The following is a 144,179-nucleotide window of genomic DNA, read 5'->3' on the forward strand; positions in this document are numbered from 1 at the left end:
GGGGATAACGCTACGAAGCTTCGGGGATGCCTCAAAGCATCCTGTATTTCAATCTGGCTTTATTGCTTTGAGAGCGAAACCACTCGTTGCCAGCAGCCTGTTTCTATACTTCATTCAATACGTCTTAAGTGTGTAGTAAAATTGTGAAACACACCCACGCAAATGCTTCGAATTGTGATGCCATTCTAAATGAACTAAAACGTGGCCTTAACGTGCTGAGTACCATTTGCCCGAAGCAAGCGCTGAATATGCTCTCAATGCTATTGACAGCTGGCTAGAGAGAATTCACTTTTCCCTCAATATGAAGAAATGCGCACTGTCAGTATTTCCGGTATCTGTTCCTGTAAATATCTATCTGGTCTATAGAAATAGCATAATTCCTCAAGTTCAGACGGTGAAGTATCTCGGAGTGATATACGACACTACTTTATCCTGGCGGCCACACACTGAGCAAGTTTCTGCAAAAGGAGTTCGGGCCAGTGGTATCCTGCGCAGGCTTTCCAGTGCTCGGTCAGGCATGAGAAGGCGTACACCTCTGATGATTTATAAAATGTACGTCCGCCCAATTTTAGAGTTCGGCAGTGTTTTATTCTCAGGAGCTCCTGCACATAAACTTCGGCCTCTTGTGCTGTTGGGGCGTTTGGCGTGGCGCCTCTGTCTCGGGCTTCCAAAATATGTCGCCATTGCTGTTCTACACCTTGAGGCGCGAATCCCATCTTTATCAGCTAGGTTTGGCCTTTAACAGTTGAAACATTTTTAAAATTCTGGGACTCACCCCTTCAAGCCTCCAGTATAATATTTCTTAGTCAACCTGCAGTCTCTTTTAGTGCCGCCTGGTCTCGTTTGCATATTCAGCAGATATGTTTCGTGCAGTCCCTCCTTGATCCCTTAAACATTCATTTCACAGATGTCCGCCAAGAGTATAACAACTCATCTTCTGTCCAGATTGAATTCGATGACATTTTTCCATCAAATGCAAAGCTGCAGCCATTTCCTCTTCTTCAGGGTTCGTTGCAAGACCACCTAAGGTCATTTCCCTCACATATTCTTTTGCCTCGCAGGATCGCGAAAAGGCAGGTGTGGAAATTTTTCACCTTCATTGGGTTGGTCTTTTTCTCCCCGTCTTCCTGACTTCACGCCAATTTATCTGGCTGAATTATTAGCAGTAATCTCAGCCTTACGAAAATTAGAAACTACCATTTCCCAGATCGTGGTTACGACGGACTCTCTGTCCATTTGTTCTTCACTGTCCTCACCAACTGAGTCTCGGGCATTACGCCTCTATGTTCCTGATCCCGCTCCATCTAAATTCGGTAAGGTTGCTTTGGGTACCGAGGAACAATATGGGCTTTCACTTAAATGAGGTTGCAGATTTCTTAGCAAGGGCACCTCTCTGCGGCCCAGTTATTGCTGTCCTGCCAACGTGTCCATATACAGCTGCGGTGAGGTTTCGCAGCTATACAATATTTCAGGACTTTGCTGCCTCGGCTCTTACATCATCTCCTGAATATCAGCATCTTCTGCATCCTTGGAGTAGCAAAGACTGGCGCTCGCGCAGACAAGAGGTCTCTTTCACGCGTTTGCGTTGCCGGGTTCCCCTTCTAAATTTCTACCTTCACAGATCTGGCCTGGCGGTTTCCACATCGTGCCTTTTTTGTGCCGAGCCTGAGACATTAGATCACTTCCTCCTGTCTTGACGATGACGATGCCTAATTAAAGGCTCCGGTGGCTTCCTCGACGCTTTTCCATGGATGCAAAAGATCTTACGGAGCCAAACGCCGTCGCGCAGAGTCACTCACCGACGGGCAGATCACCTCGCATCACAAATCCTGCGTTATTACCTTCTGGAGTAATTGTACAGCCCGTACCGGCATCACCTAGCACCATACTTTACAGCAGCGTTTACAATCGGCGCTCACCATCGTCCCCTGCGGATGATACGGGTGGTGGTGCATGCCACACTTCGGCGTTATGCTTCGTCACGCTGGGGCTAGTTTTCATGCCTATATGCCTATTCGTTATGTCCTATTACTTCACTCCGGAAATGGCTGTTCAGCTGCCATCGCTGCCCACGCCCACCAGCAGCCTTTCGACTTCCGTTTCCACTACTGACACAACGCCACGTAAATCAACCAAGCAAACAACACCCGTCATTATAACAACTACCGACCCTGCAGTTTTAATTTATAACTTATAGTACTGACTTTCCAAAGGCGGCTACACAGAGAACAACGGATACGATTCCAGTGCTGGTAACGTCATTCCGTGGCCTGCCATGCAGCAACATATCCGGTTGCAGGCAGAGGATAGAAGGACTCCAAAACTTTTTGCTGTCACTCTAATCTCGACAACAGGCACGTGCAGTCAGCGCTGACAAGCAGTTCTGCCACCGTTCCGTGGTCTGTCCACTTTTGCTCACGCCTGTACTATCAGCAGCAAAAGAAAAGCAGACAGAATGCTTGTGCCAAGAACACAAGTACGCATAAATAATAGCAGTCTGAGAACAAATACCGCAGGGCTCATTAACACTTCAACGAAACGTCCTTGGTGCCATAGAAATGAAATGATGGTTCTCTAGTATTCAGTCTCGCACATCCAAGATATTCTCGTTTTGCGGTTCCTGTTTGAGTTGTCTTGTTCTCGTTTAATTTGTTGCTGCATTGCATACATCTAAACATGTCTATAGTCAATAGTCGCCCCACTGCCCCTTAATGGTGTCAAGCTGCCTTTAAAAAAAAGGGGCTCTTCAAATGCCACATGCTGGGAAGTGAGCAGAGCATTTCTTCGGACGTGGCCGGTCGGGAAGACAACTAAGCATTGCATCGTGGCTACTTTCACTAAAAATGCTCTGAAGGGACGTTCGAGCTCACATCGGTGTCGGCTACTACACCGGCTGGACAAACGCGCAGGTCGCTCCCGTCCTTCGATACTGCAGACGAAGACCAGCATCCAACTCTATACAGGCCGTTCGACGGTTTCCGCTACGCTATAGGACAAGGCGGTCAACACCTTCAAGCGTTTTGGCGTGACTGAGGACAGCGACCCGGAGCTTTCAACCGCATACGACATTGGCGAGATCTGGACGGTAAGTTCATTTCAACCATACATTTCATAAAATGCTCTTGAAATATTCAAGATAAGCTAAAATGTCTAGGGTTGACAAGAATTCGTGTAGAAATGCACCGCTGCAAGGGCTGCGTATTAGCCCTTGCAGCGGAACAATTTCAGGAAGCTTTAGGAATTTTTTATTTTAGCAGCAGCGCGCCCCACGCTCACACTCGTACTCATGTGTTCCCTTCAACATTTGTCCGGAATGTTTTGTGTATCGTGAATTACAGTTCAAACTGGCGGTTCCCGAAAGAGAGGTTAATGAGCGACGAACTGACAAAAAGCTTCTTAATCACACCTCCACAAAGGTGTGCTAAACTTTTTGAAAAAATTCAGGGGGGCGCTTTGTTGACCTAAAGTGCAGTGAGGCGAAAATCCTTAGCGCGGTGTTGCTGCTTGTGTCGCTGTCGTTCATTAGTACGCGCACGCTTGGTTGCTGGGGACACAGGAGAGCGTTTAGGCGGCATTCTTCCTGATCGGCGTGCAGGAGGCGTCTGGCAAGATTGCCTTGGCAGCGCTCCTCTCGAACGATGGTGGCGCCACTCAATGACGTCACACGCTTGCGCAGTTAGCTGAAGCGCAGGTGCATTGTCTGCTGGCGCCTTGCGCAGTATCGTATACTGAGTTCCCAGTTACGACATACTGCACCAAGCACTATTATTACAAACTAATCATTGGTGAGTTAATTAACCGGCTACTAAATAATTTGTTACTCATCACTGATTAACTCAATATTAATTACCTGATCGCTAATTAAATATATATTGTGACTAATTGTTATTTCACAAATTAATACTTAACTACGAGTAGTTAGTGCACTATACATATCGCTGCGACATACTACACCACTGATGACGTCATTAGTTTGATTGACAACCATAGTGTGACACTTTTGTGCGAATACCGCCGCCGACGAGTCAAGAGCCTATAAAGGATTTCGCCTTAATAAACACGAACGTCAGAACTTACTGTCGTCTACAACTAAAAGCAACGCGATGGCTTTCGGGGATGCGCGTGTTCTCGTGCACCAGGAATGGTAATTTAATGAGAGCAAGTTGATCCATATCAGTGCAAAAGGGAGAATGAAAATAAACCAGGCAAGAAACTAAAATAAGGTTGCAGTGTCTCCTTCGTACTTTTTTCCCATTTGCAAAATTTCAATCGCTTCCACTGACGTAATGGCGCCTATTATGCTGGCAAAACTGCAGCAGCTAGCAACCCGATTGCTCTTATAATTCGTTTATCGCTACCTGCTCCGCCTGTACCCTGAAAGAAATTATTGGTGTGAGTGCAACCCATCTGTTTTGGTGATTCTGTCTGCAGGCGCAAATTAGGCGTCGTGCTTTATTTCCACAGCTGCACAACATATGGAAATTCTTTTATCTGTAGTGAACTCGACGACATGTTGATAACGGTTGTCAAACTGACAACGTCCGCATCAAAGCTCACGATACCACTCCTTATTTTGCCCGTACGAACACTTTTAAGTACAGTTTCTTTCTGCGTATAATCGAATGCTGGAATTCTTTACCTGGTTGTACGCGCTCTCTTCCCTTAAAACTGTTTTTAGAGGCTATTGAATAGGATTGCCTTTTCTTGCATATGTTTTTTTTTCTCTCTACTCACATGTTCTGTGCTGTTCGCCATTGTTGGGCTCCTTGTTTCTCTACGTTGTTTTGTTTACACCCACCCCTGCAATAGCCCAATAGGGCTGCAGTATGTACAAATAAATAAATAAATAAATAAATAAATAAATAAATTAGTCATGTTCATCACACTGAGAAAAATAAAAACAGAAAAGGAGTGACAGTTCAGCGGCGTCTAATGCCGAGATTGCGATATGTGGCGGAGCCAGGCGGAAACGATTGAACACGCCTCCTGGGAATCACAACTACACAGACTCCATCGAGATTCTGTGGGCCCCGAAGACGCCTTTTTAGACTAACGTGACACGTGTTGCCTGCAGTGGTTTGCTAATCGCTTAAGCCTACTCAACGTGACAATATATGTACTATTGTGAGTAGAGCGAGCACTTGTATGCGCTGCTATTATGTTGCTTCCAGGAAATTGTTAATTTCCGGGTTTAATTGACTCGTTTAAAATTTTCAAGTCGGGTGAAGCAGGAATGACCTTTAAATGGAAATTCATTCGAAGCAGCAGCAACCAATCGATTTCCGCGGGACAGCAAATGTGATGGGAGGGTATATTTAGGAGCAATCACATTGTTAAAAAAAAACATAACTTTAACACAGCGTGCAGTGATTGGCATCACTTTAATGTGGAGTCAGTAACGACGGAAACACACGGTAATCTGACCGATAAATCAGGCAAAACACTTTCGGTGGCGCGCCACTTCCAACAAGGCTTCGTCAGCTTACAGGCTCCCTAAGCGCTTTTCTATTGTCGGATACATCTTAAGAACACAGCGGCTTTTCCACGTCAAAGGACCCCCCTTCCAGCCAATGGCGTCAGCCGACTCTCATAGCCCTGCTGGTATGACAAAGCAGGGAGCGGGAGATGAAACGGCATAATCCCTTCCCTCTATAGCAGGGGATAGACCACTATCTCTTTCTTGTATTGATGTGCCGCTCCCTGTATGTCGCGCAAGCAGGGAGCGGGAGATGAAAGGGGATAGACCACTATCTATTTCTTGTATTGATGCGCCGCTCATAAGTATCGCCCGACGTCATTTCCTGGAAGCGGGTCCTTTGATGGGGAAAGCAGCGGCGATCTTAAGTTACATCCGACTTTAGTGTTCGTTTTTGAAATTTGCCGCCGGCTAGAAAACGACTGAATGCTAAGAGTAAATGTCTGGCCAGAGGCGATAGCGTTCTCGATACTTAATCGCGGTAGTGAATATAAATATAGATAGCATACATGTGATATTTATTTCTTTCTTCCTAGCTTACAACTGCGCGCTTTAGGAATACGGCTCCATTGGCCCGCTTTACAGATTTACTAGTCCTTGCATCTTCCATTCTGTTGTCACCTCGTGATTTATGCTGAAAGCAACAGGTCGTAGCGTCCACAACGTCTCCGGAAGATTTTCGATTCGGTGAATCGACTGAGACATCGTACAGAAATTCTGAGTAAGCCGCATTCGCACAGCTTTGTCTACACTGACGACGTCAATTGCTAAACGAAGTGCGCTGCACTGTTTATGGATTGCACAGATGTCGCAGTGGCCGCGATGTCTGGGACATGTAGCACAGCGGGAACCCGGGCGTTTTTCCTACCCGTTTATCGCCACTTTCCCTCACTACTTATTGAAATTAATTTGTTTCCCACTTTATTGCTCACCTTTCTCTCTATGTATTGTTCTAGTTTATGATGTCGACTGTGCTGCTGACAAAATATGTCTACAATACAGAAGGTTGGATCATATATGCTTCGATTGTTCTCCGCAATACAAAGCCAAACCATTATTTCGGGAAACCATGGGAAAGCAAACTTTTGTCCTTGATCCCTGCCTTCGGGCGTGAGGCTCGGTTTAGAGCTACAATACTTTATTCCTTATCACATCTAAAGCCATACCAGTGCAGAAGTGTGCAGTCTTAAAGTGACGAACCTGTTCTTGATTAGCCTTTAGGCAGGAAATGGGGTTCACCAGAGATTATCATAAGAGTCTCACAATGAATGCCTCTAGTCCCTGCTTTGGCAAAGGGCGATAACAAAAAAAAAACGGGGCCATGTGGGCAGAGGATTTCTTTTTCCGGAAATACTCGAGACCTGCACTATGCACCGCGTTTGTGGAATGAGTCAATCCCACCAGTTAACCAATCACCCTGCCTTAACGTTCTTTCACTTCTAGAACATTCTCCGAGACAGGGTTGTTCGCAAGAAATGCACGGGTTGAAAGTCCGGCGGCATAAAAAGGTGACCAACGGAGTCGTTCGCGTCAGTCGTCAGAAGTCGCTCGCTGAACCAGTACCGGTATGGAGGCTTTTATGAAGACACTGCTCCAGCCGCGGGACTACAGCTCCAAAAAGGACTTCCTGCGCATCTGCTGGAGTGAGTAGTGCTTACATTTCAGCCCAGTTATGTGAACCGCTCTGCAGGTATATCCTTGTGCGGTGGGTGCCGGTATTCATGACTGCGGTGTGCCGTTTTTGAGTTATGCCTTAATGTGTTAAGTGTGGAGCAACGCTTTCATACGCCTTCACAACCACGAAAAAAGATCAAGAGGTGGAGCTGCGGAGGAAAACTCCCATTGTCGTTATGAACCTAAGCACAGCACATGTATAGTTTTTGCTTTACACAAACTGAAGCTCTTTCTATTGCACACTCAACTAACTGGACGAGGCGACAGTGCGTGCTGAATGAATAAATAAACAAAAGCCCACGTAAGTTGCTCGAAGCGCACTTTCTTCAAACTGTAGATAGCAGGCCTGTCGGCGCGAAAAAAATTCTGCTACTACGCATCGTTTTGTTTGCTTGTATGTGTTCTCAATCAATTCCCATTGACTTCCCCTTTGCAGTCGAAAGTGAAGACATGGAGGCATTCTATTGGAGGGAGAGTGCCGAGGTCCAAGAACCTCCCAGTTACAAAGACTGGCTGGCAATAGCCGGCGGCCACACGGTCCTCGGTGAACCACGCATCTCCACACCCGGCTCCGTCAGCGAAGACCTGGAGTCGTCTACATGCCCGCCGCCCTCGGTGCAGACGTCCGTGCTGGCCTACCGTAGTTCCGACGTCACAACATCCCTGCGCCCTGGTTCGACGTCCAGCAGATGCACTCTACCTCCATACAGCCCCGTACCTTGGAAGTCGGGATGCACGCCACCGCCAGACTGGAAGCCTCGAGAGTGCCGCGAGCCTGGCAGGCTGTGCAGAACGCACGACAGATACCAATGGGAGGCCCGCAAACATTGGCAGCCATCGCCGATGCTCTTGTACTACATCTGGGAGCAGCAGCAGCCCCCTCGACCCTTGACGCAGCTACGAGGAGTGGAGGAATGGCTACGACATCATGAGCACCGCGATGGTGACGGACCTCTCCCGCCTAGCTGAACACCATCTGGCCTTTGTGTACAGGTAAGTCGAACAAAACCAAAGCTATTTGTTTTTTAAAAAAAACACCATCTGGCCTATGTGTACAGGTAAGTCGAACAAAACCAAAACTATTTTCTTTTTAAAAACATGAGTCTGGACAAGAATATTTGACAGAGAATGGCGTTTAAAATAGGAGGTGTGCAAATTTTCACCGTCGGTTTAGTCAGCCGTGGGTTCCATTTAGTGTCAGCTGACTGGCAGGCCAAGGGAAACTGTTGTTTTTGTTGCCTCAAATACGATGGCACATACCAACGGTGGGCGATTGGCCAGGATTTGGTGGAGATCCAAGCAGGAAAAAAACTCATCCAATTTTATTTCAAGCGGCTCAAAAATATAGAGAAGTCTGAGAGAAAAACAAAATCACGAATTTTGAGAGATCTTGAGGAAATCGGAATGAAAATTGAGGAAACAAAAAGGAGTGGGTGGAATAACTAAATTTTAAAGAATTTATCGGAAAGAAAATAATTTTGAGAGTAAAGAAAAGGCATCGCGAAGTTAACACAAAAATCTCCCGGTTTCAATAATATACTTGTGAAGAAGCTGACACACTTGCCTAATGGCATGCCCTTTGACGGTTGCACCTATGGAGAGGAGGACGGGCAGAGTAAACGGAAGCACTTATTGAGCGAGAGGATTTTCAAAAAACTGAATTCTCTGCCGTGCAAACAGCCGGCAGTGGAGGATGAAATGATCTATCGTTTCAACGTCCCCGCAAGACGCGCATAGAATCGACGGCGTGAACCCGGAACGGCATAAATATAGATTAAGGCGAGGAATCCTACAGCGCAACAGCTTCATGGAAGCCTCACAGGGCAGCTGTTGTTGTTGTTAGCCTATCAAAAGATGGCACATACCCGCACCGGGGGATCGGTCAAGAATCGGGTGGCTATTCACCTGAAAGCAGTTAATAAAAAGGAAAAGCACGTGGGAGCGCAAAACCGGTGAATACTTCCTCATGAACAGAAAAGGAATGAGAATTTTAATTTCAAAATTATAAGAATAATATTAAAGAGAAGGATCAAATAATAATTATTAAGTAAAAATGTAATAGTTGATAGAAAAGAAAAATTTTGGAACACTTAGTAAGGCAGTCGATGAGATTACAGAGCCGAACGTTTTGCGGTAACATCTTTTTCTTTGCTTAATCGTTACGTCAGGGCACAAGATTTTCTCACTATTTTTGCTGCAGCGGCCTTGCGCAAAATTTCTTTCACTTATTTCGCTGCACAACTCTTTCTTTGCGCAGCAAATCTTCCCTTCTTTCTTCCTGGCCCAGCGTTCCAAACCGAGCATGTCCTCCTATTTACAGGCGGCACCAAGCAAAATTATCGGTTATCGAAGAGTGTATAGCTCAGGAATCCACGAAAATCCCTTTGCAACTTTACACCTCACTCAAATAAAATCTTGTTCCTTTTGCGCCCACAGAATCTACCCTGTCGCGTTTTGGAGAAGCTTCGACGTTCCCTCTTGAGCAATACCTGCACCTCTACCCGTCTGCAAAGTACCACCTGCTGGCTGCGGAATGTTGTCAGTTTTGAAACGGCGACTGAGACGCCAGCAGCAATTAATGTCACACTTTGTACAGAGTGCGAAATAAAGGTTCCTATCTTTTCACTCCTTTCTGTTTGAGAGCTTATTTCTACTCGCAACCCTTACGGACAGTGTCGCCGCCACACGGCCGCCTCCGGTACCGTCCGGCGCCACCCGTCCACTTTCTGTTTTGTCAGCTAGTTTATTCGCGGAGTACATTTAGCGTATTTTGCTCCTGGTTTCCTTTTTGCACATAGCCATTGTACCAGGTTAATATAATATACATGTGCACGTCTCACGCGCACACTACAGACTAAAAAATAATAACGATGGCATTATCTGTCTATCGCAGAGTACGAACTCGGCGGTTAAAAGCGACTAAAAATGCATACATTCTCCCGAGGTCCTACAGAAAATAAAGAATGAGTAGGAGGAGGTACTTTAATGGAACAGGAGAGGTCTGCCTGGCATGCTACTCCAGTAAAGAATGAGTAATCAAGTTAACTACATAGTTTGAATGAATCGATCGGTTTGTAATCGTAGAAATGCAAATCGTGGTATTAAATCAGGACGGCCAAGAAGTGCACCAACGGCACAACTAACGCTGCCATGCCATTTCTGTGTTTCTTCGTCGGTCTCTCTGGTCGCGCCGGTTTAAATTTTCAGGACACACGAATACAACGTGTCATCCCTGCCTTGAGTCGACATTTGGATGCGGCTCCTCGCAGTTGTTTGCCTCTGGTGGAGTGGCACATACCCACACTGGGGGATTGGCCAGGGAGGGACTTAGGCCAGGGTGAGCCCGGCGGAGGTGGCAAGCTGAGCTTCCTCGTCCTCAGCGAAGTGCGCATACGCCTTCCTCATTGAGCCATTTTACACGCCTAAGAGCATTATTTGGCTCCACTTCGCACTGCGAAATGCGACTCCCCCCTCCGAGAAGGGCAAGTCGACTTTCACGATGAATGGAAGCCGGGGTGGAGACGCGCCTCCTCCTCACTGGAGTGGCTATACAATACCCCCTAACTTGGACAACAAAGCATTCCGCGCTCAATGTGGGAGTTGCTGGCTTCCACAAAACGCATTAAAATAATTCTTGCTGGGGGATAATTATGAACCGTCGTCTTGTAACGTCCCAGACATATCGCACCTGTATTGAGACCCCCTTACTGAGTTCCTTTGAAGGACTACAGACATCAGTTTTTTGCTTGCGTTTTATTCTTTCATACGATGCGTTAGACATTCGTATCAATGGAACACTCGTGGTATTCGTGTACGACCGCCTCATACTTTATAATTCAATTTCTTCTTGGCGCTCTTTCGGTTCCGATTTCATCGACCGAACGACGACTGTGACGTCAAGTTTATGTTTTGTTCACGTGATCTACTGGAAAACCTGCAACATAATCGCTGACAGGTCATTTTTTTGTTATTCCAGGCCTTGGAAGAGGCTGGATTAAATGTCGTAGTGAACTAAAACTGCATATCAGCGATTATAGTGGTTTTTCTAGTGGACCACGTGACCAAAACATCCACTTGACGTCACAGCCATCGTTCCGTCGATGAAACCGAAACCTCAACAACATAGAGAAGAAATTTAATTATATGAAAGGGAACACCAGGGAATCGGTAGCGCAGAGATACAGGTCGAACGCCCGCTTGTGACTGTTCAAACACTCGTGGCACGTCCTGTCGTGCTTTCGCACGATCTGCTCTAGAATGAGGTGTGGCAGCTATGAACCGAAGAGTGCTTCTTGAGTGCATGCTGCGCTTTTGAAATTGGCAACACTGCTCTTAATGCTCCTGAATGGGAGTGCGATGTCGTGCTTGAAATAGTTATAGAGAAAGCGAGAAATACCTTTTACCAAGAATCTTCGTCGTGTATGATTGGGTGCTAGAGGGCACCGAAGGCTTTTTTCTACAGCCCAGCCCTTGTCTACTACCCGTGCCAGGACGGTGTGGTCCGAGCTGAGCAGTAGGAGAACGCAATGAACTGTTGCGCTTGAAGTACACTATTCTTAAGCATCCTGTTTTAACACACAAGAAGCCGCGATTTATAATCCACGGGCATGTGAGAGCTTATCTCGTAAGAATAACCATTTCAGTTACGTCTAGCATTAACAGTGCGAGATTGAATAGTGTAACCAGGCTGTCTTTTCAGGGCAAGCTATTTTTACATAATGGGTAGGACACATATACACACTACTCATTTTCTCCACCTGCAACACGGCCATTAAAAAGCATGGTGAGAAGAGAGCGCGTTGATACGGGACACAATTAAGAGTAGACACGACACCGGGTGCTTGTGTCAGTGCGCTATTTTTCGATTATATGTTTTTAGATTCTTGCGGTGGGTACTGGAAATCTGGCAGCAGGTCAATGCTATTATCGGTATGGATAAGACGGTTGACGCAGGCGAGGATTTATACAGAGATCTGTCAAGTCGCCCAAATAATCGGGACGCCAGAGACGGAGTCAAGTGTTAGGTAGGAATGGAACATCCTGGCTGTAACGAAAGATGAAGTAAAGAACTTTACAAGGCAATGCAAAGGTGTAGAGCAGCTGGTGATGAAAGCGTTACAATAAAACTGCTTCGAATTCTTGCCGCCTTGCAACGACCTGTTTTCTTGCAGTATTTTCGCAGGCAGCAGCTCATAGAAGAGGTCAGTTTCGCAGGCATAAATATATTTTCTGGTCTGTTCTCCTCCAAAATTTTGAGCAGCTGCGACTTGTGCCTGCAAGATCGCGCGAAGCGTCACTTTTTTCTCGCTACGGTTTTGAAAACGATGCCACGGTGTTGTTTGAAACTCCTCAGCCGCCCGCTCGCAGCAGGGAAACTCCTTGGATCTCTTCCAGAGCAAAGGCCCGCTGAAATTAAGGAACCCCTTTCGAGCGTACGTCTGCAAACCACGAGCTGACGGCGGCGTCAGCATAAAGAAAACTGGCTGCCCGAATCCGTTTCCGTGACGGGTCCGTCTCACAATGTGTCACTTCAGCTTGTATTAAGTCCTTGTATTTAAGGAATGTTGACAGCGTCGATGCACGGATTCTGTATACCCGAATGCCACGTCTTCCTTTCTACGGTCACTGAAAGCGCTGGCAATTTTCAACCTTTCGTGAAGGAAGAAGTGTCGAGGCTTCGATGTTCCTGCACTGCGTATACATTCACTGCGGCGATCCCGAGACTTTGTTACAAACGTGGCTCCAAAGGCTTCAAGGAACAGAGAAAATGACTAAAGCTACGCGTGCTTTACTCGGGTAGCCAGCATGCGAGAGCATGCACACGCGCAACGCATAGTGCCTACTCAATTCAGGGAGGAGAGAATTCCTGGCAAGCGTTCTCCGAGGTTCATTTCAACTCCCAATTAAATGGATCGCTGCAAAACGGCCCGCTGGAGAAGCCGGCTTTCGGCGTGTTTGCGCTCGTTGCTCAATCTCGCCGGTAATCCATCCGACCGTTTCAAAGTTGGAGGCCGCACTGCGCAGCTTATAAGCGGAGAATCGGCGCTCAGGTTGGCGCACCAGGCTTGCCGTGCTTCTCAAGTCGCACCGGTTCTGAACTGAGGACTCCTCTGATCAAGACAGAACAAAAGACGAGATCCTCAATTAAGTAACGGAAAAAATCTAAATCTTCTTCCGGCCAATCAAGGTTATTTCCTCCTGCTCCTGGAAGTGAATGAACGATCGCAGCTGCATTCTCTCTCCAGAGAAATTGTTATAAAAGTATGCCCAGTAGTGCCCGATTTCATATTGCCTTTCTTTCTTTGTTGTCAATTCCTTTTTCTGCCGCAAAAGGCCCCATAGGCATTGTTGCTTAGCGCGCGGTTGCGTACTCACGTTACAGAAGAAGAAGAAGACTTTCACGCGCTGCACGCTCTTCGGATTCGGGCTGCAAGCAGCAACGACGGTTCTGAAGCTCTGACCCAACTCCCAGTGGCAGTCATACTATTTCGCAGCACCCCTCTCGTTTGCCGAGCTGCTGTGGACATGCCTAAGAAGCGCAAAATCGAAAAATCGGCCACCGGTGACAAGAAAGCCACTCGTCGCCATTCCCGATCGTCCAAAATAGTTTCGCCCACCATGAGTCCTGACCCTACTGCCGTGAAGGGCGGTCCCTCCAGTCCACTGCCGACTACTGGCGATCTTGCATCTGACGGCACCAACGCCCGCGAGGAGCCTGCTGCTGCGTCGGGACAAGCACTCAAGCCGCACAATGTTGACCAGCGATCGCGACGCGCTCCGGCCGCCGCAACCGAGCTAAGCCTCCGCTCGCCGGATGAGCCGACGGCAATGGCGAGCCGTCCTGACCACCCTGAGCCAGAAGCACCAGCATCTGAAGAGGCACTGGACGCGCAAAAGGGAAGCGAGAATTCACCACCAGTCACACTGGGAGCAGAGGCGCAAAAGGCACCGGCACCAGTCCTGGCCAGCGAACTTCTAGTGGGTGAGCAAGACAAGCCAACTGCTCCCGACCCCGTGACAGCAGGACCTCCGGGGTGCCTGTCCGAAGCTGCAGCTGCAGGCGTTTCGGTCATGCCTCAGGGGCGAATAATAGCGCAAGGCCCCTGTACTTCCACGGTGCCGCCTCCGCTTGCCACCGCAGGCAGCTTGTCCGCGGAGCGACCACAGCCATTCAACCAGGGCAACACTGAGCGAAACGCAACGGTGCGTGCCTCATCCGGTGCCACATCCGGTGCAACGTCCGGTGTAACGTCCGGTGTAACGTCTGGTGCCACGTCCGGTGCTATGTCCCCTTCCGTACCTGCGGTGGTCGAGGCAAGAAGCAAGACGCAATGTGCTGCTCAGAACGCCTTGACTTCTGCCTCGAGGCCTACTATGACGGTAATGCGTGCCTGCTTCGAATAATTTGAGTAGATGGGTTTATTTAGCAGCGAATCATGAAAGCACTAAATAGTTCTAACGCTAAAACAGCTGGATTCTGCCGCACACGAGCTTCATCGTCTCGTGCGGTTCGACAGTGCAAACTGATAACTTAAATGTAGCACATATATTTATTGCGCTACCAATCATTTACTTAAATTGTTCATTTAAACCTCTTATATAAAACCAATTCTATCGGCAGACTAAGAATTAACACGTGGAAAAATATAGCGATGGAGTTTTTCAAGCGCGGTTCTTTTGAAAAACGACAGGAGACGCACTGTATCGGACGTCCTGATTTGTTAAAACATACCTCTTGACAGGTTTCGCTTTCACAGAAGTTTGACAATTTATCTGGTTACTCCTAATACCTTATGTACTCAATCGTGAGTGAAAAATTGGTGGACGCTTAAGCCTCGCCTTGTAAGAGTGGAATGCGACAGCGTATTGCAGCGCTGCCACGGAGTCGACGGAACGCCATCGCCCGTTCGGCGCAACGCCTTGCCCGTTGAAAATACCTTTAAACGCATTTTTCATTTTTTTGATTTGTTTCAATTAATCACTTGAACAATTATACACTACCATCAAGTATTGACTTTTTCATCCTGAGCATTTGGACACTTTTGAACCTCCTTTTCCAAATTTTTCATTTCTTTAATTAATCTATTAATTACGACCATTTTAATAACTCATCATTGCCTATCACACACCAATCAATCACAAGAACCGCAAATTACTATGATACGATCTTTTTTTTAACGCAGCCCCCATTATTTCTGACACGCGGTACCGACTACTACTAGGCCGATGGCTTTTCGACCGAACGGGCTGTGTACTCAATCACGGGTCTTTCGAAAAATGACAGGAGACGCAATATATCAGACGTTCCGATCTGTCGTTAAGACATGCCTAGTGGCAAAATCTCTTCATAGGTTTCTCTTTCACAGAAATTATGGAAACTGAAGGCGCTTGGACCACTCAAAAGCAAACATCTTTGCCCTAAGCTTAATTCGGGCATCATGAGAAATCTACGCTCCATAGCGCCAGCCACTCGTAGTTCTGTCGCGCGAACAGTTCTAGTACAGCCACTCATGTGCCGCAATGATTCTCGAAATGCTGTCAGTATAACTGAGCCACGGTGATAGGTCCCATCGCGCATCGTGCTCATTTGACTGCAGATCCCGAAAATTGCTCCCGAAGTTACTTTCCTTTTCTCTTCCACGCTAAAGTGTAAGCCGCCTGAGGTTTGGGAGCTCTCTAAATTAGAGCCCAAATGAAGCCAAATACTCGCAATTAGGTATTTATGCTCTGCGAGCAGGCGTAGAGTTGTGTTTATAGTGCGTTCGCAAGATGAACAGGCAGACACACCTCAACGATGTATGTGCGCCACCGGACATTTTGTGGTCGTAGTACAACTGTCGTAGCATTAGCAAACAACTCAGCTAAGACAGTGCCTGCCTTGCTGGTACTCATTTTATGCGCTTAGCCAGAGGTCATTTCAGTGCCAGTTACGATTTGTTCAAGCAGCTATATTTTCGGGTGAGGTGACACGGTTTCAAAAGGGTCCAATGCATTGTCCACTTAGGGACGGACACCTTGGCAACAAAACATGCCGCACTGACAGACGCCAATGCCTTCAGGCAACTGCTTTCTTTCGGCCTCCACAGCATTAAGGAGGCCTATGGTAGACAAATTGGCCTTATGCTACCAGTGTCAGGGGGACTTTTCACCCCACTTAGTCGGTAACTTCTACCCTCTTTCCGACTTGCAGCCGTATGACCTGGAGCTGAACTTTTATTTCGTCTAATGGATCCTCATCTTCCACATCCCACATTTTCTGCCTAAAAAAAATTCATTAATTCATTCATATAAGTACGATATATTCGGCCCTAGGGTCACCGAAATAGCAAAGTGTCTCAACGTGCACGAGGCGTAGAAATTTGATACGCGTCTAGAAAATGTGAATAGGTAACATTTAATCAAGATCAATAATGCTCTCACGACCTTCCCACCTCCAGGGAAGGACAACTGTGAAGCTACCCGGAATGAGAAACGACAAGGCACCGAAAAAGAAAGTTGCGATGGCCGTCGCTGCTGCCGTGGTTGTCGCTGCGATCATCACTCTTGCGCTTCTGGCGGCATCACATCGGGCTCCCGTGATCGATGAGGATTACTGTACCTCGGATGAGTGCGCATTTCACGTGAATATGCTCACTGCCCGACTCGACAACAGCATCGACCCCTGCGAGGATTTCTCAGCGTACGTTTGCTCGTCCTGGTCGCGATCGGCTGACTACATCGAGTTCGCCAAGTCACCCATAGACCACATGCTGTTCTCCCGCTTCAGCCGTTTTAAGAGCATGCTCGAAGAAGGGACGAGAAAGCTCCCGGCAGGAGAAAAAGCGCGCGCAATGTATGATGTCTGCATGAGCACCGACGTTGATGACAAAGGGAACATCGAAAACTTGCTACCTCTCATGCAGGCAGTCGGTCTCAGTTGGCCGGAGCAACGCGCACACAATAGGAGCGCTCTGGGCGTGTCGCTTGCGCTGTCGTACAAATGGCAGTTGCCGCTCTGGGTGTCGGTTGAAGTACCAATCTCGAGAAACAACACGAAATGGCGCTTGCATATCAAACCCGGCGATCACGTGCCTTTACTCTGGAACCAGTACGAGAGCGTAAGAGGTGGTGGCGTCTACTTGGAGTACTGGCGTGGATTCTACTCGGCTTTTCGCACCAATTTCACGCGGCCTCTGGATGAAAGCTCGATTGAATCGATTGCTGACACGGAGGGTGACATCGTAGGACGTCTCTGGAACTCGTACTCCTCCCGGAAAAGAAATCCGGCCGTGGTTCCAGTTGGCAAGATCGGGGACTTTACCCCTCCCCTCTCTTCCTCAACATGGTTGGAGCAGTTTAATCTGGAGCTGGAATTGAGACCACGCGTACTTGAGGACCACGAAGTCATCACACGTGACACCGGATTTCTAGCAACAATGGGAGCCCTTTTCGCGAACTACACCAACGAGGAGCTTCTCGGTCAACTGGCTTGGTCCTTCGTCCAGTTCTGCGCGCCGGCCGTCGACCGACAGCTCCACCTGGTGCGATTCGGCGACCCTTGGAAAGCCAAAGTTTACAAGCCCATCTTCTGCGCCTTCCGCGTGGAATTGTCTTTCAAAATGCTCATCTTTGCGCTGGATTTCGTCTCCCACCTGACTGAAGAGGACCAACTGATTGTAAACGAAGGCTTCAGCAGCCTGATCTCGGCAACTCTAGCGATGGTGAACAATTCCGCGTGGCTGGATGAAGAGAGTAGAGAGCTTGCTGCAAACAAACTCGCATCCATACAGACGCTGCTATGGCCTGCACCGCGCTGGCTAAGCAATGAAGCGCTGGATGCGCTGTACAGTGCACACCCAAGTAAGGAAGAAACGTTTGGCGACTTCTGGATCAAGGCTCATTTTGCCGCGGCGAAACAAAACAGGACATATGACTTCGAGGCTGCACATGGCCTGCCAAAGAATATTGGACCGCTTGACTTTGAGTATGATTATGTTCTCAACAATATAGAAGTGCCAATTGGTATAGTCAACAGGCCTCTGTACTACAGGCGCGGAACAAAGGCAATGTTTTACGGTGGCCTTGGATTCGAGATGGCTTTGGAAATTATCTGCGCACTCGACAAAATGGGAATCCGCTGGACTAAGGATGCGCAGAAGGTCACCTCTATACTCTCGGAAGCCACGATGCAAATTTTCGATGCCAAGGACCGCTGCCTGAAGGACGAAGGCATCGAGACCGTATTTCCTGAAATACCGGCGCTGGAAATTGCCTACTCTGCAATGGTACATGCTATTCAAAGCGACAAAAATTCTCTGCAGGTCCGAGCATTGTCCGAAGAAAAAGTGTTCTTTATGACCATATGCTACATGGCGTGCACATCGCCGACCGGCCACGATCTCCCTGGTGCTAACTGCAACAAGATTGTGCGCAACTCGCCAGTTTTTCAGAGAACCTTCAATTGCCCAAGTGATTCTAAAATGAACCCAGCGAAAAAGTGCTACTTTTTTGCCTGATGGCACGCATTCCAGGGGACCTATATCTTGGTGCAGCGTGCTTCAATTTCTTCGCCATATGAATATGTAACTGTGCTGGGTGTGGTCGTGCGTTTTCGACGTAGTGTGCGGTTGTTTCATTCTGATCGCGTTTCCCTCAAGACACCCTATAAATGCGCCTTCGTTTGATGATGTACTTATTCTTTTTTTTGTAGCTTTTAGCCCGTCTCAGTTTTCATTAACTTTGTTATAAGCGAGCCATGTGTTCCGCTCTGAGGAGCGCGTCCAAAGATTCGGGAAAATTTGGTGTTATTAGTGCTGCATGCTAATTTTGCCTTCCTCTGAGTTGCACATGCCAATGGCGCATGCTTAAGCATGGTGCAGTAGGAGCAGAAAACGGCTGTTTCCGCCGCAAGAACACTTTCAACTGAAAGAACTTTTGCGCAGCTCACTGCATTGCCTCTCCTGTGCTTGATTGCCGGTGTGCCATCTCTCTGACAGTTTTACCTTGTTGATTAGCTCAGATCAGTTCGTAAATAACAAGGCAGTGTGCCTTATGGTTAGTTTTTCTCGCGCAAACTAAGAATATATTCTGCGCTGGCTCTGGTTAAGTACGCGCAATTCCTAATGTTCAGTAGAGGACCTTGTGCATTCTCCGCAGATGTGCCATAGCCTAAAGTATGTGCACGCATGTGTACGTTTATATGCTTTTGTAAAGCATATAGTGGAATCTCTTAGATCCAGTGTCTGCATCTCGCGCGTTTCTGCACTAAATTTAGTAATATATTTTTTGTCGAACGCATTTACGTCAATACACCATACCAATTTTCCACGTATTTGAGAAGTTCTGTGAAAAAAGTGGCTGTGGCTCAACTCGGCTCAGCTTTAGCTTTGGTTCATCTTCATTGTTTCAAGATTTCAGGGAGAGATAATCACGTGATGCATCATGTGCCACAAGTGCCGCGGCGGACGTGAATGCCAAGCGCAAGACCGAATCACGTGACAATCACATGCCACAACTAGCGAAGAGGAGCGACCGAGCAGCAGCCAGAGCATCGGCGGACGGGACCAGTGTCTAGGTGGCTTTGACGTATTAGATCGAGGCACCTGCCAAGCGCGATTTTGCGAGCCTCCCGTTAGAGGTCAAATCTAAGAGCCAGATGACCTTCAGGCTCGGCATTGGAGGAGTAGAGCTTTTCGCTCTAAATACTTCTCGTACTAGCTTGCTCCTACACCACTTGAAACTATACGCGCACGTCAGATGGCGCAGCTGAACATTTTAAGAAGTGTTGCCCTGTTGTCGATGTTAATCTGTGAAAACTGCTCATGTGGGTGTGCAGAGGTGCTGGCCGCTTAAGGCAATCAGCTGCAAACAAATTAGGCACTACAGGGTGGAAAAAATACGTATGTTAGCGCTTCGCCACTCTGTACAACGTTAGTTGCAGACTTGGGCTGCTTCATCATCATGACAGGACGACGGAATAATTAGGCATCGATCGCAAACGAAGAATTAGGAAACTATAGCTTTCAAGCAAAAACAAAAAAAAACGGTCAAGGTAGCATGTCTCAACGGTGTTCTAAACGCTTAAGGCTCAACCCCAAGGCAGCGTTTCTTCGGCGTCGCGTCGATCAGCGTGTCGCTCGGAGCCCGCAGGAGAGTGCGATCAAACACACAAGGGCACACGGACTGGCGGGGGGTGGGGAGAGATCGTGGATAAAGACCCTCAATTATCCCCTGTCCGTAGCTAATCGTCCTATTCAGAGGTGCCGAAAACCTACTGCAGCGGCAAGGGGGACAGTAACAAGGGTACAGAAGGGACGCTGCTGCCTTCGCAGAAACGGGTCGCGGCTATTGGTCCTCACCAATCTCCACCTGCGAGGTATGTTTTTTGAAACATTTTTTGAAAAGGAAGTGTGTTCTTTATGCAAGTATATATGGTATACACTGACAGGTGTTGGTGTGCGCGTTCCACAGCCACGCGGTTTTAGAATGGCAAACGAGCTGGCCAAAATTTGTTGAGCCACAGTGTCGAGAATAACTGGTTTTTCAAAATTAAAAAAACTGATATGACTGTTTCTAATGGTCGACTATAAACCTCTGATTGTAATCAGGCTGTTATCTCTAACCATCATTCACTGCCCTGATGCGACTCATGAGCAGACACAGCTACGGCATCTGTGAATCCAAAATTGAAAAAGAAAGTGATTGTGCTTGCTGAGGTCAATGGTAACAGAGCCACATCCTGTGGTTTAAGTGTGCTGGAGACGTGTGCACCGGAAAAAGAAAAAGGAGAAGATCTTTGGCGTTAACTCATCCCAAAACAGGCATACTGGGCCTAGTATATGCATGAAAACTTAGCCTCGTCTCACATCATGAGCCATGGACGTCTGGGCAGTTTCCAGACGTTGAAGATGCCCTGGTCAAATTTCTGATCAAATGCCCACCAAACTGATTAAAGCTGGAGCTGTTGAGCTGGCTCATCAGAATGGCCTTTCTCAGAGCCAATTCTGCAGGAACTAGATAACAAAATTTATGAAATGAAAAGGCTTCTCACTTTATTGGTCAACTGGCACATGCAAGAAGCTGCCAGAACCTTTTGAAGAAAAACTTGTAGCATTCCAGAGCTACAATATATATCGGCGGCACAGGTATATGACTGCAAACTTATGCATATCAGACTCCGATTCAATCTGACATTCCCATCAACACCATGACAAATGCAAAGGGGGCCAAACAAGTGCAAAAGTTATTGAGAAACGAGAAGATGAGAAAGATGCTCATGTTGTGTAGCACAGTAGGTGGTCACAAGTTTCCTCCATTTCTATACTTCAGTAAAAGGCACTTCCGAAGGCGGTAAGCCTTCCATGAATTGCTATCATATGAGACAACAAGAAGGGTTAGATTGACACAGAGAGATCGACTGGGCAGACAGCATGTGACAAAAGAGGAATGCTTGTGCTCAACAAGTTTAGGAACCATCTCCATCAGCATGTTTAAGACAACCTACTATGAGCAGTACCGACTTGGTCATGATGCCCGGCAGCATGACATCCATGACACAGCCACTGAATGTCCACATCAATGAGCTCATGAAAGATCACGTTCACAAAGGTGCTCCACAGTGAGAGGATCATTAATGGCGTGCATATATATCACACCGAGCAACAGGCTTAAGCGTGTGTCACTGGATGAACTGTCAGCAAGCAGCTGGAGGTGTGGGGCACCATCCCGTCTGCAGGGGTTATGTGCGTGGTCAAGAAATCAAGAAACGCGGCAGTTCCGATGCAATGGACGGCACGGAGGACGGCATAACTACGATGTGTAAAAGGTGATAAAGAGCGGTTCAAGAGTGACTAGGGCTAACACAGAAATGGAGACGCGTCACTATCAACTTTGCAAGCATTTCCGCCTTTTTTTTGCAAGCATGAAAATTGTGGGTACATATTTGAATCGGTGCTGCATTAGAATTCGGTAATTACGGCACTATTGTTGTACTGGTGTTCTGCCACCGACACAGCAGAGCACAGCTGAGAAGCGTACTCACATCTGGTTAGGGACAAACAGCACCCAATGTAGCAGTCGCACCATCGGTGTGAACCCCGTCCCGGCAGCGAGGAGCACCAGGTTCCGACACCTCTGCAGGATTGCCAGTTCAAAGTCCCCTTCCGTGTCCTTCATTTCCAACTTGTCACCTGTGCCAGAAGGAGAACAGAACACATGGGGCTACCTACTGTGAACAGTATCGCCTACTTTGTGCTTCCACAATGTGTAAGATAAATCAATAAAGTGAACAATGAAACACATGCTAGTGAATTACGGACAAAAAAATCCCAACAGGCGCAATGCAAGAAACAGGAAGGGAGCAGCATAGATTAGAGAACAAACCGGAGTTAATGACATCATAGCTGAAATGAAAAGGAAGAAACGTATATAGGTGGGTCATGCAATAAGGTGGAGAACCAAAGGTCTGTTAGGGGAATGAAATGGACGCTAAGAGAAGGAAAGTATCACCAAGGGGGGCGGAAACGGGTGGCGAGAGGATTTCATTTGCTGGGATTTGCCGCAGGACAAGGCTAATTGGAGATCAATATCTGTATGGCCACTTTTCAGCAGTGGATGCAGTCTGGCCGGTGAAGATGATGGCATTCCAGACCGCAGCTCACAAGAATTTGATCTGAAAGCTATGAGTGTGTGATTTGTTATTTACTGAAATGCATTCGAACATATTGCAAGAACACCCAATATGATGTCCCAGCAAGAATAAGTTCTGGCACATCTTGTGCCAGAACTCCCCAACTTGTGGGAAATGTAATGGGGCACATCATTCTGGCAAGTCACTCTGCAGCTTTGTAGACCGCAAGCCCAATATCCAACCATAAGGCATCTTTAAAAAAATTTTTCACAGGGAAATGAATTTGCCGCATGTTAACAGTCAAGAAGCCTACCAAGAGGAATGTTTCACAATGCAGCAAGTACTCTCTGCATAACTTAGCAAGTTTTAATGATACCTATGAGAAATGGAAAATCTAAGGTACCTATTCCCTACATGGCACTTTAGACACATTGAATATGCCAGCACTTACACAAAGTAGTTTTTCTCATACTTATTTCTCTTATCTTCACTGATTGCTGGTTAGGCACAGATGTGTTGCATTGAGGACTAGGTGAGTATCAGCAAGCAAGTGCTTTTCCCATAGCTCACTGCATCTCTATTTTGTAGCGATAGCTACACTACGCCACCTCTTCGACCCTTCAGCGTGGCACCACTTGAGCTCCGTGGAGGCGCCGCTGGTCACGTGGGTTGATCACGTGGTGCGGCCGTTGGTCAGGTGACGTGGTTGGTCACGTGGGTTGGTCGTGGTGAGGAGCAGCTGCCGCTGTTGGCGCCACGGCATGCAACAGCTGCAACAAACAGCAGTGCGCATTAGCTGTGTCAAGTGCGACGAAGATAGGAAAGCCCAGCGAAACGAAGCGGTGAAAACTGACTGTGCAATTCGACCGAGCTAGTTCCACTCGGCCAGATGTAGCTATCGCGTCACTCCAGGTTTAACAAGAGCTAAACGACAGCCATTTTTTATACCTTTTTTTTTACCAGGACAACAATATCTGATGTCTACAGCCTGTTTTACTTCTTTAATGATGATGATGCGTTACTGTTAATTTGCCGCTACACATCTGAAAACCGTCGTGGCGCAGTAGTTATGGCGCTTGGCTGCAAACCCGAAAGACTCGGGTTCGATCCCACCGGCGGTGGTCTAATTTCGATGCAGGCGGAAATTCTAGAGGCCCGAGTACTGTGCGATGTCAGTGCATGTTAAAGAACCCCAGGTGGTTGAAATTTCCGGAGACCTTCACTACGGCATCCCTCATAGCCTGACTCACTTTGGGATGTTATATCCCCATAAACCATAAACCAAAAGTGAAAATCAAAATACACATCATATATTTAAGCTGTCATCAGGGCCTCTCCACTTCCTCCATCTCGAAATGTGTGTGAGCGCTCAAGTGGAGAGACCAGTGTGTGTACGTACCGATCTCAAGTGCCTTCAAAACTGGCGTCAGGGCACCTTCTGGATAGATCTTGATCATCAGGTGAACCATCTTCCCATCGCTCACATCTTCATCGGCCTTCAATGCAGGAATAACAGGGGTATAACTTCGAGATATTTTCATTCCTGAATCACGATGAAAGCAAAGGGGATGTGCAGCCATTATTAGCAAATACATGTTCACAATATGAAAGAAAAAAGGCAAAGCCATAGAATTGAGAAATGAGAGGAAAATTAAAATCTGAAACGGTCCCCTGCATGATATTAAAGGGGCTGCACTGCACTGAGTATGGGATGCTCGAATAAGTGATACAGGCATAAGTGAATGTCATGTGAATTGCTTGCAGTGTAAAGTTACAAGTTAAAATTAACCTCAGCAACCACACCAGCGAGGCACATGTTCAGACTAAACTCTTTGTAGTATGTCATATCTTATGGCATTTTGCTACATAAAAATCCTATTCATTACTCAAATTTACTGTGGAGTCTGAAAGTGCATGTGGTTGCTATCTGTGCTTTCAGCAGTTAAGCAATGTTTTATTGGAATTGCGACAACATGCCAGCAGCAGTTGGCGCCATGCCTGCATGGTGCATCAAATGTGTCAGATCACAATATTCTAAGCCTCTGTGCACATGACTGGTAGTCGGCTCAATATAATGGCCTTCCTGCAGAGTCAGCCCTCCCATATAACGTAGCATTATTAAACCTGCGACATCAGAACAACTCAAGTCAAGGCAAGAAGCTGGCATGAATTCAAGGGGACTCTGACCTTTGACATCGTGCTCAAGAGTCACATGATGTCCAATAGGCACCCACATGAATGAGCCAGGTGGCAGCGCAAAGGTGAACAGGGTGACGTCGTGGGTGATGCTATCTTTATTCACCAGGGTACAGCTTCGAGAAAAACTTTCTGGAGAAAGAAAAGAGAAAAATAATTGCCACATAGGCCAGACTAGAGAACTTTTATAAAGGTACCTGTTATGCACCTAGGTGCTAAGTTTGCAAGTTTGCACACAAAACACACAACTGAGACAAAAGTCACCCTCAAGGTCATCCTCCGACTGGCTACAGCTGGCACGACGCTCCTCCGACCTTGCCTGAGCTTCCTTCAATCGGCTGCAGCTTGCACGCTGTTCCTCCAAACTAACCTGAGCTCAAACGAGTTACTTCAAGGCATCGCAAAAGATTCTTGCTTGGGACTATGTGAAGTAGTGCTTTGGCACTAAAAAAAGAAAGGCCATCACCGTCTCGAAGACGTTGAAGTAACGAGCGTTAGTTTTATTTGCCATGCGTAAAACGAGTCTTTCCGCATCCAGCGGGGGCAGTGAAGAAATCCCTGAGGGGTTTTAAAAGTAACATAACTTTTCCATTTGGCAGAGCGATCGTCGCCTAGCGCCATCTATCAGAAAAATTACGATGAATGTCTAACTCTTGTCGAGTTACAACCCCTCAAGATACGTCCCAAACAGAATTTTCTTCGTCTGGGGGGTCAAGGTGGGCTTAGAATTCAACTTGCGGTGTGACATGGTAATGCTTCAATTAGTAATTGCATGTCTACAATGTTTACCTATTATTTAATTGTGGTTTTATTTCTTTAACATAACCCATAGGGTTTTATCTGCCTACCAAATTCGATACACAACTGTCTCCGGATGTGTGCCCCTTGTAGTCGGAGTATATTATAGCAGAATGCATGTATACATATATAGCTGTCCCGGACAGTTTTCCTACCTGTTAAAGGATATTTTTGGGGGGAGAAGGTGAGGGGGAAGGGATGGGATTGCACAACCAATTTAACAGCTGCCATATTGAATTCTAGAAACCGAAACTATGCTACTATTTCATCCCCTGACGTCCTACTCACATAGTTCGACCTATATCCGCCATATTGGACCGTGACGTCATCATTAGCATGCGGTAGGTGGTTGTTTCTACAATAGCATTGTAGATGGCGGTATAAGTCTCAATGCGAGATGTGCTGTTTTCTAGTTTCTGCCAGATCGAGCTGTGACCTCGAGGTGTACCCCTTGCTGGTTAACATCCCTGCCTTTCCCTCCTCCTCTTTATCTATCTATCTATCTATCGATCTGGTAGCAGACCCCACGAAATCTCGAAACGTGGTGAGTAGTTGCTGCCATAGATACTGCTCTGATCTCAGGGTGGTAGCAGACCCCACGAAATCTCGAAACATGATGAGTAAGAGCCAACGCTCTTAAAAGATAGTGCACTGAAGCTTTGTCACAATTGTGCTGTCTCAACTTTCTGCAGAAATTCGGGGAGCTGACCTATATTTGCGGGGTGCGAGACCTATGTGTGGGACCACTGACTGCTACATTTAATAGCAAATGAGTCATTGCACAGCTGTTGCTGTGAGGTGACTCCACATGGAAACCTTCTAAGTGGACGCAATATGTGGATGGATGGATGGATGGATGGATGGATGGATGGATGGATGGATGGATGGATGGATGGATGGATGGATGGATGGATGGATGGATGGATGGTAGGACCGTCCCCTTTGATACGGGGTGGTAGCAGTTGCCACCATGCTTGGCTTTTTTTTCTTTATTTTTGTTTACCTTTATTGTTAATTGTTATCAAGATTTGCCATTTTCTTTAAATACGTTTTCCTATACCTTAAACCTTGCGCCACCTCTCTGCTTCTGAGCCACCAACCTTCCAATTGCTTTTTCCTAACTTCCACCGCAGATTTATTTACATGGCCATTTTTATCTCTTAACACTAGGGCCTCAGGCATAGTGACTGTGCCTGTATCAACATCCGGATGGATGCCATCACATTCGAGTATGAGGTGTTCAATTGCATTTACAGATTTACCACACAGAGCACATGTGTCATCTTCGTTAAATTTATTTTTGTATCTGCGCGTTCTAAGACACCCTGACATAGCTTCAAAGAGTAGGGCACTGCCTTTTGAGTTATCATAGAACGCTTCCTCCCTGATTTGATTTTTCCAGTATCGATATAGTTCTACACTTACCGTCTTTTCCAATGAATTAATCTAATTTTTACCTTCCGCGTTCTGAACCTGTCGTTTCATGTTTTTTTTTCTCTGTCTTTGTGTCCGACATACTGGTTAGTTTCCTAGTTCTTTACCGCCATTGTGACTTAATGCTCTTTCTGTACAAGTACTTAAATACCTTAGCTGCCCACCTGTTATCGTCCAATTTCCTCAGGCATTCTTCATATAGTACCTTATTCTGAGCCTCCCATGATTCGAACGATGCCAAGCTCATATCCCCCTGTACTGCTGTACTGCCTCGTTGCTGGTTTTGCCGTGGGCACCTAATGCTAATCTTCCAAGAGCTCTCTCTGATTTACTTATAATTGCGACTGAACTTCTATCATTAAGCATAGAACCGCATCCTTGAAAGTAAGCCCCGGCACCATTATTCCTTTCCAAATACCTCTCACCATTTCATATTTGTTGTGCCCCATAATGCCCTAGGTGCACAGCGTGCCCAGCGCACAGCGCCACCCCGCGTCAGGCATTGGGAAAAGGGCAGCCAGCTCCATGTACATCGTGCTAGCTCCCTCTCATGCTCGTGCCGTTGTGCTTGATTAGTGCAATTTCATGCAGAGAAGACTCAAGAGCGGCTGTGGCGTATGCACAGACCAGCTCCGGCATATGTGCCGTGGTGCCATGCCACAGCAGAGGTGCTGAACCAAAACCACATGAAGCAAGTGTTCCAAAGATGCTAGACGCTCCAGATGAATACTTCCGAGATACCTAACACCAAACATTCAGATAGAATACTTCAAATTATCGAGTATTCGCACAGGCCTAGAAATTACTGCATCTACCAGCCTATAAAGAGGACACTACTTGGCAAGTGCCTTCATTACCTACACAATCTGCAAGTTGTAAGTGCTTACATGACAAAAAGTATACAGCTCAGACCATTTATAACGTATCCGCTTATAATGCGGGACCAGCTACATGCGGCTTTTTGTGACAACAGCTTCGCCTCCCATAGAGTTTAATGTATTAACGTACCGCTTAATACGCAGCAGCGCGAAACCGGAGACCGCGTATAATGTGGTTTCTGAAAAGCCTGGCAGCCCGCGTACCGGCGCGGGCCCGTAAGTATCGGCGGGAGCGACGAGCGTGCTTCCCAGAATGCGCAAGAAGGGGGCAACAGGCAGGGAGGGGGAGCGTTGTCAGTGTGGTTCAAGGCAAGGTGGTAGGCAGGAGAGGATGGGGAAAAAATAGAAGTCGCAAACCAGGCGCTTTTCCTCTCACTCTCCGATGTGCCTCTGTTAGGCGCACTGATTGGACAAAACTTGAAAGCATGTGATGGCACGGCCTGTTTCAGCCTGACTGGGGCATACTGGAGCAGCTGCGGCGGCGGTGAGCACACGGCATGATGCAGCAAGCACTGCTCGTACCATGCGCGCGTGTGGCAGTATTGGCAGCATCTTGTCATGCTTGAGCCCATGAGCGAGGTATGTGCCGTCGCATGTAGCGAAAAGTTGACAACGTAGGCAAGTCAGCTGACAAAGTGAGCAGGTCTACCAGCCTCGGCTGTCTTCAATTCCGATGACATCTGCTCCTCCAAAAGGCAGGAAACGGCAAGCTTTCGAAACCAAGCAGAGCATCGTGAGGGACATCGAGAGTGGTTTGAAAAAGGCTACAGTGGCCAAAAAATACGGTGCCGCCAAGGCTACTATGTCTGCCATTTGGAAGAACAGCGAGAAGTTGCAACAACAGCTGCAGGAAGACTCCACATTGCTTGCAAAGAAGCAGATTCATGCATCAAAGTGCGAAGATGTCGCCGCTCTGTTTCGCGAGGTCCGCACCCAGAGCCTTCCTGTGAGTGGCTCGATATTTTAAGCCAAGGCCAGGTGCCTTGAAAACATTTTGGGGCATGCCGGTTTCAACCCCTTGAACGGTTGGATTCAGCGTTTCAAGGATCGGCATGAGATAAGCTCGTCGTCGTCGTCGCCAACCCCGACGGCGTTGTGTATGAAGTAGCCACCAGAGATGAAGACATTGTGGCAGTGATGTGCGGTCGCGATGAGCCTCTATCCGAGGATGAGCCCGACGAAGTAAGCGAAAGTGCAGCAGAGGTTTCATGCAAAGACGCGCTCGACTGTTGCAACAAACTGCACCCTTAATGCGCTCAGAAAAACCTTAGCGAGCAAGCTCTCAAGTGCTTCACTGTTTCTGGAGATGAAGCCATTAGCAACACAGTTCAATCGCAGCGCCAGACTAAATTAACATCGTTCTTTCATTCCCTACGATGCTTCTACAAAAAGATGATCAAATAAACTGCTTTGTTGCCAGTGATTTCAGTGTTTTGTGTCTGATACATTGTCAAGCACACTTTGAAAAGTAGGCTGGCCATTCTGAAAACGCGAATGCATGAAGAAGCTATGTTCTTGTTACAGTGCAGTACCGCTCATAATGAGAATTTTCCGACTCCCGCGGTATGCGTTATAAGTGGTCTATGCTGTACTATGCTAACTGAAGCCATTAGTCGCAATGCAAAGTCACAGATTTTTTGCATCGGTGCAACACCAGCCAAAGAGCAGCACTTTGTTTTACGTGCAGCTATGCTGCTGACAAGCACCTACACACAGAGCAGAATGACAAAGACCATTGGTCATTCATCAATGGCACAGACATGAAACCACTGAAATTCCTGGAAACACTTCAGAAGCTGAAGAGTTTGATGCCCTTCTTTAGAATGCGATTAAAATAGGCCACAGATCAGGCAATGCTTCTGTTTTTAATTAGGAACATATGCAACAGAATCAAGATCATATTAAAATCTGGCCTCACTGATGAAAACACCGGTTACTTACAAATAATTAGAAACCTAAGAATAGGAAAAATGCGGGATACGCTCATGATAGCACATATGGAAGGACTTATCAATGTCAGTTTCTCTGGTCACTATGCAAAAGAGGCAACAATTTAAAGTAAGGTGCGATTTGAAAATCAACTTTGCAGGGAAAGTGACTAGCTGAACACAGAGGGGACGACGTTTAGATTGAAAATGCGGTAAATGCCTTCACCAGACCGGATATATATGTACAGTAGCCGACGGATAATTCGGACTCCAATAACTTGGACTTGTAGGATATTTTGGACCTCGATGAGGCGCCGTCAGTCACCCCATAGAAGCACATACATATTCGCGATGGATATTAAAGGAGGGACTGAGAGAAGGAAGGAAGGAATATTATAATAAAGGAGGGACTGAGAGAAGGAAGGAAGAAAGAGGTGCCGTAATGGAGGGCTCCGGAATAATTTCGACCACCTGGGGATCTTTAACATAGCAGAGCACACGGGCGCCTACGCGTTTCGCCTCCATCGAAACGGCCCGCCGCGGTGGCTCAGTGGTTAGGGCGCTCGACTACTGATCCGGAGTTCCCGGGTTCGAACCCGACCGCGGCGGCTGCGTTTTTATGGAGGAAAAACGCTAAGGCGCCCGTGTGCTGTGCGATGTCAGTGCACGTTAAAGATCCCCAGGTGGTCGAAATTATTCCGGAGCCCTCCACTACGGCACCTCTCTCTTCCTTTCTTCTTTCACTCCCTCCTTTATCCCTTCCCTTACGGCGCGGTTCAGGTGTCCAACGATATATGAGACAGATACTGCGCCATTTCCTTTCCCCAAAAACCAATTATTATTATTATTAATAAACGCGGCCAACGCGGTCGGGATCCGACCCATGTACTCCGGATCAGTAGCCGAGCGCCCTAATCACTGAGCCACCGCCGCGAGTCTCATACGTTTGCCATTCGTCGTTTCATCACTTGGGTTCCTCTGACCGCGTCGACCGAGTGACGCTCAGTCTTCACGAAGTTACATCTGTTCGCCGTTCTGTGATTGCATCCGGAAGTTCCGCCGCTTTGAACGAAACGTGCCTTATCTTTGCGTGTGTTTGACAAGCGGTGTGGTGCACACTCGGGTTGCGGCCAACATGGCCCCGGCGGGTCCATCAAAGAAGCGTGGGAAGTATTTCAACAAAATGCGGTGACCTTGCTGTCCAGCGTGTACAGTGAAAGCACAACTTAGGTGCAAATACAGGCGCAAATTGTCGCCAGCAAGATAAATTTTTCGCTAGGTAAAATCAGTGACATTCTTAAGCCCATTTCATCTCAATAAAGTGGTTTTTTTGTACTTCAGGGATTTTTCGGACTGTTCGATTATTCGGACCATTTTCCGGGCCCTCTTCAGTCCGAAAAATTGGTCGGTGACTGTATATGCAGGAACAACTGTCAGTTTGACCAAACAGCAAAATACACAGTAATTTGTGGAAGCAGACTTAATACTACATTCAGATATCTTTGAGAAAACTTTTACCATTGTTTGCAGGGCCACAATGTGCAAATTACATGCCATATGCAAGGCCACTAGCAATTCACGACTGCTTTTCTGGGCTGGAAAACTACTTGCACGTACAAACCATTTAAATATGTTTTGTGGGGACCTGCCCCGCTGTCTCCTGTGGTTTGCTTCCCCATGATGCGACCCTAGTTAGTTACCTTAACAAACAAGGAAAGGTGCCGGCGTCGCAGCTACACTAAAGCCCCTTGATATTGAAAGTAGTGACACTCTCCTCTAGTCCCACGTTTTCCTCCTCGATTATTCTCGCCCGCTGGCTGTGCGCGCAGCGCACGGCATGCTTTGCAGGCCATCGCGCGCTCGTTGGCCCGATGTGTTCGCTGGCACACATGAGCGCGCCGAAGTTTGTGCTTTGTTTTTTCACGCTCTATTATTAAGCACAAATACTAAAAAGTGATGTTACATGAGTGACTCTACCATGAGCCATGTTTATCCCCATCTCGTTCGAGCAACGAAAGCACTAAACGTCACCGCTTGCGGCATGAACAGTCAAAGCGCACTCAGCCCTCCTCAATAAGGCAGAGTTTTTACTAGTCTAGGATTTATGTTATTTTTATATATTCAATATTTTTCAGCACACTGACGCTCCACTAAATGCAGATTTGACCTAGCACTACATTTTCGTGGAAATACTGTTTATGACGCTATTCTTTTGCAATCGAGCGAGGTAAAGTTTGGTAATTTAGGTAAATATGTCGTTTCACGAGTGAGTGAGTGAGTGGCTGCAAAAATGCTGCGAAATTTTCTTTAATGCGCGTTATGCATTTTTTAGCAGGTTTCATACCGAAAATTTTAAGCTTGGCTCTCCAGAGTGGTGCACACGCCACGGCCTTATTGCCTGGCCACTACAAATTTCACGGCTGCTTGAAAGAGAATATTATTTTCTAGTTTCTGTTAACTTAACTAACCACTGCAGAAGTGAGCCTGGCCAAGGGTTTTGGGTAAAAATTTTTGGTGATTGCTGGTGCCAACAGAAGGCTTGATTATGTGACAGAAAGATATAATATTCTCTTGATGACTCATCTACGCTAATCCCTCGAATGCATTAAAATTATTCAGGTGCTCGTGCTGAATCAATATTCAACACTGTAAAGCGCAATCAAAAATGATGTTTTCATTCCGTGACTGAGTAAGTTTCACGGAAACAGTTCATACTATTTTATAAACTTCAGAGTTAAAAAATCTGATGCTATTTTAAAACACCATTCAATGCAGTATATCATAACAATTGCACCTACGATAACTCAAAGCTAACTCTAAAAGACACGTTTTTTATGACTCGCTCCTCAGGTGGCATTAGACCTCGGAATCGCGGTAGAGTTGTGTGCAGTCGCGACAGTCGAATGAACGCCTTAATAACTCTAAAGATTAACATCCCCTATCATCCCTAGACAGACGATGGTATAATGCCGGTAAAGCTACCATGCTAGAGCTCCTTGGCACATGGGAGAGAGACTCCTGTACATGCTACGAAAATCAACACATTTTCTATTTTGCACCAGATCAGAAGCAAGATATTTACTAGCAAAAAAAATTAACGTTGATGATGCAAACAATTTTCGCGAAACTTACACTGAGATTCGAAAATTAAAGTGGCATAATCCGCACGCTAACAGATGTGAATAGAACACACAGACAAAACGCCATCAAATGAAAGATTAGTGTGCGAAAGGAAGCACAATGATCAGCGAACTTAACAAGATTATCAGCTTCCTCATGATCTCGCAAGAAGTTTTAAGTATGCACAATAGCTTAGGTACCACGAAATGCACATTACTTCGCCAAAGACGGTGTGCTTTGTCAGAATAAAGTCCTTAAGGGCGATTTGTGGATCCACATCTTTATTCGGCTGATGTTATTTTTTCCTCGAGCAATCGCGAACAGCACGACGCCATTTTTACTCCGGCTTGTGCAATGAAAAGCATTGTAACCGGGCATAACGCGGCACAAAAAGCAAAGTTCGAATTGTCAGCGCATAACTCAATGGAGCTGGACCAGCAGCAGAGGCAGACAACTTGCGTATGGTGCCGACGAAAAACAGGAACACAAGAAAACGATCCTTTCCCGTGGATTTCCAGGGGCAAAGGCGAGAGATCAATCATCATTCAGAAAAGCGGCGAGCAGAGAGTTGGGCGAGGAGGATGTGCAAGAGTCCACGGCGCGGCGGCCAAGTTCAGAGAACTGCGCTACTTTCAATATCAAGGGGCTTTAAGCTACACGAGTGCCACGGATGGCGTGATTGTTTGCTGTGTGCGCACGCAGGGGAGGTGACTCTCTCTTAGGCTGGGACAGTCGTTGGGTACGGACATGTCGCCGCGGCGCTCCGCTCTCCACCAGTGGAGCAAGGCCTCGTTGGGAGGAACGTTCTCCTGCATCTCGTTCCGTCTGGCCGCGGAGTATCCGCTGCCCTAGCGTGGGCGAACATTCGCTCGTAACCTTGCTGATGAGTTGACGACCTCGATTCCTGAGCATATTTTGTTGCTAGCTGGCATTATTGTTGCTGTAGCAATAAATGAATGTTTGTGTCAGTCAATGTGTCGTTCCTTTGTTCCCTCAGAGCAAGGCCCGCGTGGTCGGCGTGCGCTCGGTAGCGTACGCGATCACGGGGTGGGGTCCGGGCGGCTTTGAACTCCGTCAGCCGCGATTATGCGGGGAAAACATATTTATCCCTCTATAAAAACCCCACAGCTTTTATGGTACTGGCAAAGCTGACACTATCCAATCTGCATGAGTTAAGCAGGTTGAGTTCAGCAGTTCTATTATTTGTTTTTTTGTATTGCTCCCCAGAAACAATACAATCTGCCAAGCTATCAGCTCCACAGAGGATCCAGCTTAACAGGGCCCATCTTAAAAAGAGCGCAGTAGATATGAATGCATGATCAAACAGCCCTTTTTTAATGACAAGAAAAGAACAGTCTGCATACTATTGCAATCTGTGAGAGAATAAAGTAATCCCTCGTAATAACGAAGTCAGCTGGTCGGCGAAAAATTTTCTTATGAGTGGTAATACGATATAAGCAACCACCCGAAAAAATCTAAAGCAGTCGAGCTTTAATTGCACCGCAACTGCAAGGAAGTCAAAATACAATGTATTCAGTGAAGAAAAACTTTATTCTGGTTCAAAAAAGGCAGTGAGCTTTGGCTGTTTCAAGTACTCACTTGGCGCGCGCAACCCCTGGTCTAATCTGACCAAGCATCGCACGAGGGCACGGTCGCCGCCCATGCATTCAACCTTCGGGGTATTCAGAGTTGCGAATGCAGTGCTGCTTCTATGGGGGTATTTCGGGGTATTCCAAAGGCAGTGGCAGCTTTTATGGAGGGGGGTCACGGCAGACTACAAGAGTATCGCGCTGGAAAGTGCCGCAAATGCTGTGGCTTGACGCTGATGTTGTGCTTGTTGTGCTTAAAAAACGATTAGCCGCTCACTGTGGGTACGCGGCGCGATTGTGAAAACTGAATGGTTTTGCAGTAGGAGCTTTGCATGATTACTGGGCCATTTTTTCCCGAGGTATGCAGCTGTGCAGTTTGCAAAACGAGAATCTTTCAGCGAGAGTTTTTCGGCGCACCATTGTTGACGACACTGTGCCAATTCTATGGTTCGAGTGTCGGTGTTCACGCAGCGTTTCGTCCGCGCCGTTGGCAAATGTCTAATAACAAAATTAAATGACCTTACTATGAATTTAGACTGTTTGTCTAGCCGGACGGTTCGAATCGAGCATGACCGGCTCGAGAAAATCGCCAGGGAAACACCATGGTTCCGTTCACCCACCATGCTGACAGCCTGACTTGCCGTTGGTGACGCTTGGATTTTTCGTGTTTTCGGAAAATTATTCGTCGATATGCACCGTCAAAAGCGCAAAGAAGCTAGGGGCGGTGTTTTATTGCGATGCAGGCCGATTATGGCTAGCGTTGAGCAAATTTCTAGACTGGCTCCTCCAAAGTCATCTTAACAATTTCTTAACGTAGCTCCTCGTGTCAAACATGGCAAAGGGCATGCGACCAGCAGCCGTTTGCGACAAGGCAGCAGCTCGACAACACCGTTGTTCACACTTGCAAGCGTGACCTGCATGTCGCAGAGTTGAATCACTGTCAGTACCACCGTGATGAACCTATGTCGCCCAATTTCCATTTGTATTTTCTTTGCAATTACATGTGTTTCCTTTTCAACCCGCTAGTTTCTTCTCCTGGCTTTGACGTCATTAGTACCCTGTGCCACTATAGCGATGAAATGTTATTTTTGTACCCTTGTACTTTACGTATTCCCTTTGTTTTATATTCCCTCCTTGTAACCACTCCTGCATGGGCCCGAGAAGGGCCTGCAGTATCTGTAAATAAATAATAAATAAATAAATATGTCTCAACAATGTTATAAACGCTTAAGGCCCAACCACAAGGCAGCATTTCTTCGGCGTCGCGTCAGCGTGTCGCTCGGAGCCCGCAGGAGAGTGCGATCAAACACACAAGGGCACACAGACTGGCGGGGGGTGGGGAGAGATCGTGGATAAAGACCCTCAATTATCCCCTGTCCGTAGCTAATCGTCCTATTCAGAGGTACCGAAAACCTACTGCGGCGGCAAGGGGGACAGTAGATGGGGTACAGAAGGGACGCTGCTGCCTTCGCAGAAACAGGTCGCGGCTATTGGTCCCCACCAATCTCCACCTGCGAGGTACGTCCGGCACCGACGCTGAGATCTGGCCTCTCCTCCCTGCGTTGCCTCACTCCATGCGCCAGAATTACGCCTCCGGCGACGCCAGTAGCCGAGACGCTAACGCAACACCAAAAGAAACGCTGCCTTTGTGGTTCGAAAGATATTCCACGGGCTTCTCGGGCCGAAAGAGCCCTTGGTGGGAAGGGGGGGGGGGGTAGAGCCTCCGCGACTTGCCGGTGTGATTTCGCCTTTCATTTCTGGCTTTGGGAGAGGGGGGGTTAATTTTTTTAACCGCCTAACACGGTGTAAGAATAACATACTGCTAGCGGCGTACACAGATATGGTTAGAAAACAGCATACATCGGTGCTGTCTGTGTACCATAACCGCATGCACGCTTAAGTACATTAAACGCAGGCACATTCCCATTTTCAGTTGAGCGTACGCACCCATACACGCAACGAAAAGCCCCCCTAGTGGCGCCATCTGCTCGTAAGGACAGGAACCAGTACTGTCAACAAATCGACGCTCCTCTTGAGCTTAGTAGCGGCGAAATCGTCACACTAAATAATAAAAGAAATAAAGCAAATTTATTACTATACGCATACCTAGAGGTGAGGTGAGACGAAGCGGAGGACCGATCGGTCCCATTTACAGCCAGTGAACGCGCTGAAAAAGGCACGACGAATTCATTCCGAGGCGTGATGTCCTGCTACAGTAAACTAGAAGAGGGATAGTGTGCTCACTGGCCAGGCTGGAGTGAAGCCGCCGCTGTCGCAAAACGGCAGCGGCGCTGCTATCATGTTCACTGTAGAAAGGCAGAGAAAGCGGTCCAAGCGTATGCGGGATAAAATGCCGTGTTAGTGCCAAAAGCCTGCGCGGAGTAAACTAGCTTGCATCATGTGTGTGGTTCAACATTAGCGGACGAAGGTCTAATAAAATCTTCATCCGTGCGAACACAAGGCAAGTCAAGCGCGTAGAGTGCAGAAGTCAAGCGCGTAGAGTGCAGAGCGGCCGCCACTTCGCGATCCCAAGAACTCATAAGCTCAAACTGCGGACTCGACGCTCAGCATCATCCTACCAGCGCAACTTAAAGCAAATGCTTTGAGCCATCGGTTCAGCTACGGCTACGGCGTGTCGTTTAATTTATTCCCAATTTTAAAGTAGACAAAGATCGCTTCAGATCAATGCTTATGGTGGCTGTGAAACTTACACATTCTTGCAGCTAATTTCGTGACTTGCTCATTCCTTTTGAATTGCCTGTACTTACCCATCGCTTTGAACTTGTATGCAGTAACTCTTCTGCCATAGCATCGCCCAAAGGTTTTCAGCAGATGTGAAGTGAAACAGTACATGAATCCCTTCATTTTCAAATGGTGCAAATTTATTTACATCGTTTGAGACAAGCTCACAGGGAAAGAAACTGTGGCAGTGGTTCAGCTACGGCTAAACTTCAAGTGCTTGGCCCGTTCACGTCTGCTAGGCCTTTCAGTGTTCACTCCTTTCACAAAAAAGTGAAGCCTGACTACAATGTAAAACTTTATCATTTGCTCAGGTAGATATTCTATGTGAAGATGGCAACCAATCTCTTTACACAGCCTTGCTCTGACCACGTCCAGCACATCAAAGATGCTCTCTGAATGGAGATGGCTTTGGCTGAAGCATTCTGTAAAAAGGTTCTCAAGCTTCAGCACAAATTCGAACAGCTGTGCCGAAGGCTGGATGAGTCCTCCCTTGTCGCAGTACTTTGTGTCTCTTGCAAGTTGAAAGCTGTCATCAGTGGCTGGCATAGTTGGGAGGCCAATGCAGCTTTCACATTTCGCCCTTAAGACACATTTTTGTGCTACATGGTCCGCAATGTGAAAGACTAGTCATGAGTCACTCTTGACTACATGCTGACATCATGACATGCTCCGGCCTTATCAACCGGCAATTTCACTGTAGTTCCTGCTGGCATGCGACGTTCAGATACCTCAGCGACGTCTTTATTTTCCATATCAAGCAAGGAGGCCAATATAGAATCTTCACAGTTTCCGTGAGATATGCATTTCACCAAACCATAAAATTAAAAATTGCGCAGGTGTCGGATGCTCACTGCTGCCAGATGATTGTCTTATGAAGCCGAAAAGGCTCTCTAATGGGTCTTGGCACAGCTTAGATGTCATCAAGTACTTATATTTCAGCTTTTCTGTGAGAGAGAGCCTGTGAGGTAGGTCAGCAATTCTAGAGTGCTTGAAATCGTTACACGAAGACCAGTAGTGGTAGAGCTGCTCATGATCCCACCGTTGCCCTTAGTACGATCTTCCCATTTATCAATGAATATCAAAAATGCTTTCAGCAGAGCAACTTGAGACGAGCTTGGCCACAGGGCTTCTGCTGGAAAGTGCGAGGTCATCGCTTAGATCAGCTGGTGGATTTTCCTGCAACAGAAAACAAGTATTACATCAGATGTCAGAATAAGAGTTACTAGAGTAGTACGACTCAGGCCTCTTAAAAGCACTGTTTCAACTTGAGGTGGCACCATTATGTAGGCCTTGTATCTATTTTCAACAAAAATGTTAAATGTTCTTCCTGCTCAATAGGAACTTAAAACAGCAGAATATACCTGTTATCGGAAAAAGCAATCACACTTACTTGAAAATAACTTGATTAGCAGATATGCTACCACATTATCCCCCAAATATGTCTTATAAAGATGAAGTTTTGAAGCACCTTCACACCGAACAGCTGGAAGGTGTAGGTGACCCTCATTTTCTCAAAGTTGTTAGGCTGCAGATGGAGTGTTGTAATTCCCGGCATCACCTTCAATGTCACATTATTATAATCGATTTTGAAGGCTTGCTTCACGTGATACAAGGAGACCTAGAAACCAAGATTAATGAAAATACACAAGTGCGTCAATCACGAGTACTCCTTCAAGGTCTCATGTGTTCCTATAACACCAGTACAAAAAGAGAATAGTGAAATTTAACTTACGTGACCATCAGGAGTGTTGAATAACCCTTCAGAAGAAAGTTCTACAGACACTTGATCAGAAGGGGGAAATCTGATACAAAGAATAGCCTTTTTGAATGGTCCACAGTATGCCACACTTTGCATTTATGGAGGGTGCACTGCCCTGTATTCCCATTATGCTCCACATTGTCCTATTCCAACTTGCCTCATCACAAGTTGCAAAATCGACAAAGAGCCCACTGTCCTCAGCCAGTATTGCGGCTTCGGTGATCACTTGAGCAAGTATTTTACCTTTCAAGATGTTTCTGGTTGCAAAACAGCCAATCAATTGGTTCCATTTGCCGACAAATGGCACGAAAAGAATAACCATGCCATGGTCAGAAGGCAAATGCTGCTGCTCAGCCGAAGTATATCTTCCAAAATCAACAAATCCTTCAATAATACCGGCTTTCTTGATAGATAAATGCACAGACAGCATTACTTCATCAATTATCAAGCCCCAATGCCCCTTCTATGGGTAAATGCCAGCCGTCTTGTAATTTAGCTGCCTCAAAACGATGCTATTTATACCGAATGATGATCAGTAGGGGACCATGTGGCGCATTAGAGTGGATTTGCTCAGAAAACAGAGGGTGTTGTTTTTCCTTAGGTGCTCGTACAGCCTTGGACTTCACATTTCATCATTATGCATTCGAACAGCCCCTTTTTACTGTATCAAGCACCTTTCGCCTTTATCTTTGAAGCTGCAAAACACTACCTGTCAGCTTTCTGCAGTCTAGGTGGAAGATTTGATATTTGTTGCTCTAGAGCATCCTCTTTTAGAGAAGCAGCCTTCCTCTGCATATGTGAAAGGCTTGATGTTGAGCGTTGCAAACGGTCTACTAGTCGGCGCTTCTTCTGTGCAAGTAATCTAAATTTGTGTTCAGCTGAGTGAATGCACTTTCGGGTTCTCCTATTCACTCTGGACTGTCGTGTGAGCAGAGCACGTCTGGAGTACCTACAAGAGGTGCACTGTCCACCTGAAAAAGTAAAAAATGCCACAACTGTACGTATGTTGGGTGCAGATCTGAATGCCCTGTAAAACAACCTAAACTAAACTCCACATGCTCTGCATCATACTAGAAAAATGTGAATTGAAATATATCCTCACCTACTACTGGATCGGAGGTAAGGCAGCTTCTGCTGAAGTAGACCTCATCACGGGTGACAGCGTGATCTTTAATGTTCCGAATCTAGTAACCTTCTACATAATCTTTACAATGCAACGCGCCACGACAGAGATGAAGAGCAACTAGTTCTGTCAGAATGTTTTCAGCTTCCGCTTGTGAATTCACAGTCCTTTCCTTGAGTAAAAAGCCCCTCCAATTACACCTTGCTATACAGCACTAAGGAAAACGGGACGAAAAATGACAGTTCTTTCCAAAACCACTTCATTCCTTGCGTTTAGGACAGATGTGCAGTAAAACGTTGCGTTGCTTTGGCCAGGAAGTGCATGCTTCATCCAGAACACTGAAGACACACTCAAGCTTTCTATGTTTTCTCGTTGCAGCGACATGAAAAAACAAGCAAGGGCGTCGAATGGCACAGCATCAGAAAGAATCTGTTCTGCCAGTTCCACCACCCAAATAACTCAGTGGTAGCAACATTCACACCGTCCGCACCTCCGGTATCTTGGCGACAGCTTTCACATGGTGCTTTGGATGTGGACCTTTCTTCGTCTCCACCTGACCGTTTTCTCTTCCTGGACTGTCTCTGCTGTGGCATTTTTTTTTACAGGTATTTCGGAGAGTTGGGCAAGAGGGTCGGAATGGCATCAGGTGTTAAAGCTAGCCTGCCACGAAGAATAAGAACCTCTTTCCCTTGCACAACGTGGACATAATCACGGATAACGAAGCGCGTCTCGAAGTGTAGCTCACACACAGCAGAACTGCCGTCAAGCTTTTTGTCCGAGCGACGGAGGTTTCTTTCCCAGCGCACCTTCAAAGCAGCCTCCTTCGGCACGCTGAAGAGGCTACCTTCGGGCCACCTTTCTTGTAAGCATAGCCGGTACTGCAACCTGGCGCGAAGCAATGGTTCTGCCGGCGACCCGGCATTTCTGTTCCCTTACGGAGCACTCTTGCAATCTAGCCAGGATGCTACAGCCTCGCCTTGCAGGTTCGTGGGACATGAAATAATGCTCTAAGCACGCCACTGAATCCTCCAAAGCAAGCACAACACCTACAAAACACAACCACAACCACAAAACAGCTTCTAAGCACGTCACCGCACATACTTCTGCTGTGGTGACTACAGTGTTCTAGGGTGCCTCCATGCCAGCGCCGCCGTCCAGGGTGGTGCCATCCTTTGACCGCACACACACCACCTCTTTCTCGCTGCGACGCCATTTTGAATCACAGCGGCCGGGCACAGTTGCTCGGTGCGAGCAGCTGTGCTTGAGTTGTTCGAGGCACAGTGGCTGCAGATGACTCGCTGGTGGCTGTACTTGTTTGATAGTGTTCAACCACATGACTGACGAGCTTGCCAAGTCCACGGAGCCGTGATGACTGGCTGTTGTGTGCCAATGTGCTCCGGGTCAATGCGTAAAGGCCTGCATTGTTTTCGCTTCCCCCAGGACTCAGAGCAGCAATGAAGCTCTGTTTTTAGGTAGCAGTTATTTTTCCGAAAGCTTAAGACATCCCCACCCAATTTTGCAGGCAAAATAGGAATTGCACGCATAGGCATCGTTAAAAATTGCAGTTTTTTTAAACTAAAACATTTCTAGTCGATTCTTTTTCCCAAAGCGTGACTTTTCAAAGTCGATTACATTTATTTCAGATTTAAAATTTTAAGAAAATAATTACTGGAGTTATTTAATGACCTCAAATCACTCTTTTTTGTGAAGATTTATTTGGATGGTTTCTTACTGAGTACAGATGAACTTGAATAAACCAAATACAATGAAAAAAATATATGCAAAAATGGGTTTCACAAACTGAGGAAATGCAGCAGAGCAACCGGTGCGCATGTTCATGGCGCAAGTGAAGTCTGCATATGAGCGCATGCAAGAGCACCAGTTGGATGTTTGTGCACCTGTCAGAAAATTGAAAGGAGTGAAAGACTTCCACTAATCATTTATCCTATCGCCAACGAGGGGCAATTAGTTTTTGTGGGCCCCGAGAAAGAAAACGCAGGGGGAGTGGCAATGTTGGTTAACGGTGGCATCGTTTTTATATACTGGCACCCACCTGTAAACAGATGTAATTGCACCCCTATGAGCAATAAACAGGCGAGCCACTCGCAGTTACACTCCGAAAGATTAAAAAGCAGACAGACATCAGTTTTTGCGAACACAAAAAATGGAAACAGCCCGCACGACGAAAGTGAAATTCAACCGCAATGCGCGAGCGCTGATCACGTGTGGCTGTTATCAAAGCGCAGGACTTGAAAAACCGGAAAGCACGTAGAAAAAGAAAGAAAACACTTTCTTGCACTCGCACAGAGTGGAAGCACTGGCAGGGCAACAGCTCTTTAAAATAAGAGCGCGTTTTAAAACCAAAAGACGGCACACCTAATTTTCAACCTCGACCACTCGGGGCACTAAAATTAAGTCGTACAATTACGTCTTCGACCCTCGGATGTTAAAAGGCTATTATAGGTAAAAAGATACGTATTGCGATACCTGATGAAAAAGAATGTTCAAGTCAAAGCACTCTGAAGCGCGCCGAGAGCATGAACGGCGCAGTTACGAACGCTAGTGCAGCTGATCCCGTCCCGTATGATTCAATATGGTGGCGCCATTGAGGTTGTCTCCACCCTGAACGTTGGCACTAGCATCAAGGCAACCTACAGTGTTTGGAACGGCGGCACCTAGTGGACAATCGGGCAACTAAAAAATGTCGACACCGGTGGCTTCATCTCGGCCTATGAAGACGCAGCGCCGTGAGCACATTACACAATATTCTAGTTCACTGCAGTTCTGCTTCGAAGGGCGCCACCATGTTTGTCGCCGTGAAATTTTTCCGGCGACGGAAATCGGTCCTGGACCGATCGGCCTCGCCGCGCCGCTTTCCGCCCTGGTCGGCGTCAAAAACGGCTGAATCCACTTCGCTCGCCAGATTTTTGGACAAGCGTGAATGCGCCCAAAGTCTCAGAGTGCCACTGTGCAGACTCGGCAGGCAGCCAGCCGTGAGTGGCACTCCACATGGCTTCTTTAGTGCGAGAGCATTATATGGCTAATGCATTCGAAAAGCCGCCATCGGAGCCCGCATAATGTGTCCACAGGAAGAGGTACCTCTCACGTGATGTAAATTAAATTAATTAATAAGAAAGTGCAGTAGCCTGCTTATAGGCTTGAATTGGCTCAGACTGTCACAAGCTGACAGAAGAGCTGAGAGAGGAATGAGAGAAGATGTGCAGTACAGGAAGCGACAGCGCTGGTTTCAGAAACAGATACCCGAAGCAAGCGAAGCAAAGGTAGATGAAATCCCAGTGATGGCATCATTGGTCGGCCTCAGTGTGGTGGCAATATTCCGACTGCATTCAAACCAAAATTTTGAGCAACCATTCGTGTGGAGCATTCGGGTGGCGTCACAGCATTTCTCTTTGCATATAGGTCACGTTTTAGTCAAGTTGGAGGCTAGCTTGGGACAGGAGATGTGGAGATGCGAGCGTTACTGCCCCCTTTCCTTCCCTCAAAAACAAATTTTGTATTGTGACACAACAGTTCATGGTGTCTTAGTATATATTGGTGAGTATATCATAACCGGAAGTTGTCGAAGTGGTGTAGTAGTCAAACGCAACAGCAGCAACAAACGCAATGGTTATGCATTTCTCCACTGAAGCAGACTTCAGTGCCCTCGTAATTTTTTTTACCCTGGTCTTTGTGAGCAGTGATGCTCTCTTTTATTTTCATCGAGAAAGAGGGAAAAAATTTCGTTGTAGGCAATGACGGTCCCCTGAACTCCCCTCATACAGGTCCTTGTGAGCAGCGATGTTCTCACTTTTATTATTGTTTATCATCAGCAAGCCTTTCACCGAAAAAGAGGAAAAAAAAGAATTCTTCGTAGGCAATGACTGTCTCTAGAACTCTCCTCAGACAGAAGAGTGGGAACAGCCTAGCACTCTCATTATTGGCGCGTTTTTGTGCCACAGTGCCACAGTGCCACATCAAATTTTTGCTTTTGTGTTTTCTTCTTTCAAATGATGTGTAAGATATTTATGTGCATGAAGCACAAAGATAAAGTTAATATTCGTGTTGCGACCCTAGATCAGCGTTGCGTCTTTTAACAGATACAGCTCTAAATGTGAAAGCAGCGCTTTGCTCTTTCTCAGGACTGCTCACTGAATATTTGCACAGGCAGCAAATATTTGTAAAAATATTCAATTCGTACTCGCGGTTCTCTCAATACATGATTAATCTTTTGATTTTAGGCACCTGTTGCTGCGTTCCGCGTTGTAGTCGGAGTAACATGGTACCTGTCAGGTGGCGTGTTATGCCACCTGCCATATCGAGAGTGGAGGAATGGACAACCGGAAGGTGGCTGCCACGGGAAGATACCGGAGGGTGGCAAGCAGCGTAACACACCACCTACCAGTTGTTAAGAGCTGTGCTCAAATTTCGCATTACCGGCTATCATAATCGTCGGTAAATTTTTTAGCTAAACTGTTCGTATTTGATTCAGTTTGAAAAAGTATTATTCACACACCTCTACATGTTATACACATCCCCTTTTTTCTGGTCTTCTGTCATTCGTGGCGGCCCAAGAGTGATATAGGCTGCGGCAGATGACATCAATGACACGCACGAAAAGAACTTCAAACAGTACAAATTTTGCACTCCCCCCTTCCATCCTGCTAGGAATTGCACGCTTCAAAATCTCGATGGGCCCACAAGTGTTATTCTATGGAAGGTGGAAAATTTGGCTAATCATGTGCCAACATTTGGCAGCTATAGGGCACCTGAGCAATGTAAACAAGTGTCAAGCTTTGTCACCACTGAAACAGAACATTGGCTGTGCAGTAAGACACGTGGAAACAAAACAAACCGACAGACTCCCAGATATATTTTTGAAAGTGGTTCAACAGTGCGCATCAGACATTGTGAAGACCATAATCAGCAGCCTGGCTCAGTAAGTAGAAAATAAATTTGTTAGGAGCTATTAAGTATTGCAGAATATATTTTTTCTTGCATTACAACCTTATGACATGGAGCAGTAACTGGACTAGGAATTCTGTCTGGGACAAGCAGTGGCATTGACATGTGATGCCAAGAGTAAGGAATGCAAAAGGACATAAAAGCATCTGCTCAAACTGGCAAAATTTTCAAAACAATTTACATTACTAAACTGAGTTCATCTGATATAGAGCTGATACTTTCACATGAGGCATGAATCAGTCAATATTGTTACCTTTAATAACAGACTCAGCTCAAATTACTGAATTTTCTAGAATCAGTTTCAAATGCTGCTGTGCAAGGCATGTGACATTGTGCAACAATTTGATTCATTTCATTATGAATGCATGGCACCAAAGCTTGCATGAATGCATGAAAGGTGCAAAATGCACAGGAATTGCACACCCAAACAGATTTGCAGGGAAGGAATGCATATTTTTTTTTGTTTATAAAATCCGACATTCAAGTGAATGCTATAAAAATACTGTTTAGCTAAACAGCAAATGCCCAACAACTTCGCCTTCACGCTAAGGTGTGATATGTACACCAATATGTACAATACTACACGTACAACTGAGTTACAAACAGATAACAACACAACTGCCTTTCGTGGTAATCATTTACAATGGAGTTTTTACAATGCCAATGCACTTCCCTAATGCCCACAAATATCCGTTTGGTCATTCTGCATAAACCTGGAAATCATATTCCTGCTGGAACAGACTCGATAAAACAAACGCATCTCACTGAAGTGCGCTGACCTTTAGTTGCATATTCCACCTAAAGCTCACTTTTTGTGTCCACACAGCAGATTGCACTAACCAAAAAGCAAGACTTTCCAATTCTGAGTACACTCTCTCCACTGAATATGAAAGCTATATTTACCATCACTTGCAAACACTGCGCGACACTGAAGCACTGTAACGTGAAGCCATCTTGTCAGATCATGAGACAGAACGACTCGTGATTACTGATAACAGCGGTCAGATAAAATACTTGATTTGACAAGAATGGCTCGAATTTTAATTTGTGAGCTGCCACTCCTGCACTAAACCCAGTGAAATAAGCACCACAAAAAAAAAATAAAGAAATGGAGACTAAGAAATTTCATTACCTGCACACCTGCTGCATTCATGGTCTCGCCACTTGCCCCATCAATTAACAGAATGTCATAAAATATTCAAAATTTCAACTAGGTATGATGCACAGAGGTAATAAATCCAGCTAGCAGATAAAGCATTTTTTTCTAGTACTCAAGCAGGCCATCATAAGGCTCAGAATCTCCCTTCATGGCTACATGTGTTATTGGACGACACCTGCCTTTTGAAGCTCTTGCAGCGACAGCTTTCATGGCGCAACGTCGCGACCCGTTTAAAGAGGTGAGAATTTCATGCCCAGCATTGGCACATGAACAAGCACATGCAAGCAGGTTGGCCCAGTTCCCTTCTTCCCCAATCGTTTTCGCTGGCGGTTCCCGTCGACAGTCAACCAAGGAAGGCATGCACGGCACTAGCAGGGCACTGCAGGTCTTCCAGGCACTTGAGCGCGGCCTTGGTGAACGGCAGCGGACCACATGCACACACTAGCAAGGACTTTTCTTCTTCACACTGCTGGAAGTCTTCGGGCAACAGGGGCTCGACCAGTTCGCTGCGCACTCGACCTCGAGCACCTTCCCAGGAGTCATCGGGCTCAGACAGGATGTGTTCCACGTGTAGCCTGCAAGCAGGAGCGTAGAGTGCTGACGTCAAACACTCCCTCACAGCTTAACACGGCTGAGGACTAGAGCCTACGAAATTAGAGTGTCCGCACCAAAAGGACGCTCCCTCGCAGTTTAACAATGTTGAGGAACAAAGTCTTATAATATTCATTTAAACAGCCTGAAGTTCGGTTTAAAGGAGGACACTGGAATAAGTCTGGATTAAGATTCCAGTGTGTCCACAAAATGCACATGCCGACACGTGGACACCTTCAATGAGCTGTCAATGCACATAACAAAAGCCATGCCTAAGGCGAACTAACGTCACATGTACTGTGCCCATTTGAGTGCAAGTAAATGGCTCAAAGACATGCTTATATTGTAAAAACAACCATAAGTGGCAGCTTAAGTTAGAAATACCAAGGCTTTTTCTGCATGCGACGGGAGAAGCACCTGCTGTGGACCCTTTAACGAGGCAGAATTAAGGAAAAAGGCAGACCTTATAAAGATGTCGACTCCAATGTGCAAAAAGAAACCCTTTGTATAAACGGTGAATTAGAACCTGCTCCTAATACTATTATAAAGAAAGGAACAGGATGGAACAGCATTATATGTCATGCCCAATTCATGGAATCGTTCCAATGCTGCTAGAAAAGCTCTTGCAAAGAGTGGCATTTTATGCGACTTGGCCATATCTAAGACAATCCCCACACACAGTGCTCCAGTTTCATGACTTTTGCACATTTGCCTTTCTTGCCGCACTATTTTCAGGCTCCTGGGCTTTGTTACGTTTCGCCTACAACGCGCGGTATAGCCGGCGCGGATGCAACGGACGCCGGGGCTTCGTTCAAAGTGGCGGTCATTTTGACCCGTTCATCGCTGCCGCAACGCCTCCCGCCAAGCGCGTCCAGGCAGGTTTCAATGCCACGTGTCGTCGTGTGTGCGTGTTTGTGTGTGCATGTTGGTGCCCACGCTTGTCAAAGCGCGGCAGCCGGGTAGAGGAGCTCCCCAACTGGGAGGCGAGGAGTTCTGACCGGCGCCGGCCCGGTAGACGCGTCACTTCACGTCTCAACATGTCCGTGCGTCGCCGTCTCGTGCGACTCATCCCGAGCCGTTCCTTCTTGCCCTCGACTCCAAGGGTATAAAAGCAGCTGCCCCGGACGCCAAAGAGAGACTTCGATTTCTTCCTTCGAGTAACGTGGTCGCCCTGACCGGCTGCTCTTTTGCGATGCCAGAATAAACAAGTTGTTCTGTTGGCAGTCGACTCATCCTTTGCCAGGACCTTCGGATGTCTCCAGCTGTGCCCCAGGCCGCCAGGCCAACGCTACCCTTGGGGCTTGCAACCCATTTGCAACAACTGGTTGCCAGCGGTGAGATCGCGACAACGGAGGCCAGCAGCGAAGATATGCGGTCAACTGTATGCTGAGCAGCACAACGACCATCCGGGAGCAGTGCAACGAGCCCTGTGTGATGACTGGTTGCCTGCAGCGGAATGACTGCGTTGAATTCTTGGCTGCGAGGTTTGGTGAGTGCGGGACTTAAGAGTTTTGCCAGGCTTTTGTTAGTGTCAGAAACAGAGCTGGTAATTGTGTTGTCGTTGCTGCCGGGTTAGTTTGCGGCAAGACAATAGCAGGCAGTAGAGAAAGCAACATTCGGAGCAGCCATGGATTTGAAGTCGTTGCGCAAACCGAAATTGCTGGAGCTTGCAAGAGAGTTGGGTCTGGATGTCTCAGACAAACTCAGGAAACCAGAACTGCTAAGGGCTATTCTTGAGTTGGAGGCTGAGGATGACGAGCTGTCGGAATGCCTTGAGACCATTGAGGAGAAAGAGCAAAAAGAGGAGCGCGAACGTAAAGAGCAAAAAGAGAAAGACGAGCGCGAACGTAAGGAGCAAAAAGAGAAAGACGAGCGCGAACGTAAAGAACAAAAAGATAAAGAGAAAGAAGAGCGCGACCGTCAACACGCTTTGGAAATGAAGGGTCTAGAGGTAGAGATGGAACGCGCTCGTAATGGAAGTTAGGCACACGGTGCAGGAGAACGAGTATCGTTCAAAATGACTGACCTGATGCGGCCGTTTAAGCTTGGAGAGGACATTGGTTTGTTCCTGGTTAACTTTGAGCGAACGTGCGAGAAGCAGGGGTTCTCTCGGGAAACGTGGCCACAGCGCTTGCTCACTTTGTTACCCGGCGAGGCGGCTGATGTAGTCGCTCGCTTGAAGAGAGAGGAGGCAGAGGATTTCGACCAAGTGAAATCGAGTCTGCTAAAAAAGTACAGGCTGTCAGCAGAGGCGTTCCGTCGGAAGTTTCGGGAAAATGAAAAAGGCAGAAGCGAGTCATATACAGAGTTTGCCTACAGGCTTATGTCAAACATGCAGGAGTGGCTCAAAGAAGAGAAAGCGTTTGGTGACCACGAGAAAATTCTGCAGTGTTTCGGGCTGGAACAGTTTTATAGTCGGTTACCTGAGAACGTGCGGTACTGGGTCTTGGATAGGCCAGACGTTAGTACAGTGGCTAAAGCCGCCGAGCTAACCGAGGAGTTTGTGACGCGTCGGGCTTGCGGAGCTAAGGACGGTCAAAAGGGTGAATTTGGCTCCAAGTCTGAGAGGCCGAAGTTCACACCCATGAGAGCAAGGGGGGACACGCGTAGTGCGGATGCGAGTGAAAGCAGTCCGACCGAACGTAAGGAGACGGCGGCAGCCGAAGCCGAACGCAGAAAGCGGTTCGAGAGGAGGCAAGCGCGCGTGTGTTATACGTGCCAGAAGCCGGGTCACTTTTCGGCGCAGTGTCCAGAAACAAAAAGAGAAGTCGTGTGTTTGTCATTATGTAGCACTGACGAGAACATGAAGCTTCTCGAGCCTTACATGCGAGACTTCCTCGTGAACGGGAAAGAGTGCCGAGTGCTTCGTGATTCTGCAGCTACAATGGATGTAGTTCACCCCTCTTACGTAGAACCCGATAGGTTCACGGGCGAGTGCGCATGGATCAAGCAAGCCGTGGAAGCTCACAGTGTGTGTCTGCCCGTAGCAAAAGTGCTTATTGAAGGACCTTTCGGAGCAATTGAGACGGAGGCCGCAGTGTCATCTATGCTGCCCCCCCAGTACCCGTACCTATTTTCGAACAGGTCCGATCAAATCCTGCGCGAGAAGGGGCTTTTGTTTGGTGAGGCTAGTGTTCAGGCCTTAACCAGATCGAGAGTTCGGGAGCTCGCTGCAAAGGCGGTAGTTGCGGGGCCGACGTTGTCGAACAATGAGAAAGGGTCGGAGGCGCAGCAAGCTGATATTCAGAGCACGTCCCAATTGAATAAAATTGAGCCTGTAGCGTTGAAGGCACCAGGTACTGGAGAGGAAATGCCCGACACGGGAAAGTTAGAAGAGCTATCTGCAGATTTGCTCATCGCGCCTACGTCAGATGGACCTAATAGGTTGCTAAAAGTCAGCCGGTCGGCTTTGATGGCCGAGCAAAAAAAGGATGGCAGCCTACAAAACATGCGCTGCAATGTCAAGGAAGGTATCGCCAAGAAAAATGCTCTTTTTGTGGAAAGAGGTGGGGTCCTGTACCGGAAGTATCTAGACCGTAGAGGAGTGGAGTTCGATCAGCTGATCGTGCCTCAGTGCTACCGTCAGGATCTGTTGCACTTGTCGCATGGCGGTTCGTGGTCCGGACACCTAGGAGTTAAGAAGACTAAGGACGGTCTCTTGCAAGAGTACTATTGGCCAGGGTGTTTTCGTGACGCAGAACACTTTGTGAGGTCATGTGACACCTGTCAGCGGATTGGCAAACCAGGGGACAAATCGAGGGCGCTATTGAAGTTGGTACCTATCATTACGGAGCCTTTTAGACGGCTCGTTATGGATACAGTGGGACCTCTGCCGGTAACAGCCACGGGGTACAGACACATTTTGACTGTGATCTGCCCAGCGACAAAGTTCCCTGAAGCAGTGCCGCTTAAAGAACTCAGCTCAGTTGAGATAGTCAATGCACTACTGTCCATATTTGCGCGAGTTGGTTTTCCTGCGGAAATCCAGTCAGATCAGGGCACAGTGTTTACTAGCGCTTTGACGACAGCCTTTCTCGAAAGGTGTGGGGTAAAGCTGTTACACAGCTCAGTGTACCACCCACAGTCGAATTCCGTTGAGAAGCTCCACTCCGTCATGAAGCGCGTGTTGAGAGCATTGTGTTTTGAACAACAAAGTGATTGGGAGCTGTGTCTGCCTGGGGTGATGTTTGTATTAAGGACCGCACCGCATGCGGCTACGGGGTTTTCGCCAGCTGAGCTGATGTATGGTCACTCGCTGCGGTCTCCGCTTCGCATGCTTCGAGACTCGTGGGAAGGCAGGGGCGACGACCCAGTCGTGGTCGAGTACGTGCTTAGGCTCCTCGAACGCTTAGGAAGGGCACAGGAGTTGTCAGGTGAAGCAATGGCAAAGACCCAGCAGAGGGCCAAGGTTTATTATGATCGGACAGCCAGGGCCCGTCGTTTTGAGGTGGGCGATGAGGTAATGATATTGCGCACATCGCTAAAAAACAAACTCGACGTGCAGTGGGAGGGCCCAGCACGGATTGTTCAAAAACTGTCGGACGTTAACTACGTGGTGAGTCTGCCAGGAAAACGGAAAGCACAGCAAGTTTACCACTGTAATCTGCTCAAACCCTATAGACAACGGGAAGCAGTGGTGTGTATGATGGTAAACGTTCCCGAAGAGCTTCCGGTCGAGCTTCCGGGAATAGGCTCAGTGACGAACAGGGAAGACACCGATCAGGTCATTAGTGACTTACTCAGTAAAGCACCGCTGTCGCCTGAGCAGAAAACCGAACTACACCAACTCTTACAAGAGTTTCAAGGTCAGTTCTCTGAGAAGCCTGGTAGGACTTCTGTCCTTACTCATGAAATAGAACTTACCTCCCCAGAGCAAGTACGATCCAAGGCGTACCGGGTGTCACCCCGCCAGCGCGATATTATAGAGGCTGAGGTAAAGAAAATGCTACAGCTCGGTGTTATTGAGGCGGGTGAGAGTGATTATACCTCCCCTTTGATTTTAGTTGAGGTACCGGGCAAGGAACCTCGTCCTTGCGTCGACTACCGCAGGCTTAATTCCATCACTAAAGATCAAATTTATCCGATCCCTAACATCGAGGAGCGCCTTGGGAAAGTTAGTAGCGCTCAGTTTATTTCCAACCTAGATCTTGTCAGGGGTTATTGGCAGGTTCCACTTACAGATGAGGCTAGTAGGTATGCGGCGTTCATTTCACCAATGGGAACATTCCGTCCTAAAGTTTTGAGTTTTCGTTTGAAGAACGCGCCATACTGCTTTTCAAGCCTCATGGATAAAGTGTTGCGGGGACAGGAAGAATTCGCTTTACCGTATTTAGACGACGTAGCGATATTCTCCGCATCCTGGTCTGAGCATATGGCACACTTGCGGGCAGTGCTAACCCGCCTGCGCGAAGCGGGCTTGACAGTCAAGGCTCCCAAGTGCCAATTAGCGCAGGCCGAGGTTGTCTACCTCGGTCACGTGATTGGACAGGGTCGTCGCCGCCCCTCTGAAATAAAGGTGGCCGCTGTGCGAGACTTCCCGCAACCGCGCACGAAGACCGATGTTCGGTCGTTCTTAGGTGTCGCCGGCTACTATCAGAGGTACATCCCCAGGTACTCCGATATCGCGGCTGCCCTGACGGATGCTCTAAGAAAAACAGAGCCCCAAACAGTCGCCTGGGGCGAGACAAAGGAAAGAGCTTTTAGCGCCCTAAAGAGCGCTCTAACAAGCCAGCCTGTGCTACGATCGCCAGACTACACAAAAGGGTTCGTTGTTCAGTGCGATGCTAGTGAGTGAGGCATGGGCGTTGTACTGTGCCAACGGGAAAATGGAGAAGTGGAACACCCCGTCCTGTATGCTAGTCGTAAGCTGACCTGCCGTGAGCAGGCGTACAGCGCCACCGAGAAAGAGTGTGCGTGTCTCGTGTGGGCCGTTCAGAAATTGTCATGCTACCTAGCCGGCTCGAGGTTTATCATTGAGACGGATCACTGCCCTCTCCAATGGCTGCAGACCATCTCTCCCAAAAATGGCCGCCTCCTGCGCTGGAGCCTCGCTTTGCAACAATATTCCTTTGAGGTGCGTTACAAAAAGGGGAGTCTCAACGGTAACGCCGATGGCTTAAGTCGAGGCCCCTAACGTAGGAATCCGCCTCAAAGTTGTTTGTTTCTGATGTTTTCTTCCTGAGGCAGGATTTTTAACATATTGCTTTTGTTAGTGTTTCAAAGTGATGATTTCGATTATGAGCATCATCGAGCGACATCCCTCCGGACAGCGGATGCAGTCCCCTGACCATCGGGATGTCCTCCTCCCGGCGGGGCGGTCTGTTACGTTTCGCCTACGACGCGCGGTGTAGACGGCGCGGATGCAACGGACGCCGGGGCTTCGTTCAAAGTGGCGGTCATTTTGACCCGTTCATCGCTGCCGCAACGCCTCCCGCCAAGCGCGTCCAGGCAGGTTTCAATGCCACGTATCGTCGTGTGTGCGTGTGTGTGTGTGTGCATGTTGGTGCCCACGCTTGTCAAAGCGCGGCAGCCCGGGAGAGGAGCTCCCCAACTGGGAGGCGAGGAGTTCTGACCGGCGCCGGCCCGGTAGACGCGTCACTTCACGTCTCAACATGTCCGTGCGTCGCCGTCTCGTGCGACTCATCCCGAGCCATTCCTTCTTGCCCTCGACTCCGAGGGTATAAAAGCAGCTGCCCCGGACGCCAAAGAGAGACTTCGATTTCTTCCTTCGAGTAACGTGGTCGCCCTGACCGGCTGCTCTTTTGCGATGCCAGAATAAACAAGTTGTTCTGTTGGCAGTCGACTCATCCTTTGCCAGGACCTTCGGATGTTTCCAGCTGTGCCCCAGGCCGCCAGGCCAACGCTACCCTTGGGGCTTGCAACCCATTTGCAAAAGCCTGCAGTGCAATTGTCTTCCTTTGCTGTTGTCTACTATCAACACAAATGTGCCGTGCACTCACAAAATTAGTATGGAAAATAGTATGTTTGCATTATGGTGGTGCCGAGCATGTGTGTGTGTAGATTGTATTTCTGCTCTGGGAAGCATACGATGAGTGCTTTGTGATCTGAGAAATGCATTGGCATGAAATTGAGAATCTTGTTGTGCAGTGTACCTGTGGGTTGCATCCTGAGAGCATTAGTTCTCAGCTTGACCTATCACAAATTCGCGGCTCTAGCCTCCCGCATATGTGTAGCATTCAGAGCAAGTTGCCCTGCCTCGGTTGCATCCGCAGCCCTTTCGCAATGCAAGTGATGTGCCATGCAGCTGCTGGCAGCTTTATCACAACCACGGATGTTGCTACTGCAGTCACTGCAGTTTTCACAGTGTCTTCATGTGAGGTGTTTCAAGATATCTGGCAGTGCCCTTTTTCGGTCCCCTGAACCCCACCTGATAAGGACAAAGTCAGTACGAAGAACGAGCTACGTGCAATGTGATAGCAGATGCTTGATGGCCACAACTACTGCTATGCAAAGTGTGGGTACCATGTCTTTAACAGTTCCCACTCTAAAAATCGCACATCATCATCACTGAACACAAAGTTGCACTACCGGTGATGTCAGCCAGAGGTGCCATGGAAGATGGGGGGGGAGGGGGTGTCAAAGAAGAAATTTGGGAGCGGATGCCTAAGTACTTGCACAGATAATTCATTCCATGGACTAATAATCACTAGGTCCATTGTATGTGAAAATCTTTAGTGTCAAAGAGTACACGGTGTATGTTTTACCACTAGTACATTTGTTTGCTATGAATATTTTTGAAACTTCCTTATTGTGCCTATTGTTAGTGCACCAATTTACAAAAAAAATATCTGGCACTTTACAGGATCACTTTAATATACTCAACAGTACTTTTAGCTTTATTTCACTGACATGCTGTTTGGCAAATAACTCTTTCTTCTTGGAAATGCTCTCTAATGCACTGGTACTATATATACTGGCTCTGCACTGCATCAAGTGAATAGCCACTTAGAAAAATTATAATGCATAAAAACTACAGGTTTGCAAATGTGTATCAAATTTTTTGCTGCAAAGCAAAAACTAATAATAAAAACTTGCTACGAATAGAACCATTCAAAGTATTTCGAATTTTAGTACGGGTAGTTCAAGCTAAAGGTAAATGCTTTTCCTTAAAACACAGCTATTCAAAAAGAGATATTGCAAAACAAATTTTATTTTCACGCAGTATCATCATAATTTACTATCCTTGTAAGGCCTACCAGACATTAAATAAGGGAGTGGGAGTCATGTCGTAAACTTTACCATGAAGACTATATATACCCTGTTTAGAATTCTCTGAATACAATAGCATTCAGAGAAAAAAGTAAATCACAGTTTTACTTACAGCTCACATAAGAAAGGAGGCACTGAATGCTGTCATGAAGCAATGTATGGTGACCGTGTAGATACTTCCTTACTGGAGGAGTGACATGAGTAGTCATTTGTCAGAAGGGACAAGGCGCAAGGAACTGCTGGCAAAATGCAACAAGACGGCTTCTTGCAAAACGGGCACAGCAGCAACCTTTAGGAGGGCAGGAGACCCTTGAGATGCTTTTAGACAAAGCACCAGTTGTGAAATAGGCCACCCCTAACATACCGTTCATGACAACATGTAGCCTTCTTAGCCCTCGTGTATTAGGTAGTTTCGTTGGACTGCAAGTCCCAAAACGGACCAAAACGCTGTCACAAACCAAAGGCGCAAAGACGAAGCCATGCCGTTACACAGGTTGTTTTATCCAACACTGTTACAATTTTAAAAAACAAGTTTTTTTAGTTGTAGAAGCACTCTCTTTCGGACAGCATTGCCAGCTGTAGTGTGCATCAGAGTACAGCTAAGATGTGTTAACTAGCAGGCTGGTTAACCAACATTAAGTAGTCCAAGTTTTTAGCTCTAAATGTTGGCTCCTCATTTATTGAGAGGTTTGTTGCCCACCATAAAGAACACCCATTTGAGTTCTTAGATTTTCAAAATACCATACTTGTCACCGATATAGCGCAAGGAATTTTGGGGCCACAGACAGGTGAAAGCAAATCCATGTGCCCAGAGAGAGAGTGCTAACCATGCATACTACTAGCACCAGTCGCACAGTGGTCTCTATCCACTTGCTGCGCACACCCGAGCGCTACAAAACTAGCAAGTGACACCCGCACTGTTGGTGTTTATACTTGTTGAATTCGTTCCACAAACACGCAAAAAATACATGTTCCTAGAAGAATGTTCTGTCTTACAAACTGACTTTGCCATAGCTTTCGCTAGTCATGCTCACTAATGTATGGCAGTTTGCACTCATCACAAACCAGGAGAAGACAAAGAAGTTATAAGAACAAGAAAAAACTTTCAAAATTTAAAAGGCACTACAGCAAGAGGCAGAAGATAGGCTTGAAAAGGAAAAAAGTGTTCAAAACAAGAATGATGGCCAGCAAACTTGGTAGCAGAATGGTTTGTGTGCTGGTACAAGTAAGTGGATTCTATAAAGTTTGTGAATGAGGCCAATGCCCGAACATAAAAAAAAATGAAAAATAGGGTCAAAGTTCGGCATTGCGATGCAAACCATGGCAGGAGACCCAACCCAAAATGATTCTCAGTGTTGGCGGTGCTTGAGTAAACTCCTGGTTCATTCGATTCACTAATGAATGCAAAGCCAACTCACCGACTGTGGTCCTCTTGCAGTTGGTCAAGTTCGTCCTTCCAAATGATGTCTCTCACTGTCTTGTTAAATGTCATCAGCTTAACATTCCTAAAGATAAAACAAGAAAAATGGTTATAATTTATGGATTATACTGCACAGTAATAGCTTCTGTGAAACACACCACAAAGTTTTAAAAGCAGAGTTTTTGATATAAAGATAGCTTCTGTGGCATACGGACCTCATAAAACAAGTGAGTCGTTGTAACGAGTACGCTAGTTAACTGTTGAGCTGTTGCAATTAGGAGACTGGCTACAATGAGAGGTTTGCAGCTGGTGATTAGTACTGTATATAGCCATATTTGGTTATAGAATCTTAAAAGGCAACTAGGCTTAGCGCTTTCGTTCAACAACTTTAGCCATCTATAGCACCACTTGAAAACCGTGTGGCTGTGGAACGCACACTGCAACGCCTACCAGTATATGTGTCACTCTGGCACATGTCATTAGACCTTCTCTACTGCAACTGTGCTGCGGTGCCTGCTGGATCTCGCTGCTCCTGCCAAGACAGGGCGAAGATGGTAATATGGCATGCCCGCTATGGAGTGACATACTGTATGTACTCACACAATGAAAACACCGCCTACTTTGGCTCTCAAAAAGTACTACAGACAAGTTTTGAGACACTTTGCGCCAAGTAATAATAAATGCTTCCCCTAAGTTTTCAAACATTTTTTGAAAAGGAAGTGTGTTCGTTATGCAAGTATATATGGTATACACTGACAGGTGTTGGTGTGCGCGTTCCACAGCCACGCGGTTTTAGAATGGCAAACGAGCTGGCCAAAATTTGTTGAGCCACAGTGTCGAGAATAACTGGTTTTTTAAAATTAAAAAAAACTGATATGACTGTTTCTAATGGCCAACTATAAACCTCTGATTGTAATCAGGCTGTTATCTCTAACCATCATTCACTGCCCTGATGCGGCTCATGAGCAGACACAGCTACGGCATCTGTGAATAGAAATTTGAAAAAGAAAGTGATTGTGCTTGCTGAGGTCAATGGTAACAGAGCCACATCCTGTGCTTTAAGTGTGCTGGAGACGTGTGCACCGGAAAAAGAAAAAGGAGAAGATCTTTGGCGTCAACTCATCAAAAAACAGACTTACTGGGCCTAGTATATGCACGAAAACTTAGCCTCGTCTCACATCATGAGCCATGGACGTGTGGGCAGTTTCCAGACGTTGAAGATGCCCTGGTCAAATTTCTGATCAAATGTCCACAAAACTGATTAAAGCTGGAGCTGTTGAGCTGGCTCATCAGAATGGCCTTTCTCAGAGCCAATTCAGCAGGAACTAGATAACAAAATTTATGAAATGAAAAGGCTTCTCACTTTATTGGTCAACTGGCACATGCAAGAAGCTTCCAGAACCTTTTGAAGAAAAACTTGTAGCATTCTAGAGCTACAATATATATCGGCGGCACAGGTATATGACTGCAAACTTATGCAGATCAGACTCCGATTCAATCTGACATTCCCATCAACACCATGACAAATGCAAAGGGGGCCAAACAAGTGCACACGTTATTGAGAAACGAGAAGATGAGAAAGATGCTGATGTTATGTAGCACAGTAGGTGGTCACAAGTTTCCTCCATTTCTATACTTCAGTAAAAGGCACTTCCGAAGGCGGTAAGCCTTTCATGAATTGCTATCATATGAGACAACAAGAAGGGTTAGATTGACAGACAGATCGATTGGGCACACAGCATGTGACAAAAGAAGCATGATGCTGGCCTAAGACTCTGCACAATGCTTGTGCTCAACAAGTTTAGGAACCATCTTCATCAGCATGTTTAAGACAACCTACTATGAGCAGTACCGACTTGGTCATGATGCCCGGCAGCATGACATCCATGACACAGCCACTGAATGTCCACATCAATGAGCTCATGAAAGATCACGTTCACAAAGGTGCTCCACAGTGAGAGGATCATTAATGGCCTGCATATATATCACACCGAGCTACAGGCTTAAGCGTGTGTCACTGGATGAACTGTCAGCATAGCAGCTGGAGGTGTGGGGCACCATCCCGTCTGCCAAGGTTATGTGCGTGGTCAAGAAATCAAGAAATGCGGCAGTTCCGATGCAATGGACGGCACGGAGGACGGCATTACTACGATGTGTAAAAGGTGATAAAGAGCGGTTCAAGAGTGACTAGGGCTAACACAGAAATGGAGACACGTCACTATCAACTTTGCAAGCATTTCCGCCTTTTTTTTTGCAACCATGAAAATTGTGGGTACATATTTGAATCGGTGCTGCATTAGAATTCGGTAATTACGGCACTATTGTTGTACTGGTGTTCTGCCACCGACACAGCAGAGCACAGCTGAGAAGCGTACTCACATCTGGTTAGAGACAAACAGCGCCCAATGTAGCAGTCGCACCATCGGTGTGAACCCCGTCCCGGCAGCGAGGAGCACCAGGTTCCGACACCTCTGCAGGGTTGCCAGTTCAAAGTCCCCTTCCGTGTCCTTCATGTCCAACTTGTCACCTGTGCCAGAAGGAGAACAGAAGACATGGGGCTACCTACTGTGAACCGTATCGCCTACATTGTGCTACCACAATGTGTAAGATAAATCAATAAAGCGAACAATGAAACACATGCTAGTGAATTACGGACAGAAAAATCCCAACAGGCGCAATGCAAGAAACAGGAAGGGAGCAGCATAGATTAGAGAACAAACCGAAGTTAATGACATCATAGCTGAAATGAAAAGGAAGAAACGTATATAGGTTGGTCATGCAATAAGATGGAGAACCAAAGGTCTGTTAGGGGAATGAAATGGGCGCTAAGGGAAGGAAAGTATCACCAAGGGGGGCGGAAACGGGTGGCGAGAGGATTTCATTTGCTGGGATTTGCCGCAGGACAAGGCTAATTGGAGATCAATATCTGTATGGCCTCTTTTCAGCAGTGGATGCAGTCTGGCCGGTGAAGATGATGGCATCATTCCAGAGCGCAGCTCACAAGAATTTGATCTGAAAGCTATGAGTGTCTGATGTGTTATTTACTGAAATGCATTCGAACATATTGCAAGAACACCGAATATGATGTCCCAGCAAGAATAAGTTCTGGCACATCTTGTGCCAGAACTCCCTAACTTGTGGGAAATGAAATGGGGCACATCATTCTAGCAAGTCACTATGCAGCTTCGTAGACCGCAAGCCCAATATCCAACCATAGGGCATCTTTAAAAAAATTCTTCACAGGGAAATGAATTTGCCACATGTTAACAGTCAAGAAGCCTACCAAGAGGAATGTTTCACAATGCAGCAAGTACTCTCTGCATCACTTAGCAAGTTTCAATGATACCTATGAGAAATGGAAAATCTAAGGTACCTATTCCTTACATGGCACTTTAGACACATTGAATATGCCAGCACTTACACAAAGTAGTTTTTCTCATACGTAGTTCTCTTATCTTCACTGATTGCTGGTTTGGCACAGATGTGTTGCATTGAGAACTAGGTGAGTATCAGCAAACAAGTGCTTTTCCCATAGCTCACTGCCTCTCTATTCTGTAGCGATAGCTACACTACGCCACCTCATCGACCCTTCAGCGTGGCACCACATGAGCTCCGTGGAGGCGCCGCTGGTCTCGTGGGTTGATCACGTGGTGCGGCCGTTGGTCAGGTGACGTGGTTGGTCACGTGGGTTGGTCGTAGTGAGGAGCAGCTGCTGCTGTTGGCGGCACGGCATGCAACAGCTGCAACAAACAGCTGTGCGCATTAGCTGTGTCAAGTGCGACGAAGATAGGAAAGCCCAGCGAAACGAAGCTGTGAAACACTGACTGTGCAATTCGACCGAGCTAGTTCCACCCGGCCAGATGTAGCTATCGCGTCACTCCAGGTTTAACAACAGCTAAACGACAGCCATTTTTTATACTTTTTTTTTACCAGGACCACAATATCTGATGTCTACAGCCTGTTCTACTTCTTTAATGATGATGCTGCGTTACTGTTAATTTGCCGCTACACATCTGAAAACCGTCGTGGCGCAGTAGTTATGGCGCTTGGCTGCAAACCGGAAAGACTCGGGTTCGATCCCACCGGCGGTGGTCTAATTTCGATGGAGGCGGAAATTCTAGAGGCCCGAGTACTGTGCGATGTCAGTGCATGTTAAAGAACCCCAGGTGGTTGAAATTTCAGCAGACCTTCACTACGGCATCCCTCATAGCCTGACTCACTTTGGGATGTTATATCCCCATAAACGATAAACCAAAAGTGAAAATCAAAATACACATCATATATTTAAGCTGTCATCAGGGCCTCTCCACTTCCTCCATCTCGAAATGTGTGTGAGCGCTCAAGTGGAGAGACCAGTGTGTGTACGTACCGATTTCAAGTGCCTTCAAAACTGGCGTCAGGGCACCTTCTGGATAGATCTTGATCATCAGGTGAACCATCTTCCCATCGCTCACATCTTCATCGGCCTTCAATGCAGGAATAACAGGGGTATAACTTCGAGATATTTTCATTCCTGAATCACGATGAAAGCAAAGGGGATGTGTGAGCCATTATTCGCAAAGACATGTTCACAATATGAAAGAAAAAAGGCAAAGCCATAGAATTGAGAAATGAAAGGAAAATTAAAATCTGAAACGGTCCCCTGCATGATGTTAAAGGGGCTGCACTGCAATGACTATGGGATGCTCGAATAAGTGATACAAGCATAAGTGAATGTCATGTGAATTGCTTGCAGTGTAAAGTTACAAGTTAAAATTAACCTCAGCAACCGCACCAGCGAGGCACATGTTCAGACTAAACTCTTTGTAGTTATTCATATCTTATGGCATTTTGCTACATAAAAATCCTATTCATTACTCAAATTTACTGTGGTGTCTGAAAGTGCATGTGGTTGCTATCTGTGCTTTCAGCAGTTAAGCAATGTTTTATTGGAATTGCGACAACATGCCAGCAGCTGTTGGCGCCATGCCTGCATGGTGCATCGAGTGTGTCAGATCGCAATATTCTAAGCCTCTGTGCACATGACCGGTAGTCAGCTCAATATAATGGCCTTCCTGCAGAGTCAGCCCTCCCGTATAATGTAGCATTATTAAACCTGCGACATCAGAACAACTCAAGTCAGGCAGGAAGCTGGCATGAATTCAAGGGGACTCTGACCTTTAACATCGTGCTCAAGGGTCACATGATGTCCAGTAGGCACCCACATGAATGAGCCAGGTGGCAACGCAAAGGTGAACAGGGTGACGTCGTGGGTGATGCTATCTTTATTCACCAAGGTACAGCTTCGAGAAAAACTTTCTGCAGAAAGAAAAGAGAAAAATAATTGCCACATAGGTCAGACTAGAGAATTTTCATAAAGATACCTGTTATGCACCTAGGTGCTTAGTTTGCAAGTTTGCACACAATACACACAACTGAGACAAAAGTCACCCTCAAGGTCATCCTCCCACTGGCTACAGCTGGCACGATGCTCCTCCGACCTTGCCTGAGCTTCCTTCAATCGGCTGCAGCTTGCACGTTGTTCCTCCAAACTAACCCGAGCTCACACGAGTTACTTCAAGGCATCACAAAAGGTTCTTGCTTGGGACTATGTGAAGTAGTGCTTTCGCACTAAAAAAAGAAAGGCCATCACCGTCTCGAAGACGTTGAAGTAACCAGCGTTAGTTTTATTGGCCATGCGTAAAACGAGCCTTTCCGCATCCAGCGGGGACAGTGAACAAATCCCTGAGGGGTTTGGAAAAGTAACATAACTTTTTCATTTGGCAGAGCGATCGTCGCCTAGCGCCATCTATCAGGAAAATTACGATGCATGTCTACCTGTTGTCGAGTTACAACCCCTCAAGATACGTCCCAAACGGAATTTGCTTCATTTGGGGGGTCAAGGTGGGCTTAGAATTCGGCTTGCGGTATGATATGGTAATGCTTCAATTAGTAGTTGCATGTCTACAATGTTTACCTATTATTTATTTGTGGTTTTATTTCTATATCTTAACCCATAGGGTTTTAACTGCCTACCAAATTCGAAACACAACTGTCTCCGGATGGGTGCCCCTTGTAGTCGGAGTATATTATAGCAGAATGCATGTTTTCATATATGGCGGTCCCGGACAGTTTTCCTACCCGTTATAGGATATTTTTGGGGGAGGAGGTTAGGAGTGAAAGAGATGGGATTGCACAACCAATTTAATAGCCGCCATCTTAAATTCGAGAAACCGAAACTATGCTACCATTTTGTCTAGAGATGGCAAAACGGCTCACTTCAGTGAGCGGCTCAGAACGGCTCCGCTCACTGGAGCCGGACCATTTGAACGGCTCACCCGCTCACTTGGGTCGCTCAGGAAAGAGCCGGGTCTATTGAGCAACTCCTTTACCGCCAGTCTCAAACTTCAATGCTGTACGTGGCTACCTTCATTGGTTATCGAAACTTAGGACGGGCCTCGAAATACGGCCGCTCTAACTTCTTTGTTTATAAAACGTACAATTAGCTAGAGGCTCCGAGCAGTGGCTTGTAATTCTGCAAATATACCTAGGCTTTAACACGTGGGTTGATAAGTAAGGTCTTGTAGTGTATGTTCTCTGTGTGAGAATTACCTTTTTTTAGTTACTGTCAGTTTGGCCGTCTGTGTGAGATCTGCTTCTGTAACTCAGTTTGCTTTCGTTGGGTCTTCTGCCTGGTACGATTTGCGCGCCATCTATTAGCAGTGCGAGAAAGCTGGTTTGTCGTTCAGTTAGCCGTGTCGAACCGTCCGTCAGAGCTGCTGGGTGCGATTTGCGCGCCATCTATTAGCAGTGCGAGAAAGCTGGTTGAGTGAACGGGTCGCCCGCTAGCTGAACGAGAGATCCGGATCTCCAATGGAGCCAATCGGCTCACTGAGCCGAAGACCCGGCTCTTCAAAAGATCCGGATCTTTCGAAGAGCCGGGTCTTTGGCTCAGTGAGCCGTTTGGCTCCTTTGGAGATCCGGATCTTTTGAAGAGCCGGGTCTTTGGCTCAGTGAGCCGTTTAGCTCTTTTGGAGAGCCGCTCTTCTGGTGAACCGATTCTCTCGTTCAGTGAGCCGTTTGGCTCTTTTGGAGAGTCGCTCTTTTGGTGAACTGCTTCTCTCGTGCAGTGAGCCGTGCGGCTCTTTTGGAGAGGCGCTTCTCTCGTTCAGTGGGCCGTGCGGCTCTTTTGGAGGGCCGCTTCTCTCTCGTTCAGTGAGCCGTTCGAAGGACCGTTCAATCAGAGCCGGGTCTTCTGGCAAAGTGCGTATTTCTGGGCGAGTTGGTTGAGATACATTCCGAGCAAAAGAGCGCTCGCAGAGCTTGTCCTCGCTTTGTGTTGTCCTGCGGTGTTGTGTCTTCCTTGTTGTCGTCCGTTGTCTGCGAGCGCTGTTTCGCTCAGAACGTGCCTTCTGGCAAATCATTGGCAAAGGATGGCGCCGTTCGTTGACAGCTGTTGTTCGAGCGGTGTCTCACGACTCCCACCGATCGTGCATCGTGAGCTGGTGCAACATTTCGAAGGTATTAGTAAAAATACCTATAACACGGTTATCCTACTAATGCACATATCGTTTTTTAAAGCCAAATAACTAAACTCTATAGCAGAGGTTACAGTGTAACCTGCTAGTTATTTGGCTTTCATGAAAACAAAACGATATATGCATCAGTAAAATAGATGTGTAGTAAATTCAGGCATGGTCTCTTCCTTTTCTTAAGAGAGGAACAGGGCCTCTCCAGGCAGTGTTTGAAGATGGGGACGATTGTCGAATGCAGATGATGAAGAGAGGAAATATATCTACATAAATGTAAAAATCCAGCTCTGACGGAACAGACAGTTCGCCGTACGGCACGGATCACTACGCGGGACTACGGTCTTATGGATCAGTGAGCCGGATCTCCAAAAGAACCGCCGCTCACTTTTACTGAGCCACGGCTCACCCGCTCTTTTAAAAGAGCGGCTCAGAAGATCCGGCTCACTCCTGAGCGACCCATCTCTAATTTTGTTTCCTGACGTCATACTCACATAGTTCCACCTATATCCCCCATATTGGACCGTGACGTCCTCGTTGGCATGCGGCAGGTGGTTGTTTCTACAATAGCATTGTAGATGGCGCTATAAGTCTCAATGCGAGATGTGCTGTTTTCTAGTTTCTGCCATAGATCGAGCTGTGATCTCAAGGTGGTAGCAGACCCCACGAAATCTCGAAACGGGATGAGTAAGAGCTAACGCTCTTAAAAGATAGTGCACTGAAGCTTTGTCACAATTGTGCTGTCAAGACTTTTGGGTGAGCTGACCTATGTGTTGGACCACAGACTGCTACTTTTAATAGCAAATGAGTCATTGCACAGCTGTTGCTTTGAGGTGACTCCACATGGAAACCGTCCAAGTGGACGCAATATGTGGATGGATGGTAGGAGCGTCCCCTTTGATACGAGGTGGTAGCAGTTTCCACCATGCTTGGCTTTTTTCTTCATTTTTGTTTAACTTTACTGTAAATTGTTATCAAGATTTTACATTTTCTTTAAATACGTTTTCCTATACCTTAAACCTTACAATCACCTCTCTGCTTCTGAGCCACAAACCTTCCAATTGCTTTTTGCTAACTTCCACCGCAGATTTATTTACATGGCCATTTTTATCTCTAAACACTAGGGCCTCAGGAATAGTGACTGTGCCTGTATCAACATCTGGATGGATGCCATCACATTCGAGTATGAGGTGTTCAATTGTATTTACAGATGTACCGTACAGAGCACATGTGCCATCTTCGTTTCATTTCTTTTTGTAGCTGCACGTTCTAAGACACCTTGACATAGCTTAAAAGAGTAGGGCACTGCCCTTTGAGTTATCATAGCACGCTTCCTCCCTGATCTGATTTTTCCAGTATCTATATAGTTCTACACTTTCCGTCTTTTCCATTGAATTAATCAAATTTTTACCTCCCTCGTTCTTAACCTGTCGTTTAATGTTTTTTTTCTTTCTCTGCCCTCGTGTCCGACATACTGGTTAGTTTCCTAGTTCTTTTCCGCCATTGTGAGTCAATGCTCTTTCTGTATAAGTACTTAAATACCTTAGCTGCCCTCTTGTTATCGTCCAATTTCCTCAGGCATTCTCCATATAGTATCTTACTCAGAGCTTCCCATGATTTGAACGATGCCAAGCCCATATTCCCCTGTACTGCCTCGTTGGTGGTTTTGCTGTGGGCACCTAATGCTACTCTTCCAACAGCTCTCTCTGATTTACTTCTAATCGCGACTGAACTTCTACCATTAAGCACAGAACCACATTCCATTCCTGAAAGTAAGCCACGGCGCCATTATTCCTTTCCAAATACCTCTCACCATTTCATATTTGTTGCACCCCCATAATGCCCTATGTTCACAGCATGCCCAGCGCACAGCGCCACCCCTCGTCGGGCATCAGGAAAAGGGCAGCCATCTCCATGTACATCGTGCTAGCTATCTCTCATGCTCGTGCCGTTGTGCTTGATTAGTGCAATTTCATGCAGAGAAGACTCAACAGCGGCTGTGGCGTATGCGCAGACCAGCTCTGGCATATGCGCCGTGGTGCCATGCCGCAGCAGGGGTGCTCAACCGAAACCACATGAAGCAAGTGTTCCAAAGATGCTAGTCGCTCCAGATGAATACTTCTGAGATACCTAACACCAAACATTCAGATAGAATATTTCAAATTATCGAGTATTCGCACAGGCCTAGAAATTACCGCATCTACCAACCTATAAAGAGGACATTACTTGGCAAGTGCCTTCATTACCTACACAATCTGCAAGTTGTAAGCGCTCATATGACAAAAAGTATACAACTCAGACCATTTATAACGTATCCGCTTATAATGCGGGACCGGATTACATGCGGCTTTTCGTGACAACCGCTTCGCTTCCCATAGAGTTCAATGTATTAATGCATCGCTTAATACGTGGCAGCGCGATACCGGAGACCGCGTATAGTGTGGTTTCTGAAAAGCCTGGCGGCTCGCGTACCGGCGCGGGCCCGCAAGTATCGGCGGGCGCGACGAGCCTGCTTCCCAGAATGCACCAGAAGGGGGCAACAGGCAGGGCGGGGGAGCGTTGTCAGTGTGGTTCAAGGCAAGGTGGAAGGCAGGAGAGGATGGGAAAAAAAATAGAAGTCGCAAAGCTACGATACAAAAGTTACCATAATACGCAAGCTCTGTGTGCAGTTTCACCGCAAACGAGCCAGCGGTTGAGGCGGGGAAATTTTTGAAAGTATCAGCGATAAAAACGCACAATACTGTATTGCACAGTAGCCGACGGGTAATTCGGACTTCGATGAGGTGCCGTCAGTCACCCCATAGAAGTACATACATATTCGCGACGGATATTTCGGACATCAAAAGTCCGAAAGTTCGATTTTTCGGACTAATTTCAGTCGCCTGCAGGCCACAATCGGAAATGTTATCGGCTTTTCGCCGGCGCAAAAGGCGCCATGTTGGATTTAGGTTGATTTAGGCTGCAGATGGATTGGCTTGACAAACTTTCGCTACCTCATTGTTGCCAGTAGAGGTGCCTGCGATCTCTGACACTTCAAGGTGCAGCCGGATTGTCATCGCCGTCAACTTGTTTTTGTCGCCGACGTTGTCGCGGGCAGTTATTGCTTGTCGCATACCTTGAAAATTGGTTGTTGGGGGAAGGAAATTGTGCAGGAGCTATCTCGCATCTCGGCCAGAAGGAATAAAGGAGAGACTGAGAAAAGGAGGGAAGAAAGCGGTGCCGTAAGGGAGGGCTCTGGAATAATTTCGACCACCTGGGTATCTTTAACATTGCACAGCACACGGGCGCCTTAGCGTTTTGCCTCCATCGAAACGCGGCCACCGGGGTTCGGGATCCAACCCGGGTACTCCGGATCAGTACCCGAGCGCCCTAACCACTGAGCCAACGCGGCGGGTCTCATACATTTGCCATTCGTCGTTTCGTCACTTGGGTTCCTCTGACTGCGTCGACCGAGTGGCGCCCAGTCTTCACGAAGTTACATCTGTTCGCCGTTTTGTGATTGCGTCCGGCGGTTCCGCCGCTTTGAACGAAAAGTGCCTTATCTCTTTGCCTGTGTTTGACGAGCGGTGTGGTGTACACTCGGGTTTTGGCCAACATGGCCCCGCCGGGTCCATCAAAGAAGCGTGGGGAGTATTCCAACTAAATGCGGTGACCTTGCTGTCTAGCGTGTACAGTGAAAGCACAACTTTGGCGCAAATAGAAGCGCAAATCATCGCCAGCAAGATAAATTTTTCGCGAGGTAAAATCAGTGACATTTTAAAGTCAATTTCATCTCAATAAAGTGGTTTTTTTTGTATTTCACGGATTTTTCGGACTGTTCGATTATTCGGATTATTTTCCGGGCCCTTTTCAGTCCGAAAAATCGGTCGGTGACTGTATATGCAGGAACAACTGTCAGTTTGACCAAACAGCAAAATACACAGTAACTTGTGGAAGCAGGCTTAATACTACATTCAGACATCTTTGAGAAAACTTTTATCATTGTTTGCAGGGCCAGAATGTGCAAATTACATGCCATATGCAAGGCCACTAGCAATTCACGACTGCTTTGCTGGGCTGGAAAAATACTTGCACGTACAAACCATTTAAATATGTTTTGTGGGGACCTGCCCCGCTGTCTCCTGTGGTTTGCTTCCCCACGATGCGACCCTAGTTAGTTACCTTAACAAACAAGGAAAGGTGCCGGCGTCGCAGCTACACTAAAGCCCCTTGATATTGAAAGTAGTGACACTCTCCTCCCGTCCCACGTTTTCCTCCTCGATTATTCTCGCCCGCTGGCTGTGCGCGCAGCGCACGGCATGCTTTGCAGGCCATCGCGCGCTCGTTGGCCCGATGTGTTCGCTGGCACACATGAGCGCGCCGAAGTTTGTGCTTTGTTTTTTCACGCTCTATTATTAAGCACAACTACTAAAAAGTGATGTGACATGAGTGACTCTACCATGAGCCATGTTTATCCCCTTCTTGTTCGAGCAACGAAAGCACTAAACGTCAGCGCTTGCGGCATGAACAGTCAAAGCGCACTCAGCCCTCCTCAATAAGGGAATGTTTTTGCTAGTCTAGGATTTATGTTATTTTTGTATATTCAATATTTTTCAGCACACTGACGCTCCACTAAATGCAGATTTGACCTAGCACTACATTTTCGTGAAAATATGGTTTATGACGCTATTCTTTTGCAATCGAGCGAGGTAAAGTTTGGTAATTTAGGTAAATACGTCGTTTCACGAGTGAGTGAGTGGCTGCGAAAATACTGCGAAACTTTCTTTAATGCGCGTTATGCATTTTTTAGCAGGTTTCATACCGAAAATTTTAAGCTTGGCTCTCCAGAGTTGTGCACACGCCACGGCCTTATTGCCTGGCCACTACAAATTTCACGGCTGCTTGAAAGAGAATTTTATTTTCTAGTTTCTGTTAACTTAATTAACCACTGCAGAAGTGAGCCTGGCCAAGGGTATTGGGTAAAATTTTTTGGTGATTGCTGGTGCCAACAGAAGACTTGATTACGTGACAGAAAGATATAATATTCTCTTGATGACTCATCTACGCTAATCCCTCGAATGCATTAAAATTATTCAGGTGCTCGTGCTGAATCAATATTCAGCACTGTAAAGCGCAATCAAAAATGATGTTTTCATTCCGTGACTGAGTAAGTTTCACGGAAACAGTTCATACTATTTTATAAACTTCAGAGTTAACGAATCTGATGCTATTTTAAAACACCATTCAATGCAGTATATCATAACAATTTCACCTACGATAATTCAAAGCTAACTCTAAAAGACACGTTTTCTATGACTCGCTCCTCAGGTGGCATTAGACCGCGGAATCGAGGTAGAGTTGTGTGCAGTCGCGACAGTCGAATGAACGCCTTAATAACTCTAAAGATTCACATCCCCTATCATCCCTAGACAGACGATGGTATAATGCCGGTAAACCTACCGTACTAGAGCTCTGTGGCACATGGCAGAGAGACTCCTGTACATGCTACGAAAATCAACACATTTTCTATTTTGCACCAGATCAGAAGCACACATATTTACTAGCAAAAAAAAATTAACGTTGATGATGCAAACAATTTTCGCGAAACTTACACTGGGATTCGAAAATTAAAGTGGCATAATCCGCACGCTAACAGATGTGAATAGAACACACAGACAAAACGCCATCAAATGAAAGATTAGTGTGCGAAAGGAAGCACAATGATCAGCGAATTTAACAAGATTATCAGCTTCCTCATGATCTCGCAAGAAGTTTTAAGTATGCACAATAGCTTCGGTACCACGAAATGCACATTACTTCGCCAAAGACGGTGTGCTTTGTCAGAATAAAGTCCTTAAGGGCGATTTGTGGATTCACATCTTTATTCGGCTGATGTTATTTTTTCCTCGAGCAATCGCGAACAGCACGACGCCATTTTCACTCCGGCTTGTGCAATGAAAAGCATTGTAACCGGGCATAACACGGCACTAAAAGCAAAGTTCGAATTGTCAGCGCATCACTCAATGGAGCTGGACCAGCAGCAGAGGCAGACAACTTGCGTATGGTGCCGACGAAAAACAGGAACACAAGAAAACGATCCTTTCCCGTGGATTTCCAGGGGCAAAGGCGAGAGATCAATCATCATTCAGAAAAGCGGCGAGCAGAGAGTTGGGCGAGGAGGATGTGCAAGAGTCCACGGCGCGGCGGCAAAGTTCAGAGAACTGCGCTACTTTCAATATCAAGGGGCTTTAAGCTACACGAGTGCCACGGATGGCGTGATTGTTTGCTGTGTGCGCACGCAGGGGAGGTGACTCTCTCTTGGGCTGGGACAGTCCTTGTGTACGGACATGTCGCCGCGGCGTTCCGCTCTCCACCAGTGGAGCAAGGCCTCGTGGGGAGGAACGTTCTCCCGCATCTCGTTCCGTCTGGCCGCGGAGCATCCGCTGCCCTAGAATGGGCGAACATTCGCTCGTAACCTTGCTGATGAGTTGACGACCTCGATTCCTCAGCGTATTTTGTTGCTAGCTGGAATTATTGTTGCTGTAGCAATAAATGAATGTTTGTGTCAGCCAATGTGTCGTTCCTTTGTTCCCTCAGAGCAAGGCCCGCGTGGTCGGCGTGCGCTCGGTAGCGTACGCGATCACGGGGTGGGGTCCGGGCGGCTTTGAACTCCGTCAGCCGCGATTATGCGGGGAAAACATATTTATCCCTCTATTAAAACCCCACAGCTTTTATGGTACTGGCAAAGCTGACATTATCCAATCTGCATGAGTTAAGCAGGTTGAGTTCAGCAGTTCTATTATTTGTTTTTTTGCATTCCTCCCCAGAAACAATACAATCTGCCAAGCTATCAGCTTGACAGAGGATCCAGCTTAACAGGGTCCATCTTAAAAAGAGCACAGTGGATATGGATGCATGATCAAACAGCCCATTTATAATGACAGGAAAAGAACAGTCTGCATACTATTGCAATCTGTGAGAGAATACAGTAATCCCTCGTAATAACAAAGTCAGCTGGTCGGCAAAAAAATTTCTTATGAGTGGTAATACGATATAAGCAACCACCCGAGAAAATCTAAAGCAGTCGAGCTTTAATTGCACCGCAACTGCAAGGAAGCCAAAATACAATGTATTCAGTGAAGAAAAACTTTATTCTGGTTCAAAAAAGGCAGTGAGCTTTGGCTGTTTCAAATTCTTACTTGGCGCGCGCAACCCCTGGTCTAATCTGACCAAGCATTGCACGAGGCCACGGTCGCCGCCCATGCATTCAACCTTCGGGGTATTCAGAGTTGCGAATGCAGTGCCGCTTTTATGGGGGTATTTCGGGGTATTCCAAAGGCAGTGGCAGCTTTTATGGAGGGGGGTCACGGCAGACTACAAGAGTATAGCGCTGGAAAGTGCCGCAAATGCTGTGGCTTGACTCTGATGTTGTGTTTGTTGTGCTTAAAAAACGATTAGCCGCTCATTGTGGGTACGCTGCGCGATTGTGAAAACTGAATGGTTTTTGCAGTAGGAGCTTTGCATGATTACTGGGCCATTTTTTCCCGAGGTATGCAGCTGTGCAGTTTGCAAAACGAGAATCTTTCAGCGAGAGTTTTTCGGCGCACCATTGTTGACAACACTGTGCCAATTCTATGGTTCGAGTGTCGGTGTTCACGCAGCGTTTCGTCCGCGCCGTTGGCAAATGTCTAACAACAAAATTAAATGACCTTACCATGCATTTAGACTGTTTGTCTAGCCGGACGGTTCGAATCGAGCATGACCGGCTCGAGAAAATCGCCAGGGAAACACCATGGTTCCGTTCACCCACCATGCTGACAGCCTGACTTGCCGTTTGTGACGCTTGGATTTTTCGTGTTTTCGGAAAATTATTCGTCGATTTGCACCGTCAAAAGCGCAACGAAGCTAGGGGCGGTGTTTTATTGCGATGCAGGCCGATTATGGCTAGCGGTGAGCAAATTTCTAGACCGGCTCCTCCAAAGTCATCTTAACAATTTGTTAACGTAGCTCCTCGTGTCAAACATGGCAAAGGGCATGCGACCGGCAGCCGTTTGCGACCAGGCAGCAGCTCGACACTTGCAAGCGTGACCTGCATGTCGCCTTCTTGTTTGAAGCGAATCCTCTCGAGAATGACGTTGTTCGCGCGCTATCGAGAGTTTTGTTTGCTTTGGCCGAAGTGAAACGGTTAGGCTTAACGACGACTACGGCAGCCAGGGAGCAGCAAAGTTCATTGGCCGGCGCGCCCTCGGTCGGCGTCATTATTGAAAGATCGGTTCACTTGCGACTCGCAAGTGTGAATGGGATCATATTCGGAGGGACACTTCTTTTGTGCTTTTTGGCAAGTTTCAGCACCAGAAGTGCTCTTTGGAGAAGTAAAATTTTGCTCACCAAGCGCACCCCACGAAATGCAACGACACAAGTCTGCCCGCAGTCTTTTGACCACTTTTCAGCATCCAAAAGACTGCGGTTTTCGGGCATCGCAAAGCATCAGGAAAACATTATTTTTGTGTGGATTCTATCACGGGGGACACCAGAGCGATGCAACTGCGACCGATATGGGCGCGCTGCACCATGGAATTTGACAACTTCCATTTGCTCTGCTGTAAACAGCTGGGGGCACTCGGCACTCGCTTGGTACCCGTTACTAGGCAAGTCATCAATCGTAGGTTTGGAACTTCCGTGGCCTGTTCTGCGCCTGCATGAGGCTAATTCATCGGCAGTTTTAATTTGACACTGCACGCGCAATAAGGCTCCCTCCGCTCAGCGGCAGCGATGCCTCCACTCGCCACTTCACTCTAAGCGGGTAAAGCTCTTCGTGCGCTTTGAGTAATGCGGCTTAAAATGCATGCGTTTGGATCAGGACCGAAGAAATTTCGAATAAAGCGGCATTTCGAGCAAAGCGATTTTGTTCCAACGAGGGATTACTGTAGTTCTATCTGTGAGAGAATAGTTCTATCTGCAGACATCAATGACAAAAATGCTATCCCATAAAAGCAAAACAAACGAACTAACAAATGAAACAGAAAATGAAAGTGTGCACCCACCGGCATTTTTCAAAGGCACTACTTGGTTGTGGTTTGCCAGAAAGGAGCCTAGCGAGGACCACGAGACACCATTTTTTTCTTTCACTAACTGCACTTCCAGGCATTTTAGCTTGCACTTCACCTGGACTGAAACACAGAACAAAAGACACTCGTGAGAAGGAGATGCAATAAGATAATCTACTGAATCACGTGAACACCCGGCGCAAAGACTGCATTTTATGGCAGAAATGTGGGCACAGAAACCACACAGTGGCTGAGAAGGCCGTTGAATTTGGCAAACATAAGTGCCAATAAAATTGCACACAATAGCTAAGTAATGCATAAGTGTGAATGAGCGCACCCATAACCTCCACTTACTGCTGAATCTCATCACACAGTGATTCCAATTATGCTTTCTTTTTAAATACTGCTGCTTAACATATATCTCATGCAGGAACTAAGAAGAATTGTGCGCATTGAGGCAATGCAAAGAAGACACCTATACTTAAAAGACCGACTATTGACTTTCCGAATATACGAAGAAGCCTAAAATGTTTTGAACTGAAGGAACACAAGAAGGCTTTTCTGATTACCATACTGTCACATAATGGTGACTGTAGTCCGGCAGTCAACAAGAAGGCTGCCAAAAGGAACTTCTTTGGGCTGACTTGCGCCCAAAAAGAACTGAAAGACTCGGTGGCGGCAATAGTGACTTGTGTGCTTGGCGGTTTTCGAACAGAATGCTGCCGCTTTCAGCCGTGTTCAATTTAAAGCAAGGAACGACTGAGAAAGGCGCCAAAGCAACTACAACAATTTGGAACAAAGTAGGAGCAGTTGCACATGGCTACGATCATTCGAGACAAGTCGAGTCACATCTTGCCAGTGGCTTTGAGTGTGAACAAACAAATAGCACAGACATATCGCACCTTCATTGAGACCCCTTTTCTGGGTTCCTTTAAAGGACTACAGACATCACTTTTTTGCTTGCGTGTTTTATTCTTTCAAACGATGCGTTAGACATTCGTATACATGGAACACTCGTGGTATTCGTGTACGACCGCGTCATAATTTATAATTCAATTTCTTCTTGGCGCTGTTTCGGTTTCGATTTCATCGACAGAACTACGACTGTGACGTCAAGTTGAGTTTTGTTCACGTGATTTACTGGAAAAACTGCAACATAATCGCCGACAGGTCATTTTTTTGTTATTCCATGCCTTGGAAGAGGCTGGATTAAATGTCGTAGTGAACTAAAGCTACACATCAGCGATTATAGTGGTTTTTCTAGTGGGCCACGGGACCAAAACACACACTTGACGTCACAGCCGTCATTCCGTCGATAAATGGTCTTGTGGCAAGCCCTGAGGAGCATAGAGGGGCTAAATTTCAGTATGTATGCGGATGACATCAACCTCTGGAGTAACCAGGGGAGCGATGCGAGCATCGAGGAACGCCTGCAGGCGGCGGCGGACACTGTCGTGGACTATGCTGCCAATAGGGGTCTCTCATGCTCTCCTCAAAAATCGGAATTACTCGTCTATAACCCAACATCGCTCCGATGCAAGCGCAGCTGGAAATCTAACATTAAAGTAGAGGGTAAACCAGTTGCCGAGGTAGCTAAAATCAGAATATTAGGACTATTCATTCAGAAGAATGGATATAATGATGGGGCAATCAAAAAGCTAGAGGGATTTTCCACCCAAGCCCTTGGCATTTTTAGAAGGGTCGCGCTGAAAGGACGAGGTCTGAAGGAAAGAAGCTTGCTTAAACTAACCCAAGCATACGTAATAAGCCGCGTGAGCTATGCCACGCCTTACTTAAACATCAGGTCGGAGAAGAGGAGGAAATTAGACTCACTCATTCCCGGTGCATAAAGAGGGCCCTGGGCTTACCAATTAGCACCCCCACCGAGAAGCTCCTCTCTATGGGAGTGCACAATACCTGGGACGAAATAGTGAAGGCTGTCGGAATTTCGCAGCTCGAAAGATTAAGCCGAACGACCCCGGGCAGAGCTATCCTCGAAATGGTAGGCCTGCAAGCAGATAGGGGACTACGAGGCAAATCGAGCATCCCGCAGGACTGCCGAGCAAATCTAATCATTTCCCCCTCCCTCGTGACATGCATCCCATATTCAACACGGAGAGGAGGGAGAAGAGAGCAGAAGCACCAATCAGACGCTTCGATTCAATGGACAGCAAGTCGGTTGCGTACGTGGACGCGGCAAGTGGCAAGTCGGGCGCGGCGGTCGCCTCGGTGGTCGACGGCCGAGGTGCCCCCGTATCGGCTGCCACCATTAGAAGCCGAAACACGGAAACGGCGGAAGAAGTTGCGATAGCGCTCGCTTGCGTTGGAACGGAAGCCAATTTCATAATCAGCGATAGCAAAACAGCCATCTGGAACTTTGGAAAGGGTAGGATCACGCCGGAAGCGGCGAGGATTCTGGCCGGTAGTCACCTCAACTGAAAAATCAGTCTAATTTGGACCCCCGCACACGCCACCGTTCCTGGCAACGAGGCGGCCCACGAGTTAGCCCGAGCTCTCTACTTCCGGGTGTCTGTGGAGCCGCCTGACTGCCGACATATGGACGAGCGTCTGCAAAATTACACGGAGATTGTTGAAAATTATAGGTTATGCAGAAGACTGGTGCCACCACCGGACAAAAATCTAAACAATAGGGAAACAGTCGCATAGCGGCGCCTTCAAGCTGGGAAGTTCCTCAACCTGCTCTGGGCTTATCATATTCAGACTGGAGATAGAAAAAACGATAAGTGCAAGCACTGTGGGGAGAGAGGGACCCTCGACCACATAATCTGGGAATGCGCTAGCTCCCCAGGGGCTAAAGCAAACATAAATTGTAGAGAAGCCTGGGAAGCCCTGCTGCGGAGCGAGGTCTCTGCTCAACAGCAACAAGCCATCCGCCTGGCGACAGAAGCCGCGAAGAGTCAAGACCTCTTTGCCTGCTTGTGATCGCGGAGGTCCCCGCCCCCGTCCTCTAGGCCTGCGTGCCGGGGTCGGGGAGTAGGGGGCCTCCTTATCTGGTGGAATATTAAAGTTGTTATCATCATCATCATGATCCGTCGATAAAACCGAAACCTAAACAGCATACAGAAAAAATCTAATTATATGAAAGGGAACACCTGGGAATCGGTAGCGCAGAGATACAGGTCGAGCGCCCGCTTGTGACTGTTCAAACACTAGTGGCACGTCCTGTCGTGCTTTCGCGCGATCTGCTCTAGAATGAGGTGTGGCAGCTATGAACCGAAGAGTGCTTGTTGAGTGCATGCTCCGCTTTTGAAATTGGCAGCACTGCTCTTAATGCTCCTGAATATATAGGAGGGACTCCCAGTGGTGCTTGCGACGGGGCGTGCTCCCACTGTTTAGAACAGCCACAGGCGTGCGATTGCTCGCATTGCCACGGACTGGCGTGTTTCGAATTTCTTTGTTGTTGTTTCTTTCTCACTCGCCACCAGCTTCTACTTTTTGCGGACGTATCGGGATAACACAGCATTCCACTGAGGCTGCACCGAACACCAGAAATAAAGTTGGCCGCTTAACGACTTAAACGGTTCTACCAGGTAGCTCATCTCGGCTACATTACGACGAAGAAACTGAGCTACACAGCGATACAGCTTCCCACAGAAGAAGGCGGTTGAAGCCCAGTGTGTGTTGCTGCGCCATTCGCACGCCAGTACGGTCGTATATATAGCTTAACTGACGCTCCGCCACTTGGTCGCGCGTCTTTTCACCAAACACTGCATGACGGTATACGCCCCAGCCGTGTTGCTATGCAGATACGCTGCTGCCAGCAGACCATTGTGAAGCTTACAAGCTCGCCAAGCACCATTTTTAGTTTTCTCAGCCATTTCTACATTTTTAGAACGGTCCTCTCATGCGATGTCGTGCTTGAAATAGTTATAGAGAAAGCGAGAAATAACTTTTACCAGGAATCTTCGTCGTGCATGGTTGTGTGCTAGAAAGCACCGAAGGCTTTTTTCTGCAGCCCAGCTCTTGTCTACTACCCGTGTCTGGACGGTGTGGTCCGAGCTGAGCAGCAGGTGAGCGCAACTGAACTGTTTGTTGCGCTTGAAATACACTATTCTTAAGCATCGTGTTTTAACACACAGGAAGTCGCGATTTTTAATCCACGGGCATGTGAGAGCTTATCTCGTAAGAATGACCATTTCAGTTAAGTCTAGCATTAACAGTGCGAGATTGAATAGTGGAACCACGCTGTTTTTTCAGGGCAAGCAATTTTTACATAATGGGTAGGACACATATACACACTACTCATTTTATCCACCTGCAACACGGCCATTAAAAAGCATGGTGAGAAGACAGCGCGTTGATACGGGACACAATTAAGAGAAGTAGACACGACACCGGGTGCTTGTGTCAGTGCGTTATTTTCCGATTATATGTTTTTAGTGTCTTGCGGAGAGTACTGACAATTTGCCAGCAGGTCAATGCCATTACCAGTATGGATAAGACAGTTAATGTAGGCGAGGATTTCTACAGAGATCTGTCAAGTATATAGCCCAAATAATCGGGACGCCAGAGACGGAGTCAAGTGTTAGGTAGGAATGGAACATCCTGGCTGTAACCAAAGATGAAGTAAAGAACTTTACAAGGCAATGCAAAGGTGTAGAGCAGCTGGTGATGACAGCGTTACAATAAAACTGCTTCGAATTCTTAACGTAAAAGCGCAAAAACACAAGGACACAGACTAAGGCAGGTAACACGAGCGAGTCTGTGTCCTTGTGTTTTTGCGCTTTTACGTTCAGAATGGAAAACCAACTCGCCCAAATGCAGCCATTATCGAATTCTTCCCGCCTTGCAACGACCTTTTTTCTTGCAGTATTTTCGCTGCCAGCAGCTCATAGAAGAGGTCAGTTTCGCAGGCATAAATATATTTTCTGGTCTGTTCTCCTCCAAAATTTTGAGCAGCTGTGACTTGTGCCTGCAAGATCGCGCGAAGCGTCACTTTTTTCTCGCTACGGTTTTGAAAACAATGCCACGGCGTTGTTTGAAACTCAGCCGCCCGCTCGCTTCCGGGAAACTCCTTGGATCTCTTCCAGAGCAAAGGCCCGCTGAAATTAAGGAACCCCTTTCGAGCGTACGTCTGCAAACCACGAGCTGACGGCGGCGTCAGCATAAAGAAAAGTGGCTGCCCGAATTCGTTTCCGTGACGGGTCCCTCTCACAATGTGTGACTTCAGCTTGTATTAAGTCCTTGTAATTGAGGAATGATGCCAGCGTCGATGCACGGATTCTGTATACCCGTATGCCACCTCTTCCTTTCTACGGTCACTGAAAGCGCTGGCAATTTTCAACCTTTCGTGAAGGAATAAGTGTCGAGGCTTCGATGTTCCTGCACTGCGTATACATTCACTGCGGCGATTCCGATGCTTTGTTACAAACGTTGCTCCAAAGGCTCCAAGGAACAAAGAGAAAATGACTAAAGCTACGCGTGCTTTACTAGGGTAGCCAGCATGCAAGAGCATGCACACGCGCAACGCATAGTGTCTGCTCAATTCAGGGAGGAGAGAATTCCTGGCAAGCGTTCTCCGAGGTTTACCTCAACTCTCAATTAAATGGATCGCTGCAAAACGGCCCGCTGGAGAAGCCGGCTTTCGGCGTGTTTGCGCTCGTTGCTCAATCTCGCCGGTAATCCATCCGACCGTTTCAAAGTTGGAAGCCGCACTGCGCAGCCCATAAGCGGAGAATCGGCGCTCAGGTGGTGCACCAGGCTTGCCGTGCGTCTCAAGTCGCAGCGGCCCTCAACTGAGGACTCCTCTGATCAAGACAGAACAAAAGACGAGAACCTCAATTAAGTAGCGGCCAAAATCTAAATCTTCTTCCGGCCAATCAAGGTTATTTCCTCCTGCTCCTGGAAGTGAATGAACGATCGCAGCTACCATTCTCTCTCCAGAGAAATTGTTATAAAAGTATGCCCAGTAGTGCCCAATTTCATATTGCCTTTCTTTCTTTGTTGTCAATTCCTTTTTCTGCCGCAAAAGGCCATATCGGCATTGTCGCTTAGCGCGCGGTTGCGTACTCACGTTACATAAGAAGAAGAAGACTTTCACGCGCTGCACGCCCTTCGGATTCGGGCTGCAAGCAGCAACGACGGTTCTGAAGCTCTGACCCAACTCCCAGTGAAAGTCATACTATTTCGCTGTACCCCTCTCGTTTGCCGAGCTGCTGTGGACATGCCTAAGAAGCGCAAAATCGAAAAATCGGCCACCGGCGACAAGAAAGCCACTCGTCGCCATTCCCGATCGTCCAAGGTAGTTTCGCCCACCATGAGTCCTGGCCCTACTGCCGTGAAGGGCGGTCCCTCCAGTCCACTGCCGACTACTGGCGATCTTGCACATGACGGCACCAACGCCCGCGAGGAGCCTGCTGCTGCGTCGGGACAAGCACTCAAGCCGCACAATGTTGACCAGCGATCGCAACGCGCCCCGGCCGCCGTAACCGAGCTAAGCCTCCGCTCGCCGGATGAGCCGACGGCAATGGCGAGCCGTCCTGACCACCCTGAGCCAGAAGCACCAGCATCTGAAGAGACACTGGACGCGCAAAAGGGAAGTGAGAATTCACCACCAGTCACACTGGGAGCCGAGGCGCAAAAGGCACCCGCACCAGTCCTGGCCAGCGAACTTCTAGTGGGTGAGCAAGACAAGCCAACTGTTGCCGATCCCGTGACAGCAGGACCTCCGGGGTGCCTGTCCGAAGCTGCAGCTGCAAGCGTTTCGGTCATGCCTCAGGTGCGAATAATAGCGCAAGGCCCCTGTACTTCCACGGTGCCGCCTCCGCTTGCCACCGCAGGCAGCTTGTCCGCGGAGCGACCACAGCCATTCAACCAGGGCAACACTGAGCGAAACGCTACGGTGCGTGCCTCATCCGGTGCCACATCCGGTGCCACGTCCGGTGCAACGTCCGGTGTAACGTCTGGTGCCACGTCCGGTGCTATGTCCCCTTCCGTACCTGCGGTGGTCGAGGCAAGAAGCAAGACGCAATGTGCTGCTCAGAACGCCTTGACTTCTGCCTCGAGGCCTACTATGACGGTAATGCGTGCCTGCTTCGAATCATTTGAGTAGATGGGTTTATTTAGCAGCGAATCATGAAAGCACTAAATAGTTCAAACGCTAAAACAGCTGGATTCTGCCGCAAACGGGCTTCATCGCCTCGTGCGGTTCGACAGTGCAAACTGATCACTTAAATGTAGCACATATATTTATAGCGCTACCAATCATTTACTTAAATCGTTCATTTCAACCTCTTATATAAAACCAATTCTATCGGCAGACTAAGAATTAACACGTGGAAAAATATAGCGGTGGAGTTTTTCAAGCGCGGTTATTTTGAAAAACGACAGGAGACGCACAGTATCCGACGCCCTGGTTTGTCGTTAAAACAGGTCTTGACAGGTTTCGCTTTCACAGAAATTTGACAATTTATCTGGTTACTCCTAATACCTTATGTACTCAATCGTGAGTGAAAAATTGGTGGACGCTTAAGCCTCGCCTTGTAAGAGTGGAATGCGACAGCGTATTGCAGCGCTGCCACGGAGTCGACGGAACGCCATCGCCCGTTCGGCGCAACGCCTTGCCCGTTGAAAATACCTTTAAACGCATTTTACATTTTTTATTTGTTTCAATTACTTGAACAATTACACATCAAGTATTGACTTTTTCGTTCTGAGCATCTGGACACTTTTGAAACCCCTTTTCCAAATTTTCCATTTCTTCAATTAATCTAATAATTACGATGATTCTAATAACTCGTCATTGCCTATCACACACCAATCAATCACAAGAACCGCAAATTTCTATGATACGATCTTTTTTTAACGCAGCCCCCATTATTTCTGACACGCGGTACCGACTACTACTAGGCCGATGGCTTTTCGACCGAACGGGCTGTGTACTCAATCACGGGTCTTTTGAAAAATGACAGGAGACGCAATATATCAGACGTTCTGATCTGTCGTTAAGACATGCCTAGTAGCAAAATCTCTTCATAGGTTTCTCTTTCACAGAAATTATGGAAACTGAAGGCGCGTGGACCGCTCAAAAGCAAACATCTTTGCCCTAAGCTTAATTCGGGCATCATGAGAAATCAACGCTCCATAGCGCCAGCCACTCGTAGTTCTGACGCGCGAACAGTTCTAGTACAGCCACTCATGTGCCACAATGATTCTCGAAATGCTGTCAGTATAACTGAGCCACGGTTTTAGGTCCCATCGCGCATCGTGCTCATTTGACTGCAGATCCCGAAAATTGCTCCCGAAGTTACTTTCCTTTTCACTTCCACGCTAAAGTGTAAGCCGCCTGAGGTTTGGGAGCTCTCTAAATTAGAGCACAAATGAAGCCAAATACTCGCAATTAGGTATTTATGCTCTGCGAGCAGGCGTAGAGTTGTGTTTATAGTGCGTTCGCAAGATGAACAGGCAGACACACCTCAACGAGGTATGTGCGCCACCGGACATTTTGTGGTCGTAGTACAACTGTCGTAGCATTAGCAAACAACTCAGCTAAGACAGTGCCTGCCTTGCTGGTAGTCATTTTATGCGCTTAGCCAGAGGTCATTTCAGTGCCAGTTACGATTTGTTCAAGCAGCTATATTCTCGGGTGAGGTGACACGGTTTCAAAAGGGTCCATTGCACTGTCCACTTAGGGACGGACACCTTGGCAACCAAACATGCCGCACTGACAGACGCCAATGCCTTCAGGCAACTGCTTTCTTTCGGCCTCCACAGCATTAAGGAGGCCTATGGTAGACAAATTGGCCTTATGCTACCAGTGTAAGGGGGACTTTTCACCCCACTTAGTCGGTAACTCATACCCTCTTTCCGACTTGCAGCCGTATGACCTGGAGCTGAACTGTTATTTCGTCTAATGGATCCTCATCTTCCACATTCCACATCCTCTGCTTCAAAAAAAAATTCATTTATTCATTCATATAAGCACGATATATTCGGCCCTAGGATCACCGAAATAGCAAAGTGTCTCAACGTGCACGAGGCGTAGAAATTTGATACGCGTCTAGAAAATGTGAATTGGTAACATTTAATCAAGATCAATAATGCTCTCACGACCTTCCCACCTCCAGGGAAGGACAACTGTGAAGCTATCCGGAATGAGGAACGACAAGGCACCGAAAAAGAAAGTTGCGATGGCCGTCGCTGCTGCCGTGGTTGTCGCTGCGATCATCACTCTTGCGCTTCTGGCGGCATCACATCGGGCTCCCGTGATCGATGAGGATTACTGTACCTCGGATGAGTGCGCATTTCACGTGAATATGCTCACTGCCCGACTCGACAACAGCATCGACCCCTGCGAGGATTTCTCAGCGTACGTTTGCTCGTCGTGGTCGCGATCGGCTGACTACACCGAGTTCGCCAAGTCACCCATAGACCACATGCTGTTCTCCCGCTTCAGCCGTTTTAAGAGCATGCTCGAAGAAGGGACGAGAAAGCTCCCGGCCGGAGAAAAAGCGCGCGCAATGTATGATGTCTGTATGAGCACCGACGTTGATGACAAAGGGAACATCGAAAACTTGCTACCTCTCATGCAGGCAGTCGGTCTCAGCTGGCCGGAGCAACGCGCACACAATAGGAGCGCTCTGGGCGTGTCGCTTGCGCTGTCGTACAAATGGCAGTTGCCGCTCTGGGTGTCGGTTGAAGTACCAATCTCGAGAAACAACACGAAATGGCGCTTGCATATCAAACCCGGCGATCACGTGCCTTTACTCTGGAACCAGTACGAGAGCGTAAGAGGTGGTGGCGTCTACTTGGAGTACTGGCGTGGATTCTACTCTGCTTTTCGCACCAATTTCACGCGGCCTCTGGATGAAAGCTCGATTGAAGCGATTGCTGACACGGAGGGTGACATCGTAGGACGTCTCTGGAACTCGTACTCCTCCCGGAAAAGAAATCCGGCCGTGGTTCCAGTTGGCAAGATCGGGGACTTTACCCCTCCCCTCTCTTCCTCAATATGGTTGGAGCAGTTTAATCTGGAGCTGGAATTGAGACCACTCGTACTTGAGGACCACGAAGTCATCACACGTGACACCGGGTTTCTAGCAACAATGGGAGCCCTTTTCGCCAACTACACCAACGAGGAGCTTCTCGGTCAACTGGCTTGGTCCTTCGTCCAGTTCTGCGCGCCGGCCGTCGACCGACAGCTCCACCTGGTGCGATACGGCGACCCTTGGAAAGCCAAAGTTTACAAGCCCATCTTCTGCGCCTTCCGCGTGGAATTGTCTTTCAAAATGCTCATCTTTGCGCTGGATTTCGTCTCCCACCTGACTGAAGAGGACCAACTGATTGTAAACGAAGGCTTCAGCAGCCTGATCTCGGCAACGCTAGCGATGGTGAACAATTCCGCATGGCTGGATGAAGAGAGTAGAAAGCTTGCTGCAAACAAACTCGCATCCATACAGACGCTGCTATGGCCTGCACCGCGCTGGCTAAGCAATGAAGCGCTGGATGCGCTGTACAGTGCACACCCAAGTAAGGAAGAAACGTTTGGCGACTTCTGGATCAAGGCTCATTTTGCCGCGGCGAAACAAAACAGGACATATGACTTCGAGGCTGCACATGGCCTGCCAAAGAATATTGGACCGCCTGACTTTGAGTACGATTATGTTCTCAACAATATAGAAGTGCCAATTGGTATAGTCAACAGGCCTCTGTACTACAGGCGTGGAACAAAGGCAATGTTTTACGGTGGCCTTGGATTCGAGATGGCTTTGGAAATTGTCTGCGCACTGGACAAAATGGGAATCCGCTGGACTAAAAATGCGCAGAAGGTCACCTCTATACTCTCGGAAGCCACGATGCAAATTTTCGATGCCAAGGACCGCTGCCTGAAGGACGAAGGCATCGAGACCGTATTTCCTGAAATACCGGTGCTGGAAATTGCCTACTCTGCAATGGTGCATGCTATTCAGAGCGACAAAAATTCTCTGCAGGTCCGAGGATTGTCCGAAGAAAAAGTGTTCTTTATGACCATATGCTACATGGCGTGCACATCGCCGACCGGCCACGATCTCCCTGGTGCTAACTGCAACAAGATTGTGCGCAACTCGCCAGTTTTCCAGAGAACCTTCAATTGCCCAAGTGATTCTAAAATGAACCCAGCGAAAAAATGCTACCTTTTTGCCTGATGGCACGCATTCCAGGGGAACTATATCTTGGTGCAGCGTGCTTCAATTTCTTCGCCATATGAATATGTAACTGTGTTGGGTGTGGTAGTGCGTTTTCGACGTAGTGTGCGGTTGTTTCATTCTGATCGCGTTTCCCTCAAGACACCCTATAAATGCGCCTTCGTTTGATGATGTACTTATTGTTTTTTTGTAGCTTTAATTTAGCACGTCTCAGTTTTCATGAACTTTGTTATAAGCGGGCCATGTGTTCCGTTCTGAGGAGCGCGTCCAAAGATTCGGGAAAATTTTGTGTTATTAGTGGTGCATGCTAATTTTGCCTTCCTCTGAGTTGAACATGCCAATGGCGCATGCTTAAGCATGGTGCAGTAGGAGCAGAAAACGGCTGTTTCCGCCGCAAGAACACTTTCAACTGAAAGAACTTTAGCGCAGCTCACTGCATTGCCTCTCCTGTGCTTGATTGCCGGTGTGCCATTTGATAGTTTTACTTTGTTGATTAGCTCAGATCAGTTCATGAATAACAAGGCAGTGTGCCTTATGGTTAGTTTTTCTCGCGCAAACTAAGAATATATTCTGCGCTGGCTCTGGTTAAGTACGCGCAATTCCCAATGTTCAGCAGAGAAGGCCCCTGTGCATTCTCCGCAGATGTACGATAGACTAAAGTATGTGCACGCATGTGTACGTTTATATGCTTTTGTAATGCATGTAGTGGAATCTTTTAGAGCCAGTGTCTGCATCTCGCGCGCTTCTGCACTAAATTTAGTAATATGTTTTTTGTCAAATGCAGTCACGTCAATACACCATACCAATTTTCAACGTATTTGAGAAGTTCTGTGAAAAAAGTGGCTGTGGCTCAACTCGGCTCAGCTTTAGCTTTGGTTCATCTTTATTGTTTCAAGAATTCAGGTAGAGATAATCATGTGATGCATCATGTGCCACAAGTGCCGCGGCGGATGTGAATGCCAAGCGCAAGAACGAATCACGTGACAATCGCATGCCACAACTGGCGAAGAGGAGCGGCCGAGCAGCAGCCAGAGCATCGGCGGACGGGACCAGTGTGTAGGTGGCTTTGACGTGACTGCCAGGCGCGGAGCTGTGGTGACGAAGGTGAAGATCGAGGCACCTGCCAAGCGCGATTTTGCGCGCCTCCCATTAGAGGTCAAATCTAAGAGCCAGATGACCTTCAGGCTCAGCATTGGAGGAGTAGAGCTTTTCGCTCTAAAAACTTCTCGTACTAGCTTGCTTCTACACCACTTGAAACTATACGCGCACGTCAGATGGCGCAGCTGAACATTTTAAGCAGCGTTGCCCTGTTCTCGATGTTAATCTGTGAAAACTGCTCATGTGGGTTGTGGGGACCTGCCCTGCAGCCCCCTGAGTTTGCTTTCCCGCGAGGCACCGTGCAGCGGCGGTCTCCCCTCGAGGCTGAGCGGATTCCCTTGTCAGTTACATTAACTGGCAAGAGAGGGCGCCAGCGTCGCTGCGCGGGAGACTGCTGAAGCCTGCCCGCGGGAGATGGGGTCTCTTGGGCCGGGATAATCGCCGCGATCGGACGCGTCGCTCGCGGCTCCGCTCTTCGCCGGCGGGGCGAAGAAGCGACGGGGAGACAGGCTCCCGTACTCGTCCCGTCCGGCCTGCGGAGTTTATATCCCTTGCCCTAGCGCGGGCGAACATTCGCTCGGAACCTTGCTGGTGAGTCGGACGACCTTGATTCATTAGCGTACCTTGTTGCTAGCTGGCGTTATTGTTTCTGTAGCAATAAATGCCTGTTTGTGTCAGCCAATGTGTCGTTCCTTTGTTCCCCCAGAGCAAGGCCCGCCGTGGTCGGCGTGCGCTCGGTAGCGTACGCGATCACGGGGTGGGGTCCGGGCGGCTTTGAACCGTGTCAGCCGCGATTGAGTGGGGAGAAAGTACTTATCTCCCCATGTCAACCCCACATCTGGCAGCCCAACGTGGGGCCTGCTCTTGGAACATTGGACGACTGTCGGTTCGGTTCGAGGAACGCTCTTTGTCCGTACTTGACAAGTGCTAGGCCTAGAGTGAATTTTGATCGCTAGGACCTGCGCCATGCTTTCTTGAGTGCGAGTATTGCGCTGCAGCATGTTTGAACTTTTCGACATGCTCAGCACATTTTTCCCTGGAGTTTCTTCGTGAGAATCACTTGGTCCGCATCGAGGGAACGTGAGGCCTAGCGCCCGCGGAGTCGCCGAGCCCGAAGCGAGTGAGTACGGAAGCCGCGTGGGTGGTCCGAGTTTCTGTATATATTTTCTCTACTGTCTCTTTTTCGACTCTGGGAGTCGCGGCTCCGGGAGCCGGGTGGCCTGGGGCCACGGGTGCCGCTACGAGCTCGCTGGTATTGCAGCTCGGCACCGGGCGCTCCGACACCGTCCGATACGGTGGGCGCCGACCGCTCAGAAGCTGCTTTGTGCAGTGAGCGGGGTAGGACCACCCCACAAAGCTGATGTCTCCTCGCGGCTGCGCGCACAAAACCCGTTTCGGGTCTTGGTTGTGGTCACGGTCGTTGTCGGAGTGGTCGTTAGGCCTGAGGCTTTTCGGAGCTGCCTGCACCACATTAAAAGAGACATGACCACCGGACCGTGACGTTGAGAGGGGGCGCACTTTGCTGCCCGTCCGTTTTTTTGCAACCTCGCACGAACTGAGCAGTCTCGTTCAACTCAAGAAAGGGCTTTGTTCACTCGAACTTTGCGTTTGCACAGCCGCCGACACGTTTTGCTAGCAAGTTAGGCATTGTGCCACGAGGCCCTTGCGGATGCCGTTTCCCCTCCCGTGACCTACGTTAAAGGCACGCCGAGAGCGTTCCGACAATTTTGCAGATCCGGTGGAGCCACCCAGGCTTGCTGACCGGTGCCCATCGTCTCGCTGCCACCTGCTGCGACGGAGCGGCCTGTATCCTGTTCGCCGCATCCATCCGGGGCAGCTGTGGCGAGACCAGTCAGCAGTCACCTCCGGCTGCTGCTGCCCAGGCGACTACTGCAGGATCCTGGCCTGCAGTTTTCCCACCGGCCTTAGATTCGCGGGCCTGCGGACACGGTAGTCCGCGGGCCATACGAGTCGTCCCAGCGGAGACCTTCACGCCGCCTTCGGAATACCGCGGAAGTCGGCGTGACCTCCGCTGCAAGACGTGCCTCAAAGACATGAAGACCAGGAGACTCCTCCATAGCATGCACTTTCAGGCGTGTGGGTCTATTTAAGGTTGGGGGGATGTGGGGACCTGCCCTGCAGCCCCCTGAGTTTGCTTTCCCGCGAGGCACCGTGCAGCGGCGGTCTCTCCTCGAGGCTGAGCGGATTCCCTTGTCAGTTACATTAACTGGCAAGAGAGGGCGCCAGCGTCGCTGCGCGGGAGACTGCTGAAGCCTGCCCGCGGGAGATGGGCTCTCTTGGGCCGGGATAATCGCCGCGATCGGACGCGTCGCTCGCGGCTCCGCTCTTCGCCGGCGGGGCGAAGAAGCGGCGGGGAGACAGGCTCCCGTACTCGTCCCGTCCGGCCTGCGGAGTTTATATCCCTTGCCCTAGCGCGGGCGAACATTCGCTCGGAACCTTGCTGGTGAGTCGGACGACCTTGATTCATTAGCGTACCTTGTTGCTAGCTGGCGTTATTGTTTCTGTAGCAATAAATGCCTGTTTGTGTCAGCCAATGTGTCGTTCCTTTGTTCCCCCAGAGCAAGGCCCGCCGTGGTCGGTGAGCGCTCGGTAGCGTACGCGATCACGGGGTGGGGTTCGGGCGGCTTTGAACCGTGTCAGCCGCGATTGAGTGGGGAGAACGTACTTATCTCCCCATGTCAACCCCACAGGGTGTGCTGAGGTGCTGGCCGCTTATTAAGGCAATCAGCTGCAAACAGATCAGGCACTACAGGGTGGAACAAATACGGAAGTTAGCGCTTCGTCACTCCGTACAACGTTAGTTGCAGACTGGGGCTGCTTCATCATGACGGGCCGACGGAATAATAAGGCATCGATCGCAAACGAAGAATTAGGAAACTATAGCTTTCAAGAAAAAACAAAAAAGTCTCGGTAGTATATGTCTCAACAATGTTATAAACCCTTAAGGCCCAACCACAAGGCAGCATTTCTTCGGCGTCGCGTCAGCGTGTCGCTCGGAGCACGCAGGAGAGTGCGATCAAACACACAAGGGCACACGGACTGGCGGGGGGTGGGGAGAGATCGTGGATAAAGACCCTCAATTATCCCCTGTCCGTAGCTAATCGTCCTATTCAGAGGTGCCGAAAACCTACTGCGGCGGCAAGAAGGACAGTAGATGGGGTACAGAAGGGACGCTGCTGCCTTCGCAGAAACGGGTAGCGGCTATTGGTCCCCACCAATCTCCACCTGCGAGGTATGTCCGGCACCGACGCTGAGATCTGCGTTGCCTCGCTCCAAGCGCCAGAATTTCTCCTCCGGCGACGCCAGTAGCCGAGACGCTAACGCAACACCAAAAGAAACGCTGCCTTTGTGGTTCGAAAGATATTCCACGGGCTCCTCGGGCCGAAAGAGCCCTTGGTTGGGGGGGGGGGGGGGGGGGGGGTAGTCATAAAGCGGGGAGGGAGCGCAACAAATCCATTTAAACCTGTGGTGCGGCCTCCGCGACTCGCCGGTGTGATTTCGCCTTTCATTTGTGGCTTTGGGAGAGGGGGGGGGTTAATTTTTTTAACCGCCTAACACGGTGTAAGAATAACATACTGCTCGCGGCGTACACAGATATGGTTAGAAAACAGCATACATCGGTGCTGTCTGTGTACCATAACCGTATGCACGCGTAAGTGCGTTAAACGCAGGCACATTCCCATTTTCAGTTGAACGTACGCACCCATACTCGCAACGAAAAGCCCCCCCCCCCCCCCCCTAGTGGCGCCATCTGCTCGTAAGCACAGGAACCAGTACTGTCAACAAATCGACGCTCCTCTTCAGCTTAGTAGCGGCGAAATCATGACTCTAAATAATAAAAAAAATAAAGCAAATTTATTACTATACGCACACCTAGTGGTGAGGTGAGACGAAGCGAAGGACCGATCGGTCCCATTTACGGCCAGTGAACGCGCTGAAAAAGGCACGACGAATTCATTCCGAGGCGTGATGTCCTGCTACTGTGAACTAGAAGAGGTATAGTGTGCTCACTGGCAAGGCTGGAGTGAAGCCGCCGCTGTCGCAAAACGGCGGCGGCGCTGCTATCATGTTCACTGTAGAAAGGCAGAGAAAGCGTATGCGGGATAAAATGCCGTGTTAGTGCCAAAAGCTTGCACGGAGTAAACTAGCTTGCATCATGTGTGTTGTTCAACATTAGCTGACGAAGGTTTAATAAAATCTTCATCCGCGCGAACACAAGGAAAGTCAAGCGCGTAGAATGCAGAGCGGCCGCCACTTCGCGATCCCAAGAACTCATAAGCTCAAACTGCGGACTGGACGCTCAGCATCATCCTACCAGCGAAACTTAAAGCAAACGCTTTGAGCCATCAGTTCAGCTACGGCTACGGCGTGTCGTTTAATTTATTCCTAATTTTAAAGTAGACAAAGATCGCTTCAGATCAATGCGTATGGTGGCTGTGAAACTTCACACATTCTTGTAGTTAATTTCGTGACTTGCTTATTCCTTTTGAATTGCCTGTACTTACCCATCGCTTTGAACTTGTATGCAGTAACTCTTCTGCCATAGCATCGCCCAAAGGTTTTCAGCAGATGTGAAGTGAAAGAGTACATGAATCCCTTCATCTTCAAATGGTGCAAATTTATTTACATCGTTTGAGACAAGCTCACAGGGAAAGAAACTGTGGCAGTGGTTCAGCTACGGCTAAACTTCAAGTGCTTGGCCCGTTCACGTCTGCTAGGCCTTTCAGTGTTCACTCCTTTCAGAAAAAAGTGAAGCCTGACTACAATGTAAAACTTTATAATTTGCTCAGGTAGATATTCTATGTGAAGATGGCAACCAATCTCTTTACACAGCCTTGCTCTGACCACGTCCAGCGCATCAAAGATGCTCTCTGAATGGAGATGGCTTTGGCTGAAGCATTCTGTAAAAAGGTTCTCAAGCTTCAGCACAAATTCGAACACCTGTGCCGAAGGCTGGATGAGTCCACCCTTGTCGCAGTACTTTGTGTCTCTTGCAAGTTGAAAGCTGTCATCAGTGGCTGGCATAGTTAGGAGGCCAATGCAGCTTTCACATTTCGCCCTTAAGACACATTTTTGTACTACATGGTCCGCAATGTGAAAGACTAGTCATGAGTCACTCTTGACTACATGCTGACATCATGACATGCTCTGGCCTTATCAACCGGCAATTTCACTGTAGTTCCTGCTGGCATGCGACGTTCAGATACATCAGCGACGTTCAGATACATCAGGGACGTCTTTATCTTCCACATCAAGCAAGGAGGCCAATATAGAATCTTCAAGTTTCCGTGAGATATGCATTTCACCAAGCCATAAAATTAAAAATTGCGCAGGTGTCGGATGCTCACTGCTGCCAGATGATTGTCTTATGAAGCCGAAAATGCTCTCTAATGGGTCTTGGCACAGCTTAGATGTCATCAAGTACTTATATTTCAGCTTTTCTGTGAGAGAGAGCCTGTGAGGTAGGTCAGCAATTCTAGAGTGCTTTAAATCGTTACACGAAGACCAGTAGTGGTAGAGCTGCTCATGATCCCACCGTTGCCCTTAGTACGATCTTCCCTTTTATCAATGAATATCAAAAATGCTTTCAGCAGAGCAACTTGAGACGAGCTTGGCCACAGGGCTTCTGCTGGAAAGTGCGAGGTCATTGCTTGGATCAGCTGGTGGATTTTCCTGCAACAGAAAACAAGTATTACATCAGATGTCAGAATAAGAGTTACTAGAGTAGTACGACTTAGGCCTCTTAAAAGCACTGTTTCAACTTGAGGTGGCACCATTATGTAGGCCTTGTATCTATTCTCAACAAAAAAGGTTAAATGTTCTTCCTGCCAAATAGGAACTTAAAACAGCAGAATATACCTGTTATCAGAAAAAGCAATCACACTTACTTGAAAAAGACTTGATTAGCAGATATGCTACCACATTATCCTCCAAATATGTCTTATAAAGATGAAGTTTTGAAGCACCTTCACACCAAACAGCTGGAAGGTGTAGCTGACCCTCATTTTCTCAAAGTTGTTTGGCTGCAGATGGTGTGTTGTAATTCCCGGCATCACCTTCAATGTCACACTATTATAATCGATTTTGAAGGCTTGCTTCACGTGATACAAGGAGACCTACAAACCAAGATTAACGAAAATACACAAGTGCGTCAATCACGAGTACTCCTTCGAGGTCTCATGTGTTGCTAAAACACCAGTGCAAAGAGAGAATAGTGAAATTTAACTTACGTGACCATCAGGAGTGTTGAGTAACCCTTCAGAAGAAATTTCTACAGACACTTGATCAGAAGGGGGAAATCTGATACAAAGAATAGCCTTTTCGAATTGTTCACAGTATGTCACACTTTGCATTTATGGAGGGCGCACTGCCCTGTATTTCTATTATGCTCCACATTGTCCTATTCCAACTTGCCTCATCACAAGTTACAAAATCGACAAAGAGCCCACTGTCCTCAGCCAGTATTGCGGCTTCGGTGATCACTTGAGCAAGTATTTTACCTTTCAAGATGTTCCTGGTTGCAAAACAGCCAATCAATTGGTTCCATTTGCCGACAAATGGCACGAAAAGAATAAGCATGCCATGGTCAGAAGGCAAACGCTGCTGGTCAGCCGATGTATATCTTCCAAAATCAACAAATCCTTCAATAATACCGGCTTTCTTGATAGATAAATGCTGAGACAGCTTTACTTCATCAATTATCAAGCCCCCATGCCTCTTGTATGGGTAAATGCCAGCAGTCTTGTCCTTTAGCTGCCTCAAAACGGTGCTATTGCAACCGAATGATGATCAGTAGGGGACCATGTGGCGCATTAGAGTGGATTTGCTCAGAAAACAGAGGGTGTTGTTTTTCCTTAGGTGCTCGTACAGCCTTGGACTTCACATTTCATCATTATGCATTCGAACAGCCCCTTTTTACTGTATCAAGCACCTTTCGCCTTTATCTTTGAAGCTGCAAAACACTACCTGCCAGCTTTCTGCTGTCTAAGTGGAAGATTTGATATTTGTTGCTCTAGAGCATCCTCTTTTAGAGAAGCAGACTTCTTCTGCATTTGTGAAAGGCTTGATGTTGAGCGTTGCAAACGGTCTACTAGTCGGCGCTTCTTCTGTGCAAGTAATCCAAGTTTGTGTTCAGCTGAGTGAATGCAGTTTCGGGTTCTCCTATTCACTCTGGACTGTCGTGTGAGCAGAGCACGTCTGGAGTACCTACAAGAGGTGCACTGTCCACCTGAAAAAGTAAAAAATGCCACAACTGTACGTATGTTGGGTGCAGATCTGAATGCCCTGTAAAACAACCTAAACTAAACTCCACATGCTCTGCATCATACTAGAAAAATGTGAATTGAAATATATCCTCACCTACTACTGGATCGGAGGTAAGGCAGCTTCTGCTGAAGTAGACCTCATCACGGGTGACAGCGTGATCTTTAATGTTCCGAATCTAGTAACCTTCTACATAATCTTTACAATGCAACGCGCCACGACAGAGATGAAGAGCAACTAGTTCTGTCAGAATGTTTTCAGCTTCCGCTTGTGAATTCACAGTCCTTTCCTTGAGTAAAATGCCCCTCAAATTACACCTTGCTATACAGCACTAAGGAAAACGGGACGAAAAATGACAGTTCTTTCCAAAACCACTTCATTCCCTGCGTTTAGGACAGATGTGCAGTAAAACGTTGCGTTTTTTTGGCCAGGAAGTGCATGCTTCATCCAGAACACTGAAGACACACTCAAGCTTTCTATGTTTTCTCGTTGCAGCGACATGAAAAAACAAGCAAGGGCGTCGAATGGCACAGCATCAGAAAGAATCTGTTCTGCCAGTTCCATCACCCAAATACCTCAGTGGTAGCAACATTCACACCGTCCGCACCTCCGGTATCTTGGCGACAGCTCTCACATGGTGCTTTGGATGTGGACCTTTCTTCGTCTCCACCTGACCGTTTTCTCTTCCTGAACTGTCTCTGCTGTGGCAAGTTGGGCAAGAGGGTCGGAATGGCATCAGGTGTTAAAGCTAGCCTGCCACGACGAATAAGAACCCCTTTCCCTTGCACAACGTGGACATAATCACGGATAACGAAGCGCGTCTCGAAGTGTAGCTCACACACAGCAGAACTGCCGTCAAGCTTTTTGTCCGAGTGACAGAGGTTTCTTTCCCAGCGCACCTTCAAAGCAGCCTCCTTCGGCACGCTGAAGAGGGCTACCATCGGGCCACCTTTCTTGTAAGCATAGCCGGTACTGCAACCTGGCGCGAAGCAATGGTTCTGCCGGCGACCCGGCATTTCTGTTCCCTTACGGAACACTCTTGCAATCTAGCCAGGATGCTACAGCCTCGCATTGCAGGTTCGTGGGACATGAAATAATGCTCTAAGCACGCCACTGAATCCTCCAAAGCAAGCACAACACCTCACCAAACACAACCACAACCACAAAACTGCTTCTAAGCACGTCACCGCACATACTTCTGCTGTGGTGACTACAGTGTTCTAGGGTGCCTCCATGCCAGCGCCGCCGTCCAGGGTGGTGCCATCCTTTGACCGCACACACACCACCTCTTTCTCGCTGCGACGCCATTTTGAATCATGGCGGGCGGGCACAGTTGCTCGGTGCGAGCAGCTGTGCTTGAGTTGTTCGAGGCACAGTGGCTGCGGATGACTCGCTGGTGGCTGTACTTGTTTGATAGTGTTCGACCACAAGTCCACGGAGCCGTGATGACTGGCTGTTGTGTGCCAATGTGCTCCGGGTCAATGCGTAAAGGCCTGCATTGTTTTCGCTTCCCCCGGGACTCAGAGCAGCAATGAAGCTCTGTTTTTAGGTAGCAGTTATTTTTCCAAAAGCTTAAGCCATCCCCACCCAATTTTGCAGGCAAAATAGGAATTGCACGCATAGGCATCGTTAAAAATTGCAGTTTTTTTTAAACTGAAACATTTCTAGTCGATTCTTTTTCTCAAAGCATGACTTTTCAAAGTCGATTACATTTATTTCAGATTTACAAATTTAAGAAAATAATTACTGGAGTTATTTAATGACCTCAAATCACTCTTTCTTGTGAAGATTTATATGAATGGTTTCTTAATGAGTACAGATGAACTTGAATAAACCAAATACAATGAAAAAAATATATGCAGAAATGGGTTTCACAAACTGAGGAAATGCAGCAGAGCAACCGGTGCGCATGTTCATGGCGCAAGTGATGTCTGCATATGAGCGCATGCAAGAGCACCAGTTGGATGTTTGTGCACCTGTCAGAAAATTGAAAGGAGTGAAAGACTTCCACTAATCATTTACCCTATCGCCAACGCAGGGGGAGTGGCAATGTTGGTTAACGGTGGCATCGTTTTTATATACTGGCACCCACCTGTAAACATATGTAATTGCACCCCTATGAGCAATAAACAGGCGAGCCACTCGCAGTTACACTCTGAAAGATTAAAAAGCAGACAGACATCAGTCTTTGCGAGCACAATAAATGGACGAAAGTGAAACCCAACCGCAATGCGCGAGCGGCTGATCACGTGCGGCTGTTATCAAAGCGCAGGACTTGAAAAACCGGAAAGCACGTAGAAAAAGAAAGAAAACACTTTCTTGCACTCGCACAGAGTGGAAGCACTGGCAGGGCAATAGATCTTTAAAATAATAGCGCGTTTTCAATCCAAAAGACGGCACACTTAATTTTCAACCTCGACCACTCGGGGCACTAAAATTAAGTAGTACAATTACGTCTTCGACCCTCGGATGTTAAAAGGCTATTATAGGTAAAAAGATACGTATTGCGATACCTAATGAAAAAGAATGTTCAAGTCAAAGCACTCTGAAGCGCGCCGAGAGCATGAACGGCGCAGTTACGAACGCTAGTGCAGCTGATCCTGTGTGATTCAATATGGTGGCGCCATTGAGGTTGTCTCCACCCTGAACGGTGGCACTAGTATCAAGGCACCCTACAGTGTTTGGAACGGCGGCCCCTAGTGGACAATCAGGCAACTAAAAAATGTCGACGCCGGTGGCTTCATCTCGGCCTATGGAGACGCAGCGCCGTGAGCACATTACACAATATTCTAGTTCACTGCAGTTCTGCTTCGAAGGGCGCCACCATGTTTGTCGCCGTGAAATTTTTCCGGCGACGGAAATCGGTCCTCGACCGATCGGCCTCGCTGCGCCGCTTTCCGCCCTGGTCGGCGTCAAAAACGGCTGAATTCACTTCGCTCGCCGGATTTTTGGACAAGCGTGAACGCGCCCAAAGTCTCAGAGTGCCACTGTGCAGACTCGGCAGGCAGCCAGCCGTGAGTGGCACTCCAGATGGCTTCTTTAGTGCCAGAGCATTATATGGCTCATGCGTACGAAAAGCCGCCATCGGAGCCCGCATAATGTGTCCACAGGAAGAGGTACCTCTCACGTGATGTAAATTAAATTAATTAATAAGAAAGTGCAGTGGCCTGCTTATAGGCTTGAATTCGCTCAGACTGTCACAAGCTGACAGAAGAGCTGAGAGAGGAATGAGAGAAGATGTGCAGTACAGGAAGCGACAGCGCTGGTTTCAGAAACAGATACCCGAAGCAAGCGAAGCAAAGGTAGATGAAATCCCAGTGATGGCATCATTGGTCGGCCTCAGTGTGGTGGCAATATTCTGACTGCATTCAAACCAAAATTTTGAGCAACCGTTCGTGTGGAGCATTTGGGTGGCGTAACAGCATTTCTCTTTGCATATAGCCAACATGTTTTAGTCAAGTTGGAGGCTAGCTTGCGACAGGAGATGTGGAGATGTGAGCGTTACTGCCCCCTTTCCTTCCCTCAAAAACAAATTTTGTATTGTGACACAACAGTTCATGGTGTCTTAGTATATATTGGTGAGTATACCATAACCGGATGTTGTCGAAGTGGTGTATAGTAGTCAAACGCAACAGCAGCAACAAACGCAATGGTTATGCATTTCTCCACTGAAGCAGACTTCAGTGCCCTCGTAATTTTTTTTACCCTGGTCTTTGTGAGCAGTGATGTTCTCTTTTATTTTCATCGAGAAAGAGGGAAACAAATTCGTTGTAGGCAATGATTGTCCCCTGAACTCCCCACATACAGGTCCTTGTGAGCAGCGAAGTTCTCACTTTTATTACTGTTTATCATCAGCAAGCCTTTCACCGAAAAAGAGGGAAAAAAAGAATTCTTCGTAGGCAATGACTGTCTCCAGAACTCCCCTCAGACAGAAGAGTGGGAACAACCTAGCACTCTCATTATTGGCGCGTTTTTGTGCCACAGTGCCACACTTTCCCATTCCGCTGCTCCGCTGATCAGTCACTTGTGCTAAAGTACTACAGACATCAAATTTTCGCTTTTGTGTTTTCTTCTTTCAAATGATGTGTAAGATATTTATGTGCATGAAGCACAAAGATAAAGTTAATATTCGTGTTGTGACCCTAGATCAGTGTTGCATCTTTTAACAGATACAGCTCTAAATGTGAAAGCAGCGCGTTGCTCTTACTCAGGACTGCTCACTGAATATTCGCACAGGCAGCAAATATTTGTAAAAATATTCAATTCGTACTCGCGGTTCTCTCACTATATGATTAATCTTTTGATTTTAGCCACCTGTTGCTGCGTTCCGCGTTGTAGTCGGAGTAACATGGCACCTGTCAGGTGGCGTGTTATGCCACCTGCCATGGCGAGAGCGGAGGAATGGACAACTGGAAGGTGGCTGCCACGGGAAGATACCGGAGGGTGGCAAGCAGCGTAACACACCACCTACCAGTTGTTAAGAGCTGTGCTCAAATTTCGCATTACCGGCTATCATAATCGTCTGTAAATGTTTTAGCTAAACTGTTCGTATTTTGTTCAGTTTGAAAAAGTATTATTCACACACCTCTACATGTTATACACATCCCCTTTTTTCTGGTCTTCTGTCATTCGTGGTGGCCCAAGAGTGGTATAGGCGGTGGCAGATGACATCAATGACACGCACGAAAAGAACTTCAAACAGTACAAATTTTGCCCCCCCCCCCCCCCTTTCCATCCTGCTAGGAATTGCACGCTTCAAAATCTCGATGGGCCCACAAGTGTTATTCTATGGAAGGTGGAAAATTTGGCTAATCATGTGCCAACATTTGGCAGCTATAGGGCACCTGAGCAATGTAAACAAGTGTCAAGCTTTGTCACCACTGAAACAGAACATTGGCTGTGCAGTAAGACACGTGGAAACAAAACAAACCAACAGACTCTCAAATATATTTTTGAAAGTGGTTCAACAGTGCGCATCAGACATTGTGAAGACCATAATCAGCAGCCTGGCTCAGTAAGTAGAAAATAAATTTGTTAGGAGCTATTAAGTATTGCAGCATATATTTTTTCTTGCATTACAACCTTATGACATGGAGCAAAAACTGGACTAGGAATTCTGTCTGGGACAAGCAGTGGCATTGACATGTGATGCCAAGAGTAAGGAATGCAAAAGGACATAAAAGCATCTGCTCAAACTGGCAAAATTTTCAAAACAATTTACATTACTAAACTGAGTTCATCTGATATAGAGCTGATACTTTCACATGAGGCATGAATCAGTCAATTTTGTTACCTTTAATAACAGACTCAGCTCAAATTACTGAATTTTCTAGAATCAGTTTCAAATGCTGCAGTGCAAGGCATGTGACGTTGTGCAACAATTTGATTCATTTCATTATGAATGCATGGCACCAAAGCTTGCATGAATGCATGAAAGGTGCAAAATGCACAGGAATTGCACACCCAAACAGATTTGCAGGGAAGGAATGCATATTTTTTTTGTTTATAAAATCCGACACTCAAGTGAATGCTATAAAAATACTGTTTAGCTAACCAGCAAATGCCCAACAACTTCGCCTTCACGCTAAGGTGTGATATGTACACCAATATGTACAATACTACACGTACAACTGAGTTACAAACAGATAACAACACAACTCCCTTTCGTGGTAATCATTTACAATGGAGTTTTTACAATGCCAATGCACTTCCCTAATGCCCACAAATATCCTTTTGGTCATTCTGCATAAGCCTGGAAATCATATTCCTGCTGGAACAGACTCAATAAAACAAATGCATCTCACTGAAGCGTGCTGACCTTTAGTTGCATATTCCACCTAAAGCTCACTTTTTGTGTCCACGCAGAAGATTGCACTAACCAAAAAGCAAGACTTTCCAATTCTGAGTACACTCTCTCCACTGAATATGAAAGCTATATTTACCATCACTTGCAAACACTGCGCGACACTGAAGCACTCTAACATGAAGCCATCTTGTCAGATCATGAGACAGATCGACTCGTGATTACTGATAACAGCGGTCAGATAAAATACTTGATTTGACAAGAATGGCTCGAATTTTAATTTGTGAGCTGCCACTCCTGCACTAAACCCAGTGAAATTAGCACCACAAAAAAAATAAAGAAATTGAGACTAAGAAATTTCATTACCTGCACACCTGCTGCATTCATGGTCTCGCCACTTGCCCCATCAATTAACAGAATGCCATAAAATATTCAAAATTTCAACTAGGTATGAGGCACAGAGGTAATAAATCCAGCTAGCAGATAAAGCATTTTTTTGTAGTACACAAGCAGGCAATCATAAGGCTCAGAATCTCCCTTCATGGCTACATGTGTTATTGGACGACACCTGCCTTTTGAAGCTCTTGCAGCGACAGCTTTCATGGCGCAACGTCGCGACCCGTTTAAAGAGGTGAGAATTTCATGCCCAGCATTGGCACATGAACAAGCACATGCAAGCAGGTTGGCCCAGTTCCCTTCTTCCCTAATCGTTTTCGCTGGCGGTTCCCGTCGACAGTCAACCAAGGAAGGCATGCACGGCACTAGCAGGGCACTGCAGGTCTTCCAGGCACTTGAGCGCGGCCTTGGTGAACGGCAGCGGACCACATGCACACACTAGCAAGGACTTTTCTTCTTCACACTGCTGGAAGTCTTCGGGCAGCAGGGGCTCGACCAGTTCGCTGCGCACTCGACCTCGAGCACCTTCCCAGGAGTCATCGGGCTCAGACAGGATGTGTTCCACGTGTAGCCTGCAAGCAGGAGCGTAGAGTGCTGACGTCAAACACTTCCCCCACAGCTTAACACGGCTCAGGACTAGAGCCTACGAAATTAGAGTGTCCGCACCAAAAGGACGCTCCCTCGCAGTTTAACAATGTTGAGGAACAAAGTCTTATAAAATTCATTTAAACAGCCTGAAGTTCGGTTTAAAGGGGGACACTGGAATAAGTCTGGATTAAGATTCCAGTGTGTCCACAAAATGCACATGCCGACACGTGGACACCTTCAATCAGCTGTAAATGCACATAACAAAAGCCATGCCTGAGGCGAACTAAGGTCACATGTACTGTGCCCATTTGAGTACAATAAATGGCTCGAAGACATGCTTATATTGTAAAAACAACCATAATTGGCAGCTTAAGTTAGAAATACCAAGGCTTTTTCTGCATGCGACGGGAGAAGCACCTGCTGTGGACCATTTAACGAGGCAGAATTAAGGCAAAAGGCAGATCTTATAAAGATGTCGACTCCAATGTGCAAAAAGAAACCCTTTGTATAAACGGTGAATTAGAATCTGCTCCTAATACTATTGTAAAGAAAGGAACATGATGCAACAGCATTATATGTCATGCCCAATTCATGGAATCGTTCAAATCTGATAGAAAAGCTCTTGCAAAGAGTGGCATTTTATGTGACTTGGCCATATCTAAGACAAACCCCACACACAGTGCTCCAGTTTCATGACTTTTGCACATTTGCCTTTCTTGCCGCACTATTTTCAGGCTCCTGGGCCTGCAGTGCAATTGTCTTCTTTGCTGTTGTCTACAATGAACACAAATGTGCCGTGCACTCACAAAATTAGTATGGAAAATAGTATGCTTTGCATTATAGTGGTGCCGAGCATGTGTGTGTGTAGATTGTATTTCTGCTTTGGGAAGCATACGATGAGTGCTTTGTGATCTGAGAAATGCTTTGGCATGAAATTGAGAATCTTGTTGCGCAGTGTACCTGTGGGTTGCGTCCTGAGAGCATTAGTTCTCAGCTTGACCTATCACACATTCGCTGCTCTAGCCTCCCGCATATGTGTAGCATTCAGAGCAAGTTGCCCTGCCTCGGCTGCGTCCGCAGCCCTTTCGCAATGCAAGTGATGTGCCATGCAGCTGCTGGCAGCTTTATCACAACCACGGCTGTTGCTACTGCAGTCACTGCAGTTTTCACAGTGTCTTCATGTGAGGTGTTTCAAGATATCTGGCAGTGCCCTTTTTCGGTCCCCTGAACCCCACCTGATAAGGACAAAGTCAGTACGAAGAACGAGCTACGTGCAATGTGATAGCAGATGCTTGATGGCCACAACTACTGCTATGCAAAGGGTGGGTACCATGTCTTTAACAGTTCCCACTCTAAAAATCGCACATCATCATCACTGAACACAAAGTTGCACTACCGGTGATGTCAGCCAGAGGTGCCATGGAAGATGGGGGGGGTCAAAGAAGAAATTTTGGAGCGGATGCCTAAGTACTTGCACAAATAATTCATTCCATGGACTAATAATCACTAGGTTCATTGTATGTGAAAATCTTTAGTGTCAAAGAGTACACGGTGTATGTTTTACCACTAGTACTTTTGTTTGCTATGAATATTTTTGCAATTTCCTTATTGTGCCTATTGTTAGTGCACCGATTTACAAAAAAAATATCTGGCACTTTACAGGATCACTTTAATATGCTCAACAGTACTTTTAGCTTTATTTCACTGACATGCTGTTTGGAAAATAACTCTTTCTTCTTGGAAATGCTCTCTAATGCACTGGTACTATATATACTGGCTCTGCACTGCATCAAGTGAATAGCCACTTAGAAAAATTATAATGCATAAAAACTACAGGTTTGCAAATGTGTATCAAATTTTTCGCTGCAAAGCAAAAACTAATAATAAAAACTTGCTACGAATAGAATCATTCAAAGTATTTCGAATTTTAGTACAGGTAGTTCAAGCTAAAGGTAAATGCTTTTCCTTAAAACACAGCTATTCAAAAAGAGATATAGCAAAACAAATTTTATTTTCACGCAGTATCAGCATAATTTACTATCCTTGTAAGGCCTACCAGACATTAATTAAGGGAGAGGGAGTCATGTCGTAAACTTTACCATGAAGACTATATATACCCTGTTTAGAATTCTGTGCAAAAAATCGCATTCAGAGAAAAAAGGAAATCACAGTTTTACTTACAGCTCACATAACAAAGGAGGCACTGAATGCTGTCATGAAGCAATGTATGGTGACCGTGTAGTTACTTCCTTACTGGAGGAGTGACATGAGCAGTCATTTGTCAGAAGGGACAAGCCGCAAGGAACTGCTGGCAAAATGCAACAAGACGGCTTGCAAAACGGGCACAGCAGCAACCTTTAGGAGGGCAGGAGACCCTCGAGATGCTTTTAGACAAAGCACCAGCTGTGAAATAGGCCACCCCTAACATACCGTTCATGACAACATGTCGCCTTCTTAGCCCTCGTGTATTAGGTAATTTCGTTGGACTGCAAGTCCCAAAACGCACCAAAACGCTGTCACAAACCAAAGGCGTAAAGACGAAGCCATGCCGTTACACAGGTTGTTTTATCCAACACTGTTACAATTTTAAAAAACAAGTTTTTTAAGTTGTAAAAGCGCTCTCTTTCGGACAGCATTGTCAGCTGCAGTGTGCATCAGAGTACAGCAAAGATGTGTTAACTAGCAGGCTGGTTAACCAACATTAAGTAGTCCAAGTTTTTAACTCTAAAAGTTGGCTCCTCATTTATTGAGAGGTTTGTTGCCCACCATAAAGAACACCCATTTCAGTTCTTAGATTTTCAAAATACCATACTTGTCACCGATATAGCGCAAGGAATTTTGGGGCCACAGACAGGTGAAAGCAAATCCATGTGCCCAGAGAGAGAGTGCTAACCATGCATACTACTAGCACCAGTCGCACAGTGGTCTCCATCCACTCGCTGCGCCCACCCGAGCGCTACAAAACTAGCAAGTGACACCCGCGCTGTTGGTGTTTATACTTGTTGAAGTCGTTCCACAAACACGCTAACAATACATGCTCCTAGGAGAATGTTCTGTCTTACAAACTGACTTTGCCATACTTTCGCTAGTCATGCTCACTAATGTATGGCAGTGTGCACTCATCACAAACCAGGAGAAGACAAATAAGTTATAAGAACAAGAAAAAACTTTCAAATTTTAAAGGCACTAGAGCAAGAGGCAGAACATAGGCTTGAAAAGGAAAAAAGTGTTCAAAACAAGAATGATGGCCAGCAAACTTGGTAGCAGAATGGTTTGTGTGCTGGTACAAGTAAGTGGATTCTATAAAGTTTGTGAATGAGGCCAATGCCCGAACATAAAAAAAATGAAAAATAGGCTCAAAGTTCGGCATTGCGATGCAAACCATGGCAGGAGACCCAACCCAACATGTTTCTCAGTGTTGGCAGTGCTTGGATAAAATCCTGGTTCATTCGATTCACTAATGAATGCAAAGCCAACTCACCGACTGTGGTCCTCTTGCAGTTGGTCAAGTTCGTCCTTCCAAATGATGTCTCTCACTGTCTTGTTAAATGTCATCAGTTTAACGTTCCTAAAGATAAAACAAGAAAAATGGTTATAATTTATGGATTATACTGCATAGTAATAGCATCTGTGAAACACACCACAAAGTTTTAAAAGCAGAGCTTTTGATATAAAGATAGCTTCTGTGGCATACGGACCTCATAAAACAAGTGAGTCGTGGTAACGAGTACGCTAGTTAACTGTTCAGCTGTTGCAATTAGGAGACTGGCAACAATGAGAGGTTTGCAGCTGGTGATTAGTACTGTATATAGCCATATTTGGTTATAGAATCTTAAAAGGCAACTAAGCTTAGCGCTTTCGTTCAACAACTTTAGCCATCTATAGCACCACTTGAAAACCGTGTGGCTGCGGAACGCACACCGCAACGCCTACCAGTATATGTGTCACCCTGGCACATGTCATTAGACCTTCTCTACTCCAACTGTGCTGCGGTGCCTGCTGGATCTCGCTGCTCCTGCCAAGACAGGGCGAAGAAGGTCATATGGCATGCCCGCTATGGAGTGACATACTGTATGTACTCACACAATGAACACACCGCCTACTTTGGCTCTCAAAAAGTACTAAAAACAAGTTTTGAGATACTTTGCGCCAAGTACTAATAAATGCTTCCCCCAAGTTTTGAAACATTTTTTGAAAAGGAAGTGTGTTCATTATGCAAGTATATATGGTATACACTGACAGGCGTTGGTGTGCACGTTCCACAGCCACGCGGTTTTAGAATGGCAAACGAGCTGGCCAAAATTTGTTGAGCCACAGTGTCGAGAATAAATGGTTTTTCAAAATTAAAAAAAAACTGATATGACTGTTTCTAATGGCCAGCTATAAACCTCTGATTGTAATCAGGCTGTTATCTCTAACCATCATTCACTGCCCTGATGCTGCTCATGAGCAGACACAGCTACGGCATCTGTGAAGCCAAAATTGAAAAAGAAAGTGATTGTGCTTGCTGAGGTCAATGGTAACAGAGCCACATCTTGTGCTTTAAGTGTGCTGGAGACGTGTGCACCGGAAAAAGAAAAAAGACAAGATCTTTGGCGTTAACTCATCCCAAAACAGATTTACTGGGCCTAGTATACGCACGAAAACTTAGCCTCGTCTCACATCATGAACCATGGACGTCTGGGCAGTTTCCAGACGTTGAAGATGTCCTGGTCAAATTTCTGATCAAATGCCCACCAAAGTGATTAAAGCTGGAGCTGTTGAGCTGGCTCATCAGAACGGCCTTCCTCAGAGCCAATTCAGCAGGAACTAGATAACAAAATTTATGAAATGAAAAGGCTTCTCACTTTATTGGTCAACTGGCACATGCAAGAAGCTTCCAGAACCTTTTGAAGAACAACTTGTAGCATTCCAGAGCTACAATATATATCGGCAGCACAGGTATATGACTGCAAACTACTTATGCAGATCAGACTCCGATTCAATCTGACATTCCCACCAACACCATGACAAAAGCAAAGGGGGCCAAACAAGTGCACACGTTATCAAGAAACGAGAAGATGAGAAAGATGCTGATGTTGTGTAGCACAGTAGGCGGTCACAAGTTTCCTCCATTTCTATACTTCAGTAAAAGGCACTTCCGAAGGCGGTAAGCCTTCCATGAATTGCAATCATATGAGACAACAAGAAGGGTTAGATTGACAGACAGATCGATTTTGCACACAGCATGTGACAAAAGAGGCATGATGCTGGCCTAAGACTGCACAATGCTTGAGCTCAACAAGTTTAGGAACCATCTTCATCAGCGTGTTTAAGACAACCTACTATGAGCAGTACCGACTTGGTCATGATGCCCGGCAGCATGACATCCATGACACAGCCGCTGAATGTCCGCATGAATGAGCTCATGAAAGATCACGTTCACAAAGATGCTCCACAGTGAGAGGCTCATTAATGGCCTGCATATATATCACACCGAGCAATAGGCTTAAGCCTGCATCACTGGATGAACTGTCAGCATAGTAGCTAGAGGCGTGAGGCACCATCTCATCTGCCAAGGTTGTGTGCGTGGTCAAGAAATCAGGAAATGCGGCAGTTCCAATGCAATGGACGGCACGGAGGACGACATAACTACGTTGCATAAAAGGTGATAAAGAGCGGTTCAAGAGGGACTAGGGCTAACACAGAAATGGAGACACGTCACTATCAACTTTGCAAGCATTTGTTCCCGTTTTTTTTTTTGCAAGCATGAAAATTGTGGGCGCATTATTGAATCGGTGCTGCATTAGAATTCGGTAATTACGGCACTATTGTTGTACTGGTGCTCTGTCACCGACTCAGTAGAGCACAGCTGAGAAGCATACTCACATCTGGTTAGAGACAAACAGCGCCCGATGTAGCAGTCGCACCATCGGTGTGAACCCCGTCCCGGCAGCGAGGAGCACCAGGTTCCGACACCTCTGCAGGGTTGCCAGTTCAAAGTCCCCTTCCGTGTCCTTGATGTCCAACTTGTCACCTGTGCCAGAAGGAGAACAGAAGACATGGGGCTACCTACTGTGAACCATATCGCCTACATTGTGCTTCCACAATTGTGTAAGATAAATCAATAACGTGAACAATGAAACACATGCTGGTGAATTATGGACAGAAAAATCACAACAGGCGCAATGCAAGAAACAGAAATGGAGCAGCATAGATTAGAGAACGAACTGAAGTTAATGATATCATAGCTGAAATGAAAAGGAAGTAACGTATATAGGTGGGTCATGCAATAAGGTCGAGAACCAAAGGTCTGTTAGGGGAATGAAATGGACGCTAAGGGAAGGAAAGTATCGCCAAGGGGGGCAGAAACGGGTGGCGAGAGAATTTCATTTGCTGGGATAGGGTGGCAATGCTGCCGCAGGACAAGGCTAATTGGAGATCAATATCTGGATGGTCTCTCTACAGCAGTGGATGCAGTCTGGCCGGTGAAGTTGATGACATCATTCCAGACAGCAACTCACAAGAATTTGGTCTGAAGCTATGAGTGTCTGATGTGTTATTTACTGAAATGCATTCAAACACCCAATATGATGTCCCAGCAAGAATAAGTTCTGGCACATCTTGTGCCAGAACTCCCCAACTTGTGGGACATGAAATGGGGCACATCATTCTGGCAAGTCACTCTGCAGCTTTGTAGATCACAAGCCCAATATCCAACCATAAGACATCTTTAAAAAATTCTTCACAAGGAAATGAATTTGCTGCATGTTAACAGTCAAGAAGCCTTCCAAGAGGAATGTTTCACAATGCAGCAAGTACTCTCCGCATCACTTAGCAAGTTTTAATGATACCTATGAGGAATGGGAAACCTAAGGTACCTATTCCTTACATGGCATTTTAGACACATTGAATATGCCAGCACTTACACAAAGTAGTTTTTCTTATACGTAGTTCTCTAATCTTCACTGATTGCTGGTTTGGCAAAGATGTGTTGCATTGAGGACGAGGTGAGTATCAGCAAGCAAGTGCTTTTCCCATAGCTCACTGCATCTCTATTTTGTAGCGATAGCTTCACTACGCCACCTCTTCGACCCTGCAGCGTGGCACTACTTGAGCTATGTGGCACCACTTGAGCTACGTGGAGGTGCCGCTGGTCATGTGGGTTGATCACGTGGTGCGGCCGTTGGTCAGGTGACGTGGTTGTTCACGTGGGTTGGTCACGTGGTGAGGAGCAGCTGCTGCTGTCGGCAGCGCGGCATGCAACAGCAGCAACAAACAGCTGTGCGCATTAGCTGTGTCAAGTGCGACGAAGATTGGAAAGCCCAGCGAAACGAAGCGGCGAAACACTGACTGTGCAATTCGACCGAGCTAGTTCCACTCGGCCAGATGTAGCAATCGCGTCACTCCAGGTTTAACAAGAGCTAAACCACAGCCATTTTTTATACCTCTTTTTTACCAGGACAACCATATCTGATGTCTAGAGCCTGTTCTACTTCTTTAGTGATGATGCTGCATTACTGTTAATTTGCCGCTGCACATCTGAAAACCGTCGTGGCGCAGTGGTTATGGCGCTTGGCTGCAAACCCGAAAGACGCGGGTTCGATCCCACCGGCAGCGGTCCAATTTGAATGGAGGCGGAAATTCTAGAGGCCCGAGTACTGTGCGATGTCAGTGCATGTAAAGAACCCCAGGTGGTTGAAATTTCCGGAGACCTTCACTACAGCGTCCCTCATAGCCTGAGTCACTTTGGGACGTTAAATCCCCATAAACCATAAACCAAACGTAAAAATCAAAACACACATCATATATTTAAGCTGTTATCAGGGCCTCTCCACTTCCTCCATCTGGAAATGTGTGTGTGCGCTCAAGTGGAGAGACCAGTGTGTGTACATAACGATTTCAAGTGTTTTCAAAACTGGCGTCAGGGCACCTTCTGGATAGATCTTGATCATCAGGTGAACCGTCTTCCCATCGCTCACATCTTCATCGGCCTTCAATGCAGGAATAACAGGGGTGTAACTTCGAGATATTTTCATTCCTGAATCACGATGAAGGAAAAGGGGATTTGTGAGCCATTATTAGCAAAGACATGTTCACAATATGAAAGAACAAAGGCAAAGTCATAGAATTCAGAAATGAGAGGAAAATTAAAATCAGAAACGGTCCCCTGCATGATGTAAAAGGGGCTGCACTGCACTGAGTATGGGACGCTTGAATAAGTGATGCAAGCATAAGTGAAGTGTCATGTGAATTGCTTTCAGTGTAAAGTTACAAGTTAAAATTAACCTCAACAACCGCACCTGCCCTCGAGGCACATGTTCAGACTCAACTCTGTGTAGTATCATATTTTATGGCATTTTGCTGCATAAAAATCCAATTCATTACTCAAATTTACTGTGGAGTCTGAAAGTGCACGTGGTTGCTATCTGTGCTTTCAGCAGTTAAGCAATATTTCTGCAATGTTTTATTGGAATTGAGACAACATGCCAGCAGCAGTTGGCACCATGTCTGCATGGTGCATCAAGTGTGTCAGATCACAACTTTCTAAGCCTTTGTGCACATGACTGGTAGTCAGTTCAATATAATGGCCTTCCTGCAGAGTCAGCCCTTCCATATAACGTAGCATTATTAAACCTCCGACATCAGAAAAACTCAAGTCAAGGCAGGAAGCTGGCATGAATTCAAGGAGACTCTGACCTTTGACATCATGCTCAAGGGTCACATGATGTCCAATAGGCACCCACATGAATGAGCCAGGTGGCAGCGCAAAGGTGAACAGGGTGATGTCGTGGGTGATGCTATCTTTGTTCAGCAGGGTACAGCTTCGAGAAAAACTTTCTGGAGAAAGAAAAGAGAAAAAGAATTGCCACATAGGTCAGACTAGAGAATTTTCGTGAAGATACCTGTTATGCACCTATGTGCTTAGCTTGCAAGTTTGCACACTATGCACACAACTGATACAAAGGTCACCCTCAAGGTAATCCTCCCACTGGCTACAGCTGGCACGATGCTCCTCCAACCTTGCCTGAGCTTCCTTCAATCGGCTGCAGCTTGCACATTGTTCCTAAGAACTAACCCGAGCTCACACGAGTTACTTCAAAGCATTGCAAAAGATTCTTGCTTGGGACTATGGGAAGTAGTGCTTTCGCACTAAAAAAAAAAGGCCGCCACCGCCTGGAAGGCGTTCAAGTAACGAGCATTAGCTTTATTGTCCATGCTTAAAACGAAAGCCTTTCTGCATCCAGCGGGGACAGTGAAGAAAACCCTGAGCGGTTTGGAAAAGTAACATAACTTTTTCATTTGGCGGAGCGATCGCCGCCTAGCGCCATCTATCAGAGAATTTACGATGCATGTCTACCCATTGTCGTGTTACACCCCTCAAGATACGTCCCAAACGGAATTTGCTTCATTTGGGAGGTCAAAGTGGGCTTAGAATTCGGCTTGCAGTGCGATATGTTAACGCTTCAATTAGTAATTGCATGTATACGATGTTTACCTATTATTTAATTGCGGTTTTATTTCTGTATAACAACCCATAGGGTTTTATTTGCCTACCAAATTTAGTACACAACTGTCCCCATCCCCAGATGGATGCCCCTTGGTTGTCAGAGTAGATATATAGCAGAATGCATGTATACATACACCGCGGTCCCGGATAGTTTTCCTACCTGTTATAGGATATTTTTGGGGTGAAGGGGGAAAGGAATGGGATTGCACAACCAGTTTAATAGCCGCCATCTTGAATTCGAGAAACCGCAACTATGCCACCATTTTGTCCCCCGACGTCGTACTCAGATAGAGCCACCTCTATCCACCATATTGGATGCGGTGTTTTCCGCACCAGAGAAGCTGTCAAACTGTGCAAGGAGGTAAATTCCACTGTTACTGGGAGCAATTCCTGCACTGTTAGGCACAGGCAACCATTTGTAGAGTGCGTGAAAGACGTAGTCTACTCTATACCTTTGCCCTGTGGCCGAGCCTACATTGGCCAAACTGGCAGATGTCTCAACGAGAGGCTCATGGAGCACAGCAATAGTGTCATCGGGGCATCCCATCATCTAGGCATACACTGCCGTGATTGCCAACAGTGTAAGGAACGTGGTCCCTTTTTGAAAGAACAACGGTCCTTCATAAGTATGTCAGCAAAAGAGCCAGGGAGATAGCTGAGGCTGGTGAAATTGAAGAAAAAGGAGATTACTGTGCCAGCACCCAATCGGTATTGTTAAGTGATAAGGAGTGTCGTGTCTTAGGAATTTCTAACTAGGGTATTATGTTTTTCGTTCTTGTTTGCGTCCTGCTTTTTAGGTTTTAGCTTTATGCTTGCTTTCTTGTACCTATGATGATGTGTTTCCCTTGCAGTTTGGCACTGCTACCATTCTCACATGACTTTCCTTTTCGTTGCTGCGCATGCCCGCTATACTCTATATGTATTCGCTGTGCGCAGCAATAAACGTTGTTGAAGTCGGCGCTTCGTAGTGTCTCCCCTCGTGTCCGTGTTTGCGCTGTGAAAGTAAGCAGAATATTGGACCATGATGTCATCATCGGCACGTGGCAGGCGGTTATTTCTACAATAGCATTGTAGATGGCACTTCAAGTCTCAAATGCGAGATGTGCTGTTTTCTAGTTTCTGCCAAAGATCGCGCTGTGATCTCAGGGCGGTAGCAAACCCCACGAAATCTCTAAACGTGATGAGTAGTTGCTGCCACAGATGGCACTGTGATCTCAGGGCAGTAGCAGACCCCACGAAATCCTGAAACGTGATGAGTAAGAGCTCTCGCTCTTAAAAGATAGTGCACTGAAGCTTTGTTATAATTGTGCTTTCAACTTTCAGCAAAAGTGGCCATCAGAAATTGGGGGAGCTCACCTATACGCAGAGCTGTCATATTTGCGGGATGCGAGACCTATCTGTGGGATTACTGACTGCTGGTCTTAATTACAAATGAGTCAATGCTCAGCTGTTGCTTTGAGGTGACTCCAAATGGAAACCTTCTAAACGGACGCACTATGTGGGTGGATGGATGGATGGTAGGAGCGTCACCTTTGAAACAGGGTGGTAGCAGGGTGGTGCGTCATCCCGCCAGTAACGAAAGATGAAGTAAAGAAAGCCTTAGAAGCAATGAAAAGGGGAAAAGCAGCTGGGGAAGATCAGGTAACAGCAGATCTGTTGAAGGATGGAGGGGACATCGTGCTTGAAAAACTAGCCACCCTGTATACGCAATGCCTTATGACCTCGACTGTACCAGAAGCTTGGAAGAATGCAAACATTATCTTAATTCATAAGAAGGGAGACGCCAAGGACTTGAAAAATTACAGGCCGATCAGCTTACTATCCGTTGCCTACAAAGTATTTACTAAGGTAATCGCTAATAGAGTCAGGGCAACGTTAGACTTTAATCAACCAAATGATCAGGCAGGCTTTCGTAAAGGATATTCCACAATAGATCATATTCACACTATCAATCAGGTGATAGAGAAATGCACAGAATATAACCAACCTCTATATATAGCTTTCATTGATTACGAGAAAGCATTTGACTCAGTGGAAACCTAAGCAGTCATACAGGCATTGCGTAATCAGGGGGTAGAAGAGCCTTATGTCCAAATACTGAAAGATATATATATAGCAACTGCACAGCTACTATAGTCCTCCATAAAGTCAGCAATAAAATTCCAATAAGGAAGGGCGTCAGGCAAGGAGACACGATCTCGCCAATGCTGTTCACCGCATGTTTACAGGAGGTATTTCGAGGCCTGAATTGGGAACAGTTGGGAATAAGAATAAATGGAGAATACCTAAATAATCTGCGATTTGCTGATGACATTGCCGTGCTGAGTCACTCAGGAGGTGAACTGCAAATCATGATCAATGAGTTAGACAGGCAGAGCAGATCGATGGGTCTAAAATTTAACATGCAGAAAACCAAGGTAATGTTCAACAGCCTAGCAAGGGAACAACAGTTTACAATTGGCAGCGAGAGCCTAGAAATAGTGACGGAATACGTCTACTTAGGGCAGGTAGTGACAGCTGATCCGGATCATGAGAGGGAGATAACTAGAAGGATAAGAATGGGGTGGAGCGCATATGGCAAATTCTCGCAGATCATGAGTGGCAGTTTACCAATTTCCCTCATGAGGAAAGTGTACAACAGCATAATCTTACCGGTACTCACCTACGGGGCAGAAACGTGGAGGCTAACGAAAAGAGTTCAGCTTAAGTTAAGGTCAACGCAGCGAGCCATGGAAAGAAAAATGATAGGTGTAACGTTAAGAGATCGGAAGCGGGCAGAGTGGGTGAGGGAACAAACACGGGTTAATGACATCCTAATCGAAATCAAGAGAAAGAAATGGGCTTGGGCAGGGCATGTAATGCGAAGGCAAGATAACCGCTGGTCCTTAAGGGTAACGGAGTGGATTCCAAGAGAAAGTAAGCGTAGCAGGGGGCGGCAGAAAGTTAGGTGGGCGGATGAGATTAAGAAGTTTGCAGGCAAAGGGTGGATGCAGCTGGCAAAGGATAGGGTTAATTGGAGAGACATGGGAGAGGCCTTTGCCCTGCAGTGGGTGTAGTAAGGCTGATGATGATGATGATGGTAGCAGTTGCCACCATGCTCGGCTATTTTTTCTTTATATTTGTTTAACTTTGTTGTAAATTGTTATTAAGATTTGCCATTTCTTTTAAATACGTTTTCCTACACATTAAACCTTACGTCACTTCTCTGCTTCTGAGCCACCAACCTTCCGATCGCTTTTTACTAACTTCCACCGCAGATTTATTTACATGGCCATTTTTATCTCTAAATCCTAGGGCCTAAGGAAGAGTGACTGTGCCTGTATCAACATCCGGCTGGATGCCATCACATTCGAGTATGAGGTGTTCAATTGTTCCTACAGATCTACCACACAGAGCACATGTGCCATCTTCGTTAAATTTGTTCTTGTAGCTACGCATTCTAAGACACCCTGACATAGCTTCAAAGAGTAGGGCACTGCCTTTTGAGTTACCATAGAACACTTCCTCCTTGATTTGACTTTTGCAGTATCGATAAAGTTCTAAACATTCCGTCTTTTCCATTGAATTAATCCAATTTTTACTTTCCACGTTTTTAACCTGTCGTTTAATGTTTTTCTTTCTCTGTCCTCGTGTCCGACATACTGGTTAGTTTCCTAGCTCTTTTCCGCCATTGTGAGTCAATGCTTTCTGTATAAGTACTTAAATACCTTAGCTTCCCACCTGTTATTGTCCAATTTCCTCAGACATTCTCCATATAGTATCTTACTCAGAGCTTCCCATGATTTGAACGATACCAAGTCCATATCCCCCTGTACTGCCTCGTTGGTGGTTTTGCCGTGGGCACCTAATGCTAATCTTCCAACAGCTCTCTCTGATTTACTTTTTATCTGGACTGAACTTCTACCCTTAAGTACAGAGCCGCATTCCTGAAAGTAAGCCTCAGCACCAAATACCTTTCACCACTTCATATTTGTTGTATCCCCATAATGCCTTATTTGCATAATGTGTCCAGCGCACAGCGTCACTCCGCGTTAGGCATCGAGAAAAGGGCAGCCATCGCCATGTACATCGTGCTAGCTCCCTCTCATGCTCGTGCTGTTGTGCTTGATTAGTGCAATTTCATGCAGAGAAGACTCAAGAGCGGCTGTGGCATATGCGCAGACCAGCTTCGGCATAAGTGCCGTGGTGCCATGCCGCAACAGGGATGCTGAACCAAAACCACATGAAGCAAGTGTTCCAAAGATGCTAGTCGCTCCAGATGAATACTTCCGAGATACCTAACACCAAACATTCAGATAAAATTTTTCAAATTATCGAGTATTCACACAGGCCTAGAAATTACTGCATCTACCAGCTTATAAAGAGGACACTACTTGGCAAGTGCCTTCATTACCTACACAATCTGCAAGTTGTAAGCGCTCATATGACAAAAAGTATACAGCTCAGACCATTTATAACGTATCCGCTTATAATGCGGGACCAGCTAACATGCGGCTTTTTGTGACAACAGCTTCGCCTCCCATAGAGTTCAATGTATTAACGCATCACTTAATACGCGGCAGCGCGAGACCGGAGACCGCGTATAGTGCGGTTTCTGAAAAGCCTGGCAGCCCGCGCACCGGCGCGGGCCCGCAAGTATCGGCGGGCGGGACAAGCCTGCTTCCCAGAATGCACCAGAAGGGGGCAACAGGCAGGGCGGGGGAGCGTTGTCAGTGTGGTTCAAGGCAAGGTGGAAGGCAGGAGAGGATGGGGAACAAAATAGAAGTCGCAAAGCAGGCGCTTTTCCTCTCACTCTCCGATGCGCCTCCGTTGGGCACACTGATTGGACAGAACTTGAAAGCATGCGATGGCACGGCCTGTTTCAGCCTGACTGGGGCATGCTGGAGCAGCGGCGGCGGCGAGCGCACGGCATGATGCAGCAAGCACTGCTCGTACCATGCGCGCGTGTGGCAGTATTGGCAGCATCTTCTAACACCTGAGCCCATGAGCGAGGTATGTGCCGTCGCATGTAGCAAAAAGCTGACAATGTAGGCAAGTCAGCTGACAAAGTGAGCAAGTCTACCAGCCTCGGCTGTCTTCAATTCCGATGGTGTCTGCTCCTCCAAAAGCCAGGAAACGGCAAGCTCTCGAATCCAAGCTGAGCATTGTGAGGGACATTGAGAGTGGTTTGAAAAAGGCTACAGTGGCAAAAAAGTACGGTGCCGCCAAGGCTACTATGTCTGCCATTTGGAAGAACAGCGAGAAGTTGCGACAACAGCTGCAGGAAGACTCCACATTGCTTGCAAAGAAGCAGATTCGTGCATCAACGTGTGAAGATGTCGCCGCTCTGTTTTAGCGGTTTCGTGAGGTCCGCACCCAGAGCGTTCCTGAGAGTGGCTCGATATTTCAAGCCAAGGCCAGGTGCCTTGAAAACATTTTGGGGCATGACGGTTTCAACCCATTGAACGGTTGGATTCAGCGTTTCAAGAATCGGCACGATATAAGCTCGCCGTCGTTGTCGCCAACCCCGACGGCGTTGTGTGTGAAGTAGCCGCCACGGATGAAGACATTGTGGCAGTGGTGCACGGTCGCGATGAGCCTCTATCCGAGGATGAGCCCGACGAAGTGAGCGAAAGTGCAGCAGAGGTTTTATGCAAAGACGCGCTCAACTGTTGCAACAAGCTGCACCCCTAATGTGCTCAGAAAAACCTTAGCTCTCAAGCTCTCAAGTGCTTCACTGTTTTTGCAGATGAAGCCATTTGCAACAGAGTTCAATCGCGGCGCCAGACTAAACTTACATCATTCTTGCATTCACTACGATGCTTCGACAAAAAGATGATCAAATAAACTGCTTTGTTGCCAGTGATTGCAGTGTTCTGCGTCTGGTGGATTGTCAAGCACACTTTGAAAAGTAGGCTTGCCATTCTGAAAACCCGAATGCATGAAAAGGCTATGTTTTTGTTACAGTGCAGTACCGCTCATAATGAGGATATTCCGGCTCCCGCGGTATGCGTTATAAGCGGTCTATGCTGTACTGTGCTAACTGAAGCCATTAGTCGAAATGCAAAGTCAGATTTTTTGCATCGGTGCAACACCAGCCAAAGAGCAGCACTTTGTTTTACGTGCAGCTATGCTGCTGACAAGCACCTGCACACAGAGCAGAATGACAAAGACCATTGGTCATTCATCAATGGCATAGACATGAAACTACTGAAATTCCTGGAAACACTTCAGAAGCTGAAGAGTTTGATGCCCTTCTTTAGAATGCGATTAAAATAGGCCACTGATCAGGCAATGTTGTTGTTTTTAATTAGTAACATATGCAACAGAATCAAGATCATAATAAAATCTGGCCTCACTTATGAAAACACTGGTTACTTCCAAATAATTAGAAACCTAAGAATAGGAAAAATGCAGGATACGCTCATGATAGCACATATGGAAGGACTTATCAATGTCAGCTTCTCTGGTGACTATGCAAAAGAGACAACAATTTAAAGTAAGGTGCGATTTGAAAATCAACATTGCAGGGAAAGTGACTAGCTGAACACAGAGGGGACGACTTTTAGATTGAAAATGCGGTAAATGCCTTCACCAGACCGGATATACAGTATTGTGCGTTTTTATCGCTGACATTTTCAAAAATTACCCCGAATCAACCGCTGGCTCGTTTGCGGTGAAACTGCACACAGAGCTTGCGTATTATGGTAACTTTCGTGTCGTAGCAAGTTTGACAATATTACTTACTTAGTTCAGGCGCACATGATGCGAAAACATAAGCGTCTACGAGAGATCGGCGAGCCAAAACCCGCAGACGACGCTTTTTCGCTGAAAACCGGCAGTGGCGCCATCTGTTTTCGGCAGCGGAAGGCATTACGACTACATGGCTTTCCGCTGCCGAAAAAAGATGGCTCTACTGCCGGTTCTCAGCGAAAAAGCGTCGTCTGCGGGTTTTGGCTCGCCGATCTCTCGTAGACGCTTATGTTTTCGCATCATGTGCGCCTGAACTAAGTAAGTACCATTGTCAAACTTGCTACGATACAAAAGTTACCATAATACGCAAGCTCTGTGTGCAGTTTCACCGCAAACGAGGCAGCGGTTGAGGCGGGGAAATTTTTGAAAGTGTCAGCGATAAAAACGCACAATACTGTATTGTACAGTAGCCGACGGGTAATTCGGACTTCGATGAGGTGCCGTCAGTCACCCCATAGAATTACATACATATTCGCGACGGATATTTCGGACATCAAAAGTCCGAAAGTTCGATTTTTCGGACTAATTTCAGTCGCCTGCAGGCCAAAATCGGAAATCTTATCGGCTTTTCGCCGGCGCAAAAGGCGCCATCTTGGATTTAGGTGGATTTACGCTGCAGTTGGATTGGCTTGACAAACTTTCGGTACCTCATATTTGCCAGTAGAGGTCCCTGCGATCTCTGACACTTCGAGGTGCAGCCGGATTGTCATCGCCGTCAACTTGTTTTTGTCGCCGACGTTGTCGCGGGCAGTTATTGCTTGTCGCATACCTTGAAAATTGGTTGTTGGGGGAAGGAAATTGTGCAGGAGCTATCTCGCATCTCGGCCAGAAGGAATAAAGGAGGGACTGAGAAAAGGAGGGAAGAAAGAGGTGCCGTAAGGGAGGGCTCTGGAATAATTTCGACCACCTGGGTATCTTTAATATTGCACAGCACACGGGCGCCTTAGCGTTTTGCCTCCATCAAAACGCGGCCACCGGGGTTCGGGATCCAACCCGGGTACTCCGGATCAGTACCCGAGCGCCCTAACCACTGAGCCAACGCGGCGGGTCTCATACATTTGCAATTCGTCGTTTCGTCACTTGGGTTGCTCTGACTGCGTCGACCGAGTGGCGCCCAGTCTTCACGAAGTTACATCTGTTGGACCTTAGGGACATAAACACTTGAGTGAAGTGGGGTCGTGCGGGGACCCAGGGGCATGCCCCGATTTCCTCTGGACAATAAAGTTTCTCTCTCTCTCTCTCTCGCCGTTTTGTGATTGCGTCCGGCGGTTCCGCCGCTTTGAACGAAAAGTGCCTTATCTTTGCCTGTGTGTGACGAGCGGTGTGGTGTACACTCGGGTTTTGGCCAACATGGCCCCGGTGGGTCCATCAAAGAAGCATGGGAAGTATTCCAACTAAATGCGGGGACCTTGCTGTCTAGCGTGTACAGTGAAAGCACAACTTTGGTGCAAATACAGGCGCAAATTGTCGCCAGCAAGATAAATTTTTCGCGAGGTAAAATCAGTGACATTTATAAGCCCATTTCATCTCAATAAAGTGGTTTTTTTGTACTTCACGGATTTTTCAGACTGTTCGATTTTTCGGACAATTTTCCGGGCCCTTTTCAGTCCGAAAAATCGGTCGGTGACTGTATATGCAGGAACAACTGTCAGTTTGACCAAACAGCAAAATACACAGTAAGTTGTGGAAGCAGGCTTAATACTACATTCAGTATGCACAATAGCTTAGGTACCACGAAATGCACATTACTTCACCAAAGACGGTGTGCTTTGTCAGAATAAAGTCCTTAAGGGCGATTTGTGGATCCACATCTTTACTCGGCTGATGATATTTTTTCCTCGAGCAATCGCGAACAGCACGACGCCATTTTCACTCCGGCTTGTGCAATGAAAAGCATTGTAACCGGGCAAAACACGGCACTAAAAGCAAAGTTCGAATTGTCAGCGCATAACTCAATGGAGCTGGACCAGCAGCAGAGGCAGACAACTTGTTTATGGTGCCGACGAAAAACAGAAACACAAGAAAACGATCCTTTCCCGTGGATTTCCAGGGGCAAAGGCGAGAGACGAATCATCATTCAGAAAAGCGGCGAGCAGAGAGTTGGGCGAGGAGGATGTGCAAGAGTCCACGACGCGGCGGCAAAGTTCAGAGAACTGCGCTACTTTCAATATCAAGGGGCTTTAAGCTACACGAGTGCCACGGATGGCGTGATTGTTTGCTGTGTGCGCACGCAGGGGAGGTGACTCTCTCTTGGGCTGGGACAGTCCTTGTGTACGGACATGTCGCCGCGGCGTTCCGCTCTCCACCAGTGGAGCAAGGCCTCGTGGGGAGGAACGTTCTCCCGCATCTCGTTCCGTCTGGCCGCGGAGTATCCGCTGCCCTAGAGTGGGCGAACATTCGCTCGTAACCTTGCTGATGAGTTGACGACCTCGATTCCTCAGCGTACTTTGTTGCTAGCTGGCATTATTGTTGCTGTAGCAATAAATGAATGTTTGTGTCAGCCAATGTGTCGTTCCTTTGTTCCCTCAGAGCAAGGCCCGCGTGGTCGGCGTGCGCTCGGTAGCGTACGCGATCACGGGGTGGGGTCCGGGCGGCTTTGAACTGCGTCAGCCGCGATTACGCGGGGAAAACATATTTATCCCTCTATTAAAACCCCACAGCTTTTATGGTACTGGCAAAGCTGACATTATTCAATCTGCATGAGTTAAGCAGGTTGAGTTCAGCAGTTCTATTATTTGTTTTTTGTATTGCTCCCCAGAAACAATACAATCTGCCAAGCTATCAGCTTGACAGAGGATCCAGCTTAACAGGGTCCATCTTAAAAAGAGCACAGTGGATATGGATGCATGATCAAACAGCCCTTTTTTAATGACAAGAAAAGAACAGTCTGCATACTATTGCAATCTGTGAGAGAATACAGTAATCCCTCGTAATAACGAAGTCAGCTGGTCGGCGAAAAAAATTCTTATGAGTGGTAACACGATATAAGCAACCACCCGAGAAAATCTAAAGCAGTCGAGCTTTAATTGCAACGCAACTGCAAGGAAGTCAAAATACAATGTATTCAGTGAAGAAAAACTTCATTCTGGTTCAAAAAAGGCAGTGAGCTTTGGCTGTTTCAAATTCTTACTTGGCGCGCGCAACCCCTGGTCTAATCTGACCAAGCATTGCACGAGGGCACGGTCGCCGCCCATGCATTCAACCTTCGGGGTATTCAGAGTTGCGAATGCAGTGCTGCTTTTATGGGGGTATTTCGGGGTATTCCAAAGGCAGTGGCAGCTTTTATGGAGGGGGGTCACGGCAGACTACAAGAGTATCGCGCTGGAAAGTGTCGCAATTGCTGTGGCTTAACTCTGATGTTGTGTTTGTTGTGCTTAAAAAACGATTAGCCGCTCATTGTGGGTACGCGGCGAGATTGTGAAAACTGAATGGTTTTGCAGTAGGAGCTTTGCATGATTACTGGGCCATTTTTTCCCGAGGTATGCAGCTGTGCAGCTTACAAAACGAGAATCTTTCAGCGAGAGTTTTTCGGCGCACCATTGTTGACGACACTGTGCCAATTCTATGGTTCGAGTGTCGGTGTTCACGCAGCGTTTCGTCCGCGCCGTTGACAAATGTCTAATAACAAAATTAAATGACCTTACCATGCATTTAGACTGTTTGTCTAGCCGGACGGTTCGAATCGAGCATGACCGGCTCGAGAAAATCGCCAGGGAAACACCATGGTTCCGTTCACCCACCATGCTGACAGCCTGACTTGCCGTTGGTGACGCTTGGGTTTTTCGTGTTTTCGGAAAATTATTCGTCGATTTGCACCGTCAAAAGCGCAACGAAGCTAGGGGCGGTGTTTTATTGCGATGCAGGCCGATTATGGCTAGCGGTGAGCAAATTTCTAGACCGGCTCCTCCAAAGTCATCTTAACAATTTGTTAACGTAGCTCATCGTGTCAAACATGGCAAAGGGCATGCGACCAGCAGCCGTTTGCGACCAGGCAGCAGCTCGACACTTGCAAGCGTGACCTGCATGTCGCCTTCTTGTTTGAAGCGAAACCTCTCGAGAATGACGTTGTTCGCGCGCTTTCGAGAGTTTTGTTTGATTTGGCCGAAGTGAAACGGTCAGGCTTAGCGACGACTACGGCAGCCAGGGAGCAGCAAAGTTCATTGGCCGGCGCGCCCGCGGTCGGCGTCATTATTGAAAGATCGGTTCACTTGCGACTCGCAAGTGTGAATGGGATCATAATCGGAGGGACACTTCTCTTTAGAGAAGTAAAATTTTGCTCATCAAGCGCACCCCACGAAATGCTACGGCACAAGTCTGCCCGCAGTCGTTTGGCCACTTTTCAGCATCCAAAAGACTGCGGTTTTCCGGCATCGCAAAGCATCAGGAAAACTTTATTTTTGTGTGGATTCTATCACGGGGGACACCAGAGCGATGCAACTGCGACCGATATGGGCGTGCTGCACCATGGAATTTGACAACTTCCATTTGCTCTGCTGTAAACAGCTAGGGGCACTCGGCACTCGCTTGGTACCCGTTACTAGGCAAGTCATCAATCGTAGGTTTGGAACTTTCGTGACCTGTTCTGTGCCTGCATGAGGCTAATTCATCGGCAGTTTTAATTTGACACTGCACGCGCAATAAGGCTCCCTTCGCTCAGCGGCAGCGATGCCTCCACTCGCCACTTCACTCTAAGCGTGTCAAGCTCTTCGTGCGCTTTGAGTAATGCGGCTTAAAATGCATGCGTTTGGATCAGGACCGAAGATATTTCGAATAAAGCGTCATTTCGAGCAAAGCGATTTTCTTCCAACGAGGGATTACTGTAGTTCTATCTGTGAGAGAATAGTTCTATCTGCAGACATCAATGACAAAAATGCTATCCCATAAAAGCAAAACAAACGAACTAACAAATGAAACAAAAAATGTAAGTGTGCACCCACCGGCATTTTTCAAAGGCACTACTTGGTTGTGGTTTGCCAGAAAGGAGCCTAGCGAGGACCACGAGACACCATTTTTTTCTTTCACTGACTGCACTTCCAGGCATTTTAGCTTGCACTTCACCTGGACTGAAACACAGAACAAAAGAGACTCGTGAGAAGGAGATGCAATGAGATAATCTACTGAATCACGTGAACACCCGGCGCAAAGACTGCATTTTATGGCAGAAATGTGGGCACAGAAACCACACAGTGGCTGAGTAGGCTGTTGAATTTGGCAAACATAAGTGCCAATAAAATTGCACACAATAGCTAAGTAATGCATAAGTGTGAATGAGCGCACCCATAACCACCACTTAGGGCTGAATCTCATCACACAGTGGTTCCAATTATGCTTTCTTTTTAAATACTGCTGCTTAACATATATCTCATGCGGAACTAAGAAGAATTGTGCGCATTGAGGCAATGCAAAGAAGACACCTATACTTAAAAGACCGACTATTGACTTTCCGAATATACGAAGAAGCCTAATATGTTTTGAACTGAAGGAACACAAGAAGGCTTTTCTGATTACCATACTTTCACATAATGGTGACTGCAGTCCGGCAAACAACAAGAAGGCCGCCAAAAGGAACTTCTTTGGGCTGACTTGTGCCCAAAAAGAACTGAAAGACTCGGTGGCGGCAATAGTGACTAGTGTGCTTGGCGGTTTTCGAAGAGAATGCTGCCGCTTTCAGCCGTGTTCAATTTGAAGCAAGGAACGACTGGGAAAGGCGCCAAAGCAACTACAACAATTTGGAACAAAGTAGAAGCAGTTGCACATGGCTACGATCATTCGAGACAAGTCGGGTCACATCTTGCCAGTGGCTTTGAGTGTGAACAAACAAATAGCAATGACATATCGCACCTTCATTGAGACCCCTTTTCTGGGTCCCTTTAAAGGACTACAGACATCACTTTTTTGCTTGCGTGTTTTATTCTTTCAAACGATGCGTTAGACATTCGTATACATGGAACACTCGTGGTATTCGTGTACGACCGCCTCATAATTTATAATTCAATTTCTTCTTGGCGCTGTTTCGGTTTCGATTTCATCGACAGAACTACGACTGTGACGTCAAGTTGAGTTTTGTTCACGTGATCTACTGGAAAAACTGCCACATAATCGCCGACAGGTCATTTTTATTGTTATTCCAGGCCTTGGAAGAGGCTGGATTAAATGTCGTAGTGAACTAAAACTACACATCAGCGAATATAGTGGTTTTTCTAGTGGGCCACGTGACCAAAACACCCACCTGACGTCACAGCCGTCATTCCGTCGATAAATGGTCTTGTGGCAAGCCCTGAGGAGCATAGAGGGGCTAAATTTCAGTATGTATGCGGATGACATAAACCTCTGGATTAACCAGGGGAGCGATGCGAGCATCGAGGAACGCCTGCAGGCGGCGGCGGACACTGTCGTGGACTATGCTGCCAATAAGGGTCTCTCATGCTCTCCTCAAAAATCGGAATTACTCGTCTATAACCCAACATCGCTCCGATGCAAGCGCAGCTGGGAATTTAACATTAAAGTAGAGGGGAAACCAGTTGCCGAGGTAGATAAAATCAGAATATTAGGACTATTCATTCAGAAGAATGGATATAATGATGGGGCAATCAAAAAGCTAGAGGGATTTTCCACCCAAGCCCTTGGCATTTTAAGAAGGGACGCGCTGAAAGGACGAGGTCTGAAGGAAAGAAGCTTGCTAAAACTAACCCAAGCATACGTAATAAGCCGCGTGAGCTATGCCACGCCTTACTTAAACATCAGGTCGGAGAAGAGGAGGAAATTAGACTCACTCATTCGCGGTGCATAAAGAGGGCCCTGGGCTTACCAATTAGCACCCCCACAGAGAAGCTCCTCTCTATGGGAGTGCACAATACCTGGGACGAAATAGCGAAGGCTGTCAGAATTTCGCAGCTCGAAAGATTAAGCCGAACGACCCCGGGCAGAGCTATCCTCGAAATGGTAGGCCTGCAAGCAGATAGGGGACTACGAGGCAAATCGAGCATCCCGCAGGACTGCCGAGCAAATCTAATCATTTCCCCCCTCCCTCGTAACATGCATCCCATATTCAACACGGAGAGGAGGGAGAAGAGAGCAGAAGCACTAATCAGACGCTTCGATTCGATGGACAGCAAGTCGGTTGCGTACGTGGACGCGGCAAGTGGCAAGTCGGGCGCGGCGGTCGCCTCGGTGGTCGACGGCCGAGGTGCCCCCGTATCGGCTGCCACCATTAGAAGCCGAAACACGGAAACGGCGGAAGAAGTTGCGATAGCGCTCGCTTGCGTTGGAACGGAAGCCAAATTCATAATCAGCGATAGCAAAACAGCCATCTGGAACTTTGGAAAGGGTAGGATCACGCCGGAAGCGGCGAGGATTCTGGCCGGTAGACGCCTCAACAGAAAAATCAGTCTAACTTGGACCCCCGCACACGCCTCCGTTCCTGGCAACGAGGCGGCCCACGAGTTAGCCCGAGCTCTCTACTTCCGGGTGTCTGTGGAGCCGCCCGACTGCCGGCATATGGACGAGCGTCTGCAAAATTACACGGAGATTGTTGAAAATTAAAAGTTATGCAGGAGACTGGTGCCACCACCGGACAAAAATCTAAACAATAGGGAAGCAGTCGCATAGCGGCGCCTTCAAGCTGGGAACTTCCTCAACCCGCTCTGGGCTTATCATATTCAGACTGGAGATAGAAAAAACGATAAGTGCAAGCACTGTGGGGAGAGAGGGACCCTCGACCACATAATCTGGGAATGCGCTAGCTCCCCAGGGGCTAAAGCAAACACAAATTGTAGAGAAGCCTGGGAAGCCCTGCTGCGGAGCGAGGTCTCTGCTCAACAGCAACAATCCATCCGCCTGGCGACAGAAGTCGCGAAGAGTCAAGACCTCTTTGCCTGCTTGTGATCGCGGAGGTCCCCGCCCCCGTCCTCTAGGCCTGCGTGCCGGGGTCGGGGAGTAGGGGGCCTCCTTATCTGGTGGAATATTAAAGTTGTTATCATCATCATCATGATCCGTCGATAAAACCGAAACCTAAACAGCATACAGAAGAAATCTAAATATATGAAAGGGAACACCTGGGAATCGGTAGCGCAGAGATGCAGGTCGAGCGCCCGCTTGTGACTGTTCAAACACTCGTGGCACGTCCTGTCGTGCTTTCGCGCGATCTGCTCTAGAATGAGGTGTGGCAGCTATGAACCGAAGAGTGCTTCTTGAGTGCATGCTCCGCTTTTGAAATTGGCAGCACTGCTCTTAATGCTCCTGAATATATAGGAGGGACTCCCAGTGGTGCTTGCGACGGGGCGTGCTCCCACTGTTTAGAACAGCCACAGGCGTGCGATTGCTCGCATTGCCACGGACTGGCGTGTTTCGAATTTCTTTGTTGTTGTTTCTTTTTCACTCGCCACCAGCTTCTACTTTTTGCGGACGTATCGGGATAACACAGTATTCCCCTGAGGCTGCACCGAACACCAGAAATAAAGTTGGCCGCTTAAGGACTTAAACGGTTCTATCAGGTAGCTCATCTCGGCTACATTACGACGAAGAAACTGAGCTACACAGCGATACAGCTTCCCACGGAAGAAGGCGGTTGAAGACCAGTGTGTGTTGCTGCGCCTTCGCACGCCAGTACGGTCGTATATATAGCTTAACTGACGCTCCGCCACTTGGTCGCGCGTCTTTTCACCAAACACTGCATGACGGTATACGCCCCAGCCGTGTTGCTATGCAGATACGCTGCTGCCAGCAGACCATTGTGAAGCTTACAAGCTCGCCAAGCACCATTTTTAGTTTTCTCAGCCATTTCTACATTTTTAGAACGGTCCTCTCATGCGATGTCGTGCTTGAAATAGTTATAGAGAAAGCGAGAAATAACTTTTACCAGGAATCTTCGTCGTGCATGGTTGTGTGCTAGAGGGCACCGAAGGCTTTTTTCTGCAGCCCAGCTCTTGTCTACTACCCGTGTCTGGACGGTGTGGTCCGAGCTGAGCAGCAGGTGAACGCAACTGAACTGTTTGTTGCGCTTGAAGCACAGTATTCTTAAGCATCGTGTTTTAACACACAGGAAGCCGCGATTTTTAATCCACGGGCATGTGAGAGCTTATCTCGTAAGAATGACCATTTCAGTTACGTCTAGCATTAACAGTGCGAGATTGAATAGTGGAACCACGCTGTTTTTTCAGGGCAAGCTATTTTTACATAATGGGTAGGACACATATACACACTACTCATTTTATCCATCTGCAACACGGCCATTAAAAAGCATGGTGAGAAGACAGCGCGTTGATACGGGACACAATTAAGAGAAGTAGGCACGACACCGGGTGCTTGTGTCAGTGCGTTATTTTCCGATGATATGTTTTTAGTGTCTTGCGGAGAGTACTGAAAATCTGCCAGCAGGTCAATGCCATTACCAGTATGGATAAGACAGTTAATGTAGGCGAGGATTTCTACAGAGATCTGTCAAGTATATAGCCCAAATAATCGGGACGCCAGAGACGGAGTCAAGTGTTAGGTAGGAATGGAACATCCTGGCTGTAACCAAAGATGAAGTAAAGAACTTTACAAGGCAATGCAAAGGTGTAGAGCAGCTGGTGATGACAGCGTTACAATAAAACTGCTTCGAATTCTTAACGTAAAAGCGCAAAAACACAAGGACACAGACTAAGGCAGACAACAAGAGCGAGACTGTGTCCCTGTGTTTTTGCGCTTTTACGTTCAGAATGGAAAACCAACTCGCCCAAATGCAGCCACTATCGAATTCTTGCCGCCTTGCAACGACCTGTTTTCTTGCAGTATTTTCGCTGCCAGCAGCTCATAGAAGAGGTCAGTTTCGCAGGCATAAATATATTTTCTGGTCTGTTCTCCTCCAAAATTTTGAGCAGCTGCGATTTGTGCCTGCAAGATCGCGCGAAGCGTCACTTTTTTCTCGCTACGGTTTTGAAAACGATGCCACGGCGTTGTTTGAAACTCAGCCGCCCGCTCGCTTCCGGGAAACTCCTTGGATCTCTTCCAGAGCAAAGGCCCGCTGAAATTAAGGAACCCCTTTCGAGCGTACGTCTGCAAACCACGAGCTGACGGCGGCGTCAGCATAAAGAAAAGTGGCTGCCCGAATTCGTTTCCTTGACGGGTCCGTCTCACAATGTGTCACTTCAGCTTGTATTAAGTCCTTGTATTTGCGGAATGATGCCAGCGTCGATGCACGGATTCTCTATACTCGTATGCCACGTCTTCCTTTCTACGGTCACTGAAAGCGCTGGCAATTTTCAACCTTTCGTGAAGGAATAAGTGTCGAGGCTTCGATGTTCCTGGACTGCGTATACATTCACTGCGGTGATTCCGATACTTTGTTACAAACGTGGCTCCAAAGGCTTCAAGGAACAGAGAAAATGACTAAAGCTACGCGCGCTTTACTCGGGTAGCCAGCATGCGAGAGCATGCACACGCGCAACGCATAGTGCCTACTCAATTCAGGGAGGAGAGAATTCCTGGCAAGCGTTCTCCGAGGTTTAACTCAACACCCAATTAAATGGATCGCTGCAAAACGGCCCGCTGGAGAAGCCGGCTTTCGGCGTGTTTGCGCTCGTTGTTCAATCTCGCCGGTAACCCATGCGACCGTTTCAAAGTTGGAGGCCGCACTGCGCAGCCCATAAGCGGAGAATCGGCGCTCAGGTTGGTGCACCAAGCTTGCCGTGCGTCTCAAGTCGCAGCGGTTCTGAACTGAGGACTCCTCTGATCAAGACAGAACAAAAGACGAGAACCTCAATTAAGTAGCGGCCAAAATCTAAATCTTCTTCCGGCCAATCAACGTTATTTCCTCCTGCTCCTGGAAGTGAATGAACGGTCGCAGCTACCATTCTCTCTCCAGAGAAATTGTTATAAAAGTATGCCCAGTAGTGCCCGATTTCATATTGCCTTTCTTTCTTTGTTGTCAATTCCTTTTTCTGCCGCAAAAGGCCCCATCGGCATTGTCGCTTAGCGCGCGGTTGCGTACTCACGTTACAGAAGAAGAAGAAGACTTTCACGCGCTGCACGCTCTTTGGATTCGGGCTGCAAGCAGCAACGACGGTTCTGAAGCTCTGACCCAACTCCCAGTGACAGTCATACTATTTCGCTGTACCCCTCTCGTTTGCCGAGCTGCTGTGGACATGCCTAAGAAGCGGAAAAGCGAAAAATCGGCCACCGGCGACAAGAAAGCCACTCGTCGCCATTCCCGATCGTCCAAGGTAGTTTCGCCCACCATGAGTCCTGACCCTACTGCCGTGAAGGGCGGTCCCTCCAGTCCACTGCCGACTACTGGCGATCTTGCATCTGACGGCACCAACGCCCGTGAGGAGCCTGCTGCTGAGTCGGGACAAGTACTCAAGCCGCACAGTGTTGACCAGCGATCGCAACGCGCTCCGGCCGCCGTAACCGGGCTAAGCCTCCGCTCGCCGGATGAGCCGACGGCAATGGCGAGCCGTCCTGACCACCCTGAGCCAGAAGCACCAGCATCTGAAGAGACACTGGACGCGCAAAAGGGAAGCGAGAATTCACCACCTGTCGCACTGGGAGCAGAGGCGCAAAAGGCACCCGCACCAGTCCTGGCCAGCGAACTTCTAGTGGGTGAGCAAGACAAGCCAACTGCTCCCGACCCCGTGACAGCAGGACCTCCGGGGTGCCTGTCCGAAGCTGCAGCTGCAGGCGTTTCGGTCATGCCTCAGGGGCGAATAATAGCGCAAGGCCCCTGTACTTCCACGGTGCCGCCTCCGCTTGCCACCGCAGGCAGCTTCTCCGCGGAGCGACCACAGCCATTCAACCAGGGCAACACTGAGCGAAACGCTACGGTGCGTGCCTCATCCGGTGCCACATCCGGTGCCACGTCCGGTGCAACATCCGGTGTAACGTCTGGTGCCACGTCCGGTGCTATGTCCCCTTCCGTACCTGCGGTGGTCGAGGCAAGAAGCAAGACGCAATGTGTTGCTCAGAACGCCTTGACTTCTGCCTCGAGGCCTACTATGACGGTAATGCGTGCCTGCTTCGAATCATTTCAGTAGATGGGTTTATTTAGCAGCGAATCATGAAAGCACTAAATAGTTCAAACGCTAAAACAGCTGGATTCTGCCGCACGCGCGCTTCATCATCTCCTGCGGTTCGACAGTGCAAACTGATAACTTAAATGTAGCACATATATTTATAGCGCTACCAATAATTTACTTAAATCGTTCATTTCAACCTCTTATATAAAACCAATTCTATCGGCAGACTAAGAATTAACACGTCGAAAAATATAGCGATGGAGTTTTTCAAGCGCGGTTCTTTTGAAAAACGACAGGAGACGCACTGTACCGGACGTCCTGATTTGTTAAAACATACCTCTTGAGAGGTTTCGCTTTCACAGAAGTTTGAAAATTTATCTGGTTACTCCTAATACCTTATGTACTCAATCGTGAGTGAAAAATTGGTGGACGCTTAAGCATCGCCTTGTAAGAGTGGAATGCGACAGCGTATTGCAGCGCTGCCAGGGAGTCGACGGAACGCCATCGCCCGTTCGGCGCAACGCCTTGCCCGTTGAAAATACCTTTTAACGCAATTTTCATTTTTGATTTGTTTCAATTACTTGAACAATTGCACATTATCATCAAGTATTGACTTTTTCGTTCTGAGCATCTGGACACTTTTGAAACCCCTTTTCCAAATTTTACATTTCTTTAATTAATCTATTAATTACGATAATTTTAATAACTCGTCATTGCCTATCACACACCAATCAATCACAAGAACCGCAAATTACTATGATACGATCTTTTTTTAATGCAGCCTCCATTATTTCTGACACGCGGTACCGACTACTACTAGGCCGATGGCTTTTCGACCGAACGGGCTGTGTACTCAATCACGGGTCTTTCGAAAAATGACAGGAGACGCAATATATCAGACGTTCCGATCTGTCGTTAAGACATACCTAGTGGCAAAATCTCTTCATAGGCTTCGCTTTCATAGAAATTAGGAAAACTGAAGGCGCGTGGACCGCTCAAAAGCAAACACCTTTGCCCTAAGCTTAATTCGGGCATCATGAGAAATCAACGCTCCATAGCGCCAGCCACTCGTAGTTTTGACGCGCGAACAGTTCTAGTACAGCGACTCATGTGCCGCAATGATTCTCGAAATGCTGTCAGTATAACTGAGCCACGGTGATAGGTCCCATCGCGCATCGTGCTCATTTGACTGCAGATCACGAAAAGTGCTCCCGAAGTTACTTTCCTTTTCACTTCCACGCTAAAGTGTAAGCCGCCCGAGGTTTGGGAGCTCTCTAAATATGAGCCCAAATGAAGCCAAATACTCGCAATTAGGTATTTATGCTCTGCGAGCAGGCGTAGAGTTGTGTTTATAGTGCGTTCGCAAGATGAACAGGCAGAAACACCTCAACGATGTATGTGTGCCACCGGACATTTTGTGGTCGTAGTACAACTGTCGTAGCATTAGCAAACAACTCAGCTAAGACAGTGCCTGCCTTACTGGTACTCATTTTATGCGCTTAGCCAGAGGTCATTTCAGTGCCAGTTACGATTTGTTCAAGCAGCTATATTCTCGGGTGAGGTGACACGGTTTCAAAAGGGTCCATTGCACTGTCCACTTAGGGACGGACACCTTGGCAACCAAATATGCCGCACTGACAGACGCCAATGCCTTCAGGCAACTGCTTTCTTTCGGCCTCCACAGCATTAAGGAGGCCTATGGTAGAGAAATTGGCCTTATGCTACCAGTGTCAGGGGGACTTTTCACCCCACTTAGTCGGTAACTCCTACCCTCTTTCCGACTTGCAGCGGTGTGACCTAGAGATGAACTGTTATTTCGTCTAATGGATCCTCATCTTCCACATCCCACAACCTCTGCCTCAAAACAATTCATTTATTCATTCATATAAGCACGATATATTCGGCCCTAGGATCACCGAAATAGCAAAGTGTCTCAACGTGCACGAGGCGTAGAAATTTGATACGCCTCTAGAAAATGTGAATTGGTAACATTTAATCAAGATCAATAATGCTCTCACGACCTTCCCACCTCCAGGGAAGGACAACTGTGAAGCTATCCGGAATGAGAAACGACAAGGCACCGAAAAAGAAAGTTGCGATGGCCGTCGCTGCTGCTCTGGTTGTCGCTGCGATCATCACTTTTGCGCTTCTGGCGGCATCACATCGGGCTCCCGTGATCGATGAGGATTACTGTACCTCGGATGAGTGCGCATTTCACGTGAACATGCTCACTGCCCGACTCGACAACAGCATCGACCCCTGCGAGGATTTCTCAGCGTACGTTTGCTCGTCGTGGTCGCGATCGGCTGACTACAGCGAGTTCGCCAAGTCACCCATAGACCACATGCTGTTCTCCCGCTTCAGCCGTTTTAAGAGCATGCTCGAAGAAGGGACGAGAAAGCTCCCGGCAGGAGAAAAAGCGCGCGCAATGTATGATGTCTGCATGAGCACCGACGTTGATGACAAAGGGAACATCGAAAACTTGCTACCTCTCATGCAGGCAGTCGGTCTCAGCTGGCCGGAGCAACGCGCACACAATAGGAGCGCTCTGGGCGTGTCGCTTGCGCTGTCGTACAAATGGCAGTTGCCGCTCTGGGTGTCGCTTGAAGTACCGATCTCGAGGAACAACACGAAATGGCGCTTGCATATCAAACCCGGCGACCACGTGCCTTTACTCTGGAACCAGTACGAGAGCGTAAGAGGTGGTGGCGTCTACTTGGAGTACTGGCGTGGATTCTACTCGGCTTTTCGCACCAATTTCACGCGGCCTCTGGATGAAAGCTCGATTGAAGCGATTGCTGACACGGAGGGTGACATCGTAGGACGTCTCTGGAACTCGTACTCCTCCCGGAAAAGAAATCCGGCCGTGGTTCCAGTTGGCAAGATCGGGGACTTTACCCCTCCCCTCTCTTCCTCAACATGGTTGGATCAGTTTAATCTGGAGCTGGAATTGAGACCACGCGTACTTGAGGACCACGAAGTCATCACACGTGACACCGGGTTTCTAGCAACAATGGGAGCCCTTTTCGCCAACTACACCAACGAGGAGCTTCTCGGTCAACTGGCTTGGTCCTTCGTCCAGTTCTGCGCGCCGGCCGTCGACCGACAGCTCCACCTGGTGCGATACGGCGACCCTTGGAAAGCCAAACTTTACAAGCCCATCTTCTGCGCCTTCCGTGTGGAATTGTCTTTCAAAATGCTCATCTTTGCGCTGGATTTCGTCTCCCACCTGACTGAAGAGGACCAACTGATTGTAAACGAAGGCTTCAGCAGCCTGATCTCGGCAACGCTAGCGATGGTGAACAATTCCGCATGGCTGGATGAAGAGAGTAGAAAGCTTGCTGCAAACAAACTCGCATCCATACAGACGCTGCTATGGCCTGCACCGCGCTGGCTAAGCAATGAAGCGCTGGATGCGCTGTACAGTGCACACCCAAGTAAGGAAGAAACGTTTGGCGACTTCTGGATCAAGGCTCATTTTGCCGCGGCGAAACAAAACAGGACATATGACTTCGAGGCTGCACATGGCCTGCCAAAGAATATTGGACCGCCTGACTTTGAGTACGATTATGTTCTCAACAATATAGAAGTGCCAATTGGTATAGTCAACAGGCCTCTGTACTACAGGCGTGGAACAAAGGCAATGTTTTACGGGGGCCTTGGATTCGAGATGGCTTTGGAAATTGTCTGCGCACTGGACAAAATGGGAATCCGCTGGACTAAGGATGCGCAGAAGGTGACCTCTATACTCTCGGAAGCCACGATGCAAATTTTCGATGCCAAGGACCGCTGCCTGAAGGACGAAGGCATCGAGACCATATTTCCTGAAATACCGGCACTGGAAATTGCCTACTCTGCAATGGTGCATGCTATTCAGATCGACAAAAATTCTCTGCAGGTCCGAGGGTTGTCCGAAGAAAAAGTGTTCTTTATGACCATATGCTACATGGCGTGCACATCGCCGACCGGCCACGATCTCCCTGGTGCTAACTGCAACAAGATTGTGCGCAACTCGCCAGTTTTCCAGAGAACCTTCAATTGCCCAAGTGATTCGAAAATGAACCCAGCGAAAAAATGCTACTTTTTTGCCTGATGGCACGCATTCCAGGGGAACTATATCTTGGTGCAGCGTGCTTCAATTTCTTCGCCATATGAATATGTAACTGTGTTGGGTGTGGTAGTGCGTTTTCGACGTAGTGTGCGGTTGTTTCATTCTGATCGCGTTTCCCTCAAGACACCCTATAAATGTGCCTTCGTTTGATGATGTACTTATTGTTTTTTTTGTAGCTTTAATTTAGCACGTCTCAGTTTTCATGAACTTTGTTATAAGCGGGCATGTGTTCCGTTCTGAGGAGCGCGTCCAAGGATTCGGGAAAATTTTGTGTTATTAGTGGTGCATGCTAATTTTGCCTTCCTCTGAGTTGAACATGCCAATGGCGCATACTTAAGCATGGTGCAGTAGGAGCAGAAAACGGCTGTTTCCGCCGCAAGAACACTTTCAACTGAAAGCATTTTTGCGCAGCTCACTGCATTGCCTCTCCTGTGCTTGATTGCCGGTGTGCCATTTGATAGTTTTACTTTGTTGATTAGCTCAGATCAGTTCATGAATAACAAGGCAGTGTGCCTTATGGTTAGTTTTTCTCGCGCAAACTAAGAATATATTCTGCGCTGGGTCTGGTTAAATACGCACCATTCCCAATGTTCAGCATAGAAGGCCCCTGTGCATTCTCCGCATATGTACGATAGCCTAAAGTATGTGCACGCATGTGTACGTTTATATGCTTTTGTAATGCATGTAGTGGAATCTTTTAGAGCCAGTGTCTGCATCTCGCGCGTTTCTGCACTAAATTTAGTACTATGCTTTTTGTCAAATGCAGTCACGTCAATACACCATACCAATTTTCAACGTATTTGAGAAGTTCTGTGAAAAAAGTGGCTGTGGCTCAACTCGGCTCAGCTTTAGCTTTGGTTCATCTTTATTGTTTCAAGATTTCAGGGAGAGATAATTATGTGATGCATCATGTGCCACAAGTGCCGCGGCGGACGTGAATGCCAAGCGCAAGAACGAATCACGTGACAATCGCATGCCACAACTGGCGAAGAGGAGCGGCCGAGCAGCAGCCAGAGCATCGGCGGACGGGACCAGTGTCTAGGTGGCTTTGACGTGACTGCTTGGCGCGGAGCTGTGGTGACGAAGGTGAAGATCGAGGCACCTGCCAAGCGCGATTTTCCGCGCCTCCCGTTAGAGGTCAAATCTAAGAGCCAGATGACCTTCAGGCTCAGCATTGGAGGAGTAGAGCTTTTCGCTCTAAAAACATCTCGTACTAGCTTGCTCCTACACCACTTGAAACTATACGCGCACGTCAGATGGCGCAGCTGAACATTTTAAGCAGCGTTGCCCTGTTCTCGATGTTAATCTGTGAAAACTGCTCATGTGGGTTGTGGGGACCTGCCCTGCAGCCCCCTGAGTTTGCTTTCCCGCGAGGCACCGTGCAGCGGCGGTCTCCCCTCGAGGCTGAGCGGATTCCCTTGTCAGTTACATTAACTGGCAAGAGAGGGCGCCAGCGTCGCTGCGCGGGAGACTGCTGAAGCCTGCCCGCGGGAGATGGGGTCTCTTGGGCCGGGATAATCGCCGCGATCGGACGCGTCGCTCGCGGCTCCGCTCTTCGCCGGCGGGGCGAAGAAGCGACGGGGAGACAGGCTCCCGTACTCGTCCCGTCCGGCCTGCGGAGTTTATATCCCTTGCCCTAGCGCGGGCGAACATTCGCTCGGAACCTTGCTGGTGAGTCGGACGACCTTGATTCATTAGCGTACCTTGTTGCTAGCTGGCGTTATTGTTTCTGTAGCAATAAATGCCTGTTTGTGTCAGCCAATGTGTCGTTCCTTTGTTCCCCCAGAGCAAGGCCCGCCGTGGTCGGCGTGCGCTCGGTAGCGTACGCGATCACGGGGTGGGGTCCGGGCGGCTTTGAACCGTGTCAGCCGCGATTGAGTGGGGAGAAAGTACTTATCTCCCCATGTCAACCCATAAAGCGGGGAGGGAGCGCAACAAAACCATTTAAACCTGTGGTGCGGCCTCCGCGACTCGCCGGTGTGATTTCGCCTTTCATTTCTGGCTTTGGGAGAGGGGGGGTTAATTTTTTTAACCGCCTAACACGGTGTAAGAATAACATACTGCTAGCGGCGTACACAGATATGGTTAGAAAACAGCATACATCGGTGCTGTCTGTGTACCATAACCGCATGCACGCTTAAGTACGTTAAACGCAGGCACATTCCCATTTTCAGTTGAGCGTACGCACCCATACACGCAACGAAAAGCCCCCCTAGTGGCGCCATCTGCTCGTAAGGACAGGAACCAGTACTGTCAACAAATCGACGCTCCTCTTGAGCTTAGTAGCGGCGAAATCGTCACACTAAATAATAAAAGAAATAAAGCAAATTTATTACTATACGCATACCTAGAGGTGAGGTGACACGAAGCGAAGGACCGATCGGTCCCATTTACGGCCAGTGAACGCGCTGAAAAAGGCACGACGAATTCATTCCGAGGCTTGATGTCCTGCTACAGTGAACTAAAAGAGGGATAGTGTGCTCACCGGCCAGTCTGGAGTGAAGCCGCCGCTGTCGCAAAACGGCGGCGGCGCTGCTATCATGTTCACTGTAGAAAGGCAGAGAAAGCGGTCCAAGCGTATGCGGGATAAAATGCCGTGTTAGTGCCAAAAGCCTGCGCGGAGTAAACTAGCTTGCATCATGTGTTGTTCAACATTAGCGGACGAAGGTCTAATAAAATCTTCATCCGCGCGAACACAAGGCAAGTCAAGCGCGTAGAGTGCAGACCGGCCGCGACTTCGCGATCCCAAGAACTCATAAGCTCAAACTGCGGACTCGACGCTCAGCATCATCCTACCAGCGCAACTTAAAGCAAATGCTTTGAGCCATCGGTTCAGCTACGGCTACGGCGTATCGTTTAATTTATTCCCAATTTTAAAGTAGACAAAGATCGCTTCAGATCAATGCTTATGGTGGCTGTGAAACTTCCCACATTCTTGCAGTTAATTTCGTGACTTGCTCATTCCTTTTGAATTGCCTGTACTTACCCATCGCTTTGAACTTGTATGCAGTAACTCTTCTGCCATAGCATCGCCCAAAGGTTTTCAGCAGATGTGAAGTGAAACAGTACACGAATCCCTTCATCTTCAAATGGTGCAAATTTATTTACATCGTTTGAGACAAGCTCACAGGGAAAGAAACTGTGGCAGTGGTTCAGCTATGGCTAAACTTCAAGTGCTTGGCCCGTTCCCGTCTGCTAGGCCTTTCAGTGTTCACTCCTTTCACAAAAAAGTAAGCCTGACTACAATGTAAAACTTTATAATTTGCTCAGGTAGATATTCTATGTGAAGATGGCAACCAATCTCTTTGCACAGCCTTGCTCTGACCACGTCCAGCGCATCAAAGATGCTCTCTGAATGGAGATGGCTTTGGCTGAAGCATTCTGTAAAAAGGTTCTCAAGCTTCAGCACAAATTCGAACAGCTGTGCCGAAGGCTGGATGAGTCCACCCTTGTCGCAGTACTTTGTGTCCCTTGCAAGTTGAAAGCTGTCATCAGTGGCTGGCATAGTTAGGAGGCGAATGCAGCTTTCACATTTCGCCTTTAAGACACATTTTTGTGCTACATGGTCCGCAATGTGAAAGACCAGTCATGAGTCACTCTTGACTACATGCTGATATCATGACATGCTCTGGCCTTATCAACCGGCAATTTCACTGTAGTTCCTGCTGGCATGCGACGTTCAGATACATCAGTGGCGTCTTTATCTTCCACATCAAGCAAGGAGGCCAATATAGAATCTTCACAGTTTCCGTGAGATATGCATTTCACCAAGCCATAAAATTAAAAATTGCGCAGGTGTCGGATGCTCACTGCTGCCAGATGATTGTCTTATGAAGCCAAAAAGGCTCTCTAATGGGTCTTGGCACAGCTTAGATGTCATGAAGTACTTATATTTCAGCTTTTCTGTGAGAGAGAGCCTGTGAGGTAGGTCAGCAATTCTAGAGTGCTTGAAATCGTTACACGAAGACCAGTAGTGGTAGAGCTGCTCATGATCCCACCGTTGCCCTTAGTACGATCTTCCCATTTATCAATGAATATCAAAAATGCTTTCAGCAGAGCAACTTGAGACGAGCTTGGCCACAGGGCTTCTGCTGGAAAGTGCGAGGTCATTGCTTGGATCAGCTGGTGGATTTTCCTGCAACAGAAAACAAGTATTACATCAGATGTCAGAATAAGAGTTACTAGGGTAGTACGACTCAGGCCTCTTAAAAGCACTGTTTCAACTTGAGGTGGCACCATTATGTAGGCCTTGTATCTATTCTCAACAAAAAAGGTTAAATGTTCTTCCTGCCAAATAGGAACTTAAAACAGCAGAATATACCTGTTATCGGAAAAATCAATCACACTTACTTGAAAAAGACTTGAGTAGCAGATATGCTACCACATTATCCTCCAAATATGTCTTATAAAGATGAAGTTTTGAAGCACCTTCACACCGAACAGCTGGAAGGTGTAGGTGACCCTCATTTTCTCAAAGTTGTTTGGCTGCAGATGGTGTGTTGTAATTCCTGGCATCACCTTCAATGTCACATTATTACAATCGATTTTGAAGGCTTGCTTCACGTGATACAAGGAGACCTAGAAACAGAGATTAATGAAAATACACAAGTGCGTCAATCATGAGTACTCCTTCAAGGTCTCATGCGTTGCTATAACACCAGTACAAAAAGAGAATAGTGAAATTTAACTTACGTGACCATCAGGAGTGTTGAGTAACCCTTCAGAAGAAAGTTCTACAGACACTTGATCAGAAGGGGGAAATCTGATACAAAGAATAGCCTTTTTGAATTGTCCACAGTATGCCACACTTTGCATTTATGGAGGGTGCACTGCCCTGTATTCCCATTATGCTCCACATTGTCCTATTCCAACTTGCCTCATCACAAGTTACAAAATCGACAAAGAGCCCACTGTCCTCAGCCAGTATTGCGGCTTCGGTGATCACTTGAGCAAGTATTTTACCTTTCAAGATGTTCCTGGTTGCAAAACAGCCAATCAATTGGTTCCATTTGTCGACAAATGGCACGAAAAGAGAAAGCATGCCATGGTCAGAAGGCAAATGCTGCTGGTCAGCCGATGTATATCTTCCAAAATCAACAAATCCTTCAATAATACCGGCTTTCTTGATAGATAAATGCAGAGACAGCTTTACTTCATCAATTATCAAGCCCCCATGCCTCTTGTATGGGTAAATGCCAGCAGTCGTGTCCTTTAGCTGCCTCAAAATGGTGCTATTGCAACCGAATGATGATCAGTAGGGGACCATGTGGCGCATTAGAGTGGATTTGCTCAGAAAACACAGGGTGTTGTTTTTCCTTAGGTGCTCGTACAGCCTTGGACTTCACATTTCATCATTATGCATTCGAACAGCCCCTTTTTACTGTATCAAGCACCTTTCGCCTTTACCTTTGCAGCTGCAAAACATTGCCTGCCAGCTTTCTGCTCTCTAAGTGGAAGATTTGATATTTGTTGCTCTAGAGCATCCTCTTTTAAAGAAGCAGCCTTCTTCTGTATTTCTGAAAGGCTTGATGTTGAGCGTTGCAAACGGTCTACTAGTCGGCGCTTCTTGAATGTGAATTGAAATATATCATCACCTACTACTGGAACGGTGGTAAGGCAGCTTCTGCTGAAGTAGACCTCATCACGGGTGACAGCGTGGTCTTTAATATTCTGAATCTAGTAATCTTCTAAATAGTCGTTACAATGCAACGTGCCACGACAGACATGAAGAACAACTAGTTCTGTCAGAATGTTTTGAGCTTCCGCTTGTGAATTCACATTCCTTTCCTTGAGTAAAATGCCCCTCAAATACACCTTGCTATACAGCACTGAGGAAAACGGGACGAAAAATGACAACTTTTTCCAAAACCACTTCATTCCTTGCGTTTAGGACAGATGTGCAGTAAAACGTTGCGTTTTACTGCTTTCTATGTTTTCTTGTTGCAGCGACATGAAAAAACAAGCAAGGGTGTCGAATGGCACAGCATCAGAGAGAATCTGTTCTGCCAGTTCCGTCATCCAAGTACATCAGTGGTAGCAACATTCACAACGTCCACACCTCCGGTATCTTGGCGACAGCTATCACATGCTGCTTTGGATGTGGACCTTTTTTCGTCTCCATCTGACCGTTTTCTCTTCTTGGACTGTCTCTGCTGTGGCATTTTTTTTTACAGGTATTTCGGCAAGTTGGGCAAGAGGGTCGGAATGGCATCAGGTGTTAAAGCTGGCTTGCCACGAGGAATAAGAACCTCTTCCCCTTGCACAACGTGGACATAATCGCGGATGACGAAGCGCGTCTCGAAGTGTAGCTCACACACAGCAGAACTGTCGTCAAGCTTTTTGTCCGAGCGACGGAGGTTTCTTTCCCACTGCTCCCTCAAAGCAGCTTCCTTCGGCACGTTGAAGAGGGCTACCTTCGGGCCACCTTTCTTGTAAGCACACTCTTGCAAACTAGGCAGGATGCTACAGCCTCATCTTGCAGGTTCGTGGGAAATGAAATAATGCTCTAAGCACGCCACTGAATCTTCCAAAGCAAGCACAACACCTACAAAACACAACCACAACCAGAAAACAGCTTCCAAGCGCGTCACCGCACCTACTTCTGCTGTGGTGACTACAGTGTTGTAGGGTGCCTCTATGCCAACGCCGCCGTTCAGGGTGGTGCCATCCTTTGACCGCACACACACCACCTCTTTCTCGCTGCGACGCCATTTTGAATCACAGCGGGCGGGCACAGTTGCTCGGTGCGATCAGCTGTGCTTGTGTTGTTCGAGGCACATTTGCTGCGGATGACTCGCTGGTGGCTGTACTTGTCTGATAGTGTTCGACCGCATGACTGACGAGCTTAGCAAGTCCACGAAGCCGTGATGACTGGCTGTTGTATGCCAATGTGCTCCGGGTCAACGCGTAAAGGCCTGCATTGTTTTCGCTTCCCCCGGGACTCAGAGCAGCAATGAAGCTCTGTGTCTAGGTAGCAGTTATTTTTCCAAAAGCTTAAGCCATCCCCACCCAATTTTGCAGGCAAAATAGGAATTGCACGCATAGGCATCGTTAAAGATTGCAGTTTTTTTTTAAACTAAACCATTTCTAGTCGATTCGTTTTCTCAAAGCATGACTTTTCAAAGTCGATTACATTTATTTCAGTTTTAAAATTTTAAGGAAATAATTACTGGTGTTATTTAATGACCTCGAAACACTTTTTTGTGAAGGTTTATATGGATGGTTTCTTAATGAGTACAGATGTGCTTGAATAAAACAAATACAATGAAAAAATATATGCGGAAATGGGTTTCACAAACTGAGGAAATGCAGCAGAGCAACTGGTGCGCATGTTCATGGCTCAAGTGAAGTCAGCATATGAGCGCACGCAAGAGCAACAGTTGGGTGCTTGTGCGCCTGTCTGAAAAATAAAACGAGTGAAAAACTTCCAGTAATCATTTACTCCATCGCCAACAAGGGGAAATTAGTTTTCGTGAGCCTCGAGAAAGAAAACGCAGGAGGAGTGGCAATATTTGTTAACGGTGGCATCGCTTTTATACACTAGCGCCCACCTGTAAACACATGTAATTGCACCCCTGTGAGCAATAAACAGGCGAGCCAATCGCGGTTACACTTTGAAAGATTAAAAAGCAGACAGAAATCAGTCTTTGCGAGAACAAAATATGGAAACAGCCCGCACGATGAAAGCGAAACCCAACCACAGCGCGTGAGCGGCTGATCACGTGCGGCTGTTATCAAAGTGCCGGACTTGAAAAACCAAAAAGCACGTAGAAAAAGAAAGAAAACAATTTCTTCCACTCACACAGAGCGGAAACACTGGCAGGGCAACAGATCTTTAAAATAATAGCGCGTTTTCAAACCAACAGACGGCACACTAAATTTTCAACTTCGACCATTCGGGGCACTAAAATTAAGTCGTAGAATTACGTCTTCGACCCTCGGATGTTAAAATGGCTATTATAGGTAAAAAGATACGCATTGCGATACTGATGAAAAAGAATGTTCAAGTCAAAGCACTCTGAAGCGCGCCGAGAGCATGAACGGCACAGTTACGAACGCTAGCGCAGCTGATCCCGTGTGATTCAATATGGCGGCACCGTTGAGGTTGTCTGCCCCTTGAACGGCGGCGCTGACATCGAGGCACCCTACAGTGTTCGGAACGGCGGCACCTAGTGGACAAGCGGGCAACTAAAAATTGTCGACACCGGCGGCTTCATCTCGGCCTATGGAGACGCAGCGCCGTGAGAGCATTACACAATGTTCTAGTTCACTGCAGTTCTGCTTCGAAGGGCGCCGCCATGTTTATCGCCATGGAATTTTTCCGGCGGCGGAAATCGGTCCCGGACCGATCGGCCTCGCCGCGCCGCTTTCCGCCCTGGTCGGCGTCAAAAACGGCTGAATCCACTTCGCTCGCCGGATTTTTGGACAAGCGTGAATGCGCCCAAAGTCTCAGAGTGCCACTGTGCAGACTCGGCAGGCAGCCAGCTATGAGTGGCACTCCACATGGCTTCTTTAGTGCGAGAGCATTATATGGCTCATGCGTACGAAAAGCCGCCATCGGAGCCCGCATAATGTGTCCACAGGAAGAGGTACCTCTCACGTGATGTAAATTAAATTAATTAATAAGAAAGTGCAGTGGCCTGCTTATAGGCTTGAATTGGCTCAGACTGTCACAAGCTGACAGAAGAGCTGAGAGAGGAATGAGAGAAGATGTGCAGTACAGGAAGCGACAGCGCTGGTTTGAGAAACAGATACCCGAAGCAAGCGAAGCAAAGGTAGATGAAATCCCAGTGATGGCATCATTGGTCGGCCTCAGTGTGGTGGCAATATTCTGACTGCATTCAAACCAAAATTTTGAGCAACCATTCGTGTGGAGCATTCGGGTGGCGTCACAGCATTTCTCTTTGCATATAGCCAACATGTTTTAGTCAAGTTGGAGGCTAGCTTGGGACAGGAGATGTGGAGATGCGAGCGTTACTGCCTCCTTTCCTTTCCTCAAAAACAAATTTTGTATTGTGACACAACAGTTCATGGTGTCTTAGTATATATTGGTGAGTATATCATAACCGGAAGTTGTCGAAGTGGTGTAGTAGTCAAACGCAACAGCAGCAACAAACGCAATGGTTATGCATTTCTCCACTGAAGCAGACTTCAGTGCCCTCGTAATTTTTTTTACCCTGGTCCTTGTGAACAGTGATGTTCTCTTTTATTTTCATCGAAAAAGAGGGAAAAAAATCGTTGTAGGCAATGACTGTCCCCTGAACTTCCCTCATACAGGTCCTTGTGAGCAGCGATGTTCTCAATTTTATTATTGTTTATCATCAGCAAGCCTTTCACCGAAAAAGAGGAAAAAAAAGAATTCTTCGTAGGCAATGACTGTCTCTAGAACTCTCCTCAGACAGAAGAGTGGGAACAGCCTAGCTCTCTCATTATTGGCGCGTTTTTGGGCCACAGTGCCACACTTTCCCATTCCGCTGCTCCGCTGATCAGTCACTTGTGCTAAAGCACTACAGACATCAAATTTTCGCTTTTGTGTTTTCTTCTTTCAAATGATGTGTAAGATATTTATGTGCATGAAGCACAAAGATAAAGTTAATATTCGTGTCGCGGCCCTAGATCAGTGTTGTGTCTTTTAACAGATACAGCTCTAAATGTGAAAGCAGCGCTTTGCACTTTCTCAGGACTGCTCACTGAATATTCGCACAGGCAGCAAATATTTGTAAAAATATTCAATTCGTACTCGCGGTTCTCTCACTATATGATTAATCTTATGATTTTAGGCACCTGTTGCTGCGTTCCGCGTTGTAGTCGGAGTAACATGGCACCTGTCAGGTGGCGTGTTATGCCACCTGCCATGGCGAGAGCGGAGGAATGGACAACCGGAAGGTGGCTGCCACGGGAAGATACCGGAGAGTGGCAAGCAGCGTAACACACCACCTACCAGTTAAGAGCTGTGCTCAAATTTTGCATTACCAGCTATCATAATCGTCTGTACATTTTTTAGCTAAACTGTTCTTATTTGATTCAGTTTAAAAAGTATTATTCACACACATCTACATGTTATACACATCCCCTTTTTTCTGGTTTTCTGTCATTCGTGGCGGAACAAGAGTGATATAGGCTGCGGCAGATGACATCAATGACACGCACGAAAAGAACTTCAAACAGTACAAATTTTGCCCCCCCCCCCCCCTTCCATCCTGCTAGGAATTGCACGCTTCAAAATCTCGATGGGCCCACAAGTGTTATTCTATGGAAGGTGGAAAACTTGGCTAATCATGTGCCAACATTTGGCAGGTATAGGGCACCTGAGCAATGTAAACAAGTGTCAAGCTTTGTCACCACTGAAACAGAACATTGGCTGTGCAGTAAGACACGTGGAAACAAAACAAACCAACAGACTCTCAAATATATTTTTGAAAGTGGTTCAACAGTGCGCATCAGACATTGTGAAGACCATAATCAGCAGCCTGGCTCAGTAAGTAGAAAATAAATTTGTTAGGAGCTATGAAGTATTGCAGCATATATTTTTTCTTGCATTACAACCTTATGACATGGAGCAGTAACTGGACTAGGAATTCTCTCTGGGACAAGCAGTGGCATTGACATGTGATGCCAAGAGTAAGGAATGCAGAAGGACATAAAAGCATCTGCTCAAACTGGCAAAATTTTCAAAACAATTTACATTACTAAACTGAGTTCATCTGATATAGAGCTGATACTTTCACATGAGGCATAAATCAGTCAATTTTGTTACCTTTAATAACAGACTCAGCTCAAGTTACTGAATTTGCTAGAATCAGTTTCAAATGCTGCAGTGCAAGGCATGTGACATTGTGCAACAATTTAATTCGTTTCATTATGAATGCATGGCACCAAAGCTTGCATGAATGCATGAAAGGTGCAAAATGCACAGGAATTGCACACCCAAACAGATTTGCAGGGAAGGAATGCATATTTTTTTTTGTTTATAAAATCCGACACTCAAGTGAATGCTATAAAAATACTGTTTAGCTAAACAGCAAATGCCCAACAACTTCGCCTTCACGCTAAGGTGTGATATGTACACCAATATGTACAATACTACACGTACAACTGAGTTACAAACAGATAACAACACAACTGCCTTTCGTGGTAATCATTTACAATGGAGTTTTTACAATGCCAATGCACTTCCCTAATGCCCACAAATATCCTTTTGGTCATTCTGCATAAGCCTGGAAATCATATTCTTGCTGGAACAGACTCAATAAAACAAATGCATCTCACTGAAGCGCGCTGACCTTTAGTTGCATATTCCACCTAAAGCTCACTTTTTGTGTCCCCGCAGAAGATTGCACTAACCAAAAAGCAAGACTTTCCAATTCTGAGTACACTCCGTCCACTGAATATGAAAGCTATATTTACCATCACTTGCAAACACTGCGCGACACTGAAGCACTGTAACGTGAAGCCATCTTGTCACATCATGAGACAGAACGACTCGTGATTACTGATAACAGCGGTCAGATAAAATACTTGATTTGACAAGAATGGCTCGAATTTTAATTTGTGAGCTGCCACTCCTGCACTAAACCCAGTGAAATAAGCACCACAAAAATAAATAAAGAAATGGAGACTAAGAAATTTCATTACCTGCACACCTGCTGCATTCATGGTCTCGCCACTTGCCCCATCAATTAACATAATGCCATAAAATATTCAAAATTTCAACTAGGTATGATGCACAGAGGTAATAAATCCAGCTAGCAGATAAAGCATTTTTTTCTAGTACTCAAGCAGGCCATCATAAGGCTCAGAATCTCCCTTCATGGCTATACGTGTTATTGGACGACACCAGCCTTTTGAAGCTCTTGCAGCGACAGCTTTCATGGCGCAACGTCGCGACCCGTTTAAAGAGGTGAGAATTTCATGCCCAGCATTGGCACATGAACAAGCACATGCAAGCAGGTAGGCCCAGTTCCTTTCTTCCCCAATCGCTTTCGCTGGCGGTTCCCGTCGACAGTCAACCAAGGAAGGCATGCACGGCACTAGCAGGGCACTGCAGGTCTTCCAGGCACTTGAGCGCGGCCTTGGTGAACGGCAGCGGACCACATGCACACACTAGCAAGGACTTTTCTTCTTCACACTGCTGGAAGTCTTCCGGCAGCAGGGGCTCGACCAGTTCGCTGCGCACTCGACCTCGAGCACCTTCCCAGGAGTCATCGGGCTCAGACAGGATGTGTTCCACGTGTAGCCTGCAAGCAGGAGCGTAGAGTGCTAACGTCAAACACTCCCTCACAGCTTGACACGGCTGAGGACTAAACCCTACGAAATTAGAGT

General features: G+C 47.2%; 6 protein-coding genes across 18 annotated transcripts in view; 3 read left to right on the top strand and 3 right to left on the bottom strand.

Moving 5' to 3' along the window:
- Nucleotides 1-16,650: 16,650 nt before the first annotated feature.
- LOC144097756 (endothelin-converting enzyme 1-like) lies at nt 16,651-18,645 on the top strand. The gene has a single exon (XM_077630394.1). The coding sequence runs from the start codon at nt 16,651-16,653 to the stop codon at nt 18,643-18,645; it is 1,995 nt and encodes a 664-aa protein (XP_077486520.1).
- Nucleotides 18,646-45,173: 26,528 nt separating this feature from the next.
- LOC144097757 (cytochrome b5 reductase 4-like) lies at nt 45,174-75,056 on the bottom strand. The gene is made up of 7 exons (XM_077630395.1): nt 75,053-75,056; nt 73,217-73,342; nt 61,843-61,983; nt 61,055-61,198; nt 59,065-59,212; nt 56,684-56,770; nt 45,174-47,020 (listed from the first exon to the last, which is right to left on the bottom strand). The coding sequence occupies exons 1-7, from the start codon at nt 75,054-75,056 to the stop codon at nt 46,789-46,791; spliced, it is 882 nt and encodes a 293-aa protein (XP_077486521.1). The 3' UTR covers nt 45,174-46,788.
- Nucleotides 75,057-82,332: 7,276 nt separating this feature from the next.
- LOC144097758 (endothelin-converting enzyme 1-like) lies at nt 82,333-84,363 on the top strand. Its single transcript, XM_077630396.1, has one exon. It carries the CDS (start codon nt 82,333-82,335, stop codon nt 84,361-84,363), a length of 2,031 nt encoding a protein of 676 aa, XP_077486522.1.
- A 13,300-nt stretch (nt 84,364-97,663) lies between these two features.
- On the bottom strand, nt 97,664-107,550 carry LOC144097759 (cytochrome b5 reductase 4-like). The gene is made up of 4 exons (XM_077630397.1): nt 107,445-107,550; nt 105,401-105,548; nt 103,014-103,100; nt 97,664-99,516 (listed from the first exon to the last, which is right to left on the bottom strand). Exons 1-4 carry the CDS (start codon nt 107,548-107,550, stop codon nt 99,285-99,287), a joined length of 573 nt encoding a protein of 190 aa, XP_077486523.1. The 3' UTR covers nt 97,664-99,284.
- A 22,295-nt stretch (nt 107,551-129,845) lies between these two features.
- Nucleotides 129,846-131,840, top strand: LOC144097760 (endothelin-converting enzyme 1-like). The gene has a single exon (XM_077630398.1). The coding sequence runs from the start codon at nt 129,846-129,848 to the stop codon at nt 131,838-131,840; it is 1,995 nt and encodes a 664-aa protein (XP_077486524.1).
- Nucleotides 131,841-142,239: 10,399 nt separating this feature from the next.
- The window catches only part of LOC144099263 (cytochrome b5 reductase 4), a 178,657-nt gene continuing 176,717 nt past the window's right edge, over nt 142,240-144,179 (bottom strand). For all 13 annotated transcript variants that reach the window (XM_077632438.1, XM_077632434.1, XM_077632439.1 and 10 more), the window contains one exon: nt 142,240-144,094. In XM_077632438.1, the coding sequence (XP_077488564.1) occupies nt 143,863-144,094 (232 nt within the window). In that variant the 3' untranslated portion in view covers nt 142,240-143,862. The remainder of the gene's footprint in view (nt 144,095-144,179) is intronic.

Source organism: Amblyomma americanum, chromosome 7, assembly GCF_052857255.1.
Source record: "Amblyomma americanum isolate KBUSLIRL-KWMA chromosome 7, ASM5285725v1, whole genome shotgun sequence".
In the NCBI taxonomy this organism is placed as follows: domain Eukaryota; kingdom Metazoa; phylum Arthropoda; class Arachnida; order Ixodida; family Ixodidae; genus Amblyomma; species Amblyomma americanum.

Bases quoted from the DNA above. Each gene is read 5' to 3' on its own strand.
- LOC144097756 (XM_077630394.1), top strand. From the start codon at position 16,651: ATGGCCGTCGCTGCTGCCGTGGTTGTCGCTGCGATCATCACTCTTGCG.
- LOC144097757 (XM_077630395.1), bottom strand. The intron at 61,199-61,842 runs GTCAGAGTCCCC...ATCGTGATTCAG, and splicing joins CCTTGAGCACGATGTTAAAG to GAATGAAAATATCTCGAAGT. The intron at 59,213-61,054 runs GTACGTACACAC...CTTCTGGCACAG, and splicing joins TTTGAAGGCACTTGAAATCG to GTGACAAGTTGGACATGAAG.
- LOC144097758 (XM_077630396.1), top strand. From the start codon at position 82,333: ATGAGGAACGACAAGGCACCGAAAAAGAAAGTTGCGATGGCCGTCGCT.
- LOC144097759 (XM_077630397.1), bottom strand. From the start codon at position 107,550: ATGAAAATATCTCGAAGTTACACCCCTGTTATTCCTGCATTGAAGGCC. The intron at 103,101-105,400 runs GTGAGTATGCTT...TTTTATCTTTAG, and splicing joins CTGTTTGTCTCTAACCAGAT to GAACGTTAAACTGATGACAT. The intron at 99,517-103,013 runs GTGAGTTGGCTT...TCCTGCTTGCAG, and splicing joins CTGCAAGAGGACCACAGTCG to GCTACACGTGGAACACATCC.
- LOC144097760 (XM_077630398.1), top strand. From the start codon at position 129,846: ATGGCCGTCGCTGCTGCTCTGGTTGTCGCTGCGATCATCACTTTTGCG.